This window comes from Oncorhynchus mykiss, chromosome 11 (assembly GCF_057628025.1).
Source record: "Oncorhynchus mykiss isolate SJ-2025 chromosome 11, ASM5762802v1, whole genome shotgun sequence".
Classification (NCBI taxonomy): Eukaryota; Metazoa; Chordata; class Actinopteri; order Salmoniformes; family Salmonidae; genus Oncorhynchus; species Oncorhynchus mykiss.
In genome coordinates this window covers 63,878,473-64,022,651 of record NC_143032.1, presented here as the reverse complement: position 1 = coordinate 64,022,651, position 144,179 = coordinate 63,878,473, and the positions used below count along the sequence as shown (strand labels likewise).

At 44.3% G+C, this 144,179-nt stretch overlaps 5 protein-coding genes across 6 annotated transcripts in view; 3 read left to right on the top strand and 2 right to left on the bottom strand.

Moving 5' to 3' along the window:
- LOC110536178 (single-stranded DNA-binding protein 2) overlaps positions 1-26,151 on the top strand; it is a 125,991-nt gene extending 99,840 nt beyond the window's left edge. Inside the window, exons 5-17 of the mRNA XM_021621782.3 lie at positions 2,633-2,722; positions 17,143-17,202; positions 17,534-17,597; positions 17,677-17,747; positions 17,985-18,052; positions 20,515-20,563; positions 20,707-20,742; positions 20,901-20,955; positions 21,597-21,667; positions 21,774-21,852; positions 22,004-22,032; positions 22,266-22,364; positions 23,233-26,151. Of these exons, the coding sequence (XP_021477457.1) occupies positions 2,633-2,722; positions 17,143-17,202; positions 17,534-17,597; positions 17,677-17,747; positions 17,985-18,052; positions 20,515-20,563; positions 20,707-20,742; positions 20,901-20,955; positions 21,597-21,667; positions 21,774-21,852; positions 22,004-22,032; positions 22,266-22,364; positions 23,233-23,262 (801 nt within the window). The 3' untranslated portion in view covers positions 23,263-26,151. The remainder of the gene's footprint in view (positions 1-2,632; positions 2,723-17,142; positions 17,203-17,533; positions 17,598-17,676; positions 17,748-17,984; positions 18,053-20,514; positions 20,564-20,706; positions 20,743-20,900; positions 20,956-21,596; positions 21,668-21,773; positions 21,853-22,003; positions 22,033-22,265; positions 22,365-23,232) is intronic.
- Positions 26,152-37,577: 11,426 nt separating this feature from the next.
- LOC110536176 (uncharacterized) lies at positions 37,578-41,954 on the top strand. The gene is made up of 6 exons (XM_021621781.3): positions 37,578-37,861; positions 38,653-38,795; positions 38,976-39,040; positions 39,587-39,697; positions 40,771-40,872; positions 41,432-41,954. Exons 1-6 carry the CDS (start codon positions 37,751-37,753, stop codon positions 41,686-41,688), a joined length of 789 nt encoding a protein of 262 aa, XP_021477456.2. The 5' UTR covers positions 37,578-37,750; the 3' UTR covers positions 41,689-41,954.
- On the bottom strand, positions 41,847-47,545 carry f2r (coagulation factor II thrombin receptor). The gene is made up of 2 exons (XM_021621780.3): positions 47,241-47,545; positions 41,847-46,501 (listed from the first exon to the last, which is right to left on the bottom strand). The coding sequence occupies exons 1-2, from the start codon at positions 47,308-47,310 to the stop codon at positions 45,315-45,317; spliced, it is 1,257 nt and encodes a 418-aa protein (XP_021477455.2). The 5' UTR covers positions 47,311-47,545; the 3' UTR covers positions 41,847-45,314.
- A 186-nt stretch (positions 47,546-47,731) lies between these two features.
- LOC110536173 (ras GTPase-activating-like protein IQGAP2) lies at positions 47,732-143,361 on the bottom strand. 2 transcript variants are annotated; one of them, XM_036936055.2, is made up of 38 exons: positions 142,264-143,361; positions 132,344-132,443; positions 117,603-117,759; positions 116,938-117,015; positions 114,240-114,316; positions 100,357-100,424; positions 97,334-97,447; positions 96,893-97,071; positions 96,138-96,225; positions 95,741-95,904; positions 93,573-93,660; positions 93,255-93,418; positions 92,917-93,077; positions 84,891-85,015; positions 84,202-84,365; positions 72,021-72,111; positions 71,680-71,847; positions 71,281-71,426; positions 70,906-71,076; positions 70,656-70,739; positions 70,438-70,509; positions 70,246-70,315; positions 69,865-70,073; positions 69,430-69,573; positions 69,172-69,335; positions 68,667-68,891; positions 67,837-67,977; positions 67,322-67,406; positions 66,856-67,088; positions 63,178-63,310; positions 61,491-61,593; positions 58,543-58,684; positions 54,293-54,380; positions 53,898-54,110; positions 53,643-53,803; positions 53,233-53,376; positions 52,069-52,177; positions 47,732-48,582 (listed from the first exon to the last, which is right to left on the bottom strand). In XM_036936055.2, exons 1-38 carry the CDS (start codon positions 142,307-142,309, stop codon positions 48,469-48,471), a joined length of 4,983 nt encoding a protein of 1,660 aa, XP_036791950.2. In that variant the 5' UTR covers positions 142,310-143,361; the 3' UTR covers positions 47,732-48,468. The 2 variants fall into 2 exon arrangements, with proteins under 2 accessions (XP_036791950.2, XP_036791951.2); XM_036936056.2 differs by having other exon boundaries at positions 71,281-71,423.
- LOC110536174 (proteinase-activated receptor 3) lies at positions 73,099-78,473 on the top strand. Its single transcript, XM_021621779.3, has 2 exons — positions 73,099-73,407; positions 73,848-78,473. The coding sequence occupies exons 1-2, from the start codon at positions 73,344-73,346 to the stop codon at positions 74,906-74,908; spliced, it is 1,125 nt and encodes a 374-aa protein (XP_021477454.3). The 5' UTR covers positions 73,099-73,343; the 3' UTR covers positions 74,909-78,473.
- Positions 143,362-144,179: the final 818 nt, after the last annotated feature.

Here is a 144,179-nt window from a genome sequence, read left to right as displayed (position 1 = left end):
ACTATGGTGTTAAATGCTGAGCTATAGTCGATGAACAGCATTCTCACATAGGTATTCCTCTTGTCCAGATGGGTTAGGGCAGTGTGCAGTGTGGTTGAGATTGCATTGTCTGTGGACCTATTTGGGCGGTAAGCAAATTGGAGTGGGTCTAGGGTGTCAGGTAGGGTGGAGGTGATATGGTCCTTGACTAGTCTCTCAAAGCACTTCATGTTGACGAAAGTGAGTGCTACGGGGCGGTAGTCGTTTAGCTCAGTTACCTTAGCTTTCTTGGGAACCGGAACAATGGTGGCCCTCTTGAAGCATGTGGGAACAGCAGAATGGGATAGGGATTGATTGAATATGTCCGTAAAAACACCAGCCAGCTGGTCTGCACATGCTCTGAGGGCGCGGCTGGGGATGCCGTCTGGCCCTGCAGCCTTGCGAGGGTTAACACGTTTAAATGTTTTACTCACCTCGGCTGCAGTGAAGGAGAGTCTGTATGTTTTGGTTGCGGGCCGTGTCAGTGGCACTGTATTGTCCTCAAAGCGGGCAAAAAAGTTATTTAGTCTGCCTGGTTTTCTTTTTGTAATCCGTGATTGACTGTAGACCCTGCCACATACCTCTTGTTTCTGAGCCGATGAATTGCGATTCTACTTTGTCTCTATATTGACACTTAGCTTGTTTGATTGCCTTGCGGAGGGAATAGCTACACTGTTTGTATTCGGTCATGTTTCCGGTCACCTTGCCCTGATTAAAAGCAGTGGTTCGCGCTTTCAGTTTCACGCGAATGCTGCCATCAATCCACGGTTTCTGGTTTGGGAATGTTTTAATCGTTGCTATGGGAACAACATCTTCAACGCACGTTCTAATGAACTCGCTCACAGAATCAGCGTATTCGTCAATGTTGTTGTTTGACGCAATACGAAACATATCCCAGTCCACGTGATGGAAGCAGTCTTGGAGTGTGGAATCAGATTGGTCGGACCAGCGTTGAACAGACCTCAGCACGGGAGCTTCTTGTTTTAGTTTCTGTCTGTAGGCAGGGAGCAACAAAATGGAGTCGTGGTCAGCTTTTCCGAAAGGAGAGCGGGGTAGGGCCTTCTATGCGTCGCGGAAGTTAGAATAGCAATGATCCAAGGTTTTGCCAGCCCTGGTTGCACAATCGATATGCTGATACAATTTAGGGAGTCTTGTTTTCAGATTAGCCTTGTTAAAATCCCCAGCTACAATGAATGCAGCCTCAGGATATGTGGATTCCAGTTTGCAAAGAGTCAAAATAAAGTTCGTTCAGAGCCATCGATGTGTCTGCTTGGGGGGGAATATATACGGCTGTGATTATAATCGAAGAGAATTCCCTTGGTAGATAATGCGGTCGACATTTGATTGTGAGGATTTCTAAATCAGGTGAACAGAAGGACTTGAGTTCCTGTATGTTGTTGTGACCACACCACGTCTCGTTAACCATAAAGCATACGCCCCCGCCCCTCTTCTTACTAGAAATATGTTTGTTTCTGTCGGCGCGATGCGTGGAGAAACCAGCTGGCTGCACCGACTCCGATAGCGTCTCTCCAGTGAGCCATGTTTCCGTGAAGCAAAGAACGTTACAGTCTCTGATGTCCCTCTGGAATGCTACCCTTGCTCGGATTTCATCAACCTTGTTGTCAAGAGACTGGACATTGGCGAGAAGAATGCTAGGGAGTGGTGCGCGATGTGCCCGTCTCCGGAGTCTGACCAGAAGACCGCTTTGTTTCCCTCTTTTACGAAGTCGTTTTTTTGGGTCGCCGGCTGGGATCCATTCCGTTGTCCTGGGTGAAAGGCAGAACACAGGATCCGCTTCGCGAAAGTCATATTCTTGGTCGTACTGATGGTGAGTTGACGCTGCTCTTATATTCAGTAGCTCTTCTCGACTGTATGTAATGAAACCTAAGATGACCTGGGGTACCAATGTAAGAAATAACACGTAAAAAAACAAAAAACTGCATAGTTTCCTAGGATTGCGAAGCGAGGCGGCCATCTCTGTCGGCACCGGAACATGATTCTGGTATAGGTAGTCATGTCCTGGATTATAGGTAGTCATGGGCTGGATTATAGGTAGTCATGTCCTGGAATATATGTAGTCATGGGCTGGATTATAGGTAGTCATGTCCTGGATTATAGGTAGTCATGGGCTGGATTATAGGTAGTCATGTCCTGGAATATAGGTAGTCATGGGCTGGATTATAGGTAGTCATGTCCTGGATTATAGGTAGTCATGGGCTGGATTATAGGTAGTCATGTCCTGAATTATAGGTAGACATTTCCTGAATTATAGGAAGTCATGTCCTGGATTATAGGTAGTCATGGGCTGGATTATAGGTAGTCATGTCCTGGAATATATGTAGTCATGGGCTGGATTATAGGTATTTATGGGCTGTATTATAGGTAGTCATGGGCTGGATTATAGGCAGTCAGTCAGCGGCTGGATTAGTTGTAGTCATGGGCTGGATTATAGGTAGTCATCGGCTGGATTATGGATTTTCCTAGGGTTCAGTGTCTCCTGGTGTTGGAATTTTGGATGTCTTTGGACCTTTTCTGCATGAGCGTGTTAACAGTTACCGCCTCACTGATACACCATCCTCATGACCTAACCTGACTTTGTGTGTGTGTCTTCCAGAGTGCAGCAGCAGCTCCCAGTCCCATACTTGGCAACCTTCCCCCAGGAGAGGGAATGCCAGTGGGACCCGTACCTCCAGGATTCTTCCAGGTACACACACACATACACACACACACATACAGTATATACAGTTGAAGTCGGAAGTTTACATACTCTTAGGTTGGAATCATTAAAACTCGATTTTCAACCACTCCACAAATTTATTGTCAACAAACTATGGTTTTGGCAAGTCGGTTAGGACATCTACTTTGTGCATGACACAAGTAATATTTCCAACAATTGTTTAGACAGATTATTTCACTTCTAATTCAATGTATCACATTTCCAGTGGGTCAGAAGTTTACATACACTAAGTTGAATGTGCCTTTAAACAACTTGATGATGTCATGGCTTTAGAAGCTTCTGATAAGCTAATTGACATCATTTGAGTCAATTGGAGATGTACCTGCGGATGTATTTCAAGGCCTACCTTCAAACTCTGTGCCTCTTTGCTTGACATCATGGGAAAATCAAAAGAAATCAGCCAAGACCTCAGAAACAAAATTGTAGACCTCCACAAGTCTGGTTCATCCTTGGGAGCAATTTCCAAATGCCTGAAGGTACCACGTTCATCTGTACAAACACTAGTACACAAGTATAAACTCCATGGGACCACGCAGCCGTCATACCGCTCAGGAAGGAGACGCGTTCTGTCTCCTAGAGATGAACATGCTTTGGTGCGAAAAGTGCAAATCAAGGACCTTGTGAAGATGCTGCATTGACGCTTTGCCTGTTTGATGGTTTGTCGGAGGGCATTGCGGGATTTCTTATAAGCTTCTGGGTTAGAGTCCCGCTCCTTGAAAGCGGCAGTGTTACGCACACCTCTATGAAGAGGGAACGCAACACCCTGCTACAACTAAACTCTCTGTGAAGTGAAAAAGGTATGGACTGTAGGTGCGAGTAAGAATGACAACAGACAGAATGTGGTACCGTTTACTAGGACTTTATTCCTTTACACGGTAATATGGGGAAAAGGGGCTGGACGGAACCAAAGCAAAGAAAGTAAATCTCAAAGCCCCCCCTCTCCTTATCTTACCTGCCTAACCACTTTTACCTAATTTAGCACCACCTGGTGCCCTAACCAAAATACAGGGGGTGGTCCGCCCAGGTCTTACCTAGTGTGCCTAGACAGTGAATATACAATGGCTATATGCATGCCCGCGGGCCTCTTGCCTAAGCACTCCCAAGGTGCCTTCCCCTTTCCCCCTGGGAACAAATGAAACAGATTATTAAACAATTTCACAAACAAACTAAGAAACAAAGTACATCAAATAAGCTATATCTGAGCAACAAACTCACAAAACATACCAACTTCCCAGCAATGAACTCCCATCAAAATCAACCTCTAGCAAAATCTCTCTGCAATGACCTCCAAGCAAATCTCTCTATCACAAACAATCGCTCTGCAATGACCTCAGCAAAATCTCTATCACAAACAATCACTTTGCAATGACCTCCCAGCAAATCTCTCTCAGTAATCCCTACCTCCAAAATCTCCCTCTCCTGAACAGAACACTGGCTTTTATATAGCTTCAGAATGAATGTAACTGGAGACAGCTGTGTCTTGACGAGGGGGCGGGGTCAGCTCTCCAATTAGCCCTGGAGTCGACCAATCAGCTGCTTGAGGGATTTCAGGAAGCCATTTCCTGAAATAAAACACATGCAAATACACAAACTACAACACAAACTGGGGAACGTAACACGCCCACCACAAAAATTGCAAACCTAGTTTTGCAATAACAAAAGCCATCGCTTCCCCAGTTAGTAAACCCGTGATAGAGCGTCAGCAACCACATTCGCCGAGCCCTTCACATAAGCTACAAAGTCTGATTCTTTTCCTCTACCTCGCTTAGATGACTGTATTGATAGAATTGGCTCTGCTGCTTACGTTAGTAAGTTAGATTTGCTAAAAGGTTATTGGCAGGTGCCTCTGACCTCTCGAGCTTCTGACATATCGGCTTTTGTTACGCCAGATAACTTTGTACAATACACTGTGATGCCCTTTGGCATGTGTAATGCACCTGCTACTTTTCAGCGGCTAGTTAACATTGTGTTTGCAGATCTGCCAAATTGTACTGCTTACCTTAACAGGCAGCTCTACCCTTTAGCTCAGTGCAGATGTTGCCTGTAATCCATGGCTTCTGGTTGAGGTATGCACATACAGTCACTGCGGGGACAGCAGAGAGGGGTTTTGATTAATCTGGCCCTTTGTACACCGGGCTATGGTCCATCATGTCATCGGGCAAAAGCGAAGAGGGAAGGCAGATAAAGAGTTTTTATCAAAATCAATCACTTTTGCATGTGAAAACACAGAATCCTACTCATTACAACAAATGCTTAATAACATCAGAGCCGATGAAGTCGTCGGACAGAGCTGGGCACCTGGCTCACGCCCGGGAGGCAGTCCGGTTCCAATGCAATCAACTTTCAGCAGGTGCAAAACACACCTACATGGGCACCCGGGCGAGATGAATTGTATCGCCTCAATGATTCTGATGATGTTTTACCTGGGTGCACCTGACTACTTTTTACTTGTTTACTGTCAAGTCTGGATTATTGTCTGATTCTAGCATTTGCACACTTGCAGTGCACAATTGAACTGAGGCTCTGTTTACATGTGTATTTGGGGTTCAACCATTGACTATATGCGGTTCATAATTAGCTTACTGTTCTTAACAAAGCAATTTGTTTTCTCGGCTATGGTTGGTGTTGTGGTCTTGATTGTTCTTAGCTGAGGAAATGTAACGTAGCTAAAAGCAGTGTTTGTCCTGTTTGGGGTCAACCATTGACTATGCGGTTCATAACTAGTTTCCCAAAGTTTGGTAGTTTTAAATTTAAAGTAACTAACGTTAGCTACTGTAGCCAGCTATGTTTAGTCTAAGAAAGTGTTTTATATTGTGATGCATGAACTGGTCAATCGCGTAGCTAATGTTAGTCTTACGTTGGCCAACATTACCTAGCTAACGTTAACTGGCTATCATAGCAGCCAAGGACTTTCGCTATCTTATTTGTTCATATTTGTTTGTGCTCTGATGACACGCAAGTGTCTAGGTCCTTTTATATTTTTAAGGGATGAAATAAAAGTGTTAAACATGAGACCATTTGCTTTTGAAACATGATAGTGCATGATCATCTCTGTTTTGTAATTAGTCAATGACCATTTCATTTGGATCCAAACGGAGAGGAAAGCATGTGGCAGAGGAGCTAGACGTCAACTAATGGATAGATCAACATTACTCCTTAGAGGTGTGTAATGGTACTGCTCCCTAGAGGGGTGTGGTATGGTACTGCTCCCTAGGGGTGTGGTATGGTACTGCTCCTTAGGGGTGTGGTATGGTACTGCTCCCTAAGGGTGTGTAATGGTACTGCTCCCTAGGGGTGTGTTATTGTACTGCTCCCTAGGGGTGTGTTATGGTACTGCTCCCTAGAGGTGTGTAATGGTACTGCTCCCTAGGGGTGTGGTATGGTACTGCTCCCTAGGGGTGTGTTATGGTACCTGCTCCCTAGGGGTGTGGTATGGTACTGCTCCCTAGGGTTGTGGTATGGTACTGCTCCCTAGGGGTGTGTTATGGTACTGCTCCCTAAGGGTGTGGTATGGTACTGCTCCCTAGGGGTGTGTTATGGTACTGCTCCCTAGGGGTGTGGTATGGTACTGCTCCCTAGGGGTGTGGTATGGTACTCCTCCCTAGGGGTGTGTAATGGTACTGCTCCCTAGGGGTGTGTTATTGTACTGCTCCCTAGGCGTGTGTTATGGTACTGCTCCCTGGGGGGTGTTATGGTACTGCTCCCTAGGGGTGTGGTATGGTACTGCTCCCTAGAGGTGTGTTATTGTACTGCTCCCTAGGGGTGTGTTATGGTACTGCTCCCTAGGGGTGTGTTATGGTACTGCTCCCTAGAGGTGTGTAATGGTACTGCTCCCTAGAGGTGTGTAATGGTACTGCTCCCTAGGGGTGTGGTATGGTACTGCTCCCTAGAGGTGTGTAATGGTACTGCTCCCTAGGGGTGTGTTATGGTACTGCTCCCTAGGGGGTGTGTAATGGTACTGCTCCCTAGGGGTGTGTTATGATACTGCTCACTAGGGATGTGTTATGATACTGCTTCCTATTGGTGTGTTATGGTACTGCTCCCTAGGGATGTGTAATGGTACTGCTCCCTAGGGGTGTGTTATGGTACTGCTCCCAAGGGGTGTGTTATGGTACTGCTCCCTAGGGGTGTGGTATGGTACTGCTCCCTAGGGGTGTGTTATGATACTGCTCCCTAGGGGTGTGTTATGGTACTGCTCCCTAGGGGTGTGTAATGGTACTGCTCCCTAGTGGTGTGTAATGGCACTGCTCCCTAGGGGTGTGTTATGATACTGCTCCCTAGGGGTGTGTTATGATACTGCTCCCTAGGGGTGTGTTATGGTACTGCTCCCTAGGGGTGTGGTATGGTACTGCTCCCTAGAGGTGTGTTATTGTACTGCTCCCTAGGGGTGTGTTATGGTACTGCTCCCTAGGGGTGTGGTATGGTACTGCTCCCTAGGGGTGTGTTATGGTACTGCTCCCTAGGGGTGTGTTATGATACTGCTCCCTAGGGGTGTGGTATGGTACTGCTCCCTAGGGGTGTGGTATGGTACTCCTCCCTAGGGGTGTGTAATGGTACTGCTCCCTAGGGGTGTGTTATTGTACTGCTCCCTAGGCGTGTGTTATGGTACTGCTCCCTAGGGGTGTGTTATGGTACTGCTCCCTAGGGGTGTGGTATGGTACTGCTCCCTAGAGGTGTGTTATTGTACTGCTCCCTAGGGGTGTGTTATGGTACTGCTCCCTAGGGGTGTGTTATGGTACTGCTCCCTAGAGGTGTGTAATGGTACTGCTCCCTAGAGGTGTGTAATGGTACTGCTCCCTAGGGGTGTGGTATGGTACTGCTCCCTAGGGGTGTGTTATGATACTGCTCCCTAGGGGTGTGTTATGGTACTGCTCCCTAGGGGTGTGTAATGGTACTGCTCCCTAGTGGTGTGTAATGGCACTGCTCCCTAGGGGTGTGTTATGATACTGCTCCCTAGGGGTGTGTTATGATACTGCTCCCTAGGGGTGTGTTATGGTACTGCTCCCTAGGGGTGTGGTATGGTACTGCTCCCTAGAGGTGTGTTATTGTACTGCTCCCTAGGGGTGTGTTATGGTACTGCTCCCTAGGGGTGTGTTATGGTACTGCTCCCTAGGGGTGTGGTATGGTACTGCTCCCTAGGGGTGTGTTATGGTACTGCTCCCTAGGGGTGTGTTATGATACTGCTCCCTAGGGGTGTGGTATGGTACTGCTCCCTAGGGGTGTGGTTTGGTACTCCTCCCTAGGGGTGTGTAATGGTACTGCTCCCTAGGAGTGTGTTATTGTACTGCTCCCTAGGCGTGTGTTATGGTACTGCTCCCTAGGGGTGTGTTATGGTACTGCTCCCAAGGGGTGTGTTATGGTACTGCTCCCTAGGGGTGTGGTATGGTACTGCTCCCTAGGGGTGTGTTATGGTACTGCTCCCTAGGGGTGTGTTATGATACTGCTCCCTAGGGGTGTGTTATGGTACTGCTCCCTAGGGGTGTGTAATGGTACTGCTCCCTAGTGGTGTGTAATGGCACTGCTCCCTAGGGGTGTGTTATGATACTGCTCCCTAGGGGTGTGTTATGATACTGCTCCCTAGGGGTGTGTTATGGTACTGCTCCCTAGGGGTGTGGTATGGTACTGCTCCCTAGAGGTGTGTTATTGTACTGCTCCCTAGGGGTGTGTTATGGTACTGCTCCCTAGGGGTGTGTTATGGTACTGCTCCCTAGAGGTGTGTAATGGTACTGCTCCCTAGAGGTGTGTAATGGTACTGCTCCCTAGGGGTGCTGTATGGTACTGCTCCCTAGAGGTGTGTAATGGTACTGCTCCCTAGGGGTGTGTTATGGTACTGCTCCCTAGGGGGTGTGTAATGGTACTGCTCCCTAGGGGTGTGTTATGATACTGCTCACTAGGGATGTGTTATGATACTGCTCCCTATTGGTGTGTTATGGTACTGCTCCCTAGGGATGTGTAATGGTACTGCTCCCTAGGGGTGTGTTATGGTACTGCTCCCAAGGGGTGTGTTATGGTACTGCTCCCTAGGGGTGTGGTATGGTACTGCTCCCTAGGGGTGTGTTATGGTACTGCTCCCTAGGGGTGTGTTATGATACTGCTCCCTAGGGGTGTGTTATGGTACTGCTCCCTAGGGGTGTGTAATGGTACTGCTCCCTAGTGGTGTGTAATGGCACTGCTCCCTAGGGGTGTGTTATGATACTGCTCCCTAGGGGTGTGTTATGATACTGCTCCCTAGGGGTGTGTTATGATACTGCTCCCTAGGGGTGTGTTATGGTACTGCTCCCTGGGGGTGTGTTATGGTAACTGCTCCCTAGGAGTGTGTTATGATACTGCTCCCTAGGGGTGTGTTATGATACTGCTCCCTAGGGGTGTGTTATGGTACTGCTCCCTAGGGGTGTGTAATGGTACTGCTCCCTAGTGGTGTGTAATGGCACTGCTCCCTAGGGGTGTGTTATGATACTGCTCCCTAGGGGTGTGTTATGATACTGCTCCCTAGGGGTGTGTTATGGTACTGCTCCCTAGGGGTGTGGTATGGTACTGCTCCCTAGAGGTGTGTTATTGTACTGCTCCCTAGGGGTGTGTTATGGTACTGCTCCCTAGGGGTGTGTTATGGTACTGCTCCCTAGGGGTGTGGTATGGTACTGCTCCCTAGGGGTGTGTTATGGTACTGCTCCCTAGGGGTGTGTTATGATACTGCTCCCTAGGGGTGTGGTATGGTACTGCTCCCTAGGGGTGTGGTTTGGTACTCCTCCCTAGGGGTGTGTAATGGTACTGCTCCCTAGGAGTGTGTTATTGTACTGCTCCCTAGGCGTGTGTTATGGTACTGCTCCCTAGGGGTGTGTTATGGTACTGCTCCCAAGGGGTGTGTTATGGTACTGCTCCCTAGGGGTGTGGTATGGTACTGCTCCCTAGGGGTGTGTTATGGTACTGCTCCCTAGGGGTGTGTTATGATACTGCTCCCTAGGGGTGTGTTATGGTACTGCTCCCTAGGGGTGTGTAATGGTACTGCTCCCTAGTGGTGTGTAATGGCACTGCTCCCTAGGGGTGTGTTATGATACTGCTCCCTAGGGGTGTGTTATGATACTGCTCCCTAGGGGTGTGTTATGGTACTGCTCCCTAGGGGTGTGGTATGGTACTGCTCCCTAGAGGTGTGTTATTGTACTGCTCCCTAGGGGTGTGTTATGGTACTGCTCCCTAGGGGTGTGTTATGGTACTGCTCCCTAGAGGTGTGTAATGGTACTGCTCCCTAGAGGTGTGTAATGGTACTGCTCCCTAGGGGTGCTGTATGGTACTGCTCCCTAGAGGTGTGTAATGGTACTGCTCCCTAGGGGTGTGTTATGGTACTGCTCCCTAGGGGGTGTGTAATGGTACTGCTCCCTAGGGGTGTGTTATGATACTGCTCACTAGGGATGTGTTATGATACTGCTCCCTATTGGTGTGTTATGGTACTGCTCCCTAGGGATGTGTAATGGTACTGCTCCCTAGGGGTGTGTTATGGTACTGCTCCCAAGGGGTGTGTTATGGTACTGCTCCCTAGGGGTGTGGTATGGTACTGCTCCCTAGGGGTGTGTTATGGTACTGCTCCCTAGGGGTGTGTTATGATACTGCTCCCTAGGGGTGTGTTATGGTACTGCTCCCTAGGGGTGTGTAATGGTACTGCTCCCTAGTGGTGTGTAATGGCACTGCTCCCTAGGGGTGTGTTATGATACTGCTCCCTAGGGGTGTGTTATGATACTGCTCCCTAGGGGTGTGTTATGATACTGCTCCCTAGGGGTGTGTTATGGTACTGCTCCCTGGGGGTGTGTTATGGTAACTGCTCCCTAGGAGTGTGTTATGATACTGCTCCCTAGGGGTGTGTTATGATACTGCTCCCTAGGGGTGTGTTATGGTACTGCTCCCTAGGGGTGTGGTATGGTACTGCTCCCTAGAGGTGTGTTATTGTACTGCTCCCTAGGGGTGTGTTATGGTACTGCTCCCTAGGGGTGTGTTATGGTACTGCTCCCTAGAGGTGTGTAATGGTACTGCTCCCTAGAGGTGTGTAATGGTACTGCTCTCTAGGGGTGCTGTATGGTACTGCTCCCTAGAGGTGTGTAATGGTACTGCTCCCTAGGGGTGTGTTATGGTACTGCTCCCTAGGGGGTGTGTAATGGTACTGCTCCCTAGGGGTGTGTTATGATACTGCTCACTAGGGATGTGTTATGATACTGCTCCCTATTGGTGTGTTATGGTACTGCTCCCTAGGGATGTGTAATGGTACTGCTCCCTAGGGGTGTGTTATGGTACTGCTCCCAAGGGGTGTGTTATGGTACTGCTCCCTAGGGGTGTGGTATGGTACTGCTCCCTAGGGGTGTGTTATGGTACTGCTCCCTAGGGGTGTGTTATGATACTGCTCCCTAGGGGTGTGTTATGGTACTGCTCCCTAGGGGTGTGTAATGGTACTGCTCCCTAGTGGTGTGTAATGGCACTGCTCCCTAGGGGTGTGTTATGATACTGCTCCCTAGGGGTGTGTTATGATACTGCTCCCTAGGGGTGTGTTATGGTACTGCTCCCTAGGGGTGTGTTATGGTACTGCTCCCTGGGGGTGTGTTATGGTAACTGCTCCCTAGGAGTGTGTTTTGGTAACTGCTCCCTAGGGGTGTGTTATGGTACTGCTCCCTAGGGGTGTGTTATGGTACTGCTCCCTAGGGGTGTGTTATGGTACTGCTCCCTAGAGGTGTGTAATGGTACTGCTCCCTAGAGGTGTGTTATGGTACTGCTCCCTAGGGGTGTGTTATGGTACTGCTCCCTAGTGGTGTGGTATGGTACTGCTCCCTAGGGGTGTGTTATGGTACTGCTCCCTAGGGGTGTGTTATGGTACTGCTCCCTAGGGGTGTGTTATGGTACTGCTCCCTAGAGGTGTGTAATGGTACTGCTCCCTAGAGGTGTGTAATGGTACTGCTCCCTAGGGGTGTTTTATGGTACTGCTCCCTAGAGGTGTGTAATGGTACTGCTCCCTAGGGGTGTGTAATGGTACTGCTCCCTAGGGGTGTGTTATGATACAGCTCCCTAGGGGTGTGTTATGATACAGCTCCCTAGGGGTGTGTTATGATACTGCTCCCTAGGGGTGTGTTATGGTACTGCTCCCTATTGGTATGTTATGGTACTGCTCCCTAGGGGTGTGTTATGGTACTGCTCCCTAGGGGTGTGTTATGGTACTGCTCCCTATGGGTGTGTTATGGTACTGCTCCCTAGGGGTGTGTTATGGTACTGCTCCCTAGAGGTGTGTTATGGTACTGCTCTCTAGGAGTGTGTTATTGTACTGCTCCCTAGGGGTGTGGTATGGTACTGCTCCCTAGTGGTGTGTAATGGTACTGCTCCCTAGGGGTGTGTTATGATACTGCTCCCTAGGGGTGTGTTATGATACTGCTCCCTAAGGCTGTGTTATGGTACTGCTCCTTAGGGGTGTGTTATGGTACTGCTCCCTATGGGTGTGTTATGGTACTGCTCCCTAGGGGTGTGTTATGGTACTGCTCCCTAGAGGTGTGTTATGGTACTGCTCCCTAGGAGTGTGTTATTGTACTGCTCCCTATGGGTGTGGTATGGTACTGCTCCCTAGTGGTGTGTAATGGTACTGCTCCCTAGGGGTGTGTTATGATACTGCTCCCTAGGGGTGTGTTATGATACTGCTCCCTAAGGCTGTGTTATGGTACTGCTCCTTAGGGGTGTGTTATGGTACTGCTCCCTAGGGGTGTGTTATGGTACTGCTCCCTAGGGGTGTGTTATGGTACTGCTCCCTATGGGTGTGTTATGGTACTGCTCCCTAGGGGTGTGTTATGGTACTGCTCCCTAGGGGTGTGTTATGGTACTGCTCCCTAGAGGTGTGTAATGGTACTCCTCCCTAGAGGTGTGTTATGGTACTGCTCCCTATGGGTGTGTTATGGTACTGCTCCCTATGGGTTTGTTATGGTACTGCTCCCTAGGGGTGTGTTATGGTACTGCTCCCTAGAGGTGTGTAAAGGTACTGCTCCCTAGAGGTGTGTTATGGTACTGCTCCCTAGGGGTGTGGTATGGTACTGCTCCCTAGGGTTGTGTTAGGTTACTGCTCCCTAGAGGTGTGTTATGGTACTGCTCCCTATGGGCGTGTTATGGTACTGCTCCCTAGAGGTGTGTAATGGTACTGCTCCCTAGGGTTGTGTTATGGTACTGCTCCCTAGAGGTGTGGTATGGTACTGCTCTCTAGAGGTGTGTAATGGTATTGCTCCCTAGGGGTGTGTTTTGGTACTGCTCCCTAGGGGTGTGGTATGGTACTGCTCCCTAGGGGTGTGTTATGGTACTGCTCCCTAGGGGTGTGGTATGGTACTGCTCCCTAGAGGTGTGTTATTGTACTGCTCCCTAGGAGTGTGTTATGGTACTGCTCCCTAGGGGTGTGTTATGGTACTGCTCCCTAGAGGTGTGTAATGGTACTGCTCCCTTGGTGTGTGGTATGGTACTGCTCCCTAGAGGTGTGTTATTGTACTGCTCCCTAGGGGTGTTTTATGGTACTGCTCCCTAGAGGTGTGTAATGGTACTGCTCCCTAGGGGTGTGTAATGGTAATGCTCCCTAGGGGTGTGTTATGATACAGCTCCCTAGGGGTGTGTTATGATACTGCTCCCTAGGGGTGTTTTATGGTACTTCTCCCTATTGGTATGTTATGGTACTGCTCCCTAGGGGTGTGTTATGGTACTGCTCCCTAGGGGTGTGTTATGGTACTGCTCCCTAGGGGTGTGTTATGGTACTGCTCCCTAGAGGTGTGTTATGGTACTGCTCCCTAGGGGTGTGTTATTGTACTGCTCCCTAGGGGTGTGTAATGGTACTGCTCCCTATGGGTGTGGTATGGTACTGCTCCCTAGGGGTGTGTTATGGTACTGCTCCCTAGGGGTGTGTTATGGTACTGCTCCCTAGGGTGTGTTATGGTACTGCTCCCTATGGGTGTGTTATGGTACTGCTCCCTAGGGGTGTGTTATGGTACTGCTCCCTAGGGGCGTGTTATGGTACTGCTCCCTATTGGCGTGTTATGGTACTGCTCCCTATTGGTATGTTATGGTACTGCTCCCTAGGGGTGTGTTATGGTACTGCTCCCTAGGGGTGTGTTATGGTACTGCTCCCTAGGGGTGTGGTATGGTACTGCTCCCTAGTGGTGTGTAATGGTACTGCTCCCTAGGGGTGTGTTATGATACTGCTCCCTAAGGGTGTGTTATGATACTGCTCCCTAAGGGTGTGTTATGGTACTGCTCCCTAGGGGTGTGTTATGGTACTGCTCCCTAGAGGTGTGTAATGGTACTCCTCCCTAGAGGTGTGTTATGGTACTGCTCCCTAGGGGTGTGTTATGGTACTGCTCCCTATGGGTGTGTTATGGTACTGCTCCCTATGGGTGTGTTATGGTACTGCTCCCTAGGGGTGTGTTATGGTACTGCTCACTAGAGGTGTGTAAAGGTACTGCTCCCTAGAGGTGTGTTATGGTACTGCTCCCTAGGGGTGTGGTATGGTACTGCTCCCTAGAGGTGTGTAATGGTACTGCTCCCTAGGGGTGTGTTATGGTACTGCTCCCTAGGGGGTGTGTAATGGTACTGCTCCCTAGAGGTGTGTTATGGTACTGCTCCCTAGAGGTGTGTTATGGTACTGCTCCCTAGAGGTGTGTTATGGTACTGCTCCCTATGGGTGTGGTATGGTACTGCTCCCTAGTGGTGTGTAATGGTACTGCTCCCTAGGGGTGTGTTATGATACTGCTCCCTAAGGGTGTGTTATGATACTGCTCCCTAAGGGTGTGTTATGGTACTGCTCCTTAGGGTGTGTTATGGTACTGCTCCCTAGGGGTGTGGTATGGTACTGCTCTCTAGGGGTGTGTTATGGTACTGCTCCCTAGGGGTGTGTTATGATACTGCTCCCTAGGGGTGTGTTATGGTACTGCCCCTATGGGTGTGGTATGGTACTGCTCCCTAGTGGTGTGTAATGGTACTGCTCCCTAGGGGTGTGTTATGATACTGCTCCCTAGGGGTGTGTTATGATACTGCTCCCTAGGGGTGTGTTATGATACTGCTCCCTAAGGGTGTGTTATGGTACTGCTCCTTAGGGGTGTGTTATGGTACTGCTCCCTAGGGGTGTGTTATGGTACTGCTCCCTATGGGTGTGTTATGGTACTGCTCCCTAGGGGTGTGTTATGGTACTGCTCCCTAGGGGTGTGTTATGGTACTGCTCCCTAGAGGTGTGTAATGGTACTGCTCCCTAGAGGTGTGTTATGGTACTGCTCCCTAGGGGTGTGTTATGGTACTGCTCCCTATGGGTGTGTTATGGTACTGCTCCCTATGGGTGTGTTATGGTACTGCTCCCTAGGGGTGTGTTATGGTACTGCTCCCTAGAGGTGTGTAAAGGTACTGCTCCCTAGAGGTGTGTTATGGTACTGCTCCCTAGGGGTGTGGTATGGTACTGCTCCCTAGAGGTGTGTAATGGTACTGCTCCCTAGGGGTGTGTTATGGTACTGCTCCCTAGGGGGTGTGTAATGGTACTGCTCCCTAGAGGTGTGTTATGGTACTGCTCCCTAGAGGTGTGTTATGGTACTGCTCCCTAGAGGTGTGTAATGGTACTGCTCCCTAGGGTTGAGTTATGGTACTGCTCCCTAGAGGTGTGGTATGGTACTGCTCGCTAGAGGTGTGTAATGGTACTGCTCCCTATGGGTGTGTTATGGTACTGCTCCCTATGGGTATGTTATGGTACTGCTCCCTAGGGGTGTGTAATGGTACTGCTCCCTAGAGGTGTGTTATGGTACTGCTCCCTAGGGGTGTGTTATGGTACTGCTCCCTAGGGGTGTGTTATGGTACTGCTCCCTAGGGGTGTGTTATGATACTGCTCCCTAGGGGTGTGTTATGGTACTGCTCCCTATGGTGTGTTATGGTACTGCTCCCTAGTGTTGTGTAATGATACTGCTCCCTAGGGGTGTGTTATTATACTGCTCCCTAGGGGTGTGTTATGGTACTGCTCCCTAGGGGTGTGTTATGATACTGCTCCCTAGGGGTGTGTTATGGTACTGCTCCCTATGGGTGTGGTATGGTACTGCTCCCTAGTGGTGTGTAATGGTACTGCTCCCTAGGGGTGTGTTATGATACTGCTCCCTAGGGGTGTGTTATGATACTGCTCCCTAGGGGTGTGTTATGGTACTGCTCCTTAGGGGTGTGTTATGGTACTGCTCCCTAGGGGTGTGTTATGGTACTGCTCCCTAGGGGTGTGGTATGGTACTGCTCCCTAGGGGTGTGTTATGGTACTGCTCCCTAGAGGTGTGTAATGGCACTCCTCCCTAGAGGTGTGTTATGGTACTGCTCCCTAGGAGTGTGTTATGGTACTGCTCCCTAGAGGTGTGTTATGGTACTGCTCCCTAGGGGTGTGGTATGGTACTGCTCCCTAGGGGTGTGTTATGGTACTGCTCCCTGTAGCTCACATCATTGGCTGGATTTGGGTTAGTTTGAATTGAACCCAACATTTATGTGACCGTTTATTGTGTGTGGTGTGGACATTGGATAGCAGGCACACACAATAGCAAAATGATATTTCACACACAGTTCACACACATTTTAGTCCTACAGGAAACACTGATAGTTTCAAACATATACACAGAGTTAGTCATGGAAGTTCTGGAAGTGACCAGGGCCGTGCACAGAGCTTTGGACAGATGAAAGGGAGTTAGTTAAACGTTGCCTGTCTTTGCTAGAACCACTACCGGGGTGGGCTATATCAGCTGATTATTTAGAATGTAGGTTATTAATTAGCTAGTTAGCAAGGCTAATCTGTTAAAATAAGTAAACTAGTGTTTACTTGATTTGAATTTGTTCTGCTGGTTACAAACAGTCAAACTGCAGATGCCCCCTTCCCTGTCCCTGACTGTCAGATAACACATGCTAGCAACAGCAAAGTAAACCGCCAGTAGGTGGCTTGTGCATGCAGGATGAGCGCAGCAGCTTATGGGCACCGCCGCACTTGCGGGGGCAGATCGGGCGGAGGAGGGTATTTTTTAAAGATTCATTAGAACATTCTGAGAAATGTTCTAGATTGATGGACAAGTTGTTACATCTAAAGTTACAATAGAGAAAGAGACTAATAATAAAATAAAAAGTAATCAGTACAAAAGGGCACTTTTTTCATAGGCGGGCAAAGGACAGGTGCACCAGCACGCCTAGGGTCCTATCTGTGCAGGTGCCTGGTCATGATGACTGACGGTCATACTAACATCGCTAGTATTCATCATCATATACTTTATATTTTTCCAACAGTCTATCTCTATCTCCCTAACTCTACCTTCCTCTATCCCAACTCTCCCCTTTTTGTGTGTGTGTGTGTGTGTGTGTGTGTGTGTGTGTGTGTGTGTGTGTGTGCACCTTCACAGTCGTTCATGTCGCCTCGTTACCCTGGTGGGCCCAGACCTCCTCTCAGAATACCCAATCAGGTAAGATCACTAACGCCCTCCTCAGGTTGCAATAAGAAATGTATTCTAATGTTCCATTGTACATCTGTCTATAAGACTTCTTTATATCCTGACCTGTCCTCCTTTTTATTTCACTTATATCTGCTTCTCTTTATACCTTACTTGAACACATTATCTTGTCTTGTCTTACAGTCAAAGAGGCTGTTTTTCTTTATACCTTCCTTGAACACATTATCTTGTCTTGACTGTGTTTTGGCATGATTGTGTGTATAGCTCTTCATATTTAGCATATGTTAGTGATGATGTGTGATATTCTGTGATGATCATGATGATGATGATGATTTTGGCACAGGCAATGGGGGTCCCTGGTAACCAGCCTATGCTACCCAGCGGAATGGACCCCACGAGACAACAAGGTGGGTCTCTCACACATACACACCACAGACTCTTACATACACACACAGGCTGAGGGCTGATGGCTCTCTATTTTTTCAGGGCATCCAAATATGGGGGGGCCCATGCAGCGAATGACTCCCCCCAGGGGGATGGTCTCTCTTGGGCCACAGGTATGTGATCGATTGAATGAAATCTCCAGGTACAGTATGCATAACTTTAAACTCCTTCTGTCACATTTGAGTTTGTTTGTAGGTGGGTGAATATATTTGTATATATGTGTTTATATACAGTATGTACATGTGTGGTAGTATACTATGGTAGTATTTCTACTCTCCACCTGTGGAAACCTGTTTGATGTATGTCTACATTACATTATGGTCATTTGGCCTTGGGATTCTCTCTTCCAGAACTACGGTGGAGGGATGAGACCACCTCTCAATGCACTGGTTGGCCCTGGGATGCCTGGCATGAACATGTGAGCACTCTGTCATCAACACACACACGCATGCACCAGACCTGGGTTCAAATACAGTGCAAACATACAGTACATACACACACTTCAAACATAAACACACACACACACACACACACACACATAGCAGTGGCGTACTGCAGTTTTGCGAGTATTATAGCTAATCTCATGCTATTCAACACCTTTTACCATGAGGCTGAGAGACAATGTTCCTGCAATGCTACACATACAGTGCCTTCATAAAGTATTCATACCCCTTGATTTATTCCACATTTTGTTGTGTTACAGCCTGAATTCAAAATAACTCTCACCTCTCTCATACACAATACCCCATAATGACAAAGTGAAAGCATGTTTTTAGAAATGTTTGCAAATGTATTGAAAATTAAATACAGAAATATCTAATTTACCTAAGTATTTACACCCCTGAGTCAATTCATGTTAGAATCACCTTCGGCAGTGATTACAGCTGTGAGTCTTTCTGGGTAAGTCTCTAAGAGCTTGGAACACCTGGATTGTACAATATTTTTTAATTATTATTTTAAAATTCTTCAAGCTCTGTCAAGTTGGTTGTTGAAAAAACTGTCACTAGGCCACTCATGAACATTCAATGTCATCTTGGTAAGCAACTCGTGTATACACTGAGTGTACAAAACATTAAGAACACCTTCCTAATATTGAGTCCATGTGGAGCCCATGATCACTCCAATGCTTCCCACAGTTGTGTCAAGTTGACTGAATGTCCTTTGGGTGGTTGACCATTATTGATACACACAGGAATCTGTTGAGCGTGAAAAACCCAGTAGCGGTACAGTTCTTGAAACAAATTGGTGCGCCTGGCACTTTTTACCATACCCCATTCAGAGGTGTTGGGTTAAATGCGGAGACACATTTCAGTTGAATGCATTCAGTTGTACAACTGACTAGCTATCCCCTTTTCCTTTCCTTTCCATTCAAAGGCCCTTCAATCTTTTGTCTTGCCCATTTACACACTGAATGGCACGCATGCACAATCCATGTCTCAATTGCCTCAAAGCTTTAAAATACTTCTTTAACCTGTCTCTTCATCTACATTGATTAAAGTGGATTTAACAAGTGACATCAATAAGGGATCATAGCTTTCACCTGGATTCACCTGGTCAGTCTATGTCATGGAAAGAGCAGGTGTTCCTAATGTTTTGTACACTCACTTTATTTGGCCTTGTGTTTTAGGTTCATGTCCTGCTGAAAGGTTCATTTGTCTCCCAGTGTCTGTTAGAAAGCATACTGAACCAGGTTTTCATTTAGGATTTTTCCTGTGCTTAGCTCTATTTCGTTTATTTTTATCCTAAAAAGCTCCCTAGTCTTTGCCGATGACGAGCATACCCATAACATGATGCATCCACCACCATGTTGGAAAATATGAAGTGGTACTCAGTGATGTGTTGGATTTGCCCCAAACATAATGCTTTGTATTCTGCACATAAAGTTAATTTCATCTGCAATTGTTTGGCGAGTATTACTTTAGTGCGTTATTCCGAACATGATGCATGTTTTTGAATATTTGTATTCTGTACAGGCTTACTTCTTTTCACTCTGTCAATTAGGTTAGTATTGTGGAGTAACTATAATGTTGTTGATCCATCCTCAGTTTTCTCCGATCACGGCCATTAATAAACACTGTACCTGTTTTAAAGTCACCATTTGCCTCGTGGTGAAATCCCTGAGCGGTTTCCTTCCTCTCCGGCAACTGAGTTAGGAAGGACGCCTGTATCTTTGTAGTGACTGGGTGTATTGATACATCATCCAAAGTGTAATTATTAACTTCACCATGCTCAAAGGGATGTTCAATGCCTGCTGCTTTTTTTTACACTTTTCTACACTTTACCCTTCTTTACGAGGCATGGAAAACCTCCCTGGTCTTTGTGGTTGAATCTGTGTGTGAAATTCACTGCTCGACGAAGGGACCTTACAGATAATTGTATGTGTGGGGTACAGACATGAGGTAGTCATTAAAAACATATTTTAAACATTATTATTGCACACAGAGTGAGTCCATGCATCTTATTATTATATACTTATATACTTGCCATAACGAAGGGGTTGACTACTTACTGGCTCAAGACTTTTCAGCTTTTCATTTTTCAAAAAACAGAATTCCACTTTGACATTATGGGGTATTGTGTGTAGGCCAGTGGCACAAAATCTAAATTTAAACCATTTTAAATTCAGGCTGTAACTCAATAAAATGTGGAAAAAGTCAAAGTGTGTGAATACTTTCTGAAGGCACTGTATTGCCATGGGGCGGAGAGAGAAATAAGCAGTTTTATAGCTGATATCCTGTTATTCTACACATTTTGCCATGAGGCTGAGAGAGAATGTTGCAGTTTTACAGCTATTTTTCTGTCATTCTAAACATTTTTGCCATGGCTTATGGTTCATGGTTAAAAAACTAAAGTGTGTGTGTGTGTGGGTGTGTATTCTAGGGGCCCTGGTGGGGGTAGACCTTGGCCAAATCCTCCAAATGCCAATTCGGTGAGTACAGAAAAACACTAACACAACCACCATGACAGATACTTAAATAAACCACAATTACAATAAATGGTCATACATTTATCGCAGAGAGGGTTTAAATAAATAAACATTTTCTTCTCTCTCTCCTCCCTCTCTGTCTATAGATCCCATACTCCTCTGCGTCTCCAGGGAGTTATGTGGTATGTGACTAGAAGTTGGTTCCCTGTATTTGCCTGTTAGTTACAGGGCAGTATAGGGAGTATTGTGTTAACAGCTATTAAGAGCATTGTATTGTTGGTGTGTTGTAGCTTTGATGTATCTGAGGCATTCTTCTCCCCATTATCAACTCTCATTTTAGGGTCCACCAGGAGGAGGGGGGCCACCTGGTACTCCAATAATGCCCAGCCCAGCAGGTAGTGTGTGTGGGTGTGGGTGTTTGAGTCTTGTGAGTTGCTGACCCGGGAGGATAGTGTAAGGGAAACGAAATTGATGTCCTGTTGATATCTACGATTTAGACAGAGCTAAGTCATATTTACTAACCTAAGGCATCCTTGGATCTTCTTGTAATTGAATCTTTGCCATGCGTAGGCTTATGGTTCCTGGTGTCCCTAGGCCTAGACCTGAGTGAGTCACAATGGATGTGTGTGTGGGGTTACAAGGACAGGGATACATTCACAATGTTACAAACAGACTTAAGCCATTTGGTCTGAAACTATTTAGCTATTTATATCGGGCCTAAGGTGTGATGTAATGCTTTAGCTGAAGTCAGTTGCCAATTTGGCCAGTAGTATGTTAAAGTTTCTACATTTGAGTCATTTAGCAGATGCTCGTATCCAAATTGACTTAAAGTTAGTGCGTTAATCTTAAGGTGGGACAACCACATATCACAGTCATAGTAAGTACATTTCACCTCAATAAGGTAGCTTTTCCAGTGACTACTTAACCTGAAGTTGACTAATGTGTGTTTGTGTAGTAAACTGTATGTATTGGTTCTTATGTTATTTGAGCGGTTATTATTGCACCAATGGGTCTGTTTCCCATTGTTTCCTGTCAGACTCAACTAACTCTGGTGACAACATGTACACCCTGATCAACACAGTCCCTCCTGGTGGAAACAGACCAAATGTAAGACAACTCATTCATTATTATCTGTGTGTGTGTGTGGCATGCATGCGTGTTTCTGTGTGTGTATTGAACTGTGTATACCTGTGTGCTTGTGTTTGTTCCTCAGTTCCCAATGGGTCCAGGTGCAGACGGTCCAATGGGAGGGATGGCAGGAATGGAGCCACATCACATGAACGGGTCGCTAGGTAACACTTACAAACATACACACGCACGTACACTTTGAGCTTGTTCTTAACTCACTACACTAGTCTTGTGAAGAGCAAGTTTATGTTTGCTGGACTGTATAGTAGTAATGTCCTTCAATTTTTTTTCACCTTCTCTCTATCAAACACCCAGGGTCTGGAGACATGGACAGCCTCCCCAAGGTAAGAGAAGACTCCAACCCAAACCATCAGTCACCAGCATCACTCATATCTGTCAATCAATTCTCAGACAGAATTAAGTGTTTCACAACACATTGTAGTGATTAGCCTGTATTTGTATGTGGATGAAATATTGGTACTACCGTTAATGGATAATCTGCCCTATATAGTATAGTATGGTATGTGTAGCTATTTGATAGATGATATTTCTGTGTTTTATGGTTGGTCTTGATTAGAACTCACCTGGTAACCTGAGTCTGAGTAACCAGCCGGGGACCCCCAGAGAAGATGGAGAGATGGGTGGCAACTTCCTCAACCCCTTTCAGAACGAGAGCGTGAGTTCGTACCCACAACCTCACTGACACATGCTGTTGGTAGAATATCTGTAAGTAGAAGACTGTTTTGTACAGTATAACTCTGACTGATTAACTGATTCAAAGTACCATAGACACATTAAATTAGGACTATTGGTACATTTTCTAGCAGTAGGCCTAAAGATTCAACATGTTTACCCACTTTCACTAAAGTCTACTGTTAGGTTCTAAATAACAGGGTAAAAACTGACAGACAACTATAAAAGCTCCAACCAAGTTTATTCACCCAAAGGGTCGGACAGCTGAACAGTGAATCAAATCAAATGTATTTATAAAGCCCTTCTTACATCAGCTGATATCTCAAAGTGCTGTACAGAAACCCAGCCTAAAACCCCAAACAGCAAGCAATGCAGTTGTAGAAGCACGGTGGCTAGGAAAAACTCCCTAGGAAGTATCCTCCTTCCCTCTAAGCATGACATCTTTATTGCTAGGCAGAACTTTAGTGATATCTGTTCTTCCTCACTTCATCTCTTCACTCATCCTCATAGGATCCCTGATGTCTAACAACAACATATCCTGACAGAATGTAAACGTTCTACATTCCTCTCTCTCCCTCAGTGACATGAATAAGGATTATTTCATATTTTCAAAGTCAGTTAAGAACAGATTCTTATTTACAATGACAACCTAGGAACAGTGGGTTAACTGCCTTGTTCAGGGGCACTCAGGGAGTTGGGATATGCAAAAAAAAAAAAAAAAAAAAATGCATATTCCATTTCACATGTGTGAAATATGACAAATATAAGAACCCACTAAATTATTATGCATTGATAATATTTCCATAATTATTATTATGTATTGATAATATTTCCTCTGTTTCTCTCTGCAGTATTCTCCAAACATGACCATGAGTGTGTGAAGGCTTCGCCAGCTGGTCAGTTAGTGGTGTGGATTGGTGGAACGCACAGAGACAGGATGTGATGTCATCTAAGCTCCCCGGCTCTTCCTCTCTGTGATATCTCTACCAGGACAGTGGACCTAGGCGTCATTCTCCCCTTGGCCTCTTCTTCTTTTCTGTTTCCTCCCCATTTTACATTTGTGACCTGCTTTGCTCATCAACACCTACCATCAGAGACTGTATAAAGAAACTGAAATAAAACATCTCTGAATATTTATAAATGTATGTCACTGCACACTCTCAGTTGTGCTAAGTCTGTTAACACAGAAATATGTACCATCTTGTGGAAAAGAAACTGAAAACCCTCAAGTGTAAAGAAATTCGAGAGGATAGCGTTCTGGCCTGTCTCCCCACCTGCAGTTGTTATGTCTTGATTTGGATTAATTATATTGAGATGTCAACTTCATTCTCATTGGATACACAACCTGGAATAAAGCCTATGTGGGACTGGAACTGGGCAACGGCTTCAGTGATTTGAGATCTTGGTCCCACAGTGAACATTCACCAAGAGCTCTTATTTTATTTTCAGCTCCATACACTTGGATTTGATGTGCTATGTTGACTGCACAGAGAGAGAGAGACAATGGTGAATTAGATATGAGACATAAATGCAGATATCATTCTTGTATCTATGTCTTGACCAGGAACATCAACACCTACAAAACAGAGATTCACCAATCTAACGATTACACATCTGACATGGAGAGAACAGAGAGAATTCAAGTGGTTGGTTTTCTGCCTTTTAAAAATGATGCAACCTGTTATGATTGTTCAATTAATGCAAAACTGTAGATTTTTTTAAACACCTGCTTTGAGGAGATAAGGGCATGGATAAAGCTAAACTTCCTTCAAGTGAACAGCAGCAAAACCGGGGCTCTACTTGTTGGCAGCCCCCACCAGGTCCAGCACTCACCAAAAACACACCTGACCATAGCAGGACAGAACATCCCTCTCTCCCCCTTAATTTACAATCTGGGTGTAAAGCTTGATTCCTCCCAGACCTTTGACAGCCAGATCAAACAACTTTGTAAAGCCAAGCGTCATTCTATCACCTCAAGACCATTGCCAAACTCTCACCCTTACTCAGACTAACGCAGATAAACTCATCCATGCCTTTATCTCCTCAATGCTGGACTACTGCAACACACTTCATCGGGATTCCTGGCAGGAGTCACCTGAAGCTCCAATATACCCAGAACAACGCTGCCACGATCCTGATGAGAGTGCGGAAACACCATCCCATCACCCCCATCCTGGCATCTCTGCACTGGCTCCCCATCTCATTCCGGTTTGAATTCAAAACCCTCCTGCTTATCTCAAATAACTGCTCTCCCTCCATAACTCCACCCGCAGGTCAAGCGATAGCCTGCTCCTCCACGCCCCCAGGACCAATCTCCGCTCCATGTGGATCAGGCTTTCAGCTTGACCGCCCGAGCCTCTGGAATGCTCTCCATGACCACCTGAAGGCACCACAGACTCTGGGCTCCTTTAAAATGGGCCTAAAGACCTTGCTCTGTAGGAAGGCTTTCTGTTGATAGCTGTGCTCCTTGGTGTCCTTGTCCCTTGTAGCGTTATCTGGGTTAATTGTGTCAGTTGCCCTGTCTTGTGTCAATTTGTATTTTTTATTTTAGGCATTTTGAGATTATTCTGTATAATGAAAAGCGCTTTACAAATATCAAAAAATATCTTGATGAAAAAAGGAAGACAAAAACTGCAACAATGGTTGACAATGGTTGTAGAGGGTTTGTGTGAAGGTATTCTTAAAGGTCCAATGCAGTTGTTTTTATCTCAATATCAAATCATTTCTGTGTAACAATTAAGTACCTTACTTCAATATTTAACCATTTAAATGGTTAAAAAATACAAATCTAGTTTGACTGCACTGGGCCTTTAAAAACACGGAGTTAAATCATTCTCTTAATTTATTATTGTCATCCGGACAAACTGTGATCTTAATGTATTTTGGAGAGTTTGTGTGGAGGTGAAATACAGTAGGTGTATCTCGTATTGTTTTAAACCTAATCCTTAGTCCATGTTAGATTATTACGATATTATTTAGAGGTGGATTTTACTACTCCCTCCCATACGTATACCTGTAAAGCTCACAAATCTATCTCCTCTATGTTTTATGTATATTATCTTACAAATGGACAGAAAGAGAGAGGGGGATGGTGAACTAGAGGACACCAGTACAGAGCCTTTTGTTTTCATGTTAGTTCAAAGTCACAAATGTAAATACTGAAAGATGCATTTGTAAATTTGAACGTTCTACATTTTTTATTCCACATTTTGTTAATGTTTGTTTCCATTTGTGACGTGTTCATTTTCTTTTTTCTTTTTAAAAATCTTGTGTTATGTTTTGTAAATACATAGAAATAGAAGTACTACATGGGTTTTGAATATGCTGGTATAAAGCTGATCTTCTCTCATTCAACATGTTGATTCCTTGTCTGTATGTGTACTGTATGTGTTTGTGTAGGCTATGCCCACTGGGCACACCACATCATTTCAATGTGGAAATTTGGGTAATATTTGGTTGACATTGATCAGTGAGATTTCAACCTTTTAATCACCCACTTAAAAAGAGAGAAGTTTGTTGAATTCCCAATGTGCTATCACTTTGATCTTAATCATCTAAAACACAACCAAATTACAATGGAAAAACAATGTCAGATTTGTGGTTTAGTTGGTCATCTAAATGTGTTATTACTGCACTTTCAAGCATTTAAAAGCACAACAAAGTTAAAATGGGAATACTACACTGAACAAAAATATAAATGCAACATGTAAAGTTTTGGTCCCATTTTTCATGAGCTGAAATAAAAGATCAAAATGCTTATTTCTTTCAAATTTTGTACACAAATTTGTTTACATCCCTGTCAGTTAGCATTTCTCCTTTGCCAAGATAATCCGTCCACCTGACAGGTGTGGCATATCAAGAAGCTGATTAAACAGCATGATCATTACACAGATGCACCTTGTGCTGGGGACAATAGGCCACTAAAATGTGCAGTTTTGTCACACAACAATGCCACAGATGTTTCAAGTGCTGACTGCAGGAGTCCACCAGAGCTGTTGCCAGAGAATTGAATGTTAATATCTCTACCACAAGCCTCCTCCAATGTTGTTTTAAAGAATTTAGTAGTACGTCCAACGAGCCTCACAACCGCAGACCACGTGTACGGCTTTGGGTGGGTGAGAGATTTGCACTGTGAACAGTGCCCCATGGTGGCTGGGTTATGGTATGGCATAAGGCATAAGCTATGGACAACGAACACAATTGCATTTTATCGATGGCAATTTGAATGCACAGAGATACCGTGACGAGATCCTGAGGCCCATTGTCATGCCATTCATCCACCGCCATCACCTCACGTTTCTGCATGATAATGCACGGCCCCATGTCGCAAGGATCTGTACACAATTCCTGGAAGCTGAAAATGTCCCAGTTCTTCCATGACTTGCAAGCTCAACAAACGTCACTGTTTGAGCATGTTTGGGATACTCTGGATTGACATGTATGACAGCGTGTTCCAGCTCCCGCCAATATCCAACTTTGCACAGCCATTGAAGAGGAGTGGAACAACATTCCACAGGCCACAATCAACAGTCTGATCAACTCTATGCGATGGAGATGTCGTTCTGCAAATGGTGGTCACACAAGATAGTGACTGGTTTTCTGATCCACGCCCTTAACTTTTTTTAAGGTACAGTTTCTGTGACCAGATGCATATCACTCTGGCGCTCTAGGGCGCCTGGCAGCCCATCATTACGCACACCTGTCACTATCATTACGCACATCAGCGCTTCATTGGAATCACCTGGACTCCTTCACTTTGTTGATTTCCCCCTCTAGATCTGTCTGTTCCTCAGTTTGATCCCAAAGTCAGCATTGTCGTTTTGTTTTCGCTGTCCAGATGCTGTCCGTGTTGTTTCATGTCCGTTGTTTATTAAATGTTCACGCCCTGTATTTGCATCTCGTCTCCCAGAGTTTGTCCTTACACATATCTGTATTTTCAGTCATGTGAAATCCATAGATTAGAGCCTAATGAATGCATTTCAATTGACTGATTTCATTATATGAACTGTAACTCAGTAAAATCTTTGAAATTGTTGCATGTTGCATTTATATTTTTGTTCAGTATATGTCAGATATTTTGTATTTATACAACAACTTAATGTGTTTCCCTATGCTTCATCTAATCGAACAACCAAATGACATGGATTGCAGTTGAGATTACATTAAAAGTACATAGTGCAAGTGATCAATGCTGTTCATGATTCTGTGCAGATTATTATAGAAATTCTGAAGACCTGCACAGACCTGTAAAATGTGGTCATGGATGTGTTACTCATTTTAAGGTTGAATAAATACTGTAACATTAGTTTGTAAAATAGCCTTAACTTTAGGCTATTTACTGTATTACAAAAGTATTATTGAATTGTGTTTGGTTGACAACGCAGACAAATATTACAATTTAAAGGATATCTAATGCTTGGATAGTTTCATCTGAGCCACTGGCTTAATCCTATTCTTGAACTTTTATTTTTAGTTTAGTTGGAGACGTGAATCCAACATGTACAGTGCCTTCAGAAAGTATTCATAGTCCTTGACTTATTACACATTTTGTTGTGTGACAGCCTGATTTAAAAATGTATGAATTATCTACACACAATACCCCATAATAACAAAGTGAAAACATGTTTTAGAAATGTTTGCAAATTTATTGAAAATGAAATGACATAGGTATTCACACCCCTGAGTCAATACATGTTAGAAACACCTTTGGTAAGTCTCTAAGAGCTATGCACACCTAGATTGTACAATACTTTCACATTATTATTTAAAAAATTCTTCAAGCTTTGTCAAGTTGTTTGTTGAACATTGCTAGACAGACCTTTTCAAGTCTTGCCGAAGATTTTCAAGACAATTTAAGTCAAAACTGTAACTAGGCCACTCAGGAACATTCAACGTCATTTTGGAAAACAACTCCATTGTACACTGCTCAAAAAAATAAAGGGAACACTAAAATAACACATCCTAGATCTGAATGAATTAAATATTCTTATTAAATACTTTTTTCTTTACATAGTTGAAAGTGCTGACAACAAAATCATCAATGGAAATCAAATTTATCAACCCATGGAGGTCTGGATTTGGAGTCACACTCAAAATTAAAGTGGAAAACCACACTACAGGCTGATCCAACTTTGATGTAATGTCCTTAAAACAAGTGTAAATGAGGCTCAGTAGTGTGTGTGACCTCCACGTGCCTGTATGACCTCCCTACAACGCCTGGGCATGCTAATGATGAGGTGGCGAATGATCTCCTCCCAGACCTGGACTAAAGCATCTTCCAACTCCTGGACAGTCTGTGGTGCAACGTGGCGTTGGTGGATGGAGCGAGACATGATGTCCCAGATGTGCTCAATTGGATTCAGGTCTGGGGAACGGGCGGGCCAGTCCATAGCATCAATGCCTTCCTCTTGCAGGAACTGCTGACACACTCCAGCCACATGAGGTCTAGCATTGTCTTGCATTAGGAGGAACCCAGGGCCAACTGCACCAGCATATGGTCTCAGAAGGGGTCTGAGGATCTCATCTCGGTACCTAATGGCAGTCAGGCTACCTCTGGCGAGCACATGGAGGCCCCCCAAAGAAATGCCACCCCACACCATGACTGACCCACCGCCAAACCGGTCATGCTGGAGGATGTTGCAGGCAGCAGAACGTTCTCCATGGCATCTCCAGACTGTCACATCTGCTCAGTGTGAACCTGCTTTCATCTGTGAAGAGCACAGGGTGCCAGTGGCGAATTTGCCAATCTTGGTATTCTCTGGCAAATGCCAAACGTCCTGCACGGTGTTGGGCTGTAAGCACAACCCCCACCTGTGGACGTCGGGCCCTCATACCACCCGCATGGAGTCTGTTTCTGACCGTTTGAGCAGACACATGCACATTTGTGGCCTGCTGGAGGTCATTTTGCAGGGCTCTGGCAGTGCTCCTTCTGCTCCTCCTTGCACAAAGGCGGAGGTAGCGGTCCTGCTGCTGGGTTGTTGCCCTCCTACGGCCTCCTCCACGTCTCCTGATGTACTGGCCTGTCTCCTGGTAGCGCCTCCATGCTCTGGACACTACGCTGACAGACACAGCAAACCTTCTTGCCACAGCTCGCATTGATGTGCCATCCTAGATGAGCTGCACTACCTGAGCCACTTGTGTGGGTTGTAGACTCCGCCTCATGCTACCACTAGAGTGAAAGCACCGCCAGCATTCAAAAGTGACCAAAACATCAGCCAGGAAGCATAGGAACTGAGAAGTGGTCTGTGGTTATCACCTGCAGAACCACTCCTTTATTGGGGGTGTCTTGCTAATTGCCTATAATTTCCACCTGTTGTCTATTCCATTTGCACAACAGCATGTGAAATTTATTGTCAATCAGTGTTGCTTCCTAAGTGGACAATTTGATTTCACAGAAATGTGATTGACTTAGAGTTACATTGTGTTGTTTAAGTGTTCGCTTTATTTTTTTGAGCAGTGTATATTTGGCCTTGTGTTTCAGGTTATTGTCCTGCTGAAAGGTGAATTTGTCTCCCAGTGTCTGTTGGAAAAGCAGACTGAACCAGGTTTGCTCTAGGATTTTACCTGTGCTTAGTTCTACTCCGTTTCTTAAACCTCCATAGTCCTTGCTGTTGACAAGCACACCCATAACATGATGCAGCCACCACCATGCTTGAAAATATGGACCGCGGTACTCAGTGATGTGTTGGATTTTCCCCAAACATAACATTTTGCTTTAATTTATTCACCTATTTTTTTGCAGTTTTACTTTAGTGCCTTATCTCAAACAGGATGCATGTTCAGGAATATTTGTATTGTGTAGAGGCTTCCTTCTTTTCACTCTGTCATTTAGGTTAATATTGTGGAGTAACCATTCAACTTTGTAACTGTTTTAAATTTACCACTGGCCTCATGGTGAAATTCCTGAGTGTTTTCTTTCCATTCCAGCAACTGAGTTGGGAAGGACGCCTATATCTTTGTAGTGACTGGGTGTATTAATCAAATCAAACTTTGTCACATGCACCGAAAACAACAAGTGTAGACCTTACCATGAATTGCTTACTTACAAGCCCTTATCCAACAGTGCAGTTCATGAAGAGTCAAAATTTCTAAAAAAGTAACACAATAAAATAACAATAATGAGGGTATATACAGGGGGTACCGAGTCAGTGTGCGGGGGTACAGATTAGTCGGGGTAATTTGTACATGTAGGTAGTGTGAAAATGGACGGACCAAGGCGCAGCGTGATTAAAGTTCCACATCTTTTAATAAAGGGAAACTTCCAAACAAAACAATAAACAAACAACGAATCGTGACATCAGTGGTGCAACATGCACATACACTAAACAATATCCCACAAAGCAGGTGGGAGAAAAGGCTTCCTAAATATGATCCCCAATTAGAGACAACGAACATCAGCTGACTATAATTGGGAACCATACTAAGAGCACCAACATAGAAATGAAAAGACTAGAACACCCCCCTAGTCACGCTTTGACTTAACACCATAGAGAACCAAGGGCTCTCGAGATCTTTGCTTCTAGGCAAAGTTGCAAAGAAAAAGCCATATCTCAGACTGGCCAATAAAAAGAAAAGATGGGGAAAAAGAACAGAGACACTGGACAGAGGAACTCTGTCAAGAAGGCCAGCATCCTGGAGTCGCCTCTTCACTGTTGAGACTGGTGTTTTGAGGGTACTATTTAATTAAGCTGCCAGTTGAGGACTTGTGAGGCGTCTTTCTCAAACTAGACACTCTAACATACTTGTCCCCTTGCTCAGTTGTGTACTGGGGCCTCCCACTCCTCTTTCTATTCTGGTTAGGGCCAGTTTGCTCTGTTCTGTGAAGGGAGTAGTACACTGTGTTGTACGAGATCTTCAGTTTCATGACAATTTCTTGCATGGAATGTAATCGAACCCACAAATGCTGATGCTCAACTAGTCTAAAGAAGGCCAGTTTTATTGCCTCTAATCAGCACAACATCAGCTGTGCTAACATAATTGCAAAAGGGTTTTCTAATGATCAATTAGCCAATGAAAATGATAAACTTGGATTAGCTAACACAACGTGCCATTGGAACACCGAAGTGATGGTTGCTGATAACGGGCCTCTGTAAGCCTATGTACAGTTGAAGTCTGAAGTTTACATACACTTAGGTGGGAGTCATTAAAACTTGTTTATAAACCACTCCACAAATTTCTTGTTAACAAACTATGGTTTTGGCAAGTCGGTTAGGACATCTACTTTGTGCATGACACAAGTATTTTTTCCAACAATTGTTTACAGACAGATTATTTAACTGTATCACAATTCCAGTGGGTCAGAAGTGTACATACACTAAGTTGACTGTGCCTTTAAACAGCTTGGAAAATTCCAAAAAATGATGTCATGGCTTCAGAAGCTTCTGATAAGCTAATTAACATAATTTGAGTCAATTGGAGGTGTACCTGTGGATGTATTTCAAGGCCTACCTTCAAACTCAGTGCCTTTTTGCTTGACATCATGGGAAAATCAAAAGAAATCAGCCAAGACCCCAGAAAAATAATTGTAGATCTCCACAAGTCCGGTTCATCCTTGGGAGCAATTTCCAAATGCCTGAAGGTACCACGTTCATCTGTACAAACACTAGTACGCAAGTATAAACACCATGGGACCATGCGGCCGTCATACCGCTCAGGAAGGAGTAATCGGGAACCATACTATGCGTCCTCCGATACTGTCTCCTAGAGATGAACCTACTTTGGTGTGAAAAGTGCAAATCAATCCCAGAACAACAGCAAAGGAGGTGCTGGAGGAAACAGGTACAAAAGTATCTATATCCTCATTAAAACGAGTCCTATAGCGACATAACCTGAAAAGCCGCTCAGCAAGGAAGAAGCCACTGCTCCAAAACTGCCATAAAAAAGCCAGACTACAGTTTGCAAAGCACGTGGGGACAAAGATTGCACTTTTTTGGAGAAATGTCCTCTGGTCTGATGAAACAATAATATAACTGTTTAGTCATAATGACCATCGTTATGTTTGGAGGAAAAAGGGGGAGCTTGCAAGCTGAAGAACACCATCCCAACCGTGAAGAACGGTGGTGGCAGCATCATGCTGTGGCTTTGCTGCAGGAGGAATTGGTGCACTTCACAAAATAGATGGCATCATGAGGCCGGAAAATTATGTGGATATATTGAAGCAATATCTCAAGACCAGTCAGGAAGTTAAAGCTTAGTCGCAAATGGGTCTTCCAAATGGACAATGACCCCAAGCATACTTCCAAAGTTGTGGCAAAATGGCTTAAGGACAACAAAGTCAAGGTATTGGAGTGGCCATCACAAAGCCCTGACCTCAATCCTATAGAAAATCTGTGGGCAGAACTGAAAAAGCACGTGCAAGCAAGGAGGCCTACAAACCTGATTCAGTTACACCAGCTCTGTCAGGATGAATGGGCCAAAATTCACCCAACGTATTGTGGGAAGCTTGTGGAAGGCTACCCGAAATGTTTGACCCAAGTTAAAAAATGTAAAGGCAATGCTACCAAATACTAATTGAGTGTATGTAAACTTCTGACCCACTGGGAATGTGATGAAAGAAATAAAAGCTGAAATAAATCATTCTCTCTACTATTATTCTGACATTTCATATTCTTAAAATAAAGTGGTGATCCTAACTGACATAAGACCGGACATTTTTATTAGGATTAAATGTCAGGAATTGTGAAAAACTGAGTTTAAATGTACAGTGGGGCAAAAAAGTATTTAGTCAGCCACCAATTGTGCAGGTTCTCCCACTTAAAAAGATGAGAGAGGCCTGTAATTTTCATCACAGGTACACTTCAACTATGACAGACAAAATGACAAAAAAAATCCAGAAAATCACATTGTAGGATTTAATGAATTTATTTGCAAATGATGGTGGAAAATAAGTATTTGGAAATGACAGAGGTCAATAACAAAGGTTTATCTCAATACTTTGTTATATACCCTTTGTCGGCAATGACAGAGGTCAAACGTTTTCTGTAAGTCTTCACAAGGTTTTCACACACGGTTGCTGGTATTTTGGCCCATTTCTCCATGCAGATCTCCTCTAGAGCAGTGATGTTTTGGGTCTGTTGCTGGGCAACACGGACTTTCAACTCCCTCCAAAGATTTTCTATGGGGTTGAGATCTAGTGTCTGGCTAGGCCACTCCAGGAACTTGAAATGCTTCTTACGAAGCCACTCCTTTGTTGCCCGGGCGGTGTGTTTGGGATCATTGTCATGCTGAAAGACCCAGCCATGTTTCATCTTCAATGCCCTTGCTGATGGAAGGAGGTTTTCACTCAAAATCACACGATACATGGCCCCATTTATTCTTTCCTTTACACGGACCAGTCGTCCTGGTCCCTTTTGTCGTCTCTTGTGATCATTTTGACCCCACGGGGTGAGATCTTGCGTGGAGCCCCAGATCGAGGGAGATCTGGGGCTTCCAGTTCCTAATAATTGCTCCCACAGTTGATTTCTTCAAACCAAGCTGCTTACCTATTGCAGATTCAGTCTTCCCAGCCTGGTGCAGGTCTACAATTTTGTTTCTGGTGTCCTTTGACAGCTCTTTGGTCTTGGCCATAGTGGAGTTTGGAGTGTGACTGTTTGAGGTTGTGAACAGGTGTCTTTTATACTGATAACAAGTTCAAACAGGTGCCATTAATACAGGTAACGAGTGGAGGACAGAGGAGCCTCTTAAAGAAGAAGTTACAGGTCTGTGAGAGCCAGAAATCTTGCTTGATTGTAGGTGACAAATACTTAGCAAATAAATTATTTAAAAATCCTACAATGTGATTTTCTGGATTTTTTTTCTCATTTTGTCTGTCATAGTTGAAGTGTACCTCTGATGAAAATTACAGGCCTCTCATCTTTTTAAGTGGGAGAACTTGCACAATTGGTGGCTGACTAACTACTTTTTTTGCCCCACTGTATTTGGCTAAGATGTATGTAAACTTCCGACTTCAACTGTAGATATTCCATTAAAAAGAAAGCCATTTCCAGCTAAATAGTCATTTACAACATTAACAATGTCTACACAGTATTTCTGATCAATTTGATGTTATTTTAAATAGTTTTTCTTCGTAAAACAAGGACATTTTTAAGTGACCCCCAAACCTTTGAACGGTAGTGTATTTAGCAGATGGTATTGCGGGTGTATCAAAGTGCTTGTGTTCCTAGCTCCAACAGTGCAGTAATATCTAACAATACACCCTCGCCCTCCATTTGTCAAATCTGACCATCATTCTACCCTCCTGATTCCTGCTTACAAGCAAAAATTTAAGCAGGAAGCACCAGTGACTCAGTCAATAAAAAAGTGGTCAGATGAAGCAGATGCTAAACTACAGGACTGTTTTGCTAGCACAGACTGGAATATGTTCCCGGATTTTTCCTATGGCATTGAGGAGTACACCACATCAGTCATTGGCTTCCTCAATAAGGTCATCCCCACAGTGACCGTACGTACATAACCCAACCAGAAGCTATGGATTACAGGCAACATCTGCACTGAGCTAAAGGCTAGAGCTGCCGCATTTAAGGAGCGGGACTCTAACCCGGAAGCTTATAAGAAATCCCTCTATGCCCTCCGACGAAACATCAAACAGGCAGTGTCAATACCGGACTAAGACTAAGGCTCATCGGATGTGGCAGGGCTTGCAAACCATTACAGACTACATAGGGAAGCAAAGACGAGAGCTGCCCAGTGACATGAAACTACCAGATGAGCTAAAGTACTTCTATGCTCGCTTCGAGGCAACTAACACTGAAACATGCATGAGATCACCAGCTGTTCCGGACGACTGTGTGACCACGCTCTCCACAACCGATTTGAGTAAGATCTTTAAACAGGTCAACATTCACAAGGCCGCAGGGCCAAACGGATTACCAGGACGTGTACTGCGAGCATGCACTGACCAACTGGCAAGTGTCTTCACTGACATTTTCAACCTCTCCCTGTCTGAGTCTGTAATACCAACATGTTTTAAGCAGACACTGTGCCCAAGACCACTAAGGTAACCTGTCCTAAATGACTACCGACCTGTAGTACTCAGGTCTGTAGCCATAAAGTGCTTTGAAAGGCTGGTCATGGCTCACATCAACACCATTATCCCAGAAACCCTAGACCCACTCCAATTTATTATGTACGCATATCTATTGCACTCCACACTGTCCTTTCCCACCTGGACAAATGGAACACCTATTTGAGAATGCTATTAATTGACTACAGGTCAGCGTTCAACACCATAGTGCCCTCAAAGCTCATTAAAAAGCTAAGGACCCTGGGACTAAACACCTCCCTCTGCAACTGGATCCTGGACTCCCTGACGGGCTAACCCCAGGTGGTATTGGTAGGTAACAACACATCTGCCACGCTGATCCTCAACACAGGGGCCCCTCAGGGGTGCGTGCTCAGTCCCCTCCTGTACTCCCTGTTCACTCATGACTGCACGGCCAGGCACGACTCCAACACCATCATTAAGTTTGCTGATGACACAACAGTGGTAGGCCTGATCACCAACAACGAGACAGCCTATAGGGAGGAGGTCAGAGACCTGGCCATGTGGTGCCAGGACAACAACCTCTCCCTCAACGTGATCAAGACCAAGGAGATGATTGTGGACTACAGGAAAAGGAGGACTGAGCACGCCCCCATTGTCATCGACGGGGCTGTGGTGGAGCAGGTTTAGAGCTTCAAGTTCCTTGATGTTCACATCACCAATAAACTAACATGGTCCAAGCACACCAAGACAGTCGTGAAAAGAGCACAACCTATTCCCCCTCAGGAGACTGAAAAGATTTGGCATGGGTCCTCAGATCCTCAAAAGGTTTTACAGCTGCACCATCGAGAGCATCCTGACGGGTTGCCTCACTGCCTGGTATTGCAACTGCTTGGCCTCCGACCACAAGGCACTACAGAGGGTAGTGCGTACAGCCAAGAACATCACTGGGGCCAAGCGTCCTGCCATCCAGGACCTCTATATCAGGCGGTGTCAGAGAAAGGCACTAAAAATTGTCAAAGACTCTAGCCACCCTAGTCAAAGACTGTTCTCTTTGCTATCGCACGGCAAGCTGTACCTGAGCGCCAAGTCTAGGTCCAAGAGGCTTCTAAACAGCTTCTACCCCCAAGCCAAAAGACTCCTGAACACCTAATCAAATGGCTACCCAGACTATTTGCATTGCCCCCCCCTCTTTTACGCCACTGCTCTCTGTTATTATCTATGCATAGTCATTTTAATAACTCTACCTACATGTACATATTACCTCAATTACCTCGACTAACCGGTGCCCCCACACATTGACTCTATACCGGTACCCCCTGTGTATAGTCTCGCTATTGGTTTTTTACTGCTGCTCTTTAACTACTTGTTACTTTTATTTCTTATTCATATTTTTTAAACTGCATTGTTGGTTAGGGGCTTGTAAGTAAGCATTTCACTTTACAGTCTACCTGTTATATTTGGCGCATGTGACAAATACAATTTGATTTGAAAAAAAATCTAAAAGTAAAAGATTGGAATTAAGAAATATTAGGACGAGCAATGTCCGGAGTATAAATATATACACTATATATACAAAAGTATGTTGATGCCTCTCCAAATGAGTGGATTTGGCTATTTCAGACACATCATCTGGGGCATCTTTCATTACAATCTATTTCAATTGCTACCTGTTTCAGCTTCCATGTAGCCCTCACCCTGAATTAATTTATTGGTTCCTAAGGGTCAGCACATTGTTACATCTTTATGCCAAATGAGACAAAAGGGCACAACAAAACAGTCCAAAGAAAAGCTATTTTGTTTTGGGACCAAGGCAGTTGGTTGCCAGGTGACCCATGAGAAAGTGTAGGCCTCATGTGCAAATAAATCCATGTGCACATACACCAAACCAAGGGCTTCCTCCCTCTTCATCCTGCAACATTGTTTTACAGTAGTTCTATACCAATCCAGACACTCTCCACCCTATTGATCATTGAATTACTTATTTAACTTGTTGTAAAAAGCTACCTCACCAGACTGTGGTCGTCATCATTTAGCTGGTTTCCACGCTGTCTGTTTGAATGAATTCAAGGGCAGTATTCCCATACAGTCTCTATTTAGTGTTCTGGTCCCCAGCTGATGGTGTCCATTCAGTCAGGGAGGGGACAACCATTCAGAGTTATATAAGAAAAGTCTGGATATGAATGCTGATTTAGGCCTTCACTTATCCATTCAAGCATTCAAGCCTGTTGAAAACCTCCCCTCCTCTTCCTCCTCCACATAGCCCCTTATGCAACAGTGTTTTGTCTAAGCCTCTGTGAAGCACATGCTCCAGAAGTAGAGGTGTCCTGCCCTGGCTGTACTGTACTATCGTCTCACGTGTCTCTGCTCCAGCTCTCTCATCTTTCACTATGTCTGTCCAGCTAGTCGTATCTCTCCTAGCTCTAGCTTCTCTGAATGCTGCATCTGCACCGCTCTGTAAAGAACTGGTCAAACCCCTGGTACTGGAGGACCATACTGAGGTAAGTTGTGATCATAGTACTAAACATGATCTTTAGACTTAATGACTACGTCGCAGATGACACTACTCCCTATCCAGACAACCTACTTTGGCCAGAGCCAAACACTCTGGGGAAGGTGTCATTTTGAGACACAGCCATTTATTTGACAAATAAGAGATATTTGTGGCAAATGAACGTGTGATTATTTATTTTGGGACAGTGACAGACGCTGTGCAGTATACATACAGATTTAGGATCTTAATTTTGCCAGTATTGTCATAGCAAGAAAATCCTGCAGCAAAAGGATTAGAACATCTAGTCCATAATATTGCTTGATCAGTGGTTCGGCTATTAGCTGGCCAAAAGTAGCCTACATGAAAAGTGCAATACTGTTAATATAACTGTGTGTTAGTGCGGGTTTTCAGTTAATTTATGTAAATCGCAAAGCTCATTTGCATTTCCTGCAGTGTAGGAATATTCTCAGCAACAAAAGAGTGATCAAATTAAGATCATACATCTGTACTACTCTACACTTAGAAAAAAAATTTGCCATCTAGAACCTTAGAGTTCTTCGGCTGTCCCCATAGGAGAACCATTTGAAGAACCCTTTTTGGTTACCTGTTGAACCCTTTCCATAGAGGGTTCTACATGTAACCAAAAGGGTTCTCCTATGGGGACACCAGAAGAACCCTTTATTCTAAGAGTGTACCTTTTGTTGTTTTTTTCAACTTCAAATGGTCCAAGTTAGGTTAAGGATACTGCAATGAAGATGGTTTGAAACTCATGGGTTTTTCCTTGTCTGTGACTGGTAGATCTATGGCAAATGGGTGTATGTGATGGGGTCTGCGGATCATTCAGTCTTCCAAAAAGCTTTGGGGACTCTGAAAAGTTCCTGGATTGACCTGTCGGCTACATCTGACCATCAAGTAGTCACACTACGTTGGGGAGATCGCATGTAAGTCTGGTTAGGTTGTGGATATGAATGTGGACTGTAACGAATGTCATTGGGCGTTAAAAAATATTAGGAAAGTATCTGCAATGGTAGACATTTAATTTCACCTTTCTCGGAAAGCAAAGAGAATGTCTCAGGTTGGCACCTACTTTATGCTAACAAGTTTTCCTAAATATCTATCAGTGATGGCAAATGCCTTGTCGGTGCAACAAATGCTACCATCTCCGGCACCACCTCCACAGTTCACAGTAAGTGACCCGTGCTCTACTAGCCTGCTCGCCAGATCTGTCTGTCAGTGCTTTAGTCAACACCCTCCTCTGACGTTATGCCAAATAGGACATCAACAAAGGAGCGAGTTGACTGAAGCAGAAACAGACACAGATTTGGCAACCAGGCTAGTGCTCTACATCTTAATGATGAAATCATTTAGCTGCTCAATAATAGGGACTTTATCCACTTGCCTATTTATTACGTACATTGTGCCTTATCATTATACCATGCTATGTCTTCACTTTATGTCATGATGATAAGCCTGTAAAGATTCAAAGAATAAAATAATGTTACACTTTATTTTAGTTAGATATTTTTCAGGTACTTGGAAATGGCATGGTAAAAATGTTGCAACATTATAATTATCTAATAATTATATAGTAGTTTATTTGGTAATGACTAAAACAAGCACCAAAACGAAACCTGACATTTGGTATAAGATTTTATTGAATTTTTGGAAGTATTAGCTGAAAAAGGTGTTACCAAATGTCCTAATCATAATGGATCATTTTGTGGATCCACAGTTTATTTGTCTGAACACAAAGGTCAGTACCTGGAGACCTACCCTGACTGCCTGCTATGGTCAGACACCTCTCGTAATGGAGACATCACTGGCAGATACCTACTCCTGTTTAGTAAGTCCACTCAAACAATCAATTTGAGTCCACTCCCAAACTAGTCTGGACCCATCTGGATGTGCTTTAACCGACTCCTAACTGCAGTGTTGGTTCAGTGTCATGACCAAAATGTATGACTTTGTTTAAGCACATACAGATCTGGGACGAAGCTAGCCCCAAGCGGGCACCACTCATTGATGTTGATAAATAGTAGCAGTGTACAGTTGTGGCCAAAAGTTTTGATAATGAAACAAAGATTCATTTTCACAAAGTCTGCTGCCTCAGTTTGTATGATGGCAATTTGCATATACTCCAGAATGTTATGAAGAGGGATCAGATGAATTGCAAAGTCCCTCTTTGCCATGCAAATTAACTGAATACCAAAAAACATTTCCACTGCATTTCAGCCCTGCCACAAAAGGATCAGCTGACATGTCAGTGATTCTCTTGTTATAACATCGATATTTTGGGTCCATGGCCAAGAAACTCCCCAGACCTTAATCCCATTGAGAACTTGTGGTCAATCCTCAAGAGGCAGGTGGACAAACAAAAACCCACAAATTCTGACAAACTCCAAGCATTGATTATGCAAGAATGGACTGCCATCGGTCAGGATGTGGCCCAGAGGTTAATTGACAGCATGCCAGGGCGTGTTGCAGAGGTCTTGAAAAAGAAGGGTCAACACTGCAAATATTGACTCTTTGCATCAACTTCATGTAATTGTCAATAAAAGCCTTTGACACTTATGAAATGTTTATAATTATACTTCAGTATTCCATAGTAACATCTGACAAAAATATCTAAAGACACTGAGGCAGCAAACTTTGTGAAAATTAATATTTGTGTCATTCTCAAAACTGCAGGCTGTACTCCAGATAGGGCATTGTGAAAGTTGACCCTACATCGATAAGGTGTTGAAACAGTGTCTTTCTGTCAAAGGGGTCACTATTTCAGTAACCAGCGAGTTCAATGCATTGTTTTGAAAGACAATGGAAGATGAGCCTTTTGTTGTCTGTTACTAGCCCTAAAAGAGTTCACAAGCAAGTTTCTGTTTGGACAGCTTACCAGCCTCCCTCCCTCCTCTCTTTCAGCAAGGTCAGGGAAAATGGATCCCACATACCTGGACACCTATAAGAACCAGGCAGAGTGCCTGAACTTCCCAGAGACACACCACACCTATGATGGAGAAACAGGTCAGCGATTCTCTTCGCTCCTCATCTTTTTATCTGTAATAGATGCTGAAAAATCAATAAAAGGTTAAGCCGATCCAAATTGTCACTGTGTTTGAGGGGAATTGAATCATATGAGCAGTCACAATTACCGCTCTTACTCTATCTTGAGCAGACAGAGGAAAATGATGGCCATTCCATGGTCAGGGTCTAGTTCCATAGCAATATACAGGCTCAACTTGTTTTCGTTGAAAGTTGAAATTACTGCAAAGACCAATGGCCATTATCATTGGCCCACCACAGGTGAACTACGGTGTGTCATAACCATGCAAAACCACAAGGGGGAGACATTACAAGCATAATAAAAATGCTATGTCCTTTTTGTTATCTACACATAAAGCATCCTCGTTTTCCTGTGGTAAAGACGCACAGCTGAGAGCAAGTATGGCCTGAATTCTAGAGGATATGCAATTTAGTCAGGAAATGGCAATGAAACAAACTTCCTCTGTGACACTGAGGGGTAGTAGTCATGCAACACAAATCTCTCTGTTTGTATCTAATCTTTACATCCTCCTTATTTCAGAGCTGTGCCCCGATGACAACCAGAAGGAGAAGGTGGTGGATGAGGATACTATGGAAGAGAAGCAGACTACAGAGGAAGAGAAGACGATGGTGGAGGAGGCGACTATGGAGGAGAAGCTGACTACAGAGGAAGAGAAGACTACTGAGAAGAACCCGACTACAGAGGAAGAGAAGACTATGGAGAAGAATCCGACTACAGAGGAAGAGAAGACTACAGGGAAGAATCCGACTACAGAGGAAGAGAAGACTATGGCTTGAGCAAAACAACCAGATCCTCACTATTGTGCCCAACATCTCTTTAGTGGAACTTTGATCCCAGAACTATCTAACCAAATATGACATGTACTTTCATGCGTCTCTAAATCATGTCTTACATACACAGGGAGAGTGATATGACCATGTAATGATAAAAAACGTTTTTAAAGTGAATGTTTTCATGTCTTTACTGTTTCTTTGATAGTTACAGTGATACCAGTTCAATATAACTGTCCAAACAGACATTTAAATAAAGACATTCAAACTCATTTTGTAACTAATTCCATTGAAGTAATAAGATCTGAATAAAATGTAACATTGGTTATACAATGTAAAACTTCCTGTAGGTTAGTGAGGAGTTAAGAAATCAGACAACCGCCAACTACTTTCATACTTAACTTGAAATGTGTAGACAGCCAATGTAAACTATTCATGTTAATACTGTGGTTTTGAGACACTGCATGACAATATGGACTATTTCTTAAACGTTTATATAGAGCATGTAGTAATATACAGGTAACTGCCAAAACAAAGGAAACAGCAACATTAAGTGTCTTAACAGGGCATCGGGCACCAAGAGCCAGAACAGCTTCAATACACCTTGGCATAGATTCTACAACTGTCTGGATCTCGATTGGAGGAATGTGACACCATTCTTCCATGAGAAAATTCCATAATTTGGGCTTTGTTGATGGTGGTGGAAAACACTCTCAGGCACCACTCCAGAATCTCCCTTAAGTGTTCAATTGGGTTGAGATCTGGTGACTGAGGCCGCAAAGGCATATGGTTTAGATCATTTTCATGCTCATCAAACCATTCAGTGACCACTCGTGCTCTGGATGGGGGCATAGCCATGGTAGCCAAAATAATGGTATGCCCAATATTTTATATATATATGACGCTAAGCATGAAGGGATATTAATTGCTTACTTAACTCAGGAACCACACCTGTGTGGAAGCACCTGCTTCAATATACTTTATATCCCTCATTTACTCATGTGTTACCTGTACATTGTCATGAACTAAATACATAAGTATTCTGACCCTTTTAGTCTGTACTTTGTTGAAGCACCTTTGGCAGCGATTACAGCCTCAAGTCTTCTTGGGTATGACGCTACAAGCTTTGCACACCTGTATTTGGGGAGTTTCTCCCATTCTTCTCTGCAGATCCTCTCAAGCTATGTCAGGTTGGATGGGGAGCTATTTTCAGGTCTCTCCAGAGACGTTCGATCTGGTTCAAGTCCGGGCTCTGGCTGGTTCACTCAAGAACATTCAGAGACATGTCCCGAAGCCAATCCTGCGTTGTCTTGGCTGTGTGTTCAGGGTCGTTGTCCTGTTGTAAGATGAACCTTCTCCCCAGTCTGAGGTCCTGAGCTCTCTGGAGCAGGTTTTAATCAAGGAAATCTCTGTACTTTGCTCTGTTCATCTTTCCCTCGATCCTCACAAGTCTCCCAGTCCCTGCCGCTGAAGAACATCCCCACAGCATGATGCTCCCACCCCATGCTTCACCGTTGGGATGATGCCAGGTTTCCTCCAGACATGACGCTTGGCATTCAGGCCAAAGAGTTCAATCTTGGTTTCATCAGACCAGAGAATCTTGTTCCTCATGGTCCTTGAGGTGCCTTTTGTCAAACTCCAAGTGGGCTGTCATGTGCCTTTTACTGAGGAGTGCTTCCATCTGGCCACTCTACCATAAAGGCCTGATTGGTGGAGTGCTGCATCGGGGTCCTTCTCCCCCGATTGCTCAGTTTGGCCAGGCGACCAGCTCTAGGAAGAGTTTTGGTGGTTCCAAACTTCTTCCATTTAAGAACTATGGAGGCCACTGTGTTCTTGGGGAACTTCATTACCTCAGAAATGTTTTGGTACTCTTCCCCAGATCGGTGCCTCGTGACAATCCCGTCTCTGCACTCTACAGACAATTTCCTCAACATCATGGCTTGTTTTCTTTCTCTGACATGCACTGTCAACTGTGTGACCTTATATAGACAGGTGTGTGTCTTTCCAAATCATGTCCAATCAATTCAATTTACCACAGTTGGACTCCAATCAAGTTGTAGAAACTTCAAGGATACTCAATGGAAACAGGATGCAACTGAGCTCAATTTCAAGTAAAATAGCAAATGGTCTGAATATGTAAATAAGGTATGTTTTTAATTTTTTATAAATTTACAAAAACAAAATAGAAAAACCTGTTTTTGCTTTGTCATTGTGGGGTATTGGGTGTAGATTGATGAGGAAAATCAATTTTAGAATCATTCTGTAACATAACAAAATATGGAAAAAGTCAAGGGGTCTGATTACTTTCCCAACACACTGTATATGTATAGAGTGTATTATTTACTAAGGTTACAAAATTACGTGAACATTCAATAAATTCTATGGTTTTCCCAAAATCCTAGTTGGAGGATTCCCGGATCCCTCCAACCAGGATTTCTGGAAAACCTGGGAATTTATTGAATGTTTCCAGAATTTTGCCTTAAGCATTACTCAATATACAGTATCTGCAGTAACAAAGCATTTATAGACGTGTAAATATCAGTAGACTGGCATTAAAATATGGCTCTTGACTTAACGCAAACTATGAAAAAACAATTAAGACAATCAAAAAGAGAAGTGCAATAAATTCAAGCTCCCTCACTTGACAAGGTGGGTAAACAGTGGCTGCATCTCAATACTCTTATGTGGAGTCCTCTCCTTGTCTCCTTACTTTCATCTGCATTGTTCTAAAGGGTACTGGACAGGTGAGCGAAAATGCCTGGCAGGCATCCATATGTTGCCTTCATCTATATAACATTTTAAATCAGTGCAGATGAAGGGAAATAGATGAGGGAGGAGACAAAGACATCCTAGACCAGGGGTTCTTAAACCTTTTCAGCTCGAGACCCAAATGAGAAATTGACCGTCCTCTAGTGACCCAAATCATCCTCCAAAGACCCACATGAAGAAGAAATAGTGTGTGATTACTAGGGCTGTCAGAGTTAATCAGTTACGTTGGGCCAGAGCAAGAACACGTGGGAATTAGCGGCATGTAGAAAATTTGTCATTGGCTTTGATACTCTGATTGGTTAGAGACGAACTGATGACTTTATTTTGTACAACACCCCTCATTTTGACGTCACCACAAACGACTTCAACGATGGCAGTCTGACTGAAGTATGTAGTTGAACATAGAGCAGCGGAATAATTCAGTTTTGAGTCGTCAGGCAACCAAAATACATAATCTTTACTGCTAAAAACAACAATGCAATGTCAAAACAAGTTGACATTGAGGTTAAAGATAGTGGGCTTTATCAATTTAATGGATTTTGCTTAACGTTACTTTGGACAAAATCAAGTTGTCAATATTCTTGTAATGCTTTTTGTATTAAAAGCAATGGTAAATTACAGCTCAATTTTAGATCATTCAGAATTTGCGATTTATCACAATTAATCACACCAAATTCTGCGATGAACTCTATGAAATGTTTTAGTTTGACAGCCCGAGTGATTATAGATGCAGATCATGACTAGCGACCTACCTCTCACATGCCCAGGGCCCACTTTGGGTTACGACACATAGTTTAAGAAGCCCTGCTCTAGACTATCGAGATGCAGCCCTAGAGTCTGTTTGAATTCGCAGTCCCAAGGCGTCAGGCCATGAGCTTCCTGTAATGACTGCCCACAGTGCTCTGAATGCTCTCCAGTCTGCTGGTCCTGGTACTGCCTGTCTGAGAGCTTAGCTCTGCTCCTGGCCCAGCCTGTCTGCAGCCCAGCAGAGCTGCCACCTGTCTCTGGCACTGGGACGAACCAAAGTAGTAGATGAGCGGGTCCAGGCAGCAGCTAATGCTGCCCACACACATGGAGAGCAGGTAGGCCTGGTAGGAGCTGTCACTGCGTCCGTGGGCCAGCTTGAGGTAGTGCACCAGGAGGATGACATTGGTGGGGGTGAAGCAGGCCACAAACACCACCAGCACTGTCACCGCCATCACCACCGCACGAGACTTCCTGGAGCGGTTCTCCACGTTGGCTGCGGCCAGGGCCTGCACAATACGGACGTAGCACACAGCTGTGAACACCAGAGGGATGAAGAAGAAGATGGAGGAGTAAATGGGGAAGAAGTAGAGGTAGTAGGCACGCAGCTTGTCTACATCCTGCACGTCGTGGCAGGTAGTGATGCCCACATCCGGGAGGTGGATGGTCTGTCTGGAGAGCAGGAGGGGGGTCACTCCTCCCAAGGCCAACAGCCACATGGCGCCACAGACCACGGCGGCCGTCTGTGGACTACGCCACGTTAGAGAGTCCATGGGGTAGACCACAGCCAGGAAGCGGTCGATGCTGATGCACATCATGAGCAGGACAGAGCAATACATGTTGCAGTAGAAGGCTGCTGTCACCAGGCGACACATGAAGGGGCCATAAACCCAGTTGTTGCCGTGGAAATGGTATGAGATCCTGAAAGGGAGCAGCAGGGCGAAGAGGAGGTCGGCACTGGCCAGGTTCAGCATGTAGATCACCGCCGGCTTCCTCGGACGGATACGACGCACAAACATCACCACGGCAATCAGGTTGAGGGGGACGCTGATAATGAAGACCAGGGTGTAGACTGTGGGGACGAAGGCCGTTGCTAGGCGACCCTGGAGGAAGCTGCGGGCCTCCTCAGAGATGACAATCTTGGTGGAGCGACGAGGGCCGTGATGGCCATGCTCCTGCTTCTTCACTGGCTCCTGGCCCATCCCTGAGCCACTACCCTCCTGTACATCCAGCCCTATGTAGTCGATGGGCTCATCAGTCACCGACAGGAAGATCCCTGCAAACGTCCTCAGGTTGAGTCTGGAGTCTGAGAGAGACAGACAACAGGAGCTGAGTAACAAATAACAGTATGTGCTCTTCATTATAAAGTGCCTAATGAACGGTGAGATATAGCATAACCGCAAGGTGTGCACACCTCTCACTGTAAACATGTAAAGTGGCGCTCCTATAGCGAACATGCCACAGCAAAGACAATCGAGTGTAAATATAGTCTACTCTGCATGCTGTCCTACCAGGGTCGAGGATAATTAACATGCTGAACACAAAAGGTGTGTCATAATTCATTTTCACATCTTTCCATGCGCCCTTTCTGCGTGAAAAAAACGGCATTGGAAAACCCCTGGATTTAGCCTACAAGTGGCAGTTTGAGTCAGGGGGTAAATATGTTGAATATACTAACACATTTGTCTAAATTGTGCACAAAGTTTGAAAGAGCTTTTCATGTTGAGCTATACGTATGTGTTCCATCGCAATTGTCTTCAAATCCCGTTAAGTTTCCATCTTAATTTTCATAAACATTTTTATGGCGGTTAAAAATAAATGTTCGCCACTGAAACTGCTGTTTTTGTTCATCTTTAAAAAAACATTTTTACCCTCGACAATGAACAATGCAAGTGGGCACATTTCAAAACACAAAGTGCTTCGTAAAACTGCTAAAGAGCAGAAGGGTCAATATCTCCTCATAATGTAAAACATAATAATAATTTCAATGTTTTAACTGATCTATGAAAATAAAGACAGAAAAAGCACCAAGCCATTTGACTTACCATTGTGTGGCACATATGCTGAAGTTTGGAGAGCAAAAAGGACCAACGTCGCAACAATCCAATAAACCATGACTGTAAATTCACTCTTATCCTAAATTGATTTCGCAGGCAAACGTTTCATTAAACTTAAGACAAAGAAAACATCTCAAAACTATTTTTTTGTGTTAGGGAAACTGCCGTAAGCCTTCGAACAGTCAGCGCGTAGCACCAAAAGACACATTGGTTTTGAAAAGTCTGACTCTATCAACAGAGGTCGTAAAAAGCCTCGCCTACTCTCGAGTGATTCATTAATACAGACAGGAATTAAAACGTGTCTATTCAGTCACGTATACAACCATCTTGGACCAGGGCATATTTTTCATCTTGGGGTGACACATAAAAACGATTAATGCTCCATTCTTTCTTTGATCAATCAAGCAATATCCCTTTAAACATCAACATTTCATATAGGTCAGAGTGTATTCGTCTTTAAAACAAAGACCAAGCAAATAATATATATATTTGTATTTTTATTAAACTCTTTAAAACATTAGAAATTATTTAAATGTATACTGGACGGTACATTATGTGTAAAAAGCAGCGAAACTCTAGAAATACATGTTCATGAATAGACTTTAAAAGATGCACAGCTTCCCAATGTACTGTATGTGGATTTAAAAAACACTGATTATTAACCACTTCCAGACAATCCATGCTGGCTACTGTATATAGCTGGACAGGAATTGTACTACTGTCTAAACTCCCATTCTGACTATTAGGCAGTAGTGCATTGTACACATCTTGTTGCAAACATACTTTATTTTTCAGTGACAATAACAGTGTTGTCTTTATAGAATTTCTACATATAAAATGTAGATTTCATTACAATATACCTTAAAAAAATATATTCCATGTACAATCTCCCTGTGGAAAACTGAACATAAACTAAATAATGAACCAGATATAACATGACAATACAAGATCAATCAAAACTGCATCAAATAAAACCAACAACCCTTTGTGTGTGTTTGTGGCTCACCAGCCTGAGGATGTGTGTATGTGAGCCTGAGGATAGACATGCTATAAATTGAAACCAAATCATATTCAGTCAGACATACATAACACGTTACGGACCATTCAAACTTCCTATCCCAATGGCTCCTTTAACAAACAATGCTTTGTCAGAAGGTATACAATCCTTTCACACCCATGTCCTCCTCCATATCTTTACCCTTCCTCTATATTTGGTTTATTTTCCATAGAACTTCTTGTTGAGGAGGAAGATGAGCAGGTTGACATTGACTTTGGCCTTGTCAAACATCTTCATCACTGCCACTCCGTCGTACTGAAGTTGGAGCAGGTCCTAGACAGGGACAGAAACAGAGAAAGTCAGACAGGGACAGGGACCGAGATAGACGGACAGGGACCGAGATAGACGGACAGGGACCGAGATAGACGGACAGGGACAGGGACCGAGATAGACGGACAGGGACCGAGATAGACGGACAGGGACAGGGACCGAGATAGACGGACAGGGACAGGGACCGAGATAGACGGACAGGGACAGGGACCGAGATAGACGGACAGGGACCGAGATAGACGGACAGGGACCGAGATAGACGGACAGGGACCGAGATAGACAGACAGGGACCGAGATAGACAGACAGGGACAGGGACCGAGATAGACAGACAGGGACAGGGACCGAGATAGACAGACAGGGACAGGGACCGAGATAGACAGACAGGGACAGGGACCGAGATAGACAGACAGGGACAGGGACCGAGATAGACAGACAGGGACAGGGACCGAGATAGACAGACAGGGACAGGGACCGAGATAGACAGACAGGGACAGGGACCGAGATAGACAGACAGGGACAGGGACCGAGATAGACAGACAGGGACAGGGACCGAGATAGACAGACAGGGACAGGGACCGAGATAGACAGACAGGGACAGGGACCGAGATAGACAGACAGTGACAGGGACCGAGATAGACAGACAGTGACAGAAACAGAGAGAGATAGACAGACAGTGACAGAAACAGAGAGAGATAGACAGACAGTGACAGAAACAGAGAGAGATAGACAGACAGTGACAGAAACAGAGAGAGATAGACAGACAGTGACAGAAACAGAGAGAGATAGACAGACAGGGACCGAAACAGAGAGAGATAGACAGGGACCGAAACAGAGAGAGATAGACAGGGACCGAAACAGAGAGAGATAGACAGGGACCGAAACAGAGAGAGATAGACAGGGACCGAAACAGAGAGAGATAGACAGGGACCGAAACAGAGAGAGATAGACAGGGACCGAAACAGAGAGAGATAGACAGGGACCGAAACAGAGAGAGATAGACAGGGACCGAAACAGAGAGAGATAGACAGGGACCGAAACAGAGAGAGATAGACAGGGACCGAAACAGAGAGAGATAGACAGGGACCGAAACAGAGAGAGATAGACAGGGACCGAAACAGAGAGAGATAGACAGGGACCGAAACAGAGAGAGATAGACAGGGACCAAAACAGAGAGAGATAGACAGGGACCAAAACAGATAGAGATAGACAGGGACCGAAACAGAGAGAGATAGACAGGGACCGAAACAGAGAGAGATAGACAGGGACCGAAACAGAGAGAGATACAGGGACCGAAACAGAGAGAGATAGACAGGGACCGAAACAGAGAGAGATACAGGCACCGAAACAGAGAGAGATAGACAGGGACCGAAACAGAGAGAGATAGACAGGGACCGAAACAGAGAGAGATAGACAGGGACCGAAACAGATAGAGATAGACAGGGACCGAAACAGAGAGAGATAGACAGGGACCGAAACAGAGAGAGATAGACAGGGACCGAAACAGAGAGAGATACAGAGACCGAAACAGAGAGAGATAGACAGGGACCGAAACAGAGAGAGATAGACAGGGACCGAAACAGAGAGAGATAGACAGGGACCGAAACAGATAGAGACAGACAGGGACCGAGATAGACAGACAGGGACCGGGACCGAGATAGACAGACAGGGACCGGGACCGAGATAGACAGACAGGGACCGAAACAGAGAGAGATAGACAGACAGGGACCGAAACAGAGAGAGATAGACAGACAGGGACCGAGACAGACAGACAGACAGACAGGGACCGAGACAGACAGACAGACAGGGACCGAGACAGACAGACAGACAGGGACCGAGACAGACAGACAGGGACCGAAACAGAGAGAGAGAGACAGACAGGGACTGAGACAGAGACAGAGAGAGATAGACAGACAGGGACCGAGACAGACAGACAGGGACCGAGACAGACAGACAGGGACCGAGACAGACAGACAGGGACCGAGACAGACAGACAGGGACCGAGACAGACAGACAGGGACCGAGACAGACAGACAGGGACCGAGACAGACAGACAGGGACCGAGACAGACAGACAGGGACCGAGACAAACAGACAGGGACCGAAACAGAGAGAGATAGACAGACAGGGACCGAGACAGAGAGAGATAGACAGACAGGGACCGAGACAGAGAGAGATAGACAGACAGGGACCGAGACAGAGAGAGATAGACAGACAGGGACCGAGACAGAGAGAGATAGACAGACAGGGACCGAGACAGAGAGAGATAGACAGACAGGGACCGAGACAGAGAGAGATAGACAGACAGGGACCGAGACAGAGAGAGATAGACAGACAGGGACCGAGACAGAGAGAGATAGACAGACAGGGACCGAGACAGAGAGAGATAGACAGACAGGGACCGAGACAGAGAGAGACCGAGACAGAGAGACAGGGACCGAGACAGAGAGAGAGAGACAGACCGGGACCGAGTCGGGACCGGGACCGAGACAGACAGGGACCGGGACCGAGACAGACAGGGACAGGGACCGAGACAGACAGGGACAGGGACCGAGACAGACAGGGACAGGGACCGAGACAGACAGGGACAGGGACCGAGACAGACAGGGACAGGGACCGAGACAGACAGGGACCGAGACAGACAGGGACAGGGACCGAGATAGTCAGACAGGGACAGGGACCGAGATAGTCAGACAGGGACAGGGACCGAGATAGTCAGACAGGGACAGGGACCGAGATAGTCAGACAGGGACAGGGACCGAGATAGTCAGACAGGGACCGAGATAGTCAGACAGGGACCGAGATAGTCAGACAGGGACCGAGATAGTCAGACAGGGACCGAGATAGACAGACAGGGACCGAGATAGACAGACAGGGACCGAGATAGACAGACAGGGACCGAGATAGACAGACAGGGACCGAGATAGACAGACAGGGACCGAGATAGACAGACAGGGACCGAGATAGACAGACAGGGACCGAGATAGACAGACAGGGACCGAGATAGACAGACAGGGACCGAGATAGACAGACAGGGACCGAGATAGACAGACAGGGACCGAGATAGACAGACAGGGACCGAGATAGACAGACAGGGACCGAGATAGACAGACAGGGACCGAGATAGACAGACAGGGACCGAGATAGACAGACAGGGACCGAGATAGACAGACAGGGACCGAGATAGACAGACAGGGACCGAGATAGACAGACAGGGACCGAGATAGACAGACAGGGACCGAGATAGACAGACAGGGACCGAGATAGACAGACAGGGACCGAGATAGACAGACAGGGACCGAGATAGACAGACAGGGACCGAGATAGACAGACAGGGACCGAGATAGACAGACAGGGACCGAGATAGACAGACAGGGACCGAGATAGACAGACAGGGACAACAGACAGTCAACTATCATACTGAGATACAGGGACAGAAACAGACGGTCAGTGACAAATATGCGTCATCGTAGTTCCAGGGAAAAGCATTACCTGGAAATGGAGTTGGACTTTTTCCATCTCAACTCCCATAAACTTGGCCTTCACCTCGAAGTCCCCAACTTCCTCACTGGGCGAGATGTCAAACATGACATTTTTGAACCTGAGAGAAAATACAAAAACATGGGATTAAAAGAATGAGTCAAAATGAAAATACAGGATACAGAGACTGGACAATAACCAACTCTAGTCCTGCTATTGTCCGTAGGTCACAACGTCAGACAGACTTGTTTTGGAATAACATTTAAATGTTGAGTGTGAGAAATATTATGACCAGAAATAGAATGCTTTGAAATCGTTTTTTTTGTTTGTACTTATTTATTTTCTGAAATGCATTGATGATATTGGGCCAAAGTGTAGTGTGTTTAAATGGCTCTAAAGAGTCTTCTAGATACTAGCTCTCTGTTTCCTCTTTGACCTAGCCTGGAACTCCCACAGAGTGCAGTGAGGAGCCACAGGAGCTGACTTTGGCTCTCAGCGCCACTCTAGCTGGAACAGCCTGGCCAAAACAAGAAGGACGGGAGTGAGTATTCAGAGAGATGGAGGGAGAGGGACAGAGAGTGAAGGAGAGAGTGGGGATAACACAAAAGACAGACAGAGAGCGAGAGAGAGCGAGAGATAGACAGAACACGGTGGGCGTCTATGGAAAATGCCCCTTATTAATGAGGGTTTTCCTTCCTCCCTGTCACACACAGAGCATACAGAGCTCACTCATCACATCAAAGACCTGGAGCCTTGGCCCCGTCCCAATACTTTACCAATGCATCCTTTCGTCCTCCCTTCCTTTGGAATAATCACTGATCTGATTTGTAAAAGCTATGACAGACTCATGCATTTCTGAAAGTATTGGAGCAGAGCCCCTTGTCAAATATGGATAACCTACTTCTACCACAATACCCGAGACCTGGTATGGTACCAACTCACTCAGGATTCAATACCATGTTCACATTAGTTCAACCACACTACCTCTTAAATCACAAAACCCTGGCTGTTCATTGTAAAATATTTGATGTTGCAAAACATTTTCAATTGTAAAACATTTTGCTATGCTTTGAAACGGTTTGTACAAATGAACACGACTCCGGCGCCGGGAAGCTGATGTCCAAGCACAATGCTAAGCTAACTAGGACCAGCTGTCCTCCCCTCTGTTTCACTCACTGGTTGGTTTGCAGCCCCTCTATCTCCAGGATCACTCCCTTCTCATGCAGCCGGGCCGCCGTGTACTTCAGAGACTGATGCTTCCACTTCTTACTGCCCTTCTCCTCCACCTTCCTGTCCAGCTTGATGGACCGCCGCGCGTTCCTGTGGGGACACACACCAGATAAGTCACACATGCATGGAAGTCACTCACGCACACATCAAGTTTTGAATGGGACCATAGGCTCTGATCATGACAATAGCAATGACAATGTAATTCAAAACTAGCCCATATGGCGCCATTCCAAACCAATTCCTCCTCTGTAACCCGAGATCCTTGTTGACTTGCTAGGCCCTGTACAGTGTATGTTTTTAGGTTAACTAAGACTTATGGTTAGTGCCGAGGGGTCTGTTTTGTAGGGGACACTCACTTCCTGTTGAGGTTGTCAAGGCAGGTCCTGATGTAAGTGTCATAGTAGTTGGTCTGGTCCTGATAGAAGGCTGTCTTTGAGTTGAGCGCACTCAGTGTCTGTTGGAGCTTCACTAGCTCTGCCTTCCTCCTCTGTCTGTAACGCCTCTGGTAACGAATGTCCTGTCAAGCACACAAAGAAGGGACGTGATTGGTTAGATGGGTATTCTGCAACAAACTCTGAAGGCCATCAGTATGTGTGTGCGCGTTCGTGTACCTTGGAGATGTCGTTGATGAGATCCTGGTACTTGTTGCCAATGGTGACGAGGCCAGCCTGCTCCAGGGTTCGGAGATTGCGGAGGATCTTCCTCTTCTTCTGCTCTAGAGGCAGCTGTCTGTCCTCCAGCACTGCCTGGCTGCTCTTCAGCCCCTCTGGGGCCTGGGCGTCCTGCACTGCACGCAGCTCCACCACCTTAGCATGCTCACGCTCCTGGACCACAGCACAAGTAGGAAGAGAGACAGACAAAGACAGACAGGAAAGTTAGCATGACTGCTCTTTTCCACTCCTGCATGGCACAAAGGGCATAGCATGGAAATCAAACCACTTTAATAGAGAAGCATCTGAGGAGTGGGGTGCTGGGCTGGTTTAGGGGGTCATGATTATGCCGTCACCTGGAGGCCAGAGGCTGGGGTCTCCAGGGTCTCTGGGAGAGTGTCTCCTGGCTGGATCCTGATTACATCCATTATCAGCTTCTTAGTTCTGACAGAGACAGACAGAGAGAAAGAGAAAACATCACCTAGGTTGCATCACATCCACTATTCTCTATGTAGTGCAATACTTTTGACAACAGCCCCAGGCCATGATCAAAAGTAGTGCACACTATATAAGGAATAGGATGTGTTTTGGGATGCACTACGTATGAAACCTTACCATACACAGATAATATACTGTACAGGCCAGGGCACTGACTAGGTTTCAATATTTTACAGGTATTTTACAAATGCTCCATCCTGAGAATAAGCCACTTTTCTCCCGGGTAACCTGGTATTTCCCACCAAAACTGGACGTGTCATTCAAAAGCATTATAAAGTATATAAATAGGTCTATAGAGGCCCATAGATGTACATTACATGACCAAAATAATGCTTGTTGAACATCTCATTCCAAAATCACTGCCATTAATATGGAGTTGGTCCCCCCATTGCTGCTATAACAGCCTCCACTTTTCAGGGAAGGCTTTCCACTAGACGTTGGAACATTGGAAGCAAGTCCCCACGGCATTCAGCCACAAGAGCATTAGTGAGGTCCGGCACTAATATGGGGGCTTTAGGCCTGGCTCGCAGTCGGCGTTCTAATTCATCCCAAAGGTGTTCGATTGGGTTGAGGTCAAGGCTCTGTACAGGCCAGTCAAGTTCTCCCACACCGATCTCGACAAACCATTTCTGTATGGACCTCGCTTTGTGCATGCCATGCTGATTCATCCCTCCAGAGAATGTGTTTCCACTGCTCCAGAGTCCAATGGCAGCGAGCTTTACACCATGCCAGCCGACACTTGGCATTGCGCATGGTGATCTTAGGCTTGTGTGCAGCTGCTCGGCCACAGAAACGCATTTCATGAAGCTCCCAACAAACAGTTATTTTGCTGACGTTGCTTCCAGAGGTCATGTGGAACTCGGAGAGTGTTGCCACTGAGGACAAATGATTTTTACGCGCTTCGAGCTTCAGCACCCAGCAGTCCCGTTCTGTGAGCTTGTGTCTTATCACTTTGTTGCTGATCTGTTGTGCTCCTAGACGTTTCCACTTACAGTTGACCGGGGCAGCTCTAGCAGGGCAGAAATTTGACAAACTTATTTGTTGGAAAGGTGGCATCCTATGACGGTGCCACGTTGAAAGTCACGGAGCTCTTCAGTAAGGCCATTCTACTGCGAATGGTTGTCGATGGAGCTTGCATGGCTGTGTGCTCGATTTTACACACCTGTCTGCAACGTGTGTGGCTGAAACAGCTAAATCCACTCATTTGAAAGAGTGTCAATATAAACTCAGCAAAAAAATAAACGTCCCTTTTTCAGGACCCTGTCTTTCAAAAATAATTAGGGTTTAAACACTGTTTTCCATGCTTGTTCAATGAACAATAAATGAACATGCACCTGTGGAATGGTAGTTAAGACACTAACAGTGGTAGTTAAGACACTGACAGGTACAGGAAGGCAACAACAACTGCCTGAGTTACACCAGGAACGCACAAGGTCTTCACCAGACATCACCGGCAACAACGTCGCCTATGGGCACAAACCCACCGTCGCTGGACCAGACAGGACTGGCAAAAAGTGCTCTTCACTGACGAGTCGCGGTTTTGTCTCACCAGGGGTGATGGTCGGATTTAAGTTTATCGTCGAAGGAATGAACGTTACACGGAGGCCTGTACTCTGGAGCGGGATTGATTTGGAGGTGGAGGGTCTGTCATGGTCTGGGGCGGTGTATCACAGCATCCTCAGACTGTCTGCAATGACAACAAGCTCAGTCTCAACGCTGTGTGTTACAGGGAAGACATCCTCCTCCCTCATGTGGTACCCTTCCTGCAGGCTCATCCTGACATGACCCGCCAGCATGACAATGCCACCAGCCATACTGCTGAACGAGCAGTATGTGCGTGTTTTCTTGCAAGACAGGAATGTCGGTGTTCTGCCATGGCCAGCGAAGAGCCCGGATCTCAATCCCATTGAGCACATCTGGGACTTGTTGGATCGGAGGGTGAGGGCTAGGGCCATTCCCCCCAGAAATGTCCTGGAACCTGCAGGTGCCTTGGTGGAAGAGTGGGGTAACATCTCACAGCAAGAACTGGCAAATCTGGTGCTGTCCATGAGGAGGAGATGCACTGCAGTACTTAATGCAGCTGGTGGCCACACCAGATACTGACTGTTACTCAGTTGGTGAATCTTGTTATGTTCATACAAATATTTACACATGTTAAGTAGGTTGAAAATAAACGCAATTGACAGTGAGAGGACTTTTCTTTTTTGCAGACTTTACTTTTGTGTAGCAAGCTAAATACTCTCCTGCGTAAATAAATGCAACTAGCTCCAGCAGGCTAATCTTCCTGAGTGTGAACAGTATTACCATATTGTATTATATGGACTGGAATTACACACATCGTTTAAACCATGATAAAGCAGGGTGACAACATGCGATTCTGGTGCAGCACATGCGGCCTACAGGTGTGCCAAGCTTGTAGCGTCATACCCAAGAAGACTCGAGTCTGTAATCGCTGCCAAAGGTGCTTCAACAAAGTACTGTTTAAGGGTCTGAATACTTATGTAAATGTGATTTCACTATTTTATTTTAATACATTTGCAAAAATTTCTAAAAACCTGTTTTTGCTTTGTCATTATGGGGTATTGTGTAGATTGATGAGGGGAAAAACAACTTAATCCATTGTAGAATAAGGCTGTAATGTAACAGAATGTGGAAAAAGTGAAGGGGTCTGAATACTTTCAAAATGCACTGTATAGGGGTATAGTCAATCTAGAATAGGATAATCTATTTTGGATAGATAAGCGTTGATGATTCATCATGCAGAGGATGTAGAGAAGCCAAATGTATACATTGCATAAAATTTAACAGTTCCATATCATGTCATGCTGTTCATATAAATAATTTATTATAATTTACCGGTTTCCCGCAGTTATTCATCCCGGGAAAATGGAGTGGTTTTGGGCAATAAATCCCAGACAATCTCGGTAACCGGGTTCCCGCCCTTCAACCCTAGCACTGACTAGGTGATTGTGTACAATATGTGGGATTAATGTAATTTTAACAAAACAGTGTAGCTCAAACATTGGCCTCTTACTGGCTAGCTGTTACAGTAAGTGACTGCTGTTTTTCAAAGTCTCGTTGATTTGGTTTGAAAATAATTGGCAGTGTGTTGAGTTCTGGCCTCTCTCGGTTCTGGGGGAGAGGAAACATTTAGCTGTGTTAACACACAGACGCGTCACTGTTCCACTGACCCTGCAGTAGGACATGACGCCACTCAGTCACACTTCCCATTTCCTGCCCCGGTGCATGTTGGTCCGACACTGGCCAGGACCACAGTGACACACAGAAAGACTGAGACACAACAGAGCCCTAACATGGCTTCTCACCTCAACTACTGTAGGTCAGAAGAACAGAGCTGCCATGTATAGTATCATAGGTAGAGCCAGGAGTTTTTCTTGACCACATGATCAGTTGTGACTGGCTGGATTGGTGTTCATGTCACAGGAAACATGATGAGCACAGTCACATCAGCAGAACAGAAACCATATTTTAAACACACAGCCTTTTCCTCAAAGAAACATAATACATTATCTAAAATGAGCAGGTCCATGGGCAAGATAACCCTGGCCACTAAACCTCTTCCTGGCAGGATAGGAAGTGATAGTGGAGCAGGAAAGAGCACAGAGCTGTCACTGAGCGATAGCCACTGTGGTTATTTATGTATGTACCTACTGGGACGTCTATAGAAAAGTTTGTGGTCATACCACACCCTAGGTACTGGGCTAATGAAACTTGAAAAGCACAGAAAGGCTGGCACACGGAATATGCTCATACTTACCACCTTTATTGACAACATTTCGATAAATGTCAATAAAAGTGGTAATTGGGAGCATATTCAGTGTGCCAGCCTTTCTGTTATTTTCAAACCTACTGGAAAGTCAAACACATTTAAACTGTTTCTTCTGGCTTCTTTTGCTCGCTCAGTACAAAACCTCTCACTGTGCAGTTCTCCCATGTGTGTGTTTAACTTTATGGGGATTTTAATGGGCTTCCGTAATGAAGAATAAATAGTGGGTAGATTGTTCATAGCAATATACGTCTTAAATGGAACCCTATTTCCCATGTTTTAGTGGAATAGGGGGCCATTTGGGAAGATCCAGTGTCTTACTTCATCATCAGGCCTTTCGTGTCCTTGTCATCGCCCTCCAGCAGCTCAAACTTGTTAGTGAGGCTGAGGGAGATCTGCGTCTTTGCCAGCTGACTCAGGGTGCTCTCCTTGTTGGGATTGTTAGGATCCACCACCCCTTCACCTGGAGAACAGAGAAACATATGTTTAGCTAGGCTGGTTCCTGGTATGAGAACTAATGTGTACTTTTGTCAGTCCTAGTGGAGAAGGGCATATTGTATACTCATTCTGAGACTGTGGGTCGAAGCGTTACATGATTCACACAGAAGTTTGTGTAACAAACTCTTATTTTATAATTAAGATTCAGCCCTGTACTGTAAATGGATCTCAGTGTTGTGTTTACTATTTTCTACATAAATAACAGTGAAGACAAACTATGAAATAACACATGAAATCATGTAGTAAAATATATATATATATATATATATATATATATATATATATATATATATATATAAAAAAGAGTTAAACAAATCAAAATATATTTTAGATTCTTCAAAGTAGCCACCTTTTGCCTAGACAGCTTTGCACACTCTTTTGCATTCTCTCAACCAGCTTCACCTGGAATGCTTTTCCAACAGTATTGAAGGAGTACCAACATATACCGAGCACTTGTTGGCTGCTTTTCCTTCTCTCTATGGTCCAACTCATCCCAAACCACCTCAATTGGGTTGAGGTCAGGTCATCTGATGCAGCACTCCATCACTCTCCTTCTTGGTCGAATAGCCCTGACACAGCCTGGAGGTGTGTTAGGTCATTGTTCTGTTGAAAAACAAATGATAGTCCCACTAAGCGCAAACCAGATGGGATGGCGTATCGCTGCAGAATGCTGTGGTAGCCATGCTGGTTACGTGCACATAGAATTCTAAATAAAATCACTGAGAGTGTCACCAGCAAAGCACCATTACACTTCCTCTTCCACGTTTCACGGTGGGAACCACACATGCAGAGATAATCCGTTCACCTACTCTGCGTCTCAAAAAGACACGGCGGTTGGAACAAAAAATCTCAAATTTGGCCTCATCAGACCAAAGGACAGATTTCCACTGTTCTAATGGCCATTGCTTGTGTTTCTTGGCCCAAGTCTCTTCTTATTATTGGTGTCCTTTAGTAGTGGTTTGTTTGCAGAAATTTGACCATGAAGGCCTGATTCACGCAGTCTTCTCTGAACAGTTGACATGTGTCTGTTACTTGGACTCTGAAGCATTTATTTGGGCTGCATTTTCAGAGGCTGGTAACTCTAATGAACTTATCCTCAGCAGCAGAGGTAACTCTGGGTCTTCCTTTCCTGTGGTGGTCCTCGTGAGAGCCAGTTTCATCATAGCAGAGGTAACTCTGGGTCTTCCTTTCCTGTGGCAGTCCTCATGAGAGCCAGTTTCATCATAGCAGAGGTAACTCTGGGTCTTCCTTTCCTATGGCGGTCCTCATGAGAGCCAGTTTCATCATAGCAGAGGTAACTCTGGGTCTTCCTTTCCTGTGGTGGTTCTCGTGAGAGCCAGTTTCATCATAGCAGAGGTAACTCTGGGTCTTCCTTTCCTATGGCGGTCCTCATGAGAGCCAGTTTCATCATAGCAGAGGTAACTCTGGGTCTTCCTTTCCTATGGCGGTCCTCATGAGAGCCAGTTTCATCATAGCAGAGGTAACTCTGGGTCTTCCTTTCCTATGGCGGTCCTCATGAGAGCCAGTTTCATCATAGCAGAGGTAACTCTGGGTCTTCCTTTCCTATGGCGGTCCTCATGAGAGCCAGTTTCATCATAGCAGAGGTAACTCTGGGTCTTCCTTTCCTATGGCGGTCCTCATGAGAGCCAGTTTCATCATAGCAGAGGTAACTCTGGGTCTTCCTTTCCTGTGGTGGTCCTCATGAGAGCCAGTTTCATCATAGCAGAGGTAACTCTGGGTCTTCCTTTCCTGTGGTGGTCCTCATGAGAGCCAGTTTCATCATAGCGCTTGACAGTTTTTGCGACTGCACTTGAAGCAACTTTACAGGTTCTTGACATTTTCCAGATTGACTGACCTTCATGTCTTAAAGTAATGATAGTCCCATAGGGCGGTGCACAATTGGCCCAACGTCGTCCAGGTTAGGGGAGGGTTTGGCCGGGGTAGACCGTCATTGTAAAATAAGAATTTGTTCTTAACTGACTTGCCTAGTTAAATAAAGGTTAAATAAATAAAAAATAGACTGTCGTTTGTCTTTGCTTATTTAAGCTGTTCTTGCCATAATATAGACTTGGTATTTTACCAAATTGGGCTATCTTCTGTATACCATCCCTACCTTGTCACAACACAACTGATTGGTTCAAGAGCATTAAGGAAAGAAATTCCACAAATTAACTTTTAACAAGGACACCTGTTAATTAAAATGCATTCCAGGTGACTATCTCATAAAGCTGGTTGAGAGAATGAGTGTGAGTGTGCAAAGCTGTCATCAAGGCAAAGGGTGGCTACTTTGAAGAATATGAAATATAAAATATATTTTGATTTGTTTAACACTTTTTGGATTACTACATGATTCCATATACATTATTTCATAGCTTTGATGTCTTCACTAATATTCTACAATGTAGAAATGAAGAAAAACCCTGGAATGAGTAGGTGTGTCCAAACTTTTGACTGGTACTGTATAACGTTGGGTGTCTGGGAGGCAGGGATTAAGGTGAACTGAGGGGTGTAGGAGGTATAGTGTGGGCGGTGTAGGAAGCAGAGTGAGGGGTGTAGGAAGCAGGGTAAGGGGTGTAGGAAGCAGGGTAAGGGGTGTAGGAAGCAGGGTGTAGGAAGCAGGGTGAGGGGTGTAGGAAGCAGGGTGAGGGGTGTAGGAAGCAGGGTGAGGGGTGTAGGAAGCAGGGTGAGGGGTGTAGGAAGCAGGGTGAGGGGTGTAGGAGCAGGGTGAGGTGTGTAGGAGCAGGGTGAGGGTGTAGGGGTGTCTGTGATACCCAGCAGTGCCTCCACGTCAGGCATGTCCCCTAGGTCCTGCAACAGCTCATGCAGCAGGTCGTTGTGGTCGGGGGAGATTGCTTCCAGGTGCTCCAACACTAGCTAGGATACACACAAAGAACACCACACAGGTGCATTATGTCAGACACACACTCCTCCAAGACTAGGCCTCTCCAGCCCACACTGTATGTATGCTGTGTGTGATAACAGTTTGATGTTTACCCTGTCTTTATAGACAGGGCAACACACAAACAGACACGCAGTAATAAACAGAGAATACTATTTACTGTAAAGTCTCAATACATGAACAAAATACATCCCCAAGGAGGATGAGATGAATGGAGGAAAGGACAGATGGATGACCCCCTCCTAGAACCCCTCCTAGCACAGCTCTGCAGTAATAAACAGAGAATACTATTTACTGCAAAGTCTCAATACATGAACGAAATACATCCCCAAGGAGGATGAGATGAATGGAGGAAGGGATGGATGGATGACCCCCTCTTAGACCCCCTCCTAACACAGCTCTGCAGTAATAAACAGAGAATACTATTTACTGTAAAGTCTCAATACATGAACAAAATACATCCCCAAGGAGGATGAGATGAATGTAGGAAAGGACAGATGGATGACCCCCTCTTAGACCCCCTCCTAACACAGCTCTGCAGTAATACCAAGCTCAGCCCTCTCTTCCTCTTTACGTGGAGATTTATAATGACAGGACGTCCATTGCCTTCCTATGGCATTGGACACAGCCGTGCTAGGAAGGGGTCATCCATCTGTCCTTTCCTCCATTCATCTCATCCTCCTTGGGGATGTATTTTGTTCATGTATTGAGACTTTACAGTAAAATATAGTATTCTCTTTATTACTGCGCACACGCGTGTGTGCGTGCAGTGTGTGTGTGTGTCAAAGTTGCAGTAAGGAAATCCTAAACTCTGTAACTGCAAGATAAAAGCTGAGCATGTCTGTCAGTGGGGTATAATGCACGTCATGTCCATTGTTGTGCTTGTAATCCATGTGGGTGAGGTGAGCAGAGAGTGAAACTAACAATGCCAAAAAGGATGTCAACATCTGAGACATTTGGCTATGAGAACCTCTGATGTCCTCCTTTATGTCCTCCCTGTCACCATCACCCCTCTCATTCATACCCAAGAGATGGAGAGGAGAGGGAGACTAGAAGAGAGGGGGAAGGAAAAGGAGAGGAAGATGGGAAGAGGGAGACTAGAAGAGAGGGGGAAGGAAAAGGAGAGGAAGATGGGAAGAGGGAGACTAGAAGAGAGGGGGAAGGAAAAGGAGAGAGGAAGATGGGAAGAGGGAGACTAGAAGAGAGGGTGAAGAAAAAGGAGAGAGGAAGATGGGAAGAGGGAGACTAGAAGAGAGGGGGAAGGAAAAAGAGAGAGATGGGAAGAGGGAGACTAGAAGAGAGAAGGGGAAGGAAAGAGAGAGAGATGGGAAGAGGGAAACTAGAAGAGAGTGGGAAGATAAAGGAGAGAGATGGGAAGAGGGAGACCAGAAGAGAGGGGGAAGGAAAAGGAGAGACAGTCCATGATCTTGTCCCAAATGGCACTTTATTCCCTATATAGGGCATTACCTTTAACCAGGGCCCATAGCACTCTGGCCAAATGTAGTGCACTGTAAAGGGAATATGGTGCCATTTGGGATGCACAGATAGTCTGGGTTTACCGAATGTGTGTTGATGACCTCATCTATAGAGATGTAGATGACAGGCTTGCACAGAGTCACCATGTCAGAGTACTCATCCACGTTAAACTTCTCCTCCGGCTCAGGGACGTCACACGCCGCCAGGAAAAACACCCTGAAAGACGGGATCAAAGCATTCTGTTGTTGTTTTTACCTCACCAGGAAGATTACTGGACAAATGGGTAGTAGAAAAATCATTAATCATTTCTGAAGATACACTATTTATACAAAAGTATGTGAAATCGACTATTTCAGCCACACCCGTTGCTGACAGGTGTATAAAATCGAGCACACAGCCATGCAATCTCCATAGACAAACATTGGCAGTAGAATGGCATATCAAAGAGCTCAGTGACTTTCAACGTGACACCGTCATAGGATGCCACCTTTTCAATTTCTGTCCTGCTCAACTGTAAGTGCTGTTATTGTGAAGTTGAAACGTCTAGGAACAACAACGGCTCAGCCGTGAAGTGGTAGGCCACTCAAGCTCACAGAACTGCACCGCCGAGTGCTGAAGTGTGTAAAAATGGTCTGTCCTCGGTTGCAACACTCACTACCGAGTTCCAAACGGCCTCTAAGAGCAACGTCAGCAAAATAATGTTTGTCGGTAGCTTCATGAAATGGGTTTCCATGGCCGAGCAGCCGCACACACGCCTAAGAACTCCATGTGCAATGATGCCTAGCGTCGGCTGGAGTGGTGTAAATCTCACCGCCATTTGACTGGAGCAGTGGAAATGCGTTCTCTGGAGTGATGAATCACGGTTCACCATCTGGCAGTCCGACATACAAATCTGGGTTTGGCTGATGCCAGGAGAACGCTACCTGCCCCAATGCATAGTGCCAACTGTAAAGTTTGGTGGAGGAGGAATAATGGTCTGGGGCTGTTTTTCATGATTCAGGCTCCTTAATACCAGTGAAGGGAAATCTTAACGCTACAGCATACAATGGCATTCTAGACAATTCTGTGCTTCCAACTTTGTGGCAACAGTTTGGGGAAGGCCCTTTCCTGTTTCAGCATGGCAATGCCCCAGTGCACAGAGTGAGGTCCATACAGAAATGGTTTGTCGAGATCAGTGTGGAAGAACTTGACTGGCCTGCACAGAGCCCTGACCTCAACGCCATCGAATTGGAACCCCAACTGTGAGCCAGGCCTAATCGCCCAACATCAGTGCCCAACCTCACTAATGCTCTTGTGACTTAATGGAAGCAAGTCTCCGCAGCAATGTTCAAACATCTAGTGGAAATCCTTCCCAGAAGAGTGGAGGCTGTTATAGCAGCAAAGGGGGGACCAACTCCATATTAATGCTTATGATTTTGGAAGGAGACTCTTCGACAAGCAGGTGTCCACATACTATTGGTCATGTAGTGTATTATCAAAGATTTCTGATATCTAGCCAATAAACAAAAACATTAAGGCCATTTTCACATACAGTGCTGCATGAAAGTATGTGAACACCTTGTGCAATTACATATTTATTACGTTTTTACCATGAAATCTTAATTTAAATCAGAACAATTATTTTTGATCTGACATAACAGGTTTATATTTACCAATACCATATGTTAGTGTAGAGGAAATCATGTGTGTAGTAGAAAAACTACATTAAAAAGGAATTGGTGCTGGTGCAAAAATAAGTTGCATTGGTTAAATCAATTAGGTAAATAGCATCAGGTGGTTAAATAATTGGGTACCAAATGAACCAATCAAAGGAGAGGTCTTTAGGAAAGAGTTTGGACGGGACTCTGATAAATAGAGATAAGAAACCTGGTCAGTTTGGCGTTATCTAACCAGGTGAAAGCAAAGCACACCATGCCGAGAGGAAAGGAGATCTCAGAGGACATCAGGACGAGGGTAGTGAGAGCACATCAGTCTTGTGAAGGCTATAAAATTATCTCAAAAAGATTTGAGCTCCATCAGTCCACTGTGAGGCAAATCATTTACAAATGGAGAGCATTTAACATGACAGCAACTCAGCCTAGAAGTGGATGCTCTTCCAAAATATCCCCAAGAGCAATAATAAATCAGGTAAAAGCCAACCCAAACATAACTTCTAGGGATTTGCAGACCTCCCTTGCTGCATCTCAGGTAACTGTGCACTACCAAAATAACCTTATCCCAACAGTCAAGCGTGGTGGTGGGAATGTCATGATCTGGGGCTGCTTTTCCTCCTCTGGACCTGGACGACTACACATCATTAAGGGAACCATGAATTCTGAGGTGTACCAGGAGATTCTTGAACAGAACGTCAGGCCATCAGTCAAAATGGGTCTTCCACAAGACAACGACCCAAATCGTTCAAACAAATCTACCAAAGAATGGCTCCGGAGAAAGACATTTTTTGGGGGGATTGGCCAAGTCAAAGTCCAGAACTGAATCCAATCGAGATGCTGTGGCTGGACCTGAAGAGGGCAGTTCATGCCAGACACCACTCAAACCTCACTCAATTAGCTGAGTTCTGTAAGGAGGAGTGGGCAAAAATCCCTCGAAACAGATGTCAGAGACTGATTACTGGCTATAGGAGACATTTACTCCAAGTTATCACTGCTAATGGAGGTGCCACAAGCTCTTGACTGAAGGGGTTCACATTTTTGCACACATCAAAGTTTTTGTTAAATAAAGAAAATATATCATTTTTTTGTGTGTCATTTACTTGGAATGTATTTACTACGAATTGGAGTTTAGATAAGGATTTTATGTTTATTTTAATATTTTATAGCAAAAGAATGACCAGCCCTGTAGGATTCACATAATTTCAAGCAGCACTGTATGTAGAGACTAGCATGGTGTTGAAGATACTGAGTGAGGTTGAAAAGTGGCAGAATTTCCCTTTAAAGACAAAACCTATCCTGTTGAATTAGGGTTTAGTCTTTGCTTTTTTAATAGTGGCTGGAGTTCGAACTGATTTCCAGTAAAGATAAGTCAATGCTGTAGGAGGTCGGGGCAGAGAATTCAGGGAACATAACCCTTTGTCCCTTTCTCGCTCTGTGTGTGTGTGTGTGTGTGTGCGTGTGTGTGTGTGTGTGTGTGTGTGTGTGTGTGGGGGGTATTGAGTTTTAGTGAAGACCCATTTCCCACACCATCTTCCTTGCTGACACTGCACTTTCACACAAAGACACTTCCTCTTTCTCCTGACTCACCTCTGCTCCCATGTCAACTTAACCCTGCCCTGACCTCCAAATCGTTTATCGGTAAAGCCCGCTCTTTTTCTTATCACATCCCCTTCTGCTTTAATAGATGGCACATTTCTCTATACATGGCAGTCTCAGGAGCAGTTCTACTCGGAGTGAATGTAACATTTAAAAACATGGTGACAGTTTTAGTCCTAGAGGTCTGCTAGCCAACAGCTCTTTTGGGGTAGCGGTTCTGTTTGTCCACGAGCGTCGGCCTGAGCCAGGAACTACAGAGGTTCACACATCTTTCATAATAAGGATTGGATGCACAGCTTGGAGATGAGGGAATTTATAGATCAAATAAATATCGATAAAGTGCTGCAGTAAACAGTCTGCGCAGCACATAGCGCAGACAAAGGCCAACCCTTGTGAATAAGCACTTCTTTTATTATCTCGGAACGGGCCTGCAGATAGAAAACTACAACTCCCAGACCCATCTTAACTGAACCTCAGCCAAGAGGCTTGGGAGTTGTTGTTATTTACTCTCACCTGAACTTCTGGTAGGTCTGGGAGATGTAGTTGTTCATGGGGGTCATGTGGGCATTCTCTCCCTCGAACAGCTTGTTGGCGGCGGCGTGCTGCAGCATCTTTGCCACGGAGCCCAGGTTGCGACGCTGGTCAGAGTGGAGCTGACCTCCGGCTGACATGTCTATGATGTCGAAGCCGTCTGGAGCCACTATGGCTGGGTTCATGTAGCGGTAGTACAGCAGGTTCCCTACAATCTGACAGCCGACACACACACAGTTAAACATAGCTTCATGGCGTCACAAAGGGCTGTCAAAGACCTGTATTAATCAGTACAAACTGAAGTTGCTGAATATTTGCATGGGGACTACAGTGTCAGGGAACACTAAAGGAACTTGATATTACCAAACCAATAACAGCAACATGAACGAAAGGTATATGAATGGCAAATGAGAGGACATTCATGAGATGTAATACTTAAGCCTTGTACCTTCAACAACTCATCCTCTGTAGCATCTGGGAACTTTTCATGAAGTGAATTTTTCAGGACCTTTGCAACGTACCTCATGCCATAGCTACATGCACAACAACAAAAAACATGGAGAAGAAGTGAAACCAGCATGCATTAAAAATACACAACATAGTGAATTGATGCACAAATGATGGGGCGCATCAACATAAAATGCAGGGGACCATGACAATTTCAGAAAATGAGGGCTGTATTTTGGTCTGTTGTATAAAATAACACTGATGCCCCCCTGTGGAGTATACTAAGCACTGCAGAGTGGGGATTCAACAGTTGTCTAAACCAGTAGCTATGTAACATGGATGGGTTGTAACCCTCTGGCCTCTCTAAGCACTGTTTTGTCTACCCTTCCACTAACACACCACTGGGGTTGCCTCCCAAATGGAACACTATGCCCTTTGTAGTTCACGACTTTTGACCAGGGCAGGAAAGGAAAAAGGACGCATTTTTGAAGAATTCCAACCAGGCCTTAGACTTACGGGATGTTGTCCAGTGACGACACGATGGAGTTGAGCACTTTGTCTGTGGCTGTCCGCAGCGCCCGACTGGAGGACTCCAGCTTGGCACGTACTTCCTCGTGTGACATGGCCTGGTCCGGGGTCACCTCGTAAGGTAGTTTACTGGGAGAGGTAGGAGAACATTGAGGTCAGTGTATGTTTGTGTGAGTGTACGCATGTTGTCTGTGTGTGTGTGTGTGTGTGTGTGTGTGTGTGTGTGTGTGTGTGTGTGTGTGTGTGTGTGTGTGTGTGTGTGTAGTGGTGGAAAAAGTATGCAATTTTCATACTTGAGTAAAAGTTTAGATACCTTAATAGAAAGTTACTCAAGTGAAAGTCACCAGTAAAATACTACTTGAGTAAAAGTCTAAAAGTATTTGGTTTAAAATATACTTCAGTATCAAAAGTAAATTGAATGATTAAAATATCCTTCAGTATCAAAAGTAAATTGAATGATTAAAATATCCTTCAGTATCAAAAAGTAAAAGTATAAATCATTTAAAATTCCTTACATTCAGCAAAGTGGACGGACCATGCTCTTGTTTTTTTAAGGGGCACACTCCAACACTCGTGTTCAACCACGTGTTCTCTTGATAAGTGTGTGAATTTCACTATTTTCTTGTTCTGCTAAGCAGTACTTTGGGTTGTCAGGGAAAATGTGTGGAGTAAAAAAGTTGTCAAAAATTTACATTTTCTTTAGGAATGTAGTGAAGTAAAAGTTGGCAAAAATATAAATAGTAAAGTACAGATACCCCAAAAAACAACTAAAGTAGTACTTTAAAGTATTTTTCCACCACTGTCTGTGTGTGTCCCACCTGGCCTCTCCAGTGTTGGTCTCCAGCTGGTTGACCCAAGCCTTGTACACTTCCACAGGGTTGGTGTTGATGCCCAGGCCCTTGTCCTCGATGATCTCCTTGACCACAGGTGCCAGCAGCTGCCTCAGCGTGTTGTGACCACGGGCTCCACGGTTGAAGCTCACCACCATCTTGATGACCGTGGGGTTCCCAGTCACGATGTCCTGGATCTGATCCACCTTGGACCTGAGGGAGAGCAAGAGAGACATTTTATCATGCAACCATATTTTTCCTTTATATTCAGGAAACATCAGACAACTTATATATAATACTGTATATGATTGGAGAGGATCCTTGAGTTATGAAGTAGGAGGGAACGTGGATTACTGTCTGTTGCACTCAACAGTGATTCTGTACATCGTTGCCTTATCATGAGTGCAAAGAAATCATGTCACCCAGGCTAGACCATCTGTAGTAACTGTATAAGGGAGGTGTACGATTTGGGACAGGTGAAAGTTCCACTCACTTGATCTCCTCCTCCAGAGCGGTCTTGAAGAGTTTGAGCAGCAGGTACTCCTCTCTCTGGTTGGAGGCATAGTTATACAGGGTGAAGATCACTGTGTCCATGAACTTAGTAGACTTGTTCTGAGGCATCTGGAAGATCAACTTGGCCAGGTACGAAGGGTTGGTCTGTGGAGAGGAGATGAGATCGAGGTAAAAGAGTGTGTGTGTGTGTGTGTGTGTGTGCGCGCGCGTCCTAGTGTGTTCTGTGTTTCGAACTCACCTGCAGCAGGTAGAAGAGGTGCTGGTAAGCCTCTAGTTTCTTCCTCTTGTCTTTGCTCAGTGCCTTGATGCCCTGCCTGTCCCCTGCAGCCAGCTCCTCTTTACTCTTCTTCACCGTCAGCTTCTTACTGTGGGAAACCACATCCTGGGAAGATGGACAGTAGGCAGCATGAAAAAAGCCCTGCTCACCTATCCAGTTGTGTTGATCAGTGATAACTTTAAGAAAGACAGGGAAGAGGAATGCATTATTCAAGTATCTGAGCAGTCCTATGACTATTGTAGACTAAGCGCTATCTCCAGAAACAGTTGTTATCAGCAGCTGAAGGGGAATGGCTCTGGGAACTGTAGCAGGACTGTTGTGAATAAGCATAGTTTCTCAGTTGTTTTGAAAAGCACTGTTTTGTCAGTCATGTTCCCTCGGTGTGTAAAACGTCACCTGTAGGGTGATCCTGTTCTTGACCAGCAGGCCAATCTTAATGTCCATCAGGTTGAGGTCTTTCTCCATCTGCTGATTGGAGCGGATCTTAGTGACCACTTCCTCCCTAAGCCGTGTCACTTCCTGTTCTTCCAGTAGGTCCAGGCTGCTCTGCTCCAGCAGGTGTACAAACTTACGCACCACCGACAGAGGAGGGTCCTGAGCCCCGGCTACAGGGCAGACACACAAAGAGAAAGACGGACACAGACAGACATAAAAACATTAAAAAGATAAACAAATTAACATTGCAATTGTATCGGAGAGGTTCAGGTAGTTCCTTCTCTGTCTGAAACTGTGACTTCTTTAAAAATGTGTGAGGTATTAAATGCTGTCTGAACTCACTGAGTGTTCTGTAGTCGTCTCTGGCTTTGTTCGCCTTGAGGAAAGCCTGGATCTTCACTATGTCTTTCTCCTGAACATACAAACAAGACAGAAGGTAATCAAGCTTCAGCAAATATCACTGATGAATAATATGATATAATATGAATACATTACGTAACTCCTCATTTGTAATGTAGGTCCTTTGTTACTCACATGGTCTTTGAAATACTGCAGTCTTTGAGAGTATTTACTTTTGGCTCTCCACATTTTAACGAACGACTGAAGCTGGACCAGGAGGAATACAACAATGTCAGCAACGGATAACTGTTTTAATTTGAGATGAGTCTCCTGAAAATTGACACTTGCTTTCTCACCATTTCAAACTAATGTTATCTCTTTCCAATAAGGCTCACAGCCCCAAAACTCATTACCTTGACGACAGTCCCCACGTTGCTTTGTAGCACATTCATTCTGTCTCTGTACATCTTCCTCTGTTTATAGCCCTTCCAGGAGGCCTATATATAAACATGAGGAAATCAAACCCAGAACCAGCTCTGTCCATGTGTGTTTACAGTATTTGTGAGTAAACAAAAAAAGTGGTACGTGAATATTAACTGTAGATATTACATTTGTGTTTGACTTCATAAACCGGTCGGTGTAGAACATGACACAGTATAGTACCTGTAGTCGGACCACGTGTGGTTCTTGTTGTCGTAGGAAATCCAGTCTCTGGGCGTGAGCTCTCCTCACCAGGTAACCTCTAACCCGAGCCTGTAGCTGAGTTACTAGGGCCTCGTTGGCCAACCATAACTGCTCCCTGTTATACTCCGCTGTCACACTTCCAACCACACTCTGACCAGGGGACACACACATGAATACTCTTCCAGTGTTGTTATGCATTATACATGACTTATAACATGTTACGTGGTCGATGGTGAAGTGTAATTTAGTATGAGAATGTTATTTGTAAATTGTCCCAACGTTTTAAGTAACATATTTTCATTAATTATAATGTAGAAAGGTATTTCTCCAACATACAAGCAGGTGTGTATGTACCTGTATTTCCTCTCTGCGGAGCTGTGTGCTGTTGTGTGTGAAGTCCTCTGGCTCCTCCCAGGTCCCCTCTCTGTTCTCCAGGTTGTAGTAGTAGTCATAACCTCCCTTGATCTGGTGTTTCACCCACACACTGTCACTGCTGCCTGCTAGAGGAAACAACATGTCATACACTTCGAGAGGAATCCTGAATAGGGATGAATCCTAACCTGAGACCATCCTAATCTCCAGCATTTGACGTTACGCATTAAGACAAGTTGGGAGGATAATGTATTGAATTGTGTGAGAGAAAGTGTCTTGACGAGAGAACAAACATGCATAAATGCTTCTTTAGTCTATAACAGTGTAGGTGTACAAATGAGTAATAAACTGATTTATAAAGCAGATTGTATGCCAGGTTACCAGTAGTAACGTTGAGGTCCTGGCGCTGGCCCAGCTGTGTCTGGTAGGTGTCTGCACACTCAGACAGAACCCCTCTCAGCCCTGGCAGGGGTGATTGGAGGGCCTGCAGGGTAATTTGGGAGTCTCCCGCCGCCACCTCCCTGTTGATGTCTGCCACTGCTCCAGCCACTGCCACAGATGAAACACACAAAGGAACAGTTATGACATTTTACATTTTGGTAATTTATCAGACACTCCAATACAGTGGCTGGAGTTAAGACATTTGAATGGTGAAGAACTTCTAAGATATTATTTGTTGATGGTTTAGAGCATGTGGTTGTGAGTGGGCATGGTGTGCCTACATGCGAGAGCCTCCTCTTCATCTTGGTTGGCTGTGTGTATGCCTTCTTGGATCTGATTGAGCCACAGCACAGCAGACTCATCCCCTGAGCTCTGGAGTCACAGACACATACTGAGTCAGAGTGGTAGACCACACAAACAATACAATGCCAAATTCTAGCTTGAGATGTTCACATATAATTAGAACTTTGCTGTAATTTTAGCGCTTGAGTTAGGACCACAAATCTCAAGTTAGGATTGAGCCCTAACTGAATGTTCTTTTTCCAAACACTATCCAAGACAGCACATGTACAGTTGGCATTCCAAAGCAACAGCTAAATATATCATACCTGGGTTGAAATACAAAATAATTTAAAATAGTTTGAGCACTTCAGGCCAAATGGACAGGGTCTTTCTATTGGTTTATTAAGCCAGGCAAGCTCAAACAGGCACAGATAAATTATTTGTAAAGATTGTTCAAGTATTTGAAGCCCAGGTATGAAGCATATTAACAGCTACGAAAACAGCGCCAGCATGAACAAGAAGCTCTACCATTTCCTCTGTGTCCAGAGGTAAGACCTGATGGAAAATGTTAAAACACAGATTGTTATTTAGTGGCCAAAACATCTTCAGCTCAGTCCACAACATTGGTCATGGGGGCTCAAACACCACCTAAAATAGCAGAAAAACCTCACTGAACGTTTATTCTCCCTAACCACAAAAAAGGCAGGAAGGAAGGAAGTCAAGGGAAAACATGCCCCTTTGGTTTCTGCCATGAAGTGAATCTGATTTTGACCTGAGAATTACCCACTGACCGTACAGTTTCTGAATAGCTTTAGGACATGCAGTCAATATTGTTACTGTAACATTAGGCTAGGCATTTTGTATTAGTCAAGAAGATCTTCAGTCACAGAAACTTGCACAATAAACCCCTAACATTGAAACAGCCAAAGGTCTTCCTGAGAATGGTATAATAGAACTCTAAGGGAAAAAACCAAAGTCAGAAATGAACAAACTGTAAACTATTAGGGTGTTGCAACGAATGTCTCCTCCCACTACAACGAATCAGCAAATAGCTGCTGACAAAGAGAACAGGAATTCAGTTTCAGGCCTGGACATGAAAAAAAACACACACACAAAATGCATACAGCCTGATGGTTCAGTGTTAACACTATCGGAGTGTGGACAGTACAGTAGCCTGTCTGACCATGTGAACCAGCAGTCTGGATGGCCAGTTGATCCTGCTAGTGGTTGATCCTGCTAGTGGACAACTAGACTATAGCAGGTCTACTGAAGAACGAGAGGACTGAGTTGGAATAATAACGTGGAGGAGATAGGAGAAAGACATGGCAAACCTACTATCTGGGATACTCTTCTGTCTGTTGGTAGGACTCTCTCTCCAGGACAATGGTAAGTCACTTTCTTTTTACATGTCTCATTAGGACTTTATAGAACCTCTAAGAACCTTAACCTTGGAATTTCATATTACATTTGGTACTTTTTATCTACTTGGTAAAGCTGTTTATTGTCAGTTCTTTAGGCTGGGTTGAACAGGTCCATTTCCCCTCAAACTGGAAAACAATACATGTTTTCTCTAACCAAATGTTATGCCAGAAAGTCTTCAGCTTGACAACATACACACGGAGATTTACTCTCCCCCAGTACACTGTCACATTTGGTCACATGTATGAAGTCTAAATCATCATACATGTTTTAAACAGAATTTTCAGATAACTTTAAAACGACATTCCCATTTTATACTGTGTTTCATGACTATGTATGCAAAGTATAAAACCTCATGTGAATTAAAATCTATGGAAATATTCTTCCCCCTATTTTACCACAAACAGAGAAGAAACTCAAGACAAAAAGAACGGTCCCAGATGTGTTGAAACCAAAGACGTTCAAAGGCAGGGGATACCAGTCCAACTGTACAGCTGAGACAGGGCCCCCCAGCCTGGTCCCTCTGTCCCCTGGGCTGGATGTGAGGCTGGAGGACCCTGTAGCAGCCTACACCACGGGGCTCCTCAGCACCAGGCTCATCCCCTCAGCCTATCTCCTGGCCATGACAGTGGGCATCCCCTCTAACGCTTTCATCCTGGCCTTCCTGAGGCTCCGGGCCATGTCCTACTCCATGGCTGTCCTCTACCTGAGCCTGGCCCTCTCCGACCTGCTCCTCCTGCTCTCCCTGGCCCTCCGCATCCACTACCACCTCAACGGAAACAACTGGGTGTTCGGCGAGGTGGCCTGTCGCATCGTCACCGCCTGTTTCTACTGCAACGTCTACTGCTCTGCCCACACCATCGCATGCATCAGCCTCAAGCGCTACCTGGCCGTGGTGAGGCCCTTCCTCTACAGTCGGCTGTCCAAGAAGGCCTGGACGCTGGGGGCAAGCCTGGGCATGTGGGGCCTGTTTGGAGCAGCTGTGGTACCAGAGCTCCTGGTGAGGCAGAGCTTCTTGCTGCCCCGTATGGGCCTCATCACTTGCCATGACATACTGCCCCTGGAGGAGGATTCCCATGCCCTGCTGGTGCCCTACAGGCTGACACTGGTCTGCTTAGGGTTCCTCGTGCCATTTGTGACCTGTGCCTGGACCCATGTGGCGGTGGTGTGGCACCTGGGTCGCTCAGGCCTTGACTGGACACCCTTCATCAGAGTCAGTACACTGGTCTTCCTCATCTTCACTGTGTGTTTCGCTCCCAGTGGCATCCTCCATATTGCCCACTATGTGAGGCTGTCCACCAGTGGAGAGGACGGGATGTATATTTACACCAGCGCTGCAGTGTGTCTGTGCTGTTTCCACAGCTGTCTGGACCCATTCCTGTGTGTGCTCATGTCCAGGACAACCGCCTCCAGACTACGCTTTGCTTCGCTCAGAAGGACACCTCAGAGACTTGCTGTTCCGGTGTAGAGACTCTGTGTGTGTGTGTGTGTGTGTGTGTGTGTGTGTGTGTGTGTGTGTGTGTGTGTGTGTGTGTGTGTGTGTGTGTGTGTGTGTGTGTGAAAGAAGGCCGATTTAAAGCAATGCTATTCGAGTGATAGACTGTTTTAAAAAAACTCTGCAGCAGCTGCTAAAAAATAATAATTTACAATTAAAAAACAAGGTGACCCTCAAAAGCCAGATGGAGTTGGGTAAATTAGACACGCATTTCGGTCTTTATATTACTGTGGTATAGGTTATGCTGCAGCAAACGCAGGCCTACCTGTCAGAACAAAAGACCATAATGAGATGATAGGTCTACATGCATTGTGTACTGCACTCCATACTGAGATGGGTCTGTCCCCACCCTAAGAGTTGATTCATCATGCAGAGGTTGTAGTGAAGCCAGACGTAGACATTGCATACAATTTAACAGTTCCATTTCAGACTATGCTATTCATATAAATATTTTATTATAATTTACCGGTTTCTCGCAGTTATTTATCCTGGGAAAAGAGTGGTTTTGGGTGGGAAATCCCGGTAAATGGGTTCCGCCATTCTTATGACTGACTGCATTTCACACTACTTCTGGATTATAATTGGACTGTAAAGCTCGTATGAATGTCCTGCTTAATATAATGTTCGTGTCATCATCGCAAAAAATGGCACTTTGGCTAGCTTTGGTACAGTCTGTCAATCAGTGTTAATATTCTAGTTAATAACCTCTACAGGATCGGTATCCCTATACTGGGATGGTTGTTGCTAACGTGTAAGCAACAGCCAACTTTCCAGGACATACAGTGCCTTGCAAAAGTATTCATCCTCCTTGGTGTTTTTCCTATTTTGTTGCATTACAACCTGCAATTTAAATGGATTTTTATTTTTTTATTGGGATTTCATGTAATGGACATAAACAAAATATTCCAAATTGGGAAAGTGAAATGAAAAAAATAACTAGTTTAAAAAATTCTAAAAAAATTAAAATTGGTGTGTGCATATGTATTCACCCCCTTTGCCATGAATCCCCTAAATAAGATCTGGTGCAAAGAATAACCTTCATAAGTCACGTAATTAGTTAAATAAAGTCCCCCTGTGTGCTTTGCAAGTGTAAATTCTATCAGCATATCGATTGCGCAACCAGGGCTGGCATAACCCTAGATCATTGCTATTCTAACTTCCGTGACACATATAAGGCCCTCCCCTGCCCTCCTTTCGGAAAAGCTGACCACGACTCCATTTTGTTGTTTCCAGCCTATAGCCAGAAACTAAAACAGGAAGCTCCCGCGCTCAGGTCTGTTCAACGCTGGTCCGAACAATCGGATTCCATTCTTCAAGATCGCTTCGATCACGTGGACTGGGAAATGTTCCGCATTGATGAATACGCTGATTCGGTGAGCGGGTTTATTAGCAAGTGCATCGGCGATGTCATACCCACAGCGTCTATTAAAACATTCCCAAACCAGAAACTGTGGATTGATTGCAGCATTCGCACAAAACTGAAAGCGTGAACCACTGCTTTTAATCAGGGCAAGGTGACCGGAAACATGACCGAATACAAACAGTGTAGCTATTCCATCCACAAGGCAATCAAACAAGCTAAGCGTCAGTATAGAGACAAAGTAGAGTCGCAATTCAACGGCTCAGACACGAGAGGTATGTGGCAGGGTCTACAGTCAATCACAGACTATAAAAGGAAAACCAGCCCCGTCGCAGACCAGGATGTCTTGCTCCCAGACAGACTAAACAACTTCTTTGCTCGCATTGAGGACAATACAGTGACACTGACACGGCCCGCTACCAAAACCTGTGGGCTCTCCTTCACTGCAGCCGACGTGAGCAAAACATTTAAACGTGTCAACCCTCGCAAGGCTGCAGGACCAGACGGCATCCCTGCAGCTGGCTGGTGTGTTTACGGACATATTCAATCAATCCTTATCCCAGTCTGCTGTCCCCACATGCTTCAAGAGGGCCACAATTGTTTCTGTTCCCAAGAAAGCTAAGGTAACTGAGCAAATGACTACTGCCCTGTAGCATTCACTTCCGTCATCATGAAGTGCTTTGAGACACTAGTCAAGGACCATATCACCTCCACCCTACCTGACACCCTAGACCCACTACAATTTGCTTACCGCCCCAATAGGTCCAAAGACGGCGCAATTGCAAATCACACTGCCCTAACCCATCTGGACAAGAGGAATACCTATGTGAGAATGCTGTTCATTGACTGCAGCTCAGCATTTAACACCATAGTACCCTCCAAACGTGTCATCAAGCTTGAGAACCTGGGTCTCAACCCCGCCCTGTGCAACTGGGTCCTGGACTTCCTGACGGGCCGCCCCCAGGTGTTGAGGGTAGGTAACAACATCTCCACCCCGCTGATCCACAACACTGGGGCCCCACAAGGGTGCGTTCTCAGCCCTGTCCTGTACTCCCTGTTCACCCACGACTGCGTGGCCATGCACGCCTCCAACTCAATCATCAAGTTTGCAGACGACACTACAGTGGTTGACTTGATTAACAACAACGACGAGACGGCCTACAGGGAGGAGGTAAGGGCCCTCGGAGTGTGGTGTCAGGAAAATGACCTCACACAACGTCAACAAAACAAAGGAGATGATCGTGGACTTCAGGAAACAGCAGAGGGAGCACCCCCCTATCCACATCGACGGGACAGTAGTGGAGAGGGTAGAAAGTTAAGTTCCTCGGCATACACATCACGGACAAACTGAAATGGTCCAACCACACAGACAGGGTGGTGAAGAAGGCGCAGCAGCGCCTCTTCAACCTCAGGAGGCTGAAGAAATTTGGCTGGTCACCAAAAACACTCAAACTTTTACAGATGCACAATCGAGAGCATCCTGTCGGGCTGTATCACCGCCTGGTACGGCAACTGCACCGCTCTCCAGAGTGTAGTGAGGTCTGCACAACGCATCACCGGGGGCAAACTACCTGCCCTCCAGGACACCTACACCACCCGATGTCACAGGAAGGCCAAAAAGATCATCAAGGACAACAACCACCCGAGCCACTGCCCGTTCACCCCGCTATCATCCAGAAGGCTAGGTCAGTACAGGTGCATCAAAGCTGGGACTGAGCGACTGAAAAACAGCTTCTATCTCAAGGCCATCAGACTGTTAAACAGCCATCACTAACATTGAGTGGCCGCTGCCAACATACTAACTCAACAAGCCACTTTAATAATGGAAAAATGGATGTAATGAATGTATCACTAGCCACTTTAAACAATGCCACTTCATATAATGTTTACATACCGTACATTACTCATCTCATATGCATATACTGTACTCGATACCATCTACTGCATCTTGCCTATGCCGTTCTATACCATCCCTCATTGATATATATTTTTTATGTACATATTCTTATTAATTCCTTTACAATTGTGTGTATAAGGTAGTTGTGAAATTGTTAGGTTAAATTACTTGTTGGATATTACTGCATTGTCGGAAATAGAAGCAAAAGCATTTCGCTACACTCACATAAACATCTGCTAACCATGTGTATGTGACAAATAAAATTTGATAAATAGCCTCTACAATCTATGTAAACATATTTTTTCTATCTTGGAAAGCTGTAAGTGTTATAATATGATACAGTACTTGTTGCTCTAAGTCCTATCATCAACTGATTTGAGCCAGTGTATGGCTGTGGATTAACTCTGTTGGCATATTGGCAGATCATTTAAAAAATGTGTGGAATCACTACACTTAAACTGGCTGGCTGGCTAGCTAACAAACATACTGTGCAGATAATCTTAAAAATCATTGTTTTCCACAATATCTTACCACAGCACTGGCTGACTGATGGCTTACCAACTCCCTTACCAAAATCGCTGACCATTTATACCGTCATAGAAGGTTTCATGTCCATTCTAGTATTGATGGTTTCATTTGTGTACTTTATCAGCAAGGATGTCCTGAAAAGCCAGCTGGCGGCAACAGTGATGACAAAAACAATTCTCCCAGAGGATGTTAAGAAACCAGACAGTGTTGGAGCCAAAAAGGACATGACTACTTCAAAGTTACCTTCATATACTGTTATGTCTTGTTCACAATGACAACTTGTAAATAATACCCTTTCAGTACACATGAAGTGTATTCATGTAGGCCTATTCCCATACATTAATTTGTTCATTAATTCTCATTTTACTGAATATTTAAAATGGTCCATATCTTAGAAGGAGCAGGGTTTAGATAAAGGTGAGGGCTGGCTCATACCTGTGCTCCAGACAGACCTGTTACAGCATGCTCCCATTAATCAGTGACCATCTCATTCATGTCTCCAGCCCTCCCTCTTATTAAGTCTAGGTTACAGATCTAGAGTGCGTCCCAAATGGCACCATTTTCCCTATATAGTGTGCTACTTTTGACCAGAGCACTGGGCGCTGATCAAAAGTAACGCACTATATAGCGAATAGGGCAACCTAGATCTGTAAGATCTGATCAACAGCTGTGATCCCGAGCCTCTGAGTAGCACTCTGTCCATGAAATGTATGAAGGGGGAATTGAGGGAATATACACAGAGTGTACTAAACATTAGGAACACCTTCCTAATATTGATTTGCACCTCCCCTGTTGCTCTCAGAAAAGCCTCAATAGGCCTTATGCACATTCCATGATCGAAATTTCTAAACACACTTTCTATCGGTTTGGCAATTTCCGGTCAGTCTAGTTGTTATCGACGATATAACGTTACTACCACTATGTCGCAGTTTTTTTACTAGGTGTCTTCAGGACTTCTAACCATCTTAAATAAACATGCCCCATTCAAGAAATTTAGAACCAGGAACAGATATAGCCCTTGGTTCTCCCCAGACCTGACTGCCCTTAACCAACACAAAAACATCCTATGGCGTTCTGCATTAGCATCGAACTAGAAACCATTATACACAGGCAGTTAGAAAAGCCAAGGCTAGCTTTTTCAAGCAGAAATTTGCTTCCTGCAACACTAACTCCAAAAAGTTCTGGGACACTGTAAAGTCCATGGAGAATAAGAACACCTCCTCCCAGCTGCCCACTGCACTGAAGATAGGAAACACTGTCACCACTGATAAATCCACCATAATTGAGAATTTCAATAAGCATTTTTCTACGGCTGGCCATGCTTTCCACCTGGCTACTCCTACCCCGGTCAACAGCACTGCACCCCCCACAACAACTAGCCCAAGCCTTCCCCATTTCTCCCAAATCTGCTCAGCTGATGTTCTGAATGAGCTGCAAAATCTGGACCCCTACAAATCAGCCGGGCTAGACAATCTGGACCCTTTCTTTCTAAAATTATCTGCCGAAATTGTTGCCACCCCTATTACTAGCCTGTTCAACCTCTCTTTCGTGTCGTCTGAGATTCCCAAAGATTGGAAAGCAGCTGCGGTCATCCCCCTCTTCAAAGGGGGTGACACTCTTGACCCAAACTGCTACAGACCTATATCTATCCTACCATGCCTTTCTAAGGTCTTCGAAAGCCAAGTCAACAAACAGATTACCGACCATTTCGAATCTCACCATACCTTCTCTGCTATGCAATCTGTTTTCAAAGCTGGTCATGGGTGCACCTCAGCCACGCTCAAGGTCCTAAATTATATCTTAACCGCCATCGATAAGAAACATTACTGTGCAGCCGTATTCATTGATCTGGCCAAGGCTTTCGACTCTGTCAATCACCACATCCTCATCGGCAGACTTGACAGCCTTGGTTTCTCAAATGATTGCCTCGCCTGGTTCACCAACTACTTCTCTGATAGAGTTCAGTGTGTCAAATCGGAGGGTCTGCTGTCCGGACCTCTGGCAGTCTCTATGGGGGTGCCACAGGGTTCAATTCTTGGACCGACTCTCTTCTCTGTATACATCAATGAGGTCGCTCTTGCTGCTGGTGAGTCTCTGATCCACCTCTACGCAGACGACACCATTCTGTATACTTCTGGCCGTTCTTTGGACACTGTGTTGACAACCCTCCAGGCAAGCTTCAATGCCATACAACTCTCCTTCCGTGGCCTCCAATTGCTCTTAAATACAAGTAAAACTAAATGCATGCTCTTCAACCGATCGCTACCTGTACCTACCCGCCTGTCCAACATTACTACTCTGGACGGCTCTGACTTAGAATACGTGGACAAATACTTAGGTGTCTGGTTAGATTGTAAACTCTCCTTCCAGACCCATATCAAACATCTCCAATCCAAAGTTAAATCTAGAATTGGCTTCCTATTTCGCAACAAAGCATCCTTCACTCATGCTGCCAAACATACCCTTGTAAAACTGACCATCCTACCAATCCTCGACTTTGGCGATGTAATTTACAAAATAGCCTCCAATACCCTACTCAACAAATTGGATGCAGTCTATCACAGTGCAATCCGTTTTGTCACCAAAGCCCCATATACTACCCACCATTGCGACCTGTACGCTCTCGTTGGCTGGCCCTCGCTTCATTACTCGTCTCGTCGTTGCTAGGTAAAGTCCCCCCTTATCTCAGCTCGCTGGTCACCATTGCATCTCCCACCTGTAGCACACGCTCCAGCAGGTATATCTCTCTAGTCACCCCCAAAACCAATTCTTTCTTTGGCCGCCTCTCCTTCCAGTTCTCTGCTGCCAATGACTGGAACGAACTACAAAAGTCTCTGAAACTGGAAACACTTATCTCCCTCACTAGCTTTAAGCACCAACTGTCAGAGCAGCTCACAGATTACTGCACCTGTACATAGCCCACCTATAATTTAGCCCAAACAACTACCTCTTTCCCTACTGTATTTAATTAATTAATTTATTTTGCTCCTTTGCACCCCATTATTTTAATTTCTACTTTGCACATTCTCCCATTGCAAATCTACCATTCCAGTGTTTTACTTGCTATATTGTATTTACTTTGCCACCATGGCCTTTTTTGCCTTTACCTCCCTTATCTCACCTCATTTGCTCACATCGTATATAGACTTGTTTATACTGTATTATTGACTGTATGTTTGTTTTACTCCATGTGTAACTCTGTGTCGTTGTATGTGTCGAACTGCTTTGCTTTATCTTGGCCAGGTCGCAATTGTAAATGAGAACTTGTTCTCAACTTGCCTACCTGGTTAAATAAAGGTGAAATAAATAAAAATAAATAAACTTGCCTCAAATTAATATTGTACATCGAATTATTACACCAGCCTCCGAGACTCCAGCTAGCAAGAATGAAAAGGGGTTCAAGATGTATACAGAAAGCTACATAGACAACTATGAAGGTGAGTACCAAGTCAGTGACCGATACAACGTTAGCTAGCTACAATCATTAGCTAGCTAATTTAACTATTAACTGTAGCTAGCTAGTTACTTCGTAAAAGGACATAACTTTGACAGAATCTACCTGAGAATGTGTGTATTTTCATTAGCTTGGTTAAGTTATGCTTGCTAGCTATATTTGCTAGCTAAAAATAATTGTTATTCATGTCTTCTGCTCCGTATCTAACAAAGATACATTGACAGGGGAGATCATCGTGAGGGCTGCCTGTCACAGGTCCATGAGGAAGAGTGAAAAGCCGCACAGCATGAGAGGTAGGGAAAGGTTATAGATAGCTACTATGGACCTTGTTAAACATCTCCTGTGAGACACTGTCATCATGGTCAAAATGTGTTGGAGACAGTGTCAACGTTTAATCTTATCAGTAGATAGATATTACGGATGGGTCCCAATCCCAATTTAGAATCGCCCACTTAACCTGCCAGTAGTAAGCATGAGATTTCTTCAACTTCAGCTCTCCATTCTGTATCTGTATCTTCAGGTAAGGGCAGTCAACATAGCTTGGTACATTTGGGCACTTGACCTCTAAGAGTCCAAAGTGTGGTCTCACACTAGGATCAAATATGATTCCATCTGGAGAGGATCCTAACCACGGAGCATCTGGGTGCACTACGAAGCCACACGGAAAGAAGTTAACATTCTTCAGTGTGCAGTACTCCTGTACAGCCACTGGCTCCATGGCTAGCCCCCTCTTCATCTCCATGGTCTGCATACACAGAACACTTCCTGCAACACAGGAGCAGTGGCTTTTGACCACCATCACTGGTATGGAGTGCTTTACACCATCTGTGAAGATGAGTGTGATGGAAGACTGAAGTGAGAATGAATAACAATAAACATAGTAGTGTCTAGTCTTCTTAACTAGGGGCTCATTTAACTATACAGGAATACATTGTGTTCCAGTAACAAAACTAACAAATACTGCATCAACAGATCTTTACCAAATAACCTGTTAAGTGGGCGATTCTAAATTGGGATTGGGACCCATCCTTAATATCTATCTACTGATAAGATTAAATGTTGAAACTGTCTCCAACACATTTTGACCATGATGACAGTGTCCCACAGGAGATGTTTAACAAGGTCTAGTAACAACTAGTAGCTATCTATAACCTTTCCCTACCTCTCATGCTGTGCGGCCTTTCACTCTTCCGCATGGACCTGTGGCAGGCAGCCCTCACGATGATCTCCCCTGTCAATGTACCTTTGTTAGATACGGAGTAGAAGACATGAATAACAATTATTTTTAGCTAGCAAGCATAACTTAACCAAGCTAACGAAAATACACACACTCAGGTAGATTCTGTCAAAGTTATGTCCTTTTACGAAGTAACTAGCTAGCTACAGTTAATAGTTAAATTAGCTAGCTAATGATTGTAGCTAGCTAACGTTATATCGGTCACTGACTTGGTACTCACCTTCATAGTTGTCTATGTAGTTTCCTATATACATCTTGAACCCCTTTTCATTCTTGCTAGCTGGCGTCTCGGTGGCTGATGTAACAATTCGATGAACAATATTAATTTGAGGCAAGTCCTGAAGACACCTAGTAAAAACCTGCGACATAGTGATAGTAAAGTTATATCGTTGATAACAACTAGACTGACCGGAAATTGCCAAACCGATAGGAAGTGTGTTTAGAACGTTCGATCATGGAATGTGCATAAGGCCTAATCATCGGGCATGGATTCTAAAAGGTGTTGAAAGCCCATGACTCCAATACTTCCCACAGTTGTGTCAAGTCGGCTGGATGTCCTTTGGGTGGTGGACCATTCTTGATACACACGTGAAATTGTTGAGTGAAAAACCCAGCAGCATTGCAGTTCTTGACATACAAACCGGTAAGCCTGGCAACTACTACCATACCCCATTCATCAAAAGGTACTTAAATCTTTTGTCTTGCCCATTCACCCTCTGAGTGGCACACATACACAATCCATGTTTTGTACACTCAGTGTAGGATCTCATAATGGCTGGCAGTACAATACCTTGCAGATGATTAGCTTGGTGTTCTGCAGGACGTCGTGGTAGTGTTTGGCTGTGGCTGGGTTGACTCCCTGCAGTTTGGCCGTGGGCAGGAGCAGGGCAGAGAGGGTCTGGTTAGGGTCATCAGAGCTCAGTGCCTCATTGATCTCAGATATAGCAATAATACCTAGAGGGGGAATGAGACAGACAGCACATGTAGTGAGCTTGACAGTCAGGGTTAGAGTTGGACAGTCAGGGTTAGAGTTGGACAGTCAGGGTTAGAGTTGGACAGTCAGGGTTAGAGTTGGACAGTCAGGGTTAGAGTTGGACAGTCAGGGTTAGAGTTGGACAGTCAGGGTTAGAGTTGGACAGTCAGGGTTAGAGTTGGACAGTCAGGGTTAGAGTTGGACAGTCAGGGTTAGAGTTGGACAGTCAGGGTTAGAGTTGGACAGTCAGGGTTAGAGTTGGACAGTCAGGGTTAGAGTTGGACTACACCAAGCAGCAGGTGAACAACCATAATGACACTGAACTCAGTACTACTTCATGTACATTTCTGATTTATAGTGTGTGGATTTATTTATTGGAGACTGCAGAATATTCTACCAGCCGTAGTGAAATGGTTGGACTTAGCACCCTATCCCCTATGGGCCCTGGTCTAAATAGGGAATAGGGTTGCATTTGGGATTCAGAAGGTTAAGAGGGTGTGACCTACGCTCGTGTTCCTCGTGGACCTGCAGATTGACTGTGTCGATGGTCTTCTGAACATCATTCCAGGTGAGGAACTCCAGGCCACGGGACAGACTGTCGGCTCTGAGGCTGATCAGAGTGTCTGCGTACCTGAGAGAGAGGGAGAGGGGGATGGAGAGTGGTACAGGTGAAAAGAGGAAGAGGAGAGAGTGGGAGGGGAAAGGAGGAGAGAGAGGGGGAGGCCAAGGGAGGTTACATATCAGGCAGAAAGACAGTTCTAGGTGTTATCTGTGTGCATCTGTGGTGAGCTGTGGAGAGAGTTTCCTCATGAGGGACATGGTTGTGGGGTTACCTGTGATATGACAGATAGTTGTGGTGTTAGCTACCTGTGCAGGTTGTGGTGTTAGCTACCTGTGCAGGTTGTGATGGTGGTCCATGGTGTTAGCTACCTGTGCAGGTTGTGATGGTGGTGGTGTTAGCTACATGTGCAGGCTGTGATGGTGTTAGCTACCTGTGCAGGTTGTGATGGTGGTGGTTTTAGCTACCTGTGCGGGTTGTGATGGTGGTGGTTTTAGCTACCTGTACGGGTTGTGATGGTGGTGGTTTTAGCTACCTGTGCGGGTTGTGATGGTGGTGGTTTTAGCTACCTGTGCAGGTTGTGATGGTGGTGGTGTTAGCTACATGTGCAGGCTGTGATGGTGTTAGCTACCTGTGCAGGTTGTGATGGTGGTGGTTTTAGCTACCTGTACGGGTTGGGATGGTGGTGGTTTTAGCTACCTGTGCGGGTTGTGATGGTGGTGGTTTTAGCTACCTGTGCAGGTTGGGATGGCGTTGGTGGTGTTACCTACCTGTGCAGGTTGTGATGGTGGTGGTGGTGTTAGCTACCTGTGCAGGTTGTGATGGTGGTGGTGGTGTTAGCTACCCGTGCAGCTTGTGATGGTGGTGTTAGCTACCTGTGCAGGTTGTGGTGGTGTTGGTGGTGTTAGCTACCCGTGCAGGTTGTGATGGTGGTGTTAGCTGCCTGTGCAGGTTGTGATGCAGGTGTTAGCTACCTGTGCAGGTTGTGGTGGTGTTAGCTACCTGTGCAGGTTGTGATGGTGGTGTTTGCTACCAGTGCAGGTTGTGATGGTGGTGGTGTTAGCAACCAGTGCAGGTTGTGATGGTGGTGGTGTTAGCTACCTGTGCAGGTTGTGATGGTGGTGGTGTTAGCTACCAGTGCAGGTTGTGATGGTGGTGGTGTTAGCTACCAGTGCAGGTTGTGATGGTGGTGGTGTTAGCTACCAGTGCAGGTTGTGATGGTGGTGGTGTTAGCTACCAGTGCAGGTTGTGATGGTGGTGGTGTTAGCTACCTGTGCATGTTGTGATGGTGGTGGTGTTAGCTACCTGTGCATGTTGTGATGGTGGTGGTGTTAGCTACCTGTGCAGGTTGTGATGGTGGTGGTGTTAGCTACCTGTGCAGGTTGTGATGGTGGTGGTGTTAGCTACCTGTGCAGGTTGTGATGGTGGTGGTGTTAGCTACCTGTGCAGGTTGTGATGGTGGTGGTGTTAGCTACCTGTGCAGGTTGTGATGGTGGTGGTGTTAGCTACCTGTGCAGGTTGTGATGGTGGTGGTGTTAGCTACCTGTGCAGGTTGTGATGGTGGTGGTGTTAGCTACCTGTGCAGGTTGTGATGGTGGTGGTGTTAGCTACCTGTGCAGGTTGTGATGGTGGTGGTGTTAGCTACCTGTGCAGGTTGTGATGGTGGTGGTGTTAGCTACCTGTGCAGGTTGTGATGGTGGTGGTGTTAGCTAACAGTGCAGGTTGTGATGGTGGTGGTGTTAGCTACCTGTGCAGGTTGTGATGGTGGTAGCCATATGTGCAGGTTGTGATGGTGTTAGCTACCTGTGCAGGTTGTGATGGTGGTGGTTTTAGCTACCTGTGCGGGTTGTGATGGTGGTGGTTTTAGCTACCTGTGCGGGTTGTGATGGTGGTGGTTTTAGCTACCTGTGCTGGTTGTGATGGTGGTGGTGTTACCTACCCGTGCGGGTTGGGATGGCGTTGGTGGTGATACCTACCCGTGCGGGTTGTGATGGTGGTGGTGGTGTTAGCTACCCGTGCAGGTGGTGATGGTGGTGTTAGCTACCTGTGCAGGTTGTGGTGGTGTTGGTGGTGTTACCTACCTGTGCAGGTTGTGATGGTGGTGGTGTTAGCTACCTGTGCAGGTTGTGATGGTGGTGGTGTTAGCTACCAGTGCAGGTTGTGATGGTGTTGGTGTTAGCTACCTGTGCAGGTTGTGATGGTGGTGGAGTTAGCTACCTGTGCAGGTTGTGATGGTGGTGGTGTTAGCTACCTGTGCAGGTTGTGATGGTGGTGGTGTTAGCTACCTGTGCAGGTTGTGATGGTGGTGGTGTTAGCTACCTGTGCAGGTTGTGATGGTGGTGGTGTTAGCTACCTGTGCAGGTTGTGATGGTGGTGGTGTTAGCTACCTGTGCAGGTTGTGATGGTGGTGGTGTTAGCTACCTGTGCAGGTTGTGATGGTGGTGGTGTTAGTTACCTGTGCAGGTTGTGGTGTTAGTTACCTGTGCAGGTTGTGATGGTGGTGGTGTTAGCTACCAGCGCAGGTTGTGATGGTGGTGTTAGCTGCCTGTGCAGGTTGTGATGGCGTTGATGGTGTTAGCTACCTGTGCAGGTTGCGATGGTGGTGTTAGCTACCTTTGCAGGTTGTGATGGTGTTAGCTACCTGTGCAGGTTGCGATGGCGTTGGTGGTGTTAGCTGCCTGTGCAGGTTGCGATGGCGTTGGTGGTGTTAGCTGCCTGTGCAGGTTGTGATGGAGGCGTTGGTGGTGTTAGCTACCTGTGCAGGTTGTGGTGGTGGCGTTGGTGGTGTTAGCTACCTGTGCAGGTTGTGATGGCGTTGGTGGTGTTAGCTACCTGTGCAGGTTGTGATGGCGTTGGTGGTGTTAGCTACCTGTGCAGGTTGTGATGGCGTTGGTGGTGTTAGCTACCTGTGCAGATGGTGATGGTGTTAGATACCTGTGCAGGTAGTGATGGCGTTGGTGGTGTTAGCTACCTGTGCAGGTCGTGATGGTGTTAGATACCTGTGCAGGTCGTGATGGTGTTAGATAGCTGTGCAGGACGTGATGGTGTTAGATAGCTGTGCAGGTCGTGATGGTGTTAGATAGCTGTGCAGGTCGTGATGGTGTTAGATACCTGTGCAGGTAGTGATGGCGTTGGTGGTGTTAGCTACCTGTGCAGGTCGTGATGGTGTTAGATACCTGTGCAGGTCGTGATGGTGTTAGATAGCTGTGCAGGACGTGATGGTGTTAGATAGCTGTGCAGGTCGTGATGGTGTTAGATAGCCGTGCAGGTCGTGATGGTGTTAGATAGCCGCGCAGGTCGTGATGGTGTTAGATAGCCGCGCAGGTCGTGATGGTGTTAGATAGCCGCGCAGGTCGTGATGGTGTTAGATAGCCGCGCAGGTCGTGATGGTGTTAGATAGCCGCGCAGGTCGTGATGGTGTTAGATAGCCGCGCAGGTCGTGATGGTGTTAGATAGCCGCGCAGGTCGTGATGGTGTTAGATAGCCGCGCAGGTCGTGATGGTGTTAGATAGCCGCGCAGGTCGTGATGGTGTTAGATAGCCGCGCAGGTCGTGATGGTGTTAGATAGCCGCGCAGGTCGTGATGGTGTTAGATAGCCGCGCAGGTCGTGATGGTGTTAGATAGCCGCGCAGGTCGTGATGGTGTTAGATAGCCGCGCAGGTCGTGATGGTGTTAGATAGCCGCGCAGGTCGTGATGGTGTTAGATAGCCGCGCAGGTCGTGATGGTGTTAGATAGCCGCGCAGGTCGTGATGGTGTTAGATAGCCGCGCAGGTCGTGATGGTGTTAGATAGCCGCGCAGGTCGTGATGGTGTTAGATAGCCGCGCAGGTCGTGATGGTGTTAGCTACCTGCGCAGGTCGTGATGGTGTTAGCTACCTGCGCAGGTCGTGATGGTGTTAGCTACCTGTGCAGGTCGTGATGGTGTTAGCTACCTGTGCAGGTCGTGATGGTGTTAGCTACCTGTGCAGGTCGTGATGGTGTTAGCTACCTGTGCAGGTCGTGATGGTGTTAGCTACCTGTGCAGGTCGTGATGGTGTTAGCTACCTGTGCAGGTCGTGATGGTGTTAGCTACCTGTGCAGGTCGTGATGGTGTTAGCTACCTGTGCAGGTCGTGATGGTGTTAGCTACCTGTGCAGGTCGTGATGGTGTTAGCTACCTGTGCAGGTCGTGATGGTGTTAGCTACCTGTGCAGGTCGTGATGGTGTTAGCTACCTGTGCAGGTCGTGATGGTGTTAGCTACCTGTGCAGGTCGTGATGGTGTTAGCTACCTGTGCAGGTCGTGATGGTGTTAGCTACCTGTGCAGGTCGTGATGGTGTTAGCTACCTGTGCAGGTCGTGATGGTGTTAGCTACCTGTGCAGGTCGTGATGGTGTTAGCTACCTGTGCAGGTCGTGATGGTGTTAGCTACCTGTGCAGGTTGTGATGGTGTTAGCTACCTGTGCAGGTTGTGATGGTGTTAGCTACCTGTGCAGGTTGTGATGGTGTTAGCTACCTGTGCAGGTTGTGATGGTGTTAGCTACCTGTGCAGGTTGTGATGGTGTTAGCTACCTGTGCAGGTTGTGATGGTGTTAGCTACCTGTGCAGGTTGTGATGGTGTTAGCTACCTGTGCAGGTTGTGATGGTGTTAGCTACCTGTGCAGGTTGTGATGGTGTTAGCTACCTGTGCAGGTTGTGATGGTGTTAGCTACCTGTGCAGGTTGTGATGGTGTTAGCTACCTGTGCAGGTTGTGATGGTGTTAGCTACCTGTGCAGGTTGTGATGGTGTTAGCTACCTGTGCAGGTTGTGATGGTGTTAGCTACCTGTGCAGGTTGTGATGGTGTTAGCTACCTGTGCAGGTTGTGATGGTGTTAGCTACCTGTGCAGGTTGTGATGGTGTTAGCTACCTGTGCAGGTTGTGATGGTGTTAGCTACCTGTGCAGGTTGTGATGGTGTTAGCTACCTGTGCAGGTTGTGATGGTGTTAGCTACCTGTGCAGGTTGTGATGGTGTTAGCTACCTGTGCAGGTTGTGATGGTGTTAGCTACCTGTGCAGGTTGTGATGGTGTTAGCTACCTGTGCAGGTTGTGATGGTGTTAGCTACCTGTGCAGGTTGTGATGGTGTTAGCTACCTGTGCAGGTTGTGATGGTGTTAGCTACCTGTGCAGGTTGTGATGGTGTTAGCTACCTGTGCAGGTTGTGATGGTGTTAGCTACCTGTGCAGGTTGTGATGGTGTTAGCTACCTGTGCAGGTTGTGATGGTGTTAGCTACCTGTGCAGGTTGTGATGGTGTTAGCTACCTGTGCAGGTTGTGATGGTGTTAGCTACCTGTGCAGGTTGTGATGGTGTTAGCTACCTGTGCAGGTTGTGATGGTGTTAGCTACCTGTGCAGGTTGTGATGGTGTTAGCTACCTGTGCAGGTTGTGATGGTGTTAGCTACCTGTGCAGGTTGTGATGGTGTTAGCTACCTGTGCAGGTTGTGATGGTGTTAGCTACCTGTGCAGGTTGTGATGGTGTTAGCTACCTGTGCAGGTTGTGATGGTGTTAGCTACCTGTGCAGGTTGTGATGGTGTTAGCTACCTGTGCAGGTTGTGATGGTGTTAGCTACCTGTGCAGGTTGTGATGGTGTTAGCTACCTGTGCAGGTTGTGATGGTGTTAGCTACCTGTGCAGGTTGTGATGGTGTTAGCTACCTGTGCAGGTTGTGATGGTGTTAGCTACCTGTGCAGGTTGTGATGGTGTTAGCTACCTGTGCAGGTTGTGATGGTGTTAGCTACCTGTGCAGGTTGTGATGGTGTTAGCTACCTGTGCAGGTTGTGATGGTGTTAGCTACCTGTGCAGGTTGTGATGGTGTTAGCTACCTGTGCAGGTTGTGATGGTGTTAGCTACCTGTGCAGGTTGTGATGGTGTTAGCTACCTGTGCAGGTTGTGATGGTGTTAGCTACCTGTGCAGGTTGTGATGGTGTTAGCTACCTGTGCAGGTTGTGATGGTGTTAGCTACCTGTGCAGGTTGTGATGGTGTTAGCTACCTGTGCAGGTTGTGATGGTGTTAGCTACCTGTGCAGGTTGTGATGGTGTTAGCTACCTGTGCAGGTTGTGATGGTGTTAGCTACCTGTGCAGGTTGTGATGGTGTTAGCTACCTGTGCAGGTTGTGATGGTGTTAGCTACCTGTGCAGGTTGTGATGGTGTTAGCTACCTGTGCAGGTTGTGATGGTGTTAGCTACCTGTGCAGGTTGTGATGGTGTTAGCTACCTGTGCAGGTTGTGATGGTGTTAGCTACCTGTGCAGGTTGTGATGGTGTTAGCTACCTGTGCAGGTTGTGATGGTGTTAGCTACCTGTGCAGGTTGTGATGGTGTTAGCTACCTGTGCAGGTTGTGATGGTGTTAGCTACCTGTGCAGGTTGTGATGGTGTTAGCTACCTGTGCAGGTTGTGATGGTGTTAGCCATCTGTGCAGGTTGTGATGGTGTTAGCTACCTGTGCAGGTTGTGATGGTGTTAGCTACCTGTGCAGGTTGTGATGGTGTTAGCTACCTGTGCAGGTTGTGATGGTGTTAGCTACCTGTGCAGGTTGTGATGGTGTTAGCTACCTGTGCAGGTTGTGATGGTGTTAGCTACCTGTGCAGGTTGTGATGGTGTTAGCTACCTGTGCAGGTTGTGATGGTGTTAGCTACCTGTGCAGGTTGTGATGGTGTTAGCTACCTGTGCAGGTTGTGATGGTGTTAGCTACCTGTGCAGGTTGTGATGGTGTTAGCTACCTGTGCAGGTTGTGATGGTGTTAGCTACCTGTGCAGGTTGTGATGGTGTTAGCTACCTGTGCAGGTTGTGATGGTGTTAGCTACCTGTGCAGGTTGTGATGGTGTTAGCTACCTGTGCAGGTTGTGATGGTGTTAGCTACCTGTGCAGGTTGTGATGGTGTTAGCTACCTGTGCAGGTTGTGATGGTGTTAGCTACCTGTGCAGGTTGTGATGGTGTTAGCTACCTGTGCAGGTTGTGATGGTGTTAGCTACCTGTGCAGGTTGTGATGGTGTTAGCTACCTGTGCAGGTTGTGATGGTGTTAGCTACCTGTGCAGGTTGTGATGGTGTTAGCTACCTGTGCAGGTTGTGATGGTGTTAGCTACCTGTGCAGGTTGTGATGGTGTTAGCTACCTGTGCAGGTTGTGATGGTGTTAGCTACCTGTGCAGGTTGTGATGGTGTTAGCTACCTGTGCAGGTTGTGATGGTGTTAGCTACCTGTGCAGGTTGTGATGGTGTTAGCTACCTGTGCAGGTTGTGATGGTGTTAGCTACCTGTGCAGGTTGTGATGGTGTTAGCTACCTGTGCAGGTTGTGATGGTGTTAGCTACCTGTGCAGGTTGTGATGGTGTTAGCTACCTGTGCAGGTTGTGATGGTGTTAGCTACCTGTGCAGGTTGTGATGGTGTTAGCTACCTGTGCAGGTTGTGATGGTGTTAGCTACCTGTGCAGGTTGTGATGGTGTTAGCTACCTGTGCAGGTTGTGATGGTGTTAGCTACCTGTGCAGGTTGTGATGGTGTTAGCTACCTGTGCAGGTTGTGATGGTGTTAGCTACCTGTGCAGGTTGTGATGGTGTTAGCTACCTGTGCAGGTTGTGATGGTGTTAGCCATCTGTGCAGGTTGTGATGGTGTTAGCTACCTGTGCAGGTTGTGATGGTGTTAGCTACCTGTGCAGGTTGTGATGGTGTTAGCTACCTGTGCAGGTTGTGATGGTGTTAGCTACCTGTGCAGGTTGTGATGGTGTTAGCTACCTGTGCAGGTTGTGATGGTGTTAGCTACCTGTGCAGGTTGTGATGGTGTTAGCTACCTGTGCAGGTTGTGATGGTGTTAGCTACCTGTGCAGGTTGTGATGGTGTTAGCTACCTGTGCAGGTTGTGATGGTGTTAGCTACCTGTGCAGGTTGTGATGGTGTTAGCTACCTGTGCAGGTTGTGATGGTGTTAGCTACCTGTGCAGGTTGCGATGGTGTTGGTGGTGTTAGCTACCTGTGCAGGTTGTCGTGGTCCATGTTGCTGAAGCCCAGAGGAGAGTCAGAAAGCTGTTCAGTGACAGCCTGGGGTTCCTTGGTGTCCAGGACCTCGTTGAGCACCGCCACCGCAGACAGCATCTCCACTGCAACAGACAGCTCCTCATGCCCCAGGCCTGCCTGTTAGATTCAACCAGAGATTAGTGATCATATACTGGACATACAACCAGATACACACGCACAACAGTCTGCCCACCGGCCAACCTAGCTCGGGTGTGAAAACCAGCAACCACATCTGTACAACATTATATTGTAGCTTAAAATAAGAAAAGAGTCATGTGTGTGTGTGTGTGTCACCTTTGGTCCCTGTATCTGCAGGCTGAACAGTTCGGTCTGGTAGAGGTTGGCAGCAGTCTGGTAGACTATGGGGAGCTGGGCCTCTGGGTTTGTCAGCTCCTCTATAGTCTCTGCTGCTACTCCATGACGAATGGCAGAGTTGATCGCTGTAATGGCCTCCAGTTCTGCGTGGCAAAAATATCATACAACATTTTCATATTAACTGTACTATAGGGGCAAAGACATACACACACATACATACTTATAGTACCAACACTGAACTTTGAAACACTGGGGAATATTACAAAATGAGAGTGATGGAGGGTGAGCGGTGCTTACTTCGTTTCTCTGCCTCAGCAAAGTCGTTACAGGATATGACCACCCTCTGAATCTCCTCCCTCTCCAGCATCACTGCACCTCCAGCGTCCTGAGGTCCACGGAGAAAGTGTTTGGGTGACAAGTTCAATTCAATAGAAAATTCTGGGTTCTGTAACACTAATGCAACTTGCACCAATGAATGAAGACTGTCATCTTATGCTCTTAAAGGCAAACACACAGTGTGTAGGCATTCTCAATTATTTTTATGGGATACCTTATATCCCCTACTAGGCCTGTTATGGTGACCGTATTAACGCCACAGTCTCGAGTCATGACGCAGTCAAATTCCACTAAAGTCACGACAACTAGGCTTCTCCAAGCTCTGATGCTGCTGCTGGTCATTAGTAGTCCATCAAACTTGCTAACTGGCTTGTACTCAGCATTCTGTTGTCCCTCTAATCACTCTGACATCAATGCAAATGTATTCGAAAATCGAATCAAACACTTCATGAGAGCCCATGAGCTCATGTTGCGCAACATTTCAGAGTTTTGATGGACTCGATTAAAAAGAGGAGGATCCCATCAGCTTTCTATAGGCTAGGCCTACTATATTTATTTCTCAACTTTCCTAATATTAAGCACATTGCTTTGCTTTACAACAGGAGTATAGCCTACCTGGCTGGCGTGAATAATGAACAACGGGGAAAAGTGTCCTCCGTTTGCCATTTAAGTGCATAGATGACAAGTATTTTTTTTACCCTGCCCCTGTTCCGAGACAGGCGCATGATAATGGTCCATTCTAAATCAAAACTTATTTCACACATATACTAAATAATATATGTAAAGACCAGATTAAATCAAGAATAGTCTGACAATATTAATATATATCATTCACAAGTGATAGGCTATATCTTGTGAATGATGCCCAGCTTGTGTGCAGTATGGCAAGAAACAGAGCAAGAAACAGTCTTTTTTTGCGAGTTTTTCAAAATGATAGTTGCCTAGCCCATGGGCATATATATTTTGATACGATTTGTATTACAACTAGAGGGGCCAAATAACTTCTAAAAATGAAGTACACTAATCTGCTTTACAACCGGTGTAGAGCCTAACTGGAATACATAAAGCGGCACGTGAGCTTCAAGTTTGGGGAACATGATTTTCACCATAAAAATGCACCTTTATAATAAAGCATTACATGTATAATCGCATTTACAGTCACTTTTGAGAATGGTCTTTTCCCGCTAATTGATTGCATTTTAGAACATTTGCGCTTATAGCTTATCATGTGCACATTGCTGTGCTTATAAAGTGAAGAAACAGCCTAATAGTTGATCAACATTTTAAGCTAAACGTTCTGATCTTGCATCAGCCTCATTGCTTTTAAAAAATGTGTTGATGCGAGTGGTTGTATTCATTTGTGATCTATCGCATTCCACAACTGTCCCCAATGTGTCGGTCTTCCCTTGTAGCCTACTTCAGAGCTGAGATACCTGTGAGAAGGACCCGATCACATGACGGGCATTGGCTAAAAATAATTGAGAAATCTGAGAGAGCCATGTGAGTGAGAGGTGCTTCGGAGCACGCAGCCGGGAGAAGGGAATTATAATGATTATATTCAGCCCAAGGGCACAACGGCCATTGGCCGCAAAAGGCATGGATTTTTTTAGGGGGCATTACAGCCACACGAGGGGGATGTCGGCAGGACAATCGAGGCATGTCAAGTGCTTGTCAAATTGTGAATGAGAGACTGCTGTAGGGTGTACAGCCTGCACAAGAAACTAAGCAGAGCTCATGCCTTCGTGCAACTTTTTTCAAATCATTATTAGGTCACATCATGCAGCCTTAGAATGTATTAAAAATCAAAACATATAGCCCAACGTTTAAATCACAACTAAAGTTGCATAAATAACTATAAATTAAGCATAGAAGGATCCAGTTTTTGTTAACCTCTCAACACAGGATAGCTGCATGTACGCACTCCCTCAGAAATCGTTTGGAGAAAATATCCTTTTCTATTTCATTCAGCTACGTTCAATTGTATTCTTAATACTACAAAATAATATAAAATAATGGAATGGAATTCTAAGCAAATCTTGTCTGCTAAATGAACTAGTGTAGCCCATAGCCATACTGTATAGCCAACCTACTAGACGTGCATCAACCATTTGACCACTGTCCTTACTGACCCGAGTCTGGACTTGGCAGTAGGTGGTGAAGTGCTCCAGGTACCAGTGAGAGTTGGCATTCTGGACCCCCAGCAGCCCCAGGGCCGGCACCTTGAGCCCAACTAGCAGCGCAGCCTCATTCTGGGCAGAGATGGCCTGGTTCACCTGCCGCACCGCCACCTGCGCTGGAGAGACAGACACGAGGGAGCAGGGGTTGGACGGAGACAGACTGGACACATCCCAAATAAATCAACCCTCAGCCACAAACCTGTAGACAAGGGGTGTCCAACTTCTTGTTTTGACATGAGATCTCAAACCGGCTGTGGAAAAGGTAAAATATCTACCAGACACATCCTGAAGGCCTATCCTAGATGTTCAGAATACACATTTTTGAGGTCATAAGAGTGACGGTAGTTACTGTTAACAAGGTCGACGCAGCTCTGGATCTCTTGCTGGGTCAGCAGCTCCTCATAAACATCTCTCTCCTCTGTGGCTATGGACAAGCGCTGAGCAGGGAGACAAGAGAAAAAGCATTGTGTTAGACGGACTATAAACATACATTCTTAAGGTTTTTACATTTTGTGCATATTGAAACCACAGGAGGCTGCTGAGGGGAGGACGGCTCCTAATAATGGCTGGAATGGAGTAAATGGAATGGTATCAAACACATGGAAAGCATGTCTGATGTGTTCGATACTGTTCCATGGATTCCGATCCAGTCATTACTACTATGATTGAAACGAAAACACACCGTCATGATAAAACTGTTGACAATCTGGCCATCATATTAACTTTATATTTAAGATCATGACTTTGCTGAAATAATGTGTAATTTAACACAGCGGGTCATGTTACACAGAGTCAGTGAGGAGTATGAGAGGAAAGATACCAGCTGGTGTGGGAAGACTAGTGTTGTAGTGGGAGTTCAGCTGATGCTGCAGCCTCTGGAATGTCATGGCAAGGGCTGCTAGGTGTTTCAGGTGGTATTCACTGCAGACAAGACTAATACTATACTATTTCTGTTCAGAACAGGATCAAGATGCTGATCCAAGGTCAGTTTTGAAACTTCTACCAGGACTCAGGACCCATAGGTCTCTGGTCAAAAAACAGCCTTCTTCTGGGTGCCTCTTTGGTGGAAAAGGCAACATCAGGGAGGATTTGGGAGTTCCTCACCCTGCCTGAGGCCTGGAGCTCCTTGCTGGCCTTGGCCCGGCTAAGAGTGTCCTGGTAGTCCTGGGCCAGCTCTTCCCCAGTGTTCCTCAGCATAGCGTTGGGGTTCTTCAATGTCCCTATGGTCACAGCCGCCTCACCCTTATCCACCGCCTCGTTGATGGCAAACACAGCAGCGTGCACTGAGGGACACCAGCAAGAATGAGTACCACTCAGCAGTAAACATGTCTGTATGTCTGTCTATGAGAGGTCAGACCTTTGTTATAGCCTAGCACTAACACACCTGATTCAACTAATCTGCTAATCATCAAAGGTTGGATTAGTTGAATTGGGTGTTTTAGTGCTGGGCTGGAACCAAACCCTGGACACCCTATGGGTCTCTCCAGGAGCAGGATAGAAGACATGTGGTCTCCAGTGGATGGAACAGCGTACTGTCCTACTCACAGGTTGCCTCGTCCACCGAGAGCTCGTTGGCCAGGATGCCTCCTATCTTGCTGAAGGTTGGCATCTGAATGCCGTACTTCTCCAGCTCGCTCCGCATGTTACTGATCTCCTCCTCTGTGAGACAGACAGGAACACAATACAACCAGACTGGTACAGCAGGAAACCTCAACTCCCCTGGGAGAGGGGCCTGCTAATTCACTGGCAAAATGTAGAACATCAAGACGCTTTGGAGAAATTACAAAGCAATACAGTGAAATTAAGCTGTTTTAGTAAGCTAGTATTTACAGTAAGGAAAGTCGTCAATACGTGACTTCTGCTTTGCATGACTGGCATACAGTGCATTTGGAAAGTATTCAGACCCCTTGACCTTTTCCACATTGTTACGTTACAGCCTTATTGAAAAATGTATGAAATTGTTTTTTCCATCAATCTACACACAATACCCCATAATGATGAAGCAAAAACTTTTTGCACATTTCAAATAAACTGAAATATCACATTTACATAAGTATTCAGACCCTTTACTCAGTACTTTGTTGAAGCACCTTTGGCAGCAATTATAGACTTGAGTCTTCTTGGGTATGACGCTACAAGCTTGGCAGACCTGTATTTGGAGAGTTTCTCCTATTCTTCTCTGCAAATCCTCTCAGGCTCTGTCAGGTTGGATGAGGAGAGTCACTGCACAGCTATTTTCAGGTCTCTCCAGAGATGTTCAAATCGGGTTCAAGTCTGGGCTCTGGCTAGGCCACTCAAGGACATTCAGAAACATGTCCTGAAGCGCCCCAATCGGAGGTCCTGAGCGCTCTAGAGCAGGTTTTCATCAAGGATCTCTCTGTACTTTGCTCCGTTAATCTTTCCCTCGATACTGTCTCGTCTCCCAGTACCTGCTGCTGAAAAACATCCCCACAGCATGATGCTGCCACTACCATGCTACACTGTAGGGATGGGTGCCAGGTTTCCTCCAGAAGTGACGTTTGACATTCAGGCCAAAGACTTCAATCTTGGTTTCATCAGGCCAGAGAATCTTGCTTCTCATGGTGTGAGAGTCCTTTAGGTGCTTTTTGGCAAGCTCCAAGCTGGCTGTAATGTGCCTTTTACTGAGGAGTGGCTTCCGTCTGGCCACTCCACCTGATTGGTGGAGTGCTGCAGAGATGGTTGTCCTTCAGGAAGGTTCTCCCATCCCCACAGATGAACTCTGGAGCTCTGTCAGAGTGACCACATGTTGATTACTTTAAAACCAACACGTAGTGTTCTTCTCTGTCTGGCACCAGCCAGGCTTTGATTGGGTGCTTGAACCCATAGGAACAGTTGCTGTAGGAACCTGCAAGTAAGCATTTTGTTGGACAGTGTACATACGATGGAATACACAAGGCTGTAACATCACAAAAAAAAAGGTAAAGGGGTCTGAATACTTCCCGAATGCACTGGATCTATTTCAGTCATATTAGCCTACAGTACTTTGATATTGTCCACCTTTTCATATAACATTTGAAAGTATACTAAACCTTAGGAACATTGACAGACTGACCAGGTGAAAGCTATGATCCCTTATTGATGTCACCTGTTAAATCAGCCTCTAAATGAAGGGGAGGAGACCGGAAATGAAAGATTTTTAAGTCTCAAGATGTTTGAGACATGAATTGTGTGTGTGTGCCATTCAGAGGGTGAACGGGCAAGACAAAAGATGTAATTTAATTGTACCTTTATTTAACTAGGCAAGTCAGTTAAGAACAATCTCTTATTTTCAATGACGGCCTTGGAACAGTGGGTTAACTGCCTGTTCAGGGGCAGAACGACAGATTTGTACCTTGTCAGCTCGGGATTTGAACTTGCAATCTTTTGGTTACTAGTCCAACGCTCGAACCATTAGGCTACCCTGTCGCCCCAGGGTAAGTGCCACTAGGCTACCCTGCCGCCCCAGGGTAAGTGCCTTTGAACAGGGTATGGTAGTAGGTTCCAGGCGCACCCGTTTGAGTGTGTCAAGAACTGCAACGCTGCTGGGTCAACAGTTTCCTGTGTATCAAGAATGGTTCACCACCCAAAGGAAATCCAGACAACTTGACAACTGTGGGTAGCATTGGAGTCAACATTGGCTAGCATCCCTGTGGAATGCATTCGACACCTTGTAGAGTCCATTCCCCGACAAATTGAGACTGTTCTGAGGGCAAAATGGGGTGCAACTCAATATTAGGAAGGTGTTCCTAATGTTTTGTACACAGAGTATATCTCCTCGTCGGTGAAATGGGCACTTTATTTTTGGGGGCGTTGGAGTACAAGTGAATAACTTCAGACAGTGATAGCAATTGATAAAGGTTCAAGTGTTTTTTATGAGTAAGTGTTATATTGCAGTTATTCATCCAGATAAGACATGTGGTGGGTACTTACCACTTCACTCACAACAACCACAGTATATAATACTGATCTCCACAGTGCTTATCGAATTGAACATGCAGCTAGGTGCGAGCGATGACGTTCTGTTTCAATCAAAACCAAACAAGAGCACCAATTATCTGTGCAAGGCTAAAGCAAGGCTAAATGAGTCTTCATGTTTTCCTTTAGTTTCAAAGAGAGGTAGTAATTACTACAGCAGTTCCTCCTTCACTACAACACTGTGTGATGTTAGTGTTCATTCTGGAGCAGTCAGCTCAATGCAACAAGTTCATTATACTGTAGTACCTCTTTACACTAGTTTCAAGTTTTACTAGTCACTGTCCAACGAAATGCTTACTTGCAGGTTCCCACAGCAACTGTTCCTACGGGTTCAAGCACCCAGCATTCAATCAAAACCAGGCTGGTGCCAGACAGAGGAAAACACTACATGTTGATTTTAAAGTACAGGGTGAACTCAAGCTATGGCTCTCATGAGATCTCTAATTAAGATGCTGGAATAGAAGAGCTGGTGGATTAAATGCTACTGTAGCCTTGTAAAACACTAGTGTAGCCTGGTAAAATGCTACAGTAAAATACCACTGTGGCCTGGTAAAATGCTACTGTGGCCTGGTAAAATGCTGTGTCTTTCTTACCTGTGAAGGCCACTTTCCCCAGCAGGTCCTGGATCTGTGGTGCAATGCCCTGTTTGTACAGGTATAGGCTGGAATAAAACACAAGGTTGTGTTACATTTCCATTTCATTTTGGTAATTTAGTAGAGCTACTTCTAGTCAGGTTTTGCTTCAAGTATCCTGGAGAATAACTGCCTGGGGTCGAGGGATGGAACGGTATGAAGGGCTCAGAACTTTAATTTAGATTTAATGGTTAGGAAGAAAGGGTACTAAAGTTGTGGATAAGATGTGGCTATGTTTATTCAATAACCCAGAGGCAGGGAAACATCATTTACTAACATCTGCATCTATCCACACTTTTCCCTTGCTTGAATACTTTAGAAAGGCATCCTTCCTTCCTCTTGCCCTTGGGTCAGCAAGGAATCCACCATATTGCTTTCACCTATGAAAGCATGTCAGTCTGATAAGTGACAACTTGAAGTGGGGAAGGAAGGATGCATCCCAAGGGGACCTTGAAACATCATCTTCTCCAGACTGAGCTAGAAGAACGTCGGCCCAATAAACTGCAATTCCCCCTTTTCCCCACAGGGGAGCCATATGTGCTCAGAGAAAGCAGCAGTCAGAATACTGACAAGCCAACTGCACTGACTGTACTGAGCCCAGTTAGCCTGAAACAAACAGGTGGCTGGAAACTGCATTAAACTTTCATCTGCCAGCAGGCTCTTGATAAGTGGGCATGAATTATAGATTGGGCTACGGGTCTCTTCCTGAGGGGTTTAAAGTCTGGTAAGACAGAGGGAAGGCCAAAAGTTTATTATGTCGTTTCCATTCTATTGTGTTGCCTTTCTATTTTTCCACTTCACTGAAATCTCAACAAAGGCTCACTAGCCCAGTGTGTCTACTTCTCCTCAGAGCTAGAGTTTATTCCCTACCCTGGCTCCCAGTGGGGTTAGACCGCACTGCCAGGAAGGAAGAGCACGTGTGCGTGCACAGGCAGGGAAGGAAGCCTGCCCTCATGGGCCATGACCAAACAACTCAAAGACAACAAAAAAAACAAGTCAACTAGCTAACGCATTCACTCCAATTCTCTGTCACATTCAGATGGATATACAGTACGAGTAGTGCTCGACTTGGGCAGGAGCTTAGCGGTACTGAATAGCAGCACTGTAAATGTTCTACTGCTTGAGTTCCTGCACTTGCTAAAAATATTGTGGAGTTCCTGCACCTAAACAGTAACGGCACCCAAAATGATACCAGCACCTATTTCAGTCCAAGTCAAGCACTGTATACATTACAAACCCCTCTTCTCTGTACACATGACAGTGTATTGTATACATGACAGTCAATGTGGTCACAGAACACAGGGTCTGGAATAAAACCAGTCGGTACAAAACCAGACACTAACAGTGACACCATTGACTTCACACAATGACACTACAGATCTGTTACTTCTACTAGCACCACCACACTATGACAGCAGCTCTGAGGTAAGACTGGAGACTGACTGGTCAAAAGTAGTGCACTAAACAGGGAAAGGGTGCCATTTGGGATGCAAGCTCAGTATAGGCCGGCCTGTCTTATAGGCCAGTGTTTACCAACAAGGGGTACTAGGAGCCCTGGGGGTATATGGCCTATCCACAGGGGGTACTTGAGATGGCTCATGAGACCATAGGCTTTCTGGTCAAATGCACATGAGGGGGTACTGCAAGGTAACTCTGGGCAGAGAAAAATGTACTTGGTGGTACAGTAACCAAAAAAGTTTGTGAAGCACTGTTATATGCTGTTTATTTTCTAGAGATGTTAACAGGGGTGTGTATAGTACATTATGCAGTTATATCAGTTATTCAGTGTTCAAAAGCACTGGACAGAGAGCTGTTACAGTAGGTTGCTGGACCTTGGCTCTCCGTCAAACCTGTGGGATGTTTATGATAGCACAGTGCATAATCAGGACATGAATCAATCATGACCTTTGAAAAAAGAGCGGGAGTTAGAGGGCTGTGTGAGAGTAACTCATGGGGTTTACTACCTTTAACACACTTTCAATCCATGAATAAAGTTAACAGTAATGCCTTTTAGCGTAATAATCTAAGGCCAACCCACGCCTGCAACAGCTGTGAAGCTGTAATAACAACGTTATATAGGTTATAATGTATGAACCTGCATTAATGTTATAACAGTGCCTTCAGAAAGTTCACACCCTTTGACTTTTTACACATTTTGTTGTGTTACAGCCTGAATGTAAAATGGATTCATTTGAGATTGTGTGTCACTGGCCAACACACAATTCCTATAATGTCAAAGTGGAGTTATCTTTTTTGAAATGTTTACAAATTAATAAAAAATGAAAAGCTGAAATGTCTTGAGTCAATATTCAACCCCTTTATGGCAAGCCTAAATACGTTCAGGAGTAAACAAGTCACATGATAAATCGCATGGATTTTTGAATACCTCCTCTTTGTACCCCACACATACTGTTCAATTATCTGTACGGCACCTCAGTCGAGCAGTGAATTTCAAACACAGATTCAACCACAAAGACCAGGGAGGTTTTCCAATGCCTCACAAAAGAAGGGCACCTATTAGTAGATGGTTACAATAAAAAAAAGCAGAAACTGAATATCCTTTGAGCATGGTGAAGTTATTAAAACATGTCTTTGGATGGTGTAGCATTACAGCCAGTCACTACAAAGTGTCCTTCCTAACTCAGTTGCCGGAAAGAAAGGAAACTGCCAAGAAATTTTGGCATGAGGCCAATGGTGACCTTAAAACAGTTAGAGTTTAATGGCTGTAATAGGATGGATCATTAACATTGTAGTTACTCCACAATACTAACCTAAATGACAGAGTGAATTGAGTAAAGATGGCGCCGGAGGGTAGGGCTGCCGTCTTATTGGCTCTTAACCAACCATGCTACTTTGTTTGTTTTTTCGTGTTGTTCGTAACTTGTTTTGTACATAATGTTGTTGCTGCTACCGTCACTTATGACCGAAAAGACCTCCTGAACATCAGAACTGGGATTACGCACCTAAAACTGGACGTGGAGTTCTTCTTCGATGAGTCGGACGCGAGGGAAAAACTACGGACACCTGAACAGGTCCAGATCCCGTGAATGGCTGGAAAAGTTAAACGTAGGTTTCGCGGAAAGAGATCAGGTGAGGAGTGGCTAATCTACCCTTGCCTTCCGTTGTGCAGGCTTCAATCACTGGAAAATACAGTGGCTTGCGAAACTATTTCCCCCCCTGGCATTTTTCCTATTTTGTTGCCTTACAACCTGGAATGAATATACATTTTTGAGGGGTTTGTATAATTTGATTTATACAACATGCCTCACACTTTGAAGACCAAAATATGTTCTTGTTAGACAAGAAATAAGACACACAAAAAAATAAAACTTGAGCGTGCATAACTATTCACCACCCCAAAGTCAATACTTTGTAGAGCCACCTTTTGCAGCAATTTTAGCTGCAAGTCTCTTGGGGTATGTCTCTATAAGCTTGGTACATCTGGCCACTGGGATTTTTGCCCATTCTTCAAGGCAAAACTGCTTCAGCTCCTTCAAGTTGGATGGGGTCCCCTGGTGTACAGCAATCTTTAAGTCATGCCACAGATTCTCAATTCGATTGAGTTCCTGGGCTTTGACAAGGCAATTCAAAGACATTTAAATGTTTCCCATTAAACCACTCACGTGTTGCTTTAGTAGTATGCTTAGGGTCATTGTCCTGTTGGAAGGTGAACCTCCGTCCCAGTCTCAAATCTCTGGAAGACTGGAACAGGTTCCCCTCAAGAATTTCCCTGTATTTAGCGCCACCCATCATTCCTTCAATTCTGACCAGTTTCCCAGTCCCTGCCAATGAAAAACAACCTCACAGCATGAAGCTGCCACCACCATGCTTCACTGTGGGGCTGGTGTTCTCCGGGTGATGAGAGGTGTGGGGTTTGCGCCAGACATAGCATGTTCCTTGGACAAAAAGCTTAATTTCAGTCTCATCTGAACAGAGAACCTTCTTACATATGTTTGAGGAGTCTCCCACAAGTCTTTTTGGCGAACACCAAATGTGTTTGCTTACTTTTTTCTTTAAATAATGGCTTTTTTTCTGGCCACTCTTCCATAAAGCTCAGCTCTGTGGTGTGTACAGCTTAAAGTGGTCCTATGGACAGATACTCCAATCTCTGCTGTAGAGCTTTGCAGCTCCTTCGGGGTTACCATCGGTCTCTTTGTTGCCTCTCGGATTAATGCCCTCCTTGCCTGGTCCGTGAGTATTGGTGGGCGGCCCTCTCTGGGCAGGTTTGATGTGTTGCCATATTCTTTCAAATGGTGCTCTGTGGGATGTTCAAAGTTTCTGATATTTTCTTATACCCCAACCCTGATCTGTACTTCTTCACAACTTTGTCCCTTGTTTTTAAGAGCTCCTTGGTCTTCATGGTGTCGCTTGCTTGGTAGTGCCCTTTGCTTAGTGGTGTTGCAGACTCTGGGAACAGGTGGATATAGTTGAAGCCAGAAGTTTACATACACCATAGCCAAATACATTTAAACTCAGCTCTCACAATTCCTGACATTTAATCAGAGTAAAAATGTCTGTCTTAGGTCATTTAGGGTCACCACTTTATTTTAAGAATGTGAAATGTCAGAATAATAGTAGAGAGAATAATTTATTTCTGCTTTTATTTCTTTCATCACATTCCCAGTGGGTCAGAAGTTTACATACACACAATTAGTATTTGGTAGCATTGCCATTACATTGTTTAACTTGGGTCAAACGTTTCAGGTAGCCTTCCACCAGCTTCCCACAATAAGTTGGGTGAATTTTGGCCCATTCCTTATGACAGAGCTGGTGTAACTGAGTCAGGATTGTAGGCCTCCTTGCTCGCACACGCTTTTTCAGTTCTGCCCACACATTTTTGATAAGATTGAGGTCAGGGCTTTGCCACTCCAATACCTTGACTTTGTTGTCCTTAAACCATTTTGCCAGAACTTTGGAAGTGTGCTTGGGGTCATTGTCCGTTTGGAAGACCCATTAGCGACCAAGCTTCAACTTCCTGACTGATGTCTTGAGATGTTGCTTCAATATTTCCACAATTGTCCTCCCTCGTGATACCATCTATTTTGTGAAGTGCACCAGTCCAGCCATGCACCCCCACAACATGATGCTGCCACCCCCGTGCTTCACGGTTGGGATGGTGTTCTTCGGCCTGCAAGCCTCCCCCTTTCTCCTCCAAAAAAATGATGGTCATTATGGCCAAACAGTTATCTTTTTGTTTCATCAGACCAACGGACATTTCTCCAAAAAGTATGATCTTTGTCCCCATGTGCAGTTGCAAACCGTAGTCTGGCTTTTTTTATGGCGGATTTGGAGCAGTGGCTTCTTCCTTGCTGAGCGGCCGTTCAGGTTATGTCGATATGGGACTCGTTTTACTGTGGATATAGATACGTTTGTATCCGTTTCCTCCAGCATCTTCACAAGGTCCTTTGCTGTTGTTCTGGGATTGATTTGCACTTTTCGCATCGAAGGACGTTCATCTCTAGGAGACAGAACGCGTCTCCTTCCTCAGCGGTTTGACGGCTGCGTGGTTCCATGGTGTTTATACTTGCATACCATTGTTTGTACAGATGAACGTGGTACCTTCAAGCATTTGGAACTTGCTCCCAAGGATGAACCAGACTTGCGGAGTTCTCAAATTTATTTTCTGAGGTCTTGGCTGATTTCTTTTGATGTTCCCATGATGCCAAGCAAAGAGGCACTGAGTTTGAAGGTAGGCCTTGAAATACATCCACAGGTACACCTCCAATTGACTCAAATGATGTCAATTAGCAAATCAGAAGCTTCTAAGGCCATGACATCATTTTCTGGAATATTCCAAGCTGTTTAAAGGCACAGTCTACTTAGTGTATGTAAACTTCTGACCCACTGGAATTGTGATACAGTGAATTATAAGTTAAATAATCTGTCTGTAAACAATTGTTGGAAAAATTACTTGTGTCGTGCACAAAGTAGATGTCCTAACCGACATGCCAAAACTATAGTTTGTCAACAAGAAATGTGTGGAGTGGTTGAAAAACGAGTTATAATGAATACAACCTAAGTGTATGTAAACTTCCGATTTCAACTGTATATACTGAGACCATGTGACACTTAATTAGTTCGATTGCACACAGGTGGACTTTATTTATGTGACTTCTGAAGGTAATTGATTGCACCAGATCTTATTTAGGGGATTTTTTAAATTCATTTACATTACAGGTTGTAATGCAACAAAATAGGAAAAACGGCAAGGGGGATGAATAATTTTGCAAAGCACTGTAAATGGGACAAACTGAAAGCACGTACATCACCACCTAGTCATGGCTGAACAAAGACATTAAGAACATACAGCTGGCGGGTTAGACACTATCCGCAGGACAGAACAGCAGCCTCTGGTAAGACACGGGGCGGGGGCCTATGCATTTTTGTAAACAATAGCTGGAGCACGATATCTAAGGAAGTCTCAGGGTTTTGCTCGCCTGAGGTAGAATATCTCATGATAAACTGTGGACCACACCATCTACCTAGAGAGTTTATCTATATTTTTCGTAGCTGTCTACATACCACCACAGACCAACGCTGTAACCAAAACCGCACAATGAGCTACATTCCTTCATAAGCAAACAGGAAACCACTCATTCAGGGACAGAGCTCCTAGTGGCCGGGGACTTTAATGCAGAGAAACTTAAATCAGTTTTTACCTAATTTCTAGCAGCATGTTAACTGTGCAACCAGTGGAACAAATTCTAGACCACCTTTACTCAACACACAGCGACGCGTACAAAGCTCTCCCTCACCCTCCATTTGGCAAATCTGACCATAACTCTATCCTCCTGATTCCTGCTTACAAGCTCAAATTAAGGCAGGAAGCACCAATGACTCAGTCTATAAAAAAAAGTGGTCAGATGAAGCAGATGCTAAACTACAGGACTGCTTTGCTAGCATACACTGGAATACAGTGCCTTGCGAAAGTATTCGGCCCCCTTGAACTTTGCGACCTTTTGCCACATTTCAGGCTTCAAACATAAAGATATAAAACTGTATTTTTTTGTGAAGAATCAACAACAAGTGGGACACAATCATGAAGTGGAACGACATTTATTGGATATTTCAAACTTTTTTAACAAATCAAAAACTGAAAAATTGGCCGTGCAAAATTATTCAGCCCCTTTACTTTCAGTGCAGCAAACTCTCCAGAAGTTCAGTGAGGATCTCTGAATGATCCAATGTTGATCTAAATGACTAATGATGATAAATACAATCCACCTGTGTGTAATCAAGTCTCCGTATAAATGCACCTGCACTGTGATAGTCTCAGAGGTCCGTTAAAAGCGCAGAGAGCATCATGAAGAACAAGGAACACACCAGGCAGGTCCGAGATACTGTTGTGAAGAAGTTTAAAGCCGGATTTGGATACAAAAAGATTTCCCAAGCTTTAAACATCCCAAGGAGCACTGTGCAAGCGATAATATTGAAATGGAAGGAGTATCAGACCACTGCAAATCTACCAAGACCTAGCCGTCCCTCTAAACTTTCAGCTCATACAAGGAGAAGACTGATCAGAGATGCAGCCAAGAGGCCCATGATCACTCTGGATGAACTGCAGAGATCTACAGCTGAGGTGGGAGACTCTGTCCATAGGACAACAATCAGTCGTATATTGCACACATCTGGCCTTTATGGAAGAGTGGCAAGAAGAAAGCCATTTCTTAAAGATATCCATAAAAAGTGTTGTTTAAAGTTAGCCACAAGCCACCTGGGAGACACACCAAACATGTGGAAGAAGGTGCTCTGGTCAGATGAAACCAAAATGGAACTTTTTGGCAACAATGCAAAACGTTATGTTTGGCGTAAAAGCAACACAGCTCATCACGCTGAACACACCATCCCCACTGTCAAACATGGTGGTGGCAGCATCATGGTTTGGGCCTGCTTTTCTTCAGCAGGGACAGGGAAGATGGTTAAAATTGATGGGAAGATGGATGGAGCCAAATACAGGACCATTCTGGAAGAAAAGCTGATGGAGTCTGCAAAAGACCTGAGACTGGGACGGAGATTTGTCTTCCAACAAGACAATGATCCAAAACATAAAGCAAAATCTACAATGGAATGGTTCAAAAATAAACATATCCAGGTGTTAGAATGGCCAAGTCAAAGTCCAGACCTAAATCCAATTGAGAATCTGTGGAAAGAACTGAAAACTGCTGTTCACAAATGCTCTCCATCCAACCTCACTGAGCTCGAGCTGTTTTGCAAGGAGGAATGGGAAAAAATTTCAGTCTCTCGATGTGCAAAACTGATAGAGACATACCTCAAGCGACTTACAACTGTAATCGCAGCAAAAGGTGGCGCTACAAAGTATTAACTTAAGGGGGCTGAATAATTTTGCACGCCCAATTTTTCAGTTTTTGATTTGTTAAAAAAGTTTGAAATATCCAATAAATGTCGTTCCACTTCATGATTGTGTCCCACTTGTTGTTGATTCTTCACAAAAAAATACAGTTTTATATCTTTATGTTTGAAGCCTAAAATGTGGCAAAAGGTCGCAAAGTTCAAGGGGACAAAATACTTTCGCAAGGCACTGTATGTTCCAGGATTCTTCCGATGGCATTGAGGAGTACACCACATCAGTCACTGGCATTATCAATAAGTGCATCGAGGACGTCGTCCCCACAGTGACTGTACGTACATACCCCAACAGGAAGCCATGGATTACAGGCAACATTCGCACTGAGCTAAAGGGTAGAGCTGACGGATGTAGTACGATCGAATCATACTACACTGGCTCCGACGCTCATCGGATGTGGCAGGGCTTGCAAACTATTTCAGACTACAAAAAGGGAAACACAGCCAAGAGCTGCCCAGTGACATGAGCCTACCAGACGAGCTAAAGTACTTCTATGCTCGCTTCGAGGCAACACTGAAACATGCATGAGAGCATCAGCTTTTCCGGACGATCATGCTCTCCGCAGCCGATGCGAGTAAGACCTTTAAACAGGTCAACATTCACAAGGTTGCGGGGCCAAACTGAGTACTTGGACGTGTACTCCGAGCATGCGCTGACCAACTGACAAGTGTCTCCACCGACATTTTCAACCTCTATCTGTCTGAGTCTATAACACCAACATGTTTTAAGCAGACCACCATAGTCACTGTGCCTAATAACACCAAGGTAACCTGCCTAAATGACTACCTACCCGTAGCACTCACGTCTGTAGCCATGAAATGCTTTGAAAGGCTGGGCATGGCTCACATCAACACCATTATGCCAGAAACCATAGACCCACTCCAATTTACATACCACACCAACAGAGCCACAGATGATGCAATCTCGATTACACACTGCCCTTTCCCACCTGGACAAAAGGAACACCTATGTGAGAAAACGATTCTTTGACTACAGCCCAGCTTTCAACACCATAGTGCCCTCACAGCTCATCAATAGGCTAAGGACCCTGGGACTAAACACCTCCCTCTGCAACTGGACCCTGGACTTCCTGACGGGCTATCCCCAGGTGTTAAGGGTAGGTAACAACACATCGGCCATGCTAATCCTCAACACGGGGGCCCCTCGGGGGTGTGTCCTCAGTCCCCTCCTGTACTCCCTGTTCACTGACAGCCAGGCATGACTCTGTACAGGTACCCCCTGTATATAGCCCCACTATTGTTATTTACTGCTGCTCTTTAATAATTTGTTATTCTTATCTTTTAATTTATGGATTTTCTTAACTGCATTGTTGGTTGAGGGCTTTTAAGTAAGCATTTCACTGTAAAGTTTACACCTGTTCTATTCAGCGCATGTGACAATTATTATTTTATTTTATTTGAAAAGGAAGCCTGTACAGAATAAAACAAATCCAAAACATGCATCCTGTTTCCAAAAAGGCACAAAAGTAAAACTGCAAAAATAATGGCAAAGAAATTAACTTTATGTCCTGAATACAAAGTGTTACGTTTTGGGCAAATCCAACCCAACACATCACTGAGTACCACTTCATATTTTCAAGTATCATGTTATGAGTATGCTTGTCATCGGCAAGGATTAGGGAGCTTTTTAGGATTCAAATAAATGGAATAGAGCATATGTACAATCCTAGAGGAAAACCTGGTTCAGTCTGCTTTCCAACAGACACTGGGAGACAAATTAAACTTTTGAGCAGAACAATAACCTAAAACACAAGGCCAAATATACACTGGAGTGGCTTACCAAAACGACATTGAATGGTCCTGAGTAGCTGAGTTACAGTTTTGGCTTAAATCAAATTGAAAATCGATGGCAAGACTTGAAAATGGCCAACTTGACAGAGCTTAAATAATTTTTTGAATAATAATGTGCAAATATTGTACAATCCAGGTGTGCAAAGCTCTTAGAGACTTATCCAGAAAGACTCACAGCTGTATTCACTGCCAAAGGTGAGTCTAACATGTATTGACTCAGGGGGGTTGAATATTATCTAATCAAGATATATTAGTGTTTAATTTGTCACATATTTTTAACAAATGTTTGAATTTTTCTTCCAATTTGTCACTAGAGTATTTAGTGTAAATCATTGACAAAAAAAGACAATTAAATCCATTTTAATTCCACCTTTGTAAAACAACAAAATGTAGAAAAAGTGAAGGGGTGTGAATACTTTGAAGGCACTCTATATGCTATAATGTGTGAACCTGCCATAATGTTATATAGGCTATAATGTGGGAACCTGCCATAACGTGATACAGTGCCTTGCAAAAGTATTCATCCCCTTGGCGTTTATCCTATTTTGTTGCATTACAGCCTGTAATTTAAATAGATTCTTATTTGGATTTCATGTAATGGACATACACAAAATAGTCCAAATTGGGAAAGTGAAATTTAAAATATTACTTGTTTCAAAAAATTATACAAAATAAAAACGGAAAAGTGGTGCATGCATCTGCTGTCACGACCTCCGCCGAAGTCGGTCCCTCTCCTTGTTTGGGCGGCATTCGACGTCACCGGCCTTCTAGCCATCGCCGATCCACGTTTCATTTTTTATTTGTTTCGTCTTTGTTTTACACACCTGGTTTCAATTCCCCAATTACATGTTCATTATTTAACCCTCTGTTTTCCCCATGGTTTTTGTGCGTGATTGTGTTATGTCTGTTCGGTCCGTAAATGTGGGCTCTGTATTACGACATGTTATTGGAATATTTGAGTAAAGTTGCTCATCTCTGCTGTCCTGCGCCCGACTCCTCTGCACCAGCTACACCCAAACCACTACATCTGTATCCACCCCTTTTGCTATGAAGCCCCTAAATAAGATATGGTGCAACCAATTACCTTCAGAAGTCACATAATTAGTCAAATCAGGTAGGCCAGTTGAGAACAGGTTCTCATTTACAACTGTGACCTGACCAAGATAAAGCAAAGCAGTGCGACACAAACAACAGAGTTACACATGGAATAAACAAACGTACAGTCAATAACACAATAGAAAAGTCTATATACAGTGTGTGCAAATGAGGTAAGATTAGGGAGATAAGGCAATAAATAGGCCGTAGTGGCGAAGTAATTACAATTTAGCAATTAAACACTGGAGTGAAAGATGTGCAGACGATGAATGTGCAAGTAGAGATACTGATACCGAGAACACCAAATATTAACTGCCTTGGGTTAACTGCCTTGTTCAGGGGCAGAACGACAGATTTTCACCTTATCAGCTCGGGGGAACCAAACTTGCAACCTTACAGTTAACTAGTCCAACGCAATAACGACCTGCCTCTCTCTCGTTGCACTCCACATGGAGACTGCCTGTTATGCGAATGCAGTAAGCCAAGGTTAGTTGCTAGCTAGCAACAATCAATCATAACCACTAGTTAACTACACATGGTTGATGATAATACTAGATATTATCTAGCGTGTCCTGCGTTGCATATAATCTGACTGAACATACAAGCATACAAGTATCGAAGTATCTGACTGAGCGGTGGTAGGCAGAAGCAGGCGCGTAAACATTCATTCAAACAGCACTCTCGTGCGTTTTGCCAGCAGCTCTTCGTTGTGCGTCAAGCATTGCGCTGTTTATGACTTCAAGCCTATCAACTCCCAAGGTGAGGTAGGTGTAACGGAAGTGAAATGGCTAGCTAGTTAGAGCGTGCTAATAGCGTTTCAAACGTCACTCGCTCTGAGCCATCTAGTAGTTGTTCCCCTTGCTCTGCATGGGCAACGCTGCTTCGATGGTGGCTGTTGTCGTTGTGTTGCTGGTTCCAACCCAGGGAGGAGCGAGGAGAGGGACGGAAGCTATACTGTTACACTGGCAATACTAAAGTGCCTATAAGAACATCCAATAGTCAAAGGTTAATGAAATACAAATGGTATAGAGGGAAATAATCCTATAATTCCTATAATAACTACAACCTAAAACTTCTTACCTGGGAATATTGAAATCACAAAATCGGTCAACCATTAAGCCATTGCTTAAAGAAAAAAATAAGCAAACCGGTTTGGTGTTCGCCAAAAGGCAATGTGGAGACTCCCCAAACATATGGAAGGTACACTTTTTGGCCATCAAGGATAACTCGACGTCTGGCGGCAGGGACTGGGAAACTGGTCAGAATTTAAGGAATGATGGATGGCGCTGAATACAGGGAAATTCTTGAGGGAAACCTGTTTCAGTCTTCCAGAGATTTGAAGAATGGGCAATTGCCTTGAAGAATGGGCAAAACTCCCAGTGGCTAGATGTGCCAAGCTTATAGAGACATTCCCCAAGAGACTGGCAGATGTAATTGCTGCAAAAGGTGGCTCTACAAAGTATTGACTGGTAGGCATGTTGTGTAAATCAAATGATTAAACCCCCCCAAAATCTATTTTAATTCCAGGTTGTAAGGCAACAAAATAGGAAAAATGCCAAGGGGTGTGAATACTTTCGCAAGCCACTGTATAGGCTATAATGTGTGAACCTGCCATAACGTTATATAGGCTATAATGGTTGTGTGATATATATATATATATAGAGCAGAAAGCCTAACGCTTGAGGTTGTGTAGTAAAATCCCTCTGAACATGATCTCAGATAAACCTATTAATTCCTATTCATTCATCCTATTCATATAACAGGTATTTCAATGCTCACTGAAAGTTAGGAGTCAGAGTCAACACTGACTGCACATAAGAAAATAGGCTTCACAGTAAAATATGGTGAGAGGGCTATTAATTCAAATCTAAAAAGTTGAGTGATAGACAGGCCCTTCTACCACCCCCAGCTCCCAATATAACATCTGGCTTTCCTTACAGAGCCTGATGATACTATGTGAGAATAACATCATTGTGGTCTCTTGTAGACTCAAGAGAACATTGTCAAAGGAGACACAAAATAGCTAGAGGAAGCCTACAAATTGAAGCAGTCTGTTGGCAGGAAATGACTTAATGTATACAGGAAGTCACCTATCAGTTCTGAGGCTGTACCTAGCATTGCATGTGCAAACGATATCCATACAAACACACAAAAACAATGGCAAGCGTGGGAAATTACTGCATATTGCCAAACCTTCGTTCCATGAATCGTGAAAATAGCATGTTTTAACCATAAACTGAAACAGCCGATACTAGTTTCATGTCATATTTTACCATTTTCCTCCATTCATCTTCACTTCTCTTGTTTCACACATTGTTACATTTTTCAAAAATGATCCTCAAGTCCCATTTAGACATTAATATTATGTGATATGCTTTTAGGGCTCTTCAAATATCAGAAGAGCTAAAAAACTTAGGTCTCCTACACAATATAATGTGCAGTCAAGAAACAAGAAATATTGTAGTGTGCTTTGGACAAAGAGTAAGGGGCATGATGTAAGCACTGAGCAGTAAGCCTAATGGGGGCGAGTCAGATAGAAAACCCACCTTGTGTTGGAATGCACGCCGTCTTACCTTAACGCGTGTATGCAGTACACCACCTTGGGCATGTTTTTGCGATTGTACACATCTGTCGTTTCAGGATAGAATATCTGAAAGTAGCAACCAGAGAAGGCATTAGTCATGGGTCTTTCATTAACGTCTCCTGATATCTTGCACAGTGCAGCAGCCAAGAGGCACAGCGAGCACACTACATCTATCAGACTGTCAGCTCATTTTCAACCTGAAGCAGTCTGACACTATTCCTCTGTATCCTCCTGGCTACTGCCACACACCTTTGGGTGATGTAATTCTTGCCTGTCAGTGTGTCTCACTGTACCTACACTTACCTGGCTGACTGCTGTGGATGTCCATGTATTTCCCAAAAGGGAACAGTAGCGGTGAACAAAAGTAAAGCAACCTATTTGTATTTATTTTGGATCCCCATTAGCTGCTGACTTCCTGGGGGTCCAGCAAAATTAAGACAGTTTATACAATTTTAAAAACATTACAATACATTCACAGATTTCACAACACACTGTGTGCCCTCAGGCCCCTACTCCACCACTACCACATATCTACAGTACTAAATCCATGTGTGTGCATAGCACATATGTTATTGTGTGTGTATGCATGTGTCTGTTTGTGTTGCTTCACAGTCCCCGCTGTTCCATAAGGTGTTTTCATATACGTTTTTTTAAAACAAATTTTACTGCTTGCATCAGTTACTTGATGTGGAATAGAGTTCCATGTAGTACTGTGCGCCTCCCATAGTCTGTTCTGGACTCGGGACTGTGAAGAGGCCTCAAGTGGCATGTCTTGTGGGGTATGCATGGGTGTCCGAGCTGTATGCCAGTAGTTTAGACAGACAGCTCGGTGCATTCAACATGTCAATACCTCTCATAAATACAAGTAGTGATGAAGTCTCTCTCCTCCACTTTCAGCCAGGAGAGATTGACATGCATATTATTAATATTAGCTCTCTGTGTACATCCAAGGGCCAGCCGTGCTTCCCTGTTCTGAGCCAATTGCAATTTTCCTAAGTCCTTTTTTGTGGCACCTGACCACACGACTGAACAGTAGTCAAGGTGCAACAAAATTTGGGCCTGTAGGACCTGCCTTGTTGATAGTGTTGTTAAGGCAGAGCATCGCTTTATTATAGACAGATTTCTCCCCATCTTAGCTACTACTGTATCAATACATTTGGACCATGACAGATTGCCATCTAGGGTTACTCCAAGCAGTTTAGTCATCTCAACTTGCTCAATTTCCACATTATTTATTACAAAATTGAGTTGAGGTTTAGGGTTTAGTGAATGTTTTGACCCAAATACAAAGCTTTTAGTTTTAGAAATATTTGGGGCTAACTTATTCCTTATCACCCACTCTGAAACTAACTGCAGCTCTTCGTTGAGTGTTGCAGTCATTTCAGTCGCTGTAATAGCTGACGTGTATAGTGTTGTCATCTGCATACATAGACACTCTGGCTTTACTCAAAGCCAGTGGCATATGAATAGTAAAAATTGGAAAAAACAAGGGGCCAAAACAGCTACCCTGGGGAATTCCTGATTCTACCTGGACTTTGTTTGAGAGGATTCCATTAAAGAACACCCTCTGTGTTGTTAGACAAATAACTATTTATCCACATTATAGCAGGGTGTGTAAAGCCATAACACAAGTTTTTCCAGCAGCAGACTATGATCGATAATGTCAAAAGCTGCACTGAAGTCTAGCAAGACAGCCCCCCCAATCAATTTTTCATACATTTCTCTCAGCCAATCATCAGTAATTAGTGTAAGTGCTGTACTTGTTGAGTGTCCTTCCCTATAAGCATGCTGAAAGTCTTGTCAACATGTTTACTGTGAAATAGCATTGTATCTGGTCAAACAATTTTTTTCCAGAAGTTTACTAAGGGTTTGTAACAGTCTGGTCGGCTATTTGAGCCTGTAAAGGGGGCTTTACTATTCGTGGGTAGCGGAATGACTTTAGTTTCCCTCCAGGCCTGAAGGCACACACTTTCTAATAGGCTTAAATTGAAGATGTGGCAAATAGGAGTGGCAATACCGTCTGCTATTATCCTCAGTAATTTTCCATCCAGATTGTCAGACCCCGGTGGCTTGTCATTGTTCATATACAACAATCATTCATTCTCCTCTTCTACAATGACTTTATGGAATTCAAAAGTACAGTTCTTGTCTTTCATAATTTGGTCCAAAATACTTGGATGTGTAGTGTCAGCGTTTGTTGCTGGCATGTCGTACCTATTCCCCTACCCTGATCATTATTTTGAATTAAAACAAATAGTGAAACATTTTAATCCATCAATAATGACAAGATGAGGCCATAATAACCATATGAATAAACAATGTATCATATCATTGGCTGTCTGTCGACTCCTAAAGAGTCTCCTTTGGTAAGTGTACTGCTTCCCCAAAACAGAATCATTCATTGTTGATCATCATCAAACATGCATCTCTGAGCGATTCCAGAGTTACCATCACATGGCATGACAATAAGGTGTTCCATAAGGACGCACTAGAACAAACAGCGTGCTTTAAATTTACATGGTCCACTGTCATTTGACTTACTAAAATCCATAAAACAGGCATATCAGCCTGGTGATATTACCAGTTACTAAAAGGTTCTGATACTGTATGCCTCTGGTAGGAGGGACTTGGGCAGTGTGTGTGTGTGTGTGTGTGTGTGTGTGTGTGTGTGTGTGTGTTAGTCGTACCTTAGGCAGCCCTACAGACTCCATGGCCCGTAGCCATTGCACTGTGTTGTCTGTGTGTCTGAAGTGAAGTCCTGTGCGCTGGACACAAACACAGACAAAACAGAAATATTAGATCCCTGCAACTGAGTCTGTTGTGCATCAGAAATAGCATGTTATTGGTAGGAATCATACGCATGCAAGGATGTGCACGTGCAGGCGCACGGAAAGATGAAGGAGAGTGTGTGCGGGAGTGTGTTGTCAGCACAGCTGCTGTTTTTAACATGGGTGGGGGCATCACTCTGTCCCTTGGGAGATGGTTGACAGGAAGTGGGGCTGTCTGCGTTGGATCTGGGATTAGACATTTCCTTTATGACGCCATGGAGGTGTGGGGGAGAGGCGAGGAACTAGATAGAGGTGGGGTGTGGGGGAGAGAGGAGAGAAACTAGAGAGGTGGGGTGTGGGGGAGAGGAGAGGAGAGAAACTAGATAGGGTGTGGGGGAGAGAAACTAGATGAAGGTGGGGTATGGGGGAGAGAAACTAGATAGCGCCCACTGCCACCCAGTTGTGATCCTGTGTCTGTGACAGTTTTACTATGTAGCCTCGTTAAATTCATAGTCTGAAGTAGTGTCAATTAACTTGGAGTATCCTGCGGTACCAGATCTTTCCAATATGAGGACAAAGGTCACCTTGTAGCGAGCCTGGTCCCTGTCATAGATCTTCTTCTCAGACACCATCTTGGGAGCAAAGAACTTGGCCAGTTTTCCAAGGTAGACTCCGTTCCTCAGACCCTCCTCCAGATCTGTGGTGGAGGGCAGCTCCTCCTCTACACACGCCTCCATCCACCTGGGTATACACACAAACACTGATCTCAGAAAAGGAACAAAATATATACTTCCTGCTTTGCTCCTATGGGGACACTAATAATGGCCACCAGCCCACCCATTATGGCATAATTGAACTGAATGGGGATGCCCGTTCTGCTAATTCTAATGTTGACAACATCTGTTCAGTAATTTATATGGAAATGACTGGAACAGAAACTGATCTCACAACAAAATGGCAACCGCTCTCCAGTCATTCATATGGAGCAATAGGGAAGAGACACTGATAACACAACAGAAAAACAGACCAGTGTTTCCTTTGGATGATTTGTTAGGAATGGTGTAGGGTCCCGCCCTGTCTATGTAGGCTAACTGTGAGGCCAGGTAAACACTAGCAGAGACACCGATCCCAGAACATCATAGGTTCATTTAGCATCATATGTTCATCATCTTTGAGGAGCTTATGGATAACAAAATGCAAATGTTTGGACCAAAGTCTGACTCTTTGAACCTGTTGCCCGCTCATTCCTTGGCTTCAAGGTAACGGTTCTCTCAATATGAAAGCTGTCGTCATGGATACAAGCAGATATAAACAAACATAACCTTGGTCTGTCCATCACCTTGCACCGTGGTGATCTGCGATCTAAGAGCATGTGAGCCATTACCGGGCTGATTGACAAGCCGCCTCGCTAGCACCACATAGGTCAATATTGGCTTTCCCTGTACTTATCGAAGGAGCAGCACAGTCAAGGGAAAACCAGCAGTAGACCTAGGCTAACTCAGAATGTTCCTCTGGTGATTGTCGGGATTCACCTTTCTATATGTTGGCTACATGCTTTATTTAAGTCCATGTCTGCATCCGTAGGACTCCTCCTTGCTTCCTGACATTTCATGGTATTGAAGGATTAGGTATTGTACGACTGTGGCAGTGGTTTAAATTTTACAATATACTAAGTGTGCACACAAACACACCTGGAGAGGCATGTGCAAGTCACAAAAATAATATCAAGCCTTCAGTGAAAGGCACAGGTGGAAGGGTCATTAAAGAGTCCCACAACTGTTACAAAATCTCTAAATCCAAGATCAAAACAGCACTGATCAGCTGGCTTAGGTTTATATTGACTACACAGTATTTGACATGACTGGCTGGTTTGTGCATCCAGTCACTAATCTTAATCTAAGGAATTAGACTACACAATCTACCTGTACATTCAGTCAGTCAATGTATACTGACATAACATAACACATGTCAGTGTGTCTATAAATTGACTGACATGCTTGAGGATGATAAACCCTCTCGGTCTGTGGTGTTAATAGACTGGTACTGACCCAGAGAGAAGAGCCCATTGTTCCAGCTCCCACATTCACTGTCCAACATACCAGTGTAGGGGGGTTGGAGAGGCATGCCTTTTGGCAATACATTAGGTTTCTGTAAACTGTTTAATAGAAGACTATTTGGGGCATAAGAGTAAACTGTTCAGGAGTATATGGGGCAGGGAACAAGGGTTTGGTCCTCAACGAAATCAACAGTAGGCCTATAGGTGATTCTGGGTCTCGAGTCAAGATGAGTGAAATCCTGTAAGACAAATTGTCATGCATGTGCTCAGGAGGGAGAGCGAGAGAAAAGGGATCACGCTTAAATTTACAATATGAATGCATCTGTTGCATTTGTTACCCCAGTAATCATACACACCCTTGAAAGCTGAACTGAAACCACCAATTTAGATGTTGAACCTTGCAGCAAGTGAGATGTCAGTTGAGAATAATGTTAAGTTCCCTATAAAATGTTACAGTAAGATTTGTTTCACAAGTGAGTTCCTTGTAAAAATGTGTGGGGGGATGTTCAACACACACAGGGTGTTAGAAGTTATTATTAAAGTCACAGTAAAGTCCAACTTCATTCATGATAACACATTTTTTTATTTTTTTTAAAACAGGCCTCCCCTCCTCCGCCCTGCTCACTCCATCAGGCCTCCTCCGCCCTGCTCACTCCATCAGGCCTCCTCCGCCCTGCTCACTCCATCAGGCCTCCTCCGCCCTGCTCACTCCATCAGGCCTCCTCCGCCCTGCTCACTCCATCAGGCCTCCTCCGCCCTGCTCACTCCATCAGGCCTTCCCTCCTCCATGCTCACTCCATCAGGCCTTCCCTCCTCCATGCAACCACTAATGACAAGTCAACGTCTGTCTGTAGGCTGAACCACCACTACAGAGACAACACTCTGCCCCAACACGTGTCAACACATTGAACCCAACAAACACACCATTCCCTCTCCTCTGTCAGCACTTTCTGTCTCTGTGTGGACAACCACAACAAACATGTTATTATGGCAAGTCAGTCCATGCCACCCTATCATATTGATTGATTCATTTAAATGGATATTTCACCCAAATTACAAAATGACACATTGGTTTCCTTACCCTTTAAGCAGTCTATGGGCAGGGTATGACTTTGGTTTAATTTCCTTGGCATCATTTCCACATGCTAACATTTTAGCATTTGTTGCACAAATCCCAATTCAAGTCATGGGACCGATATTATAATTTTGTCCAAATCATCAGAAAGTATGTCAAATTGATTTTGAAGCGCAACAAAGTCACTTAGAGGATTTAAACATGATGCATGGAAAAATGCTAATAACGGTCCCATGACTTGAATGGGATTTGTGCCACAAATGCTGAAATGGTAGCATGTGGAAACAGTGTCAGGGAAACTAAACTAAAGCATGGATTGTTGTCATATCTTGTCCATAGGTTCCTCACAGGGTAAGGAAATCAATACGTAATTTGGGTGAACTCTAACTTCATTGTAGAGTTTCATTGCAGAATGAACAGTTCCTTGCATCTGCCCTTCATTGTAAGGTCCTTTGTTTGTTCTACAATCTTGCTAAGGAGGATTTGCTAAAATTGTAAAGTGATGTGATTCTTCACCAAACCCTGCTGGTAAATGCCAAGACTCTACGGTACATAAGAACATTTTATTACAGCAAACTGTATTATGGCAAATCAATTTGTATTTATTTTACCTTTATTTAACTAGGCAAGTCAGTTAAGAACAAATTCTTATTTTCAATGACGGCCTAGGAACAGTGGGTTAATTGCCTGTTCAGGGGCAGAACGACAGATTTGTACCTTGTCAGCTCGGGGATTTGAACTTGCAACCTTCCGGTTACTAGACCAACGCTCTAGTCCAACGCACTAGGCTACCCTGCCGATATCAAAGGAAACATGAGAGAATGTTGACAGACACAGAAAAAGCAACTCTACATGTACAGCACCAGTCAAAAGTTTGGACACACCTACTCATTCAAGGGTTTTTCTTTATTTTTACTATTTTCTACATTGTAGTAGGGAAAATGACCCAACACACCTCCAGGCTATAAGGGCAATTTGACCAAGGAGAGTGACGGAGTGCTGCATCAGATGACCTGGACTCCAATCACCCGACCTCAACACAATTGAGACGGTTTGCGATTAGTTGGACTGCAGAGTGAAGGAAAAGCAGCCAACACGTGCTCAGCATGTGGGAACTCCTTCAAGACTGTTGGAAAAGCATTCCAGGTGAAGCTGGTTGAGAGAATGCCAAGAGTGTGCAAAGCTGTCAAGGCAAAGGGTGGCTACTTTTAAGAATCTAAAATATATTTTAATGTGTTTTACACGTTTTGGTTACTACATGATTCCATGTGTGTTATTTCATAGTTTTGATGTCTTCACTATTATTCTAAATCAGCACTGCTATTCTGGAGACACTGTGAATACAGGCCTAGATATCAGTTGGTCCAATGCTGCCATGCTGAGCCATAATGGCCTGGGAAAGTGGGAAATTAGTGCAACAGGCCTGAAGAATCTGAGTGGTGTGTCAGATCGACACACCAGTCAGATCCGCTGTGTCAGATCGGCATACTTCTGCACTAACGCTACCTGACATTAATCTACCATCTTGGAACAGTGCCACAGCCACATTCTACACACTGCAGCTCTGTGGCTACTGAACTGGCTCAGGGGACTACAGGACAAACAAAACCAGGCATGCCCTCGCTAAAAAAAACTAATAACAAATCCCAATCTGGAATAGAGGCGGTGTGACTGGAGGTACAGAGGGCTTTGTGTGGGTGGCTGATAGAGATAACAGCACACCATGCCATGTCCGCCTGATCACGGTGAGCACTTGATGAGAGTTGGTTGCATGGGTTGGAGAGAGTGCCAGCCTACTGTACTGGCTAGCGCTCAAGTAGTGGAGGAGAGGGGTAACGGAAGAGTGTACAGACACAGATACAAGGCTGGGAAGGCTTTAGTGACACACCATTGTGGGTGTTTTAAAATCACAGATGAAAATAAGAGGCAAAGTTCATTATTACATAAGCAAATGAGGAGAGAGGTGGAAGGAAAGAGAGAAACCAAGCAAGATAAAGAGGACCAGGGTGAGGTAAAGTGAACGAGAGGAGAAGAATATCCTGGCTCAGTCAGTAACAAAGCTCTCTAGCCTCTGAAGCTGCACTTCCGGGAGTGAAACAATGTGGTTGGTTGTAATACAGCCGCATGGCGAAGCACAGCTCCAACAACAGTATTTAAAACTCCTCAGCCACTCTTTCCTGTTATTGTCAGATTTTTCTGCCATTGTAATCCTTGGGAGAGCCACCTAAACATTTTTGCAGGTCGCCTTAGTCCAAACAATGTAAAAAAATAAAAATGGTACTATTAGACCTGTGGCCAGGTTAAACACTATATTAGCTAGTGATGCAGGAGGGGGGAACAGTGGGGCAAAACAAGTATTTAGTCAGCCACCAATTGTGCAAGTTCTCCCACTTAAAAATATGAGAGAGGCCTGTAATTTTCATCATAGGTACACTTCAACTATGACAGACAAAATGAGGGAAAAAATCCAGAAAATCACATTGTAGGATTTTTTATTTATTTATTTGCTAATTACGGTGGAAAACAAGTATTTGGTCACCTACAAACAAGCAAGATTTCTGGCTATCACAGACTGGTAACTTCTTCTTTAAGAGGCTCCTCTGTCCTCCACTCGTTACCTGTTTTAATGGCACCTGTTTGAACTTGTTATCAGTATAAAAAAGACACCTGTCCACAACCTCAAACAGTCACACTCCAAACTCCACTATGGCCAAGACCAAAGAGCTGTCAAAGGACACCAGAAACAAAATTGTAGACCTGCACCAGGCTGGGAAGACTGAATCTGCAATAGGTAAGCAGCTTGGTTTGAAGAAATCAACTGTGAGAGCAAATATTAGGAAATGGAAGACATACAAGACCACTGATAATCTCCCTCGATCTGGGGCTCCACGCAAGATCTCACCCCGTGGGGTCAAAATGATCACAAGAACGGTGAGCAAAAATCCCAGAACCACACGGGGGGACCTAGTGAATGACCTGCAGAGAGCTGGGACCAAAGTAACAAAGCCTACCATCAGTAACACACTACGCCGCCAGGGACTCAAATCCTGCAGTGCCAGACGTGTCCAGGCCCGTCTGAAGTTTGCTAGAGAGCATTTGGATGATCCAGAAGAAGATTGGGAGAATGTCATATGGTCAGATGAAACCAAAATATAACTTTTTGGTAAAAACTCAACTTGTCGTGTTTGGAGGACAAAGAATGCTGAGTTGCATCCAAAGAACACCATACCTACTGTGGAGCATGGGGGTGGAAACATCATGTTTTGGGGCTGTTTTTCTGCAAAGGGACCAGGACGACTGATCCGTGTAAAGGAAAGAATGAATGGGGCCATGTATCGTGAGATTTTGAGTGAAAACCTCCTTCCATCAGCAAGGGCATTGAAGATGAAACGTGGCTGGGTCTTTCAGCATGACAATAATCCCAAACACACCGCCGGGCAACGAAGGAGTGGCTTCGTAAGAAGCATTTCAAGGTCCTGGAGTGGCCTAGCCAGTCTCAACCCCATAGAAAATCTTTGGAGGGAGTTGAAAGTCCGTGTTGCCCAGCAACAGCCCCAAAACATCACTGCTCTAGAGGAGATCTACATGGAGGAATGGGCCAAAAACCAGCAACAGTGTGTGAAAACCTTGTCAAACCTTTTCTGTAAGTCTTCACCTCTGTCATTGCCAACAAAGGGTATGTAACAAAGTATTGAGAAACTTTTGTTATTTTCCACCATAATTTGCAAATAAATTCATTTTAAAAATCCTACAATGTGATTTTCTGGATTTTTTTCCCTCATTTTGTCTGTCATAGTTGAAGTGTACCTATGATGAAAATTAAAGGCCTCTCATCTTTTTAAGTGGGAGAACTTGCACAATTGGTGGCTGACTAAATACTTTTTTGCCCCACTGTAGTTGCATATCACAATATTAATACTTTGACTCCAAGTATCGATATTTTTTTTTGCTAGGTAGTTGCTCTTCATCTTTTTAAATAGTGAGCCAACATGTTTTGAGCACTTATTTCCATGACTGATTTTCTCATGCTCCCTCATCTTTGCAGCAGACATATATAGTGAGCAACATCGAGCCGCAGTATCGAGCCGCAATACATATAGAATCACAATACATATCGTATCGGCACCTAAATATCGTGATAATATTGTTTCGTGAAGTCCCTGGCAATTCCCAGCCCTAATATTAGCCTACTGCTCTCTAGGACAAATGGAGAAATCCCACACCAGTGACCAGTCCACATTAGCCTAAACTAAACTGCTAGCCAGGCCAAGTGTTACTAGCCTATATGGGTCTTTCTATAAATTAGGGTACCAGTGAGGCTTTCCTACGCAGGACAACTTGCTACAGCTGTTGATAAATCAATGATAATAATCTGCAAAAAAAAAAGCTACAGTGCCTTCGGAAAGTATTCAGACCTCTGGACTTTTTCCACATCGTTACGTTATAGCGTTATTCAAAAAAAAAAAAAAAAAAAAAAAAAAAAAAAAAAATTTATGTAAAAAATCCCAGCAATCTACACACAATACCCCATTATGAAAAGCAAAAACAGGCTTTTAGAAATGTTTGCTAATTTAATAAAAAACAGAAATACCTTATTTACATAAGTATTCAGACACTTCACTATGAGACTTGAAATTGAGCTCAGGTGCATCCTGTTTCCATTGATCATCCTTGAGATGTTTCTACAACTTGATTGGCGTCACCTGTGGTAAATTCAATTGATTGGACATGATTTGGAAAAGCACACGCCTGTCTATATAACATCCCACAGTTGACAGTGCATGTCAGAGCAAAAACCTAGCCATGAGGTCAAAGGAATTGTCCGTAGAGCTCCTAGACAGGATTGTGTTGAGGCACAGATCTGGGGAAGGGCACCAAAAAATGTGTGCAGCATTGAAGGTCCCCAATAACACAGTGGCCTCCATCATTCTTAAATGGAAAAAGTTGGAACCACCAAGACTCTTCCTAAAGCTGGCCGCCCGGCCAAACTGAGCAATCGGGGGAGAAGGGCCTTGGTCAGGGAGGTGACACTGAATTCTTTACCTAAATAGCCCAGTACTGTACTTCCGACCATCACATTGTACAGTGCCATATTTTCCGTTCCATCATAACGGAAACCTAGAGGCATTTTCATTTTCCTTGGAATAGAACCACCATAATATTAATCAAATTACAGTATCAGTCAAAAGACACACCTACTTATTCCAGGGTTTTTCTTTATTTAATATTTTCTACATTGTAGAATAATAGTGAAGACATTACAACTATGAAATAACACATATGGAATCAGTTAAAAACAAATTCTTATTTACAAGGACAGCCTATTCCTTCCTGCCTGTCAGAGAACTGAACCCCGGTCTCCCGCGTGTACGCATTCTCTAGTACAGCCATTATTGAAGGCTATCAAATGCTTCTCAAAGATGCCCTCTGGTGGACAAACCAGCACTAACTAGCCTTAATGGTACCAGTGGTTCATACTTAAATAACGTGCCATAGAATTCTGCGGCACCATGCTAGCTGTGCCGCAGTACTCTGCAACTTTTAAAGGAGGAACCACTGTATGCGTCTCTGTGTGTGTAGTAAAGGTGGTCCAGAGTTTTTTCCCCTCTGGTTACAAATGTAACATGCTGGTAGAAATTAGGTAAAACAGATTTAAGTTTCCCTGCATTAAAGTCCCCAGCCACTAGGAGCGCCGCATTTTGGATGAGCATTTTCTTGTTTGCTTATGGCCTTATACAGCTTGTTGAGTGCCGTCTTAGTGCCAGCATCAGTTTGTAGTGGTAAATAGACAGCTACGAAAAATATAGATCTTGGTAAATAGTGTGGTCTACAGCTTATGAGATACTCTACCTCAGGCAAGCAAAACCTCAAGACTTAACATTTTGTGTCTCCTTATGTTATGGGGTGAAAACAGTTTATGGGCACACAAATCCAAAATAATACATGTGATGGCAAAATCGAATGCTTCTAACCGAAAGAGTCACCTTTACCTTAAAACCTAAAATCGACTGTCATTCATGTGGCTGTTCAATAATTATGCATAACACTTGTTGGATGTGCATTTGGTGTCTAGCTGATTAGTAACGCAGTGATATTTTCACACATCACCATCTGATCTGGGACAGAATTTTCCTAATGACAGTCAGGTAATGAACAACTGTTGTGATGTTGCGTCGCATGCGCTAAAGAGATGAAAAAAAGGTGTTCACGAGGAATGTCCAGAATATTTTGGTGCCTCATTCGTTACGCCAGTGAAGACAGTTGTGTATGGATCCACATTGGATTAAATATCTTCAGCGAATTGATGTTGATTATCTGTTGTCTGCTTGATTTACAGCAGGGTCTCATTAGATTTAACAGAGGAAGCGTCAAGGTAATGTGTTCATGTTTTCAGATGTTTTTGTGCGTCGGATTGGACACCAAGTCTACTGTGCGCAATTGTGTAGGATAGACCCAGGACAGAAGTCCATGTAATTATTGTAGCCAATTTATTGATAAGTTCTCCTGCTCCCTTATAATTATCTGTGATTTCACTTTTGATCAGTTTTTGTGAGAGATGGGGACACTTCAGTTTGTTTCCTGCTGCTTCAATTGAAAAGGTGTTGCGCTACTCTGTTGCGGTAAAACCACATGCGGTTATTACGAGGACAACCAAATCTAATGTTGGCTTCAAATTGGATGTCCATACAAACTCTTCCATTAAAAAAGGAACCTGGTTTTTGGTCACTTTCTAATTATAAAAACAGTGATGGCGAGCTTCAAATGGTGAGATTAATGCTACAACTATTCATGGTTTTATTGTGTGCCTGCATCGGCCACATAGGCTCCAGAAAAATGGCCATGAAGGCCTCAAATCTAATTAGTCAGGCAATGTCCACATTATTGTCACACATTTTGAATGTAATAATATGAATTTCAGTGAACTGGCAAGGCATACTTTTTCTTATTATCCTTAAAAAGTGGTAATGGCCTACTTTGACACTTTTTGCAGGGAGGGGTGGGGTTCTATATTAGGCCCTATATGTACAATTATATCAATTACACAATTGTACTACACATTGAGGTCCTTGAAAATCACAATGAAGTGCTTGAAAAAGTCCCTGAAAGTCCTTGAATTTGACATGCCAATGTCTATATAAATCCTGCTAAAAGGATGTATAGTCCTAGACCTGTTGTTGTATAGGTGGAGGTATGGGTCAATTTTCATATGGAACTGCATGAATATCCTTTTCATTTTTGTTTCAAACCACATTTACTCCATTATTTATAGACCGACAGTAACGCCATATGTGCCCTTTGTGTTACTCTACTATGCGCACAGTAAGCCTGCCTTTGAGAGCTCTCATGTTATGAGATTGTGTGATACTAGTGACACTAAGGGTATTTTTGCATGTTTGATGAGATAACTTAACTTAGCATGGAGCTAAGTTGTTTCGACTAACTAAATGATAAAAGTTCAGACAAATGGTAAATAACATTTTTGCCACACTTGTAAAAATGGAACTAAAACTTCATTAGTTCCCACTGTTCCTAGGCCGTCATTGAAAATAAGAATTTGTTCTTAACTGACTTGCCTAGTTAAATAAAGGTAAAATAAAAACAAATAAAAAAATGGAGGTGAAGGGTAGTAAGGGTAAAAATGTAACTTCCAAAAATGACACCCTATCAAAAAACATGAGCAAGCTGACATACTGTTTACTCAGTACTACAGGTACAAAGTCCGCCTATGAGCCTGTCAAAGAGTGTCAAGGCCTGTCACTGCACTACAGTTTGGTTAAAACGGAGGTAGGCCCACATTTTGGTTTATGTTAAGGTTGTGACTTGTGAGCTACCAGTGTGTTATCATATCATACCTGTAAACCACAGGTGTATTATCAATGCAAATGAAGAAATAAAGTCCAGACAGACACTCAGAGTGCATTAACCCCATTTACCAGAGAAGACAAAAGCAGCATGGTTTAGTTGTTCCAATCAAGCCATTCTCCCGGGAGCTGTTGAAGGGCTGACTAGACTGGGGCTGCATGCCTGCCCTGTGCCTGTGACTCCTGACCCCAGAGTTGAAGCAGAGCAGGGTTAGACGGGTCCTAATCGCACTGCCTGACTCAGTCACTAATATTCACTAATAGCCTAATTAGCAGCCAGCACCATAATCCTAATCCCAGATGACAAGTTTCCCAGAATAGAGGCTCATCAGCGACGGAGGAGAGATAAGGGAAGTCAGCGGTGCTGCTGAGTGCTAGTTTGTCACCAGAATCCCTATTACACTTTAACAGACAGAGATCCATGACACCAATAAGGTCATAAATCAGGGTTCCTCAACTGGTTTTATTTGGCCCATAAGACTGTAAAAAACACCATAAATATCAGCTCAGTGATTTTAATTTAAGAAATATGTTAATAAGTATTCCCACGCATAAGAGAGACAAGACTTGATCATGTACAAATGTAAGCAAGGTTTGAAATGATTGTGTTTTAGTCAATCATATCTGTCTGGGCTTCTTGCGTTGAATTTGCAGTCTACAAATTCTTTGTAATTATGTTCCAGCCCCCGACAATCCACTCAAGAAAAAGAAAGTCCCACGGCTGAATCTAGTTGATGATCCCACTACCAAGTCTCTGTTCTCTACCAAATCAAAGTCCACGTTCTGCAGTCAAACTTTAATGCAACATCTCATCAGGGGAGCCAATGCAGAGTCATACCAGTGCACAGCAAACTCTGACCTCAACACATAGAGGCTAGAAGTGTTTAAACCACCTGCTGACGGGTGATGTCACCATGGTACAGCTATAGCAGATTAACTTTTGGTGTGATTATTCTCGGTTGCTTGCAGAGGTGTGGTGTGGTGGGCAGTCCCAAAAACAACACGTGAGAACACGAGAGGAGAGGCTTCCTGTTCCGTTGGGTGCCTTCATACATACGACAGGAAGTGGTTCAGTATCAGGCACAGCACGCTCAGAGCTCTCAGGAAAAGACTACATTGGTTTATAAAAAATAAGTTGTGATTGTTTTATCAAAACCAATCTTAAACTGTATTAAAAATTCTTTACACTAAACTTTAAAACGACATTGTTGACCCCATGTCAGAGACATTGTGGGGTTTAAAGTGTTAGTGCATGTTAGCTTATACACTTTATGAGTTTCATTCTCCCTTAGTCCCAGTTTGAGCTGTTAGGTTACATGACTTCAGGGCAGTGTGAGTAGCAGTCAGCAGGAGAGCTAGTCTAGATTCTCCCACACTCCATCTCAAACACTTTGAGCCACAGCTTACAGCCAGCCGCCATCTGATGACAGCACACGTGCACGCCAAAAAGCACTCACGATATCTTCATCTACAGCACCAAAATCTCTCTGCTCCTTCTAATGCTCCCTCTTCCTACTACTCCGCTCTTACCCCTCCTTCCATCCATTTCTCCTCTTACTGTATGGTCTCCTCGTCACTCCACTCATATCATCCTCCTCTCTCTGTTCTCTGCTCCTCCCTCATCATCTTCTCTTTGAAATCAAATTGAATTAGTCACATGTGCCGAATACAACCTTACAGTGAAATGCTTACTTACGAGCCCCTAACCCACAATGCATTTTTTTTTTAATACGGATAAGAATAAATAAAAGTAACAAGTAATTAAAGAGCAGCAGTAAAATAACAATAGCGAGACTGTACCAGTACCCCCCTGTATATAGAGTCAATGTGCGTGGGCACCAGTTAGTCGAGGTAATATGTACATGAAGGTAGAGTTATTAAAGTGGCCATGCATAGATGATAACAACAGAGAGTAGCAGCGGTGTAAAAGAGGGAGAGAAGCAATGCAAATAGCCTGGGTAGCCATTTGATTAGGTGTTCAGGAGTCTTTTGGCTTGGGGGTAGAAGCTGTTTAACTGAAACTGCTTGCTGTGCGGTACCAGAGAGAACAGTCTATGACTAGGGTGGCTGGAGTCTGATACTTTTTAGGGCCTTCCTCTGCTCTGACGCCGCCTGGTATAGAGGACCTGGATGGCAGGAAGCTTGGCCCCAATTATGTACTGGGCCGTACGCACTACCCTCTGTAGTCCTTGCGTTTGGAAGCCGAGCAGTTGCCATACCAGGCAGTGATGCAACCAGTCAGGATGCTCTCGATGGTGCAGCTGTAGAACCTTTTGAGGATCTGAGGACCCATGCCAAATCTTGTCAGTCTCTTAAGGGGTTTTGTCGTGGTCCAGGATCCAGTTGGTCCAGGATCCAGTTGCAGAGGGAGGTGTTTAGTCCCAGGGTCCTTGGCTTATTGATGAGCTTCAAGGGCACAATGGTGTTGAACGCTGAGCTGTAGTCAATGAATGGCATTCTCACGTAGGTGTTCCTTTTGTCCAGGTGGGAAAGGGCAGTGTGGGGTGCAATAGAGATTGCATCATCTGTGGATCTGTTGGAGCGGTGTGCAAATTGGAGTGGATCTAGGGTTTCTGGGATAATGATGTTGATGTGAGCCATGACCAGCCTTTTAAAGCACTTCATGGCTACAGACATGAGTGCCATGGGTCGGTAGTCATTTAGGCAGGTTACCTTAGTGCCTGTGCCCAAGAACACTATGTTGGTATGCTTAAAACATGTTGTCATTTAGTGAAGACACTTGCCAGTTGGTCAGCGCATGCTCGCAGTACACGTCCTGGTAATCTGACCCTGCGACCTTGTGAATGTTGACCTCTTTAAAAGGTCTTACTCACATCGGCTGCGGAAAGCATGATCACAGTCTTCCGGAACAGCTGGTGCTCTCATGCATGTTTAAGTATTATTTGCCTCGAAGCGAGCATAGAAGTACTTTAGCTAGTCTGGTAGGCTCGTGTCATTGGGCAGCTCTCGGGTGTGCTTCCCTTTGTAGTCTATAATGGTTTGCAAGCCCTGCCATATCTGGCGTCAGAGCTGGTATAGTACGATTCGATCTTAGTCCTGTATTGAGGCTTTGCCTGTGTTATGGTTCGTCGGAGGACATAGCGGAATTTCTTATAAGCTTCTGAGATGGAGTCCCGCTCCTTGAAAGTGGTATGTCTAGCCTTTAGCTCAATGCGGATGTTGCCTGTAATCCATGGCTTCTGAATGGGGTATGTACGTAGGGTCACTGTGGGGACGACGTCGTCGATGCACTTATTGATAAAGCCAATGACTGATGTAGTGTACTCAATGCCATTGGAGGAATCCTGACATATTCCAGTCTGTGCTATAAAAACAGTCCTGTAGCTTAGCATCTGCTTCATCTGACCACTTTTTTATTGATCTAGTCACTGGTGCGTCCTGATTTAAATTTTATCTTGTAAGCAGGAATCAGGAGGATAGAATTATGGTCAGATTTGCCAAATTGAGGGTGAGGGAGAGCTTTGTGTGCGTCTCTGTGTGTTGAGTAAAGGTGGTACAGAGTTTTTTTCCTCTGGATTTCACAGATTTCAGTTTCCCTGCATTAAAGTCCCCGGCTACTAGGAGCGCCACCTCTGGGTGAGCGTTTTCTTGTTTGCTTATGGCAGAATACAGCTCATTCAATGCTGTCTTAGTGCCAGCCTCTGACTGTGGTATGTAAACAGCTACGAAAAATACAGATAAACTCTCTAGGTAGATAGTGTGGTCTACAGCTTATAATGAGATACTCTACCTCAGGCGAGCAATAGCTCGAGACTTCCTTAGATATCGTGCACCAGCCGATATTTACAAAAGTACAGTCTGCCGCCCCTTGTCTTACCAGACACCACTGTTCTATCCTGCCGGTGCAGCGTATAACCAGCCAGCTGTATGTTGAGTGTCGTTGTTCAGCCACGACTCCGTGAAGCATAAGATATTTCAGTTTCGAATGTCCCGTTGCTAGTTTAATCTTATGTAAGTAATCTATTTTATTGTCCAAAGACTGCACGTTTGCTAGCAGAATGGAAGGAAGTGGGGGTTTATTCGATCGCCTACAAATTCTCAGAAGGCAGCCCGCCCTCTGGCTCCTCTTGCCACAAATCATGGGGAGCTGTGCCTGTTCCCAAGAAAGAAGAACATTGTTCGCGTCGGGCTCGTCAGACTCATTAAAAGGGAAAAAAAGGATTCTGTCAGTCTGTGATGAGTAACCGCAGTCCTGTCCAGAAAACCCAAAAAATAAACAAAAAACAATCGGTTGGGGGCACGTAAAACGTCTGCTTTCTTCTCCGGAGCCATTTTGTTGCTCCCTACGCTCCATGACTACTCCTCTCTTACCGTTTGGCCTCCTCCAGGTGACAGAGATACTCGTAGGCAATGTTCTGTCGTCTCCTCTCGTCCATCTCCTCCGCCGAGAGCCTCTCATCGTCCTGAATGGCTGCAGATTGAAATAAAAACACAGTTACAGCCTCATGCACACATGCCTGTAATGAGAGGGTGGGAATCATCTGCTGTAATCATCTTGGACTGGATATAGTTCTCTCTCTCTGTGTTCTTGTGAATTAAGAGATTCATAAGAACACAGAGAAAACCATTATCAACATGATAGGATCTTTTTAGCATGCATTCTTAAAAATCACAACGAATCAGAAACCTGCCTAGTAGGATACTTGGGACATTATTACCTTACTTTAGAGAGCGTGTGGGGACCTTCCTTACATTTGCTATGACAAGTTCATTGTCCACCTTCCCTAACAAAAGCCTGGAAGGAGTGAGAGAGCCAATCTTTCTGGTCAGTAGCTTCAGACTAACATCACATCTCTCGCTCGCGCGCACACACACACACACACACACGACTGACTAGATCAGTCAAACAATGTTTTTATTTGATTAATTTTTTCTCCATATTATGGCCATCTCTGATAAGCTACCCAGGAAAGGGCTAAGAAAAGCCCATATTAATATTTGTAGCCTAAGCAAGTTACTGATTTCATGAACCATTTCTAACATTGGATAACATTCATATACTGGCTCTCTCTGAAACTCACTTAGATAATTCCTTTGACACAGCAGTAGCAATATAGCGATATAACATCTACAGAAAAGACAAGAATGCCCATGAGGGAGGTGTTGCTGTTCAGAGCCATATTCCTGTAAAGCTTAAAGGAGGTTGTTGTTGTGTCAAATGTTGTTGAAGTGTTGTGTTGCAAGTTCACCTGCCTCATCTAAAGTCACTTATTTTAGGGTGCTGCTATAGCCCACCAAGTGCTAACAGTCAGTATTTGGATCATGTCTGCAATGCTTAAGTGTGTGATGTTAACAGAGATCTATTTTCTGGGTGACCTGAACTGGTTAGCAAGTAGCTTTCCTCTCAAGAGGAATCTTCTTACTGTGACTAATGCCTGTAATTATGACCCAGGTTATCACTCAACCAACTAGAGTGTATACCAATAGTGTTGGATCTGTGACGTCCACTTGTATTGATTATATCTTCTATATCTTTGTCCAAAGTGAAATCAGTTCCCATTGGCTGTAGTGACCATAACATTGTGGCAATAACAAGGAAAGCCAAAGTGCCAAAATGTTGTGTTATCTTTTGTTGAAGATGTAAAAGATGTATGTTGGTCTGATGTGTATGAGGAAGTGAATCCAGATGCAGCACTGGAAGTATTTGTAAAATGATTCATTTCATGCATTGACAAGCATGCACCTGTTACAAAATTAACTATGAGAACAGTTCGAGCCCCCTGGAATGATTATGAATTAAAACATTTTATGGTTCAAAGAAATGATGCAACAAAAAAAAAAGAAGGCAAACAAGTCAGACTGCTCAGCTGATTGGTTGACATACTGTAAATTGAGAAATTTTGTGACTAAACTTTACAAAAATATTACCAAACCAAGATAACTGATATAAAACACAATGGAACAAGACTTGAGTAATTTAATTGATATAATGGATAGAAAACCCATTCATCTCCATCCCTCATTGCAGTTGATGGGTCATTTATAACAAAACCTTTCAATAATTTAAATGATTATTTCACTAGTGAAGTGGGAAAACTCAGAATTTAAATTACATTATTAAAAAAACAAGTTGAGTACGAACTTTTAGCATGCATATAGATAAGGGCACTCAACTTGTACTGCTCTGACGCAGATGCCTGATGATTGGTTAAAATAAATGTATAATAAGATGATAGTTGGAGCTGTATTGTTAGATTTCAGTGCAGCCTCTGATGTTATTAATCATAAATTGTTATTGAAAGAATCTCACTTGCTTTGGCTTTACATCACCTACATCTCATGGTTGGAGGGTTATTTATCCAATAGAACCCATAGAGTTCATCAATGGAAGCTTCTCTAACATCAGATATGTACAGTGTGGTGTCCCATAGGGCAGTTGCCTTGGGCCATTAATCTTCTCTATTTTTACAAATGATTTGCCACTGGTCTTATACGAAGCTAGAACGACTATGTATGACAATGATTCCACACACTACATGTCAGCACCAAAAGCCTGTGGGCTTACTGAATTTCTAAATAAGAAGTTACACTCAGCATCAGAATGGGTGATGAATAATAATAGACTGGTCTTAAATACATCTAAGACTAAAAGCATTGTATTTGGTTCAAAACATTCTAATTCTGAAACCTCAACTGGAGTTGTGTATAAAGGGTGTGACCATTAAGCAAGTTGAGGAAGCTAAACTCCTAGGTCAATTATCATGGTCAAGTAATATTGACAAAGTTGTTGTGAAGATGAGGAGTATGTTCGGTATAAATGATATTATGCATTTGACACAAAAATAAAGTGTACTAGTTGTTCAGGGTCTGGTCTTGTCCCATCTTGATTACTGTCTGGTAATATGGTCAAGTGCAGCAAAGAAAGATCTAGCAAAGCTGCAGCTGGCTCAAAACAGAGTAGCACGCCTTGCCCTTTACTGCACATACAGAACTAACATTAACATGCATGCCATTCTCTTCCAGTTTTAATGAGAAATATTGCTGTAATGAAAATTCCAGATTGTCTACATAATCAAATAACATACAGCTCAGACACCCATACATACCCAGCAAGACATGTCACCAAAACGAATTCACGCCAGTGGACAATATTATACAGAACCATGATCGCAATTACTCAAGTAACCAGCAAAATTACCTTACATTTTCAAAAACAACATCTCATGGCACAATAGGGACTGTGAAATTACACAAACACACTAATCGCACACATTTTTTAGTTGTATTATTTGTATATTGTTGTATTTTAAATTTGTGTAACTGTTCTTGTCTATGAGTGTTTTGTTACTTGTCGTGTTTTATGTTTTTGTGTGGACCCCAGGAAGAATAACTGCTGCCTCAGCAAAAGTGGATCCGAATAAACCAAAAGAATACGTAGATATTCCAAAGATTTTAGGCTAAATATTCTGATCGGTTGTTTCAGACTCATTGCTTTTTAAAGTTTTTTATGTAGCCTAGGCCTACTGGTGGTATGAATTTGGGATCTTTCGTCCCACAACTGTCCCTGAGTCTGTTTGGAAAAGGCTATTTCTTTCTCGACAAGCTGACCAATATAATAGGTAAACGTTTGTACGATGGGGTATAGTAGATTGACATAGGCTAGTGATTTTGCTATTAGTTACTGGTCTTGTTGGCTGAGGAAAAGTAAATGTGGACAGTTATTCTAACATCTTCAAAGTGTACTCAGAATTCATTAAGAAGATCCGCACATCATTGCATCCTGGACTTACATGTTCTGTAATATGAATTACCATAATGTAAATGTGATTTCTGTCATTCTGAGCACAGTGAGTGGACACCCTAATCAGGTTACGTACCCAATGCAGATGGGTCCGGTAAATGTATCAAATGTCCGGTAAATCAAAATGCTGTCAGTCAAATGTCCAGCGCCACATTTCCGGAAATCCTGCTACAGTATGCATGTAGTGGGCGAGTATGTAATTGATGGACCATTATTACTGGGAAGTGCTGAACTAGTTAAGTCTGCAGACTGATTAGACCCCTATTTTACTGGCATGACTTACGAAAAATACCTTTGTTGCCCTAAAGACCCAGAGTGGAGAAGTCTAGCAGGCACATGCAGGCTTGGAGGCAAGCCTAATCTGACTGATAGGCTGCATCTCTCCAAACTAGAGGTCGACCGATTATGATTTTTCAACGCCGATACCGATTTATTGGAGGACCAAAAAAGCTGATACCAATTAAATCGGACAATTTAAAAAAGTTTTTTTATGCATTTGTAATAATGACAATTACAACAATACTGAATGAACACTTATTTTAACTTAATATAATACATCAATAAAATCAATTTAGCCTCAAGTAAATAATGAAACATGTTCAATTTGGTTTAAATAATGCAAAAACAAAGTGTTGGAGAAGAAAGTAAAAGTGCAATATGTGCTATGTAAGAAAGCTAACGTTTAAGTTCCTTGCTCAGAACATGAGAACATATGAAAGCTGGTGGTTCCTTTTAACATGAGTCTTCAATATTCCCAGGTAAGAAGTTTTAGGTTGTAGTTATTATAGAAATTATAGGACTATTTCCCGCTATACCATTTGTATTTAATTAACCGTTGACTATTGGATGTTCTTATAATCACTTTAGTATTGCCAGTGTAACAGTGTAGCTTCCGTCCCTCTCCTCGCTCCTCCCTGGGCTCGAACCAGCAACACAACGACAACAGCCACAACATCGAAGCAGCGTTGCCCATGCAGAGCAAGGGAAACAACCACCCCAAGGCTCAGAGCGAGTAGGGCGCGCTAACTAGCCAGCGATTTCACTTCGGTTACACCAGCCTCATCTCGGGAGTTGATAGGCTTGAAGTCATAAACAGCACAATGCTTGACGCACAACGAAGAGTTGCTGGCAAAACGCACGAGAGTGCTGTTTGAATGAATGTTTACGCACCTGCTTCTGCCTACCACCACTCAGTCAGATACTTCGATACTTGTATGCTTGTATGTTTAGTCAGATTATATGCAACGCAGGACACACTAGATAATATCTAGTAATATCATCAACCATGTGTAGTTAACTAGTGATTATGATTGATTGTTTTTTATAAGATAAGTTTAATGCTAGATAGCAACTTACCTTGGCTTACTGCATTTGCGTAACAGGCAGTCTCCTCGTGGAGTGCAAAGAGTGCGAGGCAGGTCATTATTGCGTTGGACTAGTTAACTGTAAGGTTGCAAGATTGGATCCCCCGAGCTGACAAGGTGAAAATCTGTCGTTCTGCCCCTGAATGAGGCAGTTAACCCACCGTTTCTAGGCAGTCATTGAAAATAAGAACGTGTTCTTAACTGACTTGCTAGTTAAATAAAGATTAAATAAAGGTGTAAAAAAATATATATATTGGCAAATCAGCGCCCCAAATACCGATTGTTATGAAAACTTGAAATCGGCCATTCCGATTAATCGGTCGACCTCTACTCCAAACACCATTTATTAAGATTAACTGAGTATGCTGCTGACACACTGTCATACTTGCCCCTGTGCTCTTGAAAGAGCAGCACAATCCAACCCACTATGCAGTATTTACACCCTGATGAACAAGTTAGTTAGGTCTAGAAATCTCGCTCACAAATCCCAGCAGATAATTCCTGCACCATTGTTGGGCCTTATCAGCCCACTACCGTAGAACTAATCTCACTGACATCTATCCCTGTAGCTCCTGTGACCCACTCTCACTGACATCTATCCCTATAGGTCCTGTGACCCACTCTCACTGAGGCAGCACACAAAGCCAGTTTACCCGACCAACAAGACTCGCCTCACCAGTCTTAATTTAGCCTTTATTTAACCAAGTGAACATTTTCTTTTACAATAAGGAGTAATGACCTTAAGTCTCACTGAGGGGCAGATTGTGATGCAAGGTCCGCTAAAAACAAAAGTTAATTGGACAAGCCATGGAACTTCTAGTTGAAGGGTCAATTTATAAGGGTCTGTTGGCCCTGAAATTGTTATGCCAAATACGAAAATATGAGAGGGGGAAGGGGGCACAGGAAAGCACACACACAGCAGGGGTCCATCTCTGAGCTGTGTGGGCCCAGGGGGAGATCTATGGTCAGAGCATCCGTCAGCCTGAATCCACTGAGCCAGCTGTGTTATTGGAGAGGACCAGAGTGTGAGTAAACACTCACCCCAGAGGCGTGGGATCCCCAGCACAGCCATTACACACACCACACTCAAACTTCCTGGAAGACCTGCCTGCGCTCAGTATGCTGGGCTATATTTAATCTGTCACTGCCTTCATCTGTCAGAACATCACTGGACATGATTTATAGACTTGATGACTCATTCCTTTGTTAAGGTAATGTTTTTCTATCCTGTGGGAGCAACAAGTTACGCAAGGGGCTCTTAAATGCATGTAGTTATCAAATCCTTGAGTTGGGGGAAAGGGATATGGCCTTAGTCCCCCCATACTATGCTGAGGGCTCATGTGCATAGTAGTACAAATATGTCAGAAGGAGTTCCAGATGTAGCATAGAGAGACAGTACCACTTTGCTCTGGGATGTATAAGTCCAGTCAGAGGGCCACAGCCCTGCGATGAATCCCAATCCAGACCCTCGCCCCAACCAACTCGTGCCGAGGGCCCTCCATTGTCAAGTGTTGCTGATGAAACTCAGAGGGTGACTTTGAGGGGAATAACGAGAGAATCAATAAACCCATCAACTTCGGGGTTAAATTACGCAATTCATTGAAATAAAACGAGAAATTAAATTGAACAAATTCCCCATGTCATTTTACAAGACATAAACCTTGGTAACAGTTAAACATTTAATTTGGGAGGTATTTCGTTTGTTTTATGTGTCAAGCCTCAAAATCAGACAAACAAACGCACGTCTCATTCTTTTGTATGAGATTGAATAAACTAGAAACATATCGCGGTGCATTGTCAGGAGGGGCTATCGGAGGTTATTAGCTACTACATCTTCAATCATTTTCTCTCCCTTAGCTTTGGAACACTCATTCACATGGAGGAGGCAGGCGTGAACAAAGGACCAAGGGGAAGGGACCGGTTTAGGATTCCGCACTGCTAGTGTTAGTTACTCTCTGCCCTTAATTGATCAATTACAGTTATTGATTGGCTAAAGAGTCCATAGACCTGCTTACCAAGGTCTTAAATCAGTCTCTGGTTAAAAGACCACAACTTAAACCAGCTTACAGCGTGACCTTCCAAGCCTAGAGTTGTGCATTACTAATCAGATTGTTTTATGCTAGTCTACATAATCAATACATTGACTTTTATGTCGGTTAGCCTAAGCCAATACATTGTATAAGTAACCTACATAAGAGTCAAACTTGTGAACAGTTGATGTTGAGATTTGTCCTACATGAAAATTGGTCAAACTTGTGAATTGATCAATTTAACATTAGGCCTATAATCTCATATATATATATATATATATTTAAATGAGTCGATATATAAAAACATGTCAAACTTCTAGGTAGGGGGAAACCTTGAGGCAAATCAACGAATCAGAAATGCAGAGACGGTGCTTTTTATAGATGGGTTAGCTGACAACATCATGAAAACGATGCACACGCTTCAATGGGGCAGAAGATCTGGTGTTGTTGTGATTGGGGTGGCAAGTAGCCTAGTGGTTAGAGCGTTGGGCCAGTAACTGAAAGGTTGCTGGATCGAATCCCAGAGATGACAAGGTAAAAAATCTGTCATTCTGCCCCTGAACAAGGCAGCTGGTTTAAGTTGTGATCCCCGGTAGGCCGTCATTGTAAATAAGAATTTGTTCTTAACTGACTTGAGTTGTTAAACAAAGGTTCAGTAAAAAAAAATATGTATGAGATAGATAGCAATAAACTGCCTCATTTCATCTAGTTCTTGATACCAGGTCTTGATTTGACTGTCAATGCTAATACAGCAAAATAAATCACTAGGTAGCTAACTAACAACTGAGACTATGTATTTGCGACAACAAGTGCAAATGTATTTCATGTTTTCAATAAACATTGGAGACTAAATATAGTTTACATGTTGTCAACAATCTAAGCCAACCCAGTCTGTTTTTTCCCATAGTTGCCCACGCATCAGTTTTGTTGCTAAACAACCAACCCATCTACTGGGCTCAAAACCCCAATTGCGTCTGATTAAACTTAGCAAAACCTGTTTTTGTGGACCGTTTCCCCCAAGAGCTCACTTGGGTGCTGAATCCAAAAGAAGACTCCTAGATAGAGATCACTAATACAGATAATTAGTGCCGGAATTATGGTAATGCATTAGTCAGCTTCTACGGACCACCTCTGCCCTTACAATAATAAACTCCTCATTCTGTGTGACAGACAGACAGACAATTTACCTTCAACCTTTCCTGTTTGGACCTATGCAGTTAGTCAGTTCATTTTAAACCGGTAAACAACAATGTCAGGTCAACAAACTGGTTGAGACATTTCCACTATGGTTGATAATGCAGCTAAGTTATCATTTTACTGGTTGAAATTGTAGAGAGAAAAAAATACTATTGACCTGATTACCTAATTGAATATCTCTCACCATTGCACTTTGCCATTTGTTCTCAGATCTGACTCAGCATAGGCTAAATCCTGTCAACAACACACAGGCCTAAAGTGATACAGGTGAGCATGTTATTGGCGTTTCAAACCTTTTTTCCAAAATATTTATTGACTTTGCTAAATTCCTGTAATACCCATGCAGAAGTCATGCGTGGATTTCTTAACAGTAATAGCAAAAAGTTCATATTCAACCACTGGGAAAATGCCTTCTGTCTGTAGAGACCCTTAACTGTTGACTCTTTTGTGCACTAGGATGAGTCTTTTTACTGTAAAGATATCTACAGCACCAGTCAAAAGTTTGGACAATTACTCATTCAAGGGTTTTCTTTATGTTTACTATTTTATACATTGTAGAATAACAGTGAAGACATCAACACCATGAAATGGCACATATCTAGTAACCAAAAAAAGTGTTAAACAAATTTTAGATTCTTCAATGTAGCCACCCCATTACCTTGATGACAGCTTTGCACACTCTTGGCATTCTCTCAACCAGCTTCACCTGGGATGCTTTTCCAACAGTCTTGAAGGAGTTCCTACATATGCTGAGCACTTGTTGACCAATTTTCCTTCACTCTGCAGTCCAACTCAGTGGGAACCACACATGCTGAGATCATCGTTCACCTGACACGGAGGTTAGAAACAAAATGTGGGCTTATTTCCACTGTTCTAATGTCCATTGCTCGTCTTCTTGGCCCAAGCAAGTCTGCTTATTGGTGTCCTTTAGTAGTGGTTTCTTTGCAGCAATTCGACCATGAAGGCCTGATTCATGCAGTCTCCTCTGAACAGTTGATGTTGAGATTTGTCTGTTACTTGAACTCTGTGAAGCATTTATTTGGGCTGTAATTTCTGAGGCTGGCATCGCTAATGAACGTATCCTCTGCAGCAGAGGGAACTCTGGGTCTTCCTTTCCTGTGGCGGTCCTCATGAGAGCCAGCTTCATCATAGTGCTTGATGTTTTTTGCGAGTGCACCTGAAGAAACTTTCAAAGTTCTTGAAATTGTCCAGATTGACTGACCTTCATGACTTAAATTAATCATGGACTGTTGTTTATCTTTGCTTATTTGAGCTATTCTTGCCATAATATGGACTTGGTCTTTTACCAAATAGGGCTACCTTCTGGATTGAGAAAACAGAGTTGTTGAAGATGGATCATGTCTGTCTGAGGTGATGTGGGGCACACACAGGCCACTTCAAATAGTCATTTGTTCCCTCGCTTTATGGGTGCAAATGGTTAGTAGAACTTTATCTGATAAAGGGTCAGGGTCACTGACAATAGCCTGAGTGAGTACAGACTAGTCAGGGATGGACAACTCCAGTCCTCTGGGGCCAGAGTAGTGTCATACTTTTCCCCATCCCTAGCAAACAATGTGCCTACAATTCCATGTTTGACAACATTACATCAGAGTTTGATAGCTTTTTCAAAGTTTACACTTGTTTATGCAGAATATAATTCAAGGTGAAAATCGAACAGTTCTGCGGTGCACATGTACAGTAGTCCTATGGTGTGTCTTGCCTAGTTAAAGGTTAAATAGATAAAATGGTAGCTCCAATAAACACCTGTGGCTCATCATCGAACATGCAGCTATAAGGCCACATACGCACCCTGCCAAAACCACTTGAAACATGAAAGCTACAATAAAAACTGTCGATTGAATTTATTTACAAATGGTGGGTTAGGACACTTTTACTTACTTCCATAACGTGGCTTGTGTGAATTAGCTTTTTCTTCATAGTACATCCTGCCTCTGTTCCCCCGGTTATGAACTTGATGAATGTTGCCCAACCAATGCTAGCTATCAGCAAACCATAAACCGCGCTTTTGGTTTTAAGATGAGTCAAAACAATATTCTTAGATGTGACACTATCGAGAGAATATTAACTTCTAGTTTTCTAAACTTCCTTTTCGTCGATATGCCTCCTGTCACTTTCTCAGCAGAACTCCCATCGCGTTGTTCACCTTTGCTGGGTCATGTCAGAAAGTGCTTGAGGTTTCCTCTGTCTCAGTGCAAGTGTTCACAGTCAGTGCGCTCTGAACTGGGGTAAATTCTTTACTCGGATTCCGTTGCAAAACGTTTGGTCGGTTGCGCAACGTTTTGCAACGGAAACCGTTTACTCCAAACGGAAAACGTTTCCCAACGAAAACGCGTTTATATTGGACAAATTATGTTATCTCCTTTTTCTTTTGTCCCGTTTGCTTCGATATGGTTCCTAGAGTACACTGTTTCCGTTGTGCAACCGACGAAACCTTTTGCAACGGAATCCGAGAAAATAATTAAAGTATTGATGGACTCTTTGTTTCTCTTTGAGCTATTCTTGCCATAGCACAGAGCTTCAACAGACCAAACGTTGTGCAACATAATCTGACTAATGAATACCCCAGTGGTGTACTCATTAGCCAAACAGTTGCAAAAGGGAACGTTTTGCAACCTACACGAGATCTACAATTGGACAAATTCAGGAAAATCCCTCCCGAATTTTGTTCCGTTTGCTTCCTTTTAAGAAACGTTTTGCAACAGAATTGGCGTAATGAATACGCCCCTGATCTGACGCTCTAATTATCTAGCTGTCCTCAGCACCACCTGGCGACCAATTTATCATGACAGCTGTCCATCTCTTGCTGTCAGAATGAGGGTAACAATATACCCTCAAAACAGCAAATGAAAGGGGTGTCAGTGGAATCATTACAATAAAAGGGTATAAAAAGTGTATCTGATTGGTTTATAGAAAAATGCATGGTGAAGATAGTTAGGCTTGCAGACATCAGAAGGTTTCACTTCACACGTCAAGGTTGGGTTCAGCTGAGAGCCGGATTACCGGATTACCGAACAGGCACACTTGACACGTTTGGGGTTTGGATAGCATATTATGATAGCAATATTTTTAGAATTGCAGGAAATTAGCTTTAAAAATGCTAAATGTTATCTCAGCCTCAGGGCAAAATGTGTAGAATAGCAGGAAATTCGCTTAAAACGGCAACATTTTCTCTCAGCCTCGTCGCAAAATCGAAATAAAAGCATGAGAGGAGCTATGAAACAGCAAAAAAAAAACTAAAAACTGCCCCATGGCAAAAAGTGTAGAATTGCAGGAAGTTAGCTGCATTTCAACACCTCCGGGGGGTGGGGGGGCTATAGGAGGTCGATGCTCCAGAGCCCCAAATGCTGTAGTTAGGGCCTGGGTCTGCAGGTTGAGGGGGTTCTGAGTGATGCACTACTTTTGACCAGGGACCATATAGGGCTATGGTCAAAGTAGTGCACTATAAAGAGGGAAGAGGGGGAATTTTGGACATACCCATAGTGACCACTAAACACATTTCCTTTGGATTACTCAGCAATGCTTTTTACTTCCTGATAGTTTAGCTAATGGGTTTCGAACAGGCCTGAGAAATGCATATACAGTGAATTCGGAAAGTATTCAGAAAGTATACCCTCAACTTTTTTCCCATTTTGTTACATTACAGCCTTATTTAAAAATGTATTAAATAGTTTTTTTTTCATCAATCTACACACAATACCCCATAATGACTAAGCAAAAACAGGTTTTTACATTTTTTGGCAAATGTATAAAAACAAATGTTTATCATATTTACATAAGTATTCAGACCCTTTACT

What these genes read in the sequence shown, in the direction of transcription:
- LOC110536174 (XM_021621779.3), top strand. Translation starts at nt 73,344, where the DNA reads ATGGCAAACCTACTATCTGGGATACTCTTCTGTCTGTTGGTAGGACTC. An exon ending in ACTCTCTCTCCAGGACAATG is followed by an intron (nt 73,408 to 73,847) that starts GTAAGTCACTTT and finishes TACCACAAACAG; the next exon opens with AGAAGAAACTCAAGACAAAA.
- LOC110536176 (XM_021621781.3), top strand. Translation starts at nt 37,751, where the DNA reads ATGTCTGTCCAGCTAGTCGTATCTCTCCTAGCTCTAGCTTCTCTGAAT. An exon ending in CACCACCTCCACAGTTCACA is followed by an intron (nt 39,041 to 39,586) that starts GTAAGTGACCCG and finishes GTGGATCCACAG; the next exon opens with TTTATTTGTCTGAACACAAA. An exon ending in CAGATACCTACTCCTGTTTA is followed by an intron (nt 39,698 to 40,770) that starts GTAAGTCCACTC and finishes CCTCTCTTTCAG; the next exon opens with CAAGGTCAGGGAAAATGGAT.
- f2r (XM_021621780.3), bottom strand. Translation starts at nt 47,310, where the DNA reads ATGGTTTATTGGATTGTTGCGACGTTGGTCCTTTTTGCTCTCCAAACT. An exon ending in AGCATATGTGCCACACAATG is followed by an intron (nt 46,502 to 47,240) that starts GTAAGTCAAATG and finishes TGTCTCTCTCAG; the next exon opens with ACTCCAGACTCAACCTGAGG.
- LOC110536173 (XM_036936055.2), bottom strand. Translation starts at nt 142,309, where the DNA reads ATGTACTATGAAGAAAAAGCTAATTCACACAAGCCACGTTATGGAA. An exon ending in TGCAGATACAGGGACCAAAG is followed by an intron (nt 93,078 to 93,254) that starts GTGACACACACA and finishes TGAATCTAACAG; the next exon opens with GCAGGCCTGGGGCATGAGGA. An exon ending in CAGAGGATGAGTTGTTGAAG is followed by an intron (nt 67,089 to 67,321) that starts GTACAAGGCTTA and finishes GTCGGCTGTCAG; the next exon opens with ATTGTAGGGAACCTGCTGTA.